Genomic DNA, 104,440 nt, shown 5'->3' with positions numbered 1-104,440 from the left:
TTTTTTTTTTTTTGTTACACTGGAAGAAATATGCTAAAACAGATCCCCAATCTAGATGGTACTAAAACACCGACTCTTACTTGCATAGAAGCTGCCTCCGTCACTCGTCAGTGTCTGGGGGAGAGATGTCACTGCATGACATCACTGCTTGTGGTGCAGGTGGTGGCTATAACGCCCCTGGAGATGGTTTGCTAATGTCCCTTGAAAACGAAGTTTTGTCCAGCCTCGGAGCATGATTTATGGCCTACTGCAGCTACCTGGACTAGCTGTTATTTATTCCCATGTCTGTTGCATTCAAGAGCACTGTATACTTTCCCAGCAGACTGTATACCACATACTGGTCTTAAAGGGTGCTTGCAGAAGCAGCATCTTTCACACAAGTAATGTTTTGTCTTTTGATTCGTATTTTAAAGCATCATTGCATAAAGTGAAATGATGATTTATGTTCTGATAGAACTCTCTGCCCTGGTGTCAGTTAAATTCATGCCAGACAAAACCTTTCCAAATGAACCTTCCTGCTAGAGAAAATGGCAGTAAATTGTACATGGGCATGTGATGCCTGGTGGTGCACCTCTCTGATGGAAACTTCAGCAATGAATGGATGCTGAATGTTTAGCAAAGTAGCGGCACCTAAACCATCTGTCTGAAAAAGGAGGAGAAAGAACTAGAGCAATCTACTCTCTCTGCTCCTTTTACCCCTGACTGGCCTGAGAGGAGAGATCTATCCTCTGGTTCTCCAGGCATTTTGAAGAACACAGAGAACTCCTCTGTTGCCAGCCAGCAGCCTCTACGTCTCCATGATGGCGGAAGAAAGGGGCTGCCAGGAGCTTCTACTAGCTCTGCCTAGTCTTAAATAAAAGCAATTAGATCAATTCAGTGCAAAGAGCAGCAGCATCCAAACACACACCCAAAAATGTCAATTCCAATACAGCAACCCATGTGAAGTTTCAGTAAGAAGGACCCTGGTGCTCTAACATAATGCTAGGCACCCTCTGCTCCTCAACACCTCTTGCCCACTCTGGTGTTCAATCTCATTTCAGGTTCTCAGCTGTGGTATCCAAGCTAACTGGTCACCAGAGACACCATCTGGTCAGTGTGGAAAATACTTTCCCCCAAGTGCAATTCACCCCAGCTAAAATGCTAAAGTTATTAATCTTCCTTCTTTTTTTTGCAAGATCTTTCTGCTTGAGATATTCCTCTGATTTCACTAGGCAGAGTATTTCCCAAGGTCATCCAGTCAAGACTGTTTGCATACTAGTACATAGACTAATGAATACACTGAGTTGGTGAACTTCAGTTTTCTCTTCCTGCCCATCTCTGTATGCAATGTATGCTGGAAGACAGCATTTTTCTGTCTCTATGTGACCTCAGCTATAGAAATAAGAGGGCAGATTTTGTTGTTGTTATAAAGTCATTTAGAGTACAAGGAAAAACTCCAGTAAGGCAAGACGTGAGAATTCAGAATCAGACACTGCACAAAACTGATGGTCTATTTGCTGCATTAATTTTGAAATCCAGCTGTGCAAATTTGGTTTGAGAATTCATCAAACAGACCCTAAGAAAACACTTTACAAATTAAAGCTCACTAATGGGTCTAGCTGAGCAACATTTTTCAGCTGAAATGTATTCTACAGAACAAAGGAAGTTAAGTAAGTGCAGTAATGCTCTTGTAATAATAATGCAGTAAAAGCATATGATACATGATTCCCTCATGCAGCACATCTTCAGTGGGAAGCCTACAGTTTTTAGTTTGTAAGTAGTAGAGTGTGGAGAGATGGCCTGGAACAGTATTTTTTGGACAGAGGGAGGAAGAGCCCAGTGGAAGTGCTGCTTATTCCAGAAGTCTCCCTCTACTGGAGTGAGATATTCTTTGTTTACATTCCCTTTATTTCCCGCACCCCCCAATAGAGATCCATTTTGGAGCTGATTTTTGGATGGCAAAGTAATATGGTGGGTTGGGTATAAATGGCAAGGGGCTGGCAGCAGGTGGCTGCAGGGGTGGCCTCTGTGAGGGGGTTGCCAGACACAGCTGGCTCTAGCAGTCCCACCACTGGCCACAGCTGAGCCTATCAGTGAGGCTGGTCGTGCCTTGGTCATAATATGTTTAAGATGTCGGGTCCTGCACTTGGGTCAAAATAGCCCCATGCAGTGTTACAGGCTGGGGGCAGAGTGGCTGGAGAGCTGCCTGGCAGAAAAAGACCTGGGGGTGTTGGTTGACAGTCGGCTGAGCATGAGCCAGCAGTGTGCCCAGGTGGCCAAGAAGGCCAACAGCATCCTGGCCTGTATCAGGAACAGTGTGGTGAGTAGGGCCCGAGAGGTGATCGTCGCCCTGTACTCGGCACTGGTGAGGCCCCACCTTGAGTACTGTGTCCAGTTTTGGGCCCCTTACCACAAAAAAGACATTGAGGTGCTGGAGCGGGTCCAGAGAAGGGCAACAAAGGTGATGAGGGGTCTGGAGAGTAAGTCTTATGAGGAGAGGCTGAGGGAGCTGGGATTGTTCAGCCTGGAGAAGAGGAGGCTGAGGGGAGACCTTGTCGCGCTCTGTAACTACCTGAAGCGGGGGTGTAGAGAAAAGGGGGTCAGTCTCATCTCCCAAGTCACAGGAGACAGGACAAGGGGAAATGGCCTCAAGGTGTGCCAGGGGAGGTTTAGATTAAATATTAGGAAAAATTTCTTCACTGAAAGGGTTATCCAGCATTGGAATGGGCTGCCCAGGGAAGTGGTTGAGGCACCATCCCTGGAGGTGTTCAAGAGACAGGTTGACATCATCCTCAAGAATATGGTTTAGTGACTTTTTTATTGCTTATTTCTTATTTATTTTTTCTCAGAGTTAGGTTGATGGTTGGACTAGATGATCTTTAAGGTCCCTTCCAACCTAGACAATTCTATGATTATAAGAAAGGGGCAAAAAGTCCTGAAAAGGCAGAGGAGTAAAACAGAGCAGCTGGATATTCCTAAAGGAAGCTGCAGCCTGTGGAGAGCCCACACTGAAGCAGAAGAAAGATGTGGGAGGAAAGAAGTGGCAGAGACAAAGCACTATGTACTGACCATGAAGACTCGCCTTGTACCACTCATTGCCTCACCAAAGGGACTGAGGGTGTCTGCAGTGGTAACAAGGGCAGGAGGAGAGGAGTCTGGAGTGAAAGAGTGAAGTTGAGCATGGGAAAGGTGGAAGGTAGGGTGTTGTTTCTATGCTCGTCTTTTTGTTTCTCACTACTTGATTCAGAAATTAAATATTTATTTTAATTGGCAATAAATTAGTTTTCCCCAACTCGAGTCTGTTTTGCCTGCAGCAGTAATTGCTAAGTGATCTCCCTGGCTTTTTCTTGTCCCATGAGCTTTCTAATTTCTGTTCTTCCTATTTGCTCCGCCTCCATCCTGCAGAGGAGGTGTGGGAGTGAGTGTCTGAGTGGGAGTTTGGTTGTTAGCTGGGGCTATCCCACCACATATGGTTATTGCACTGAAATTAGCCTAAGAGACCCAAACAATTATTTTTTTTTCCGTGAGCCAGAGTTAGTGTCTTGACTTCCACACACAGGGATTATTATTATTATTATGCCTAATTCAGCAGGGAAGATCCTGCAAAAAAGCAAGTGCTTTAGGTCTGTGTTGCATCAAACTCTTAAGGATCGTAATTATTCTTTAAGAAACACATCAACCCAAGAAAAAGAGTACTATAAGGTCTCTCGCTTCTTTCGCTTTTAAAAAGTGTTGAAAAGGGGAAAGAAGGCAACACCAAAATAACAGATGGCACAGAAAGGAACAAGAAAGCAGGAAAGAAAAAATATGGAAAGATTGGAAATATGGAAAGAAGAATGAATTAACATGAAAGTGGAAAGGAGGGAACTTGTTGCTGTAGTCTCTGGATTTGCAAAGCAAGAGTAGTGCTGCGCTGAAGGAATTGAAGCTGTACCAAACTAGGTAAGAAAAGATATTTTCTTATTTAATACTATCCAAAAATGCTTTAAGGGTGACATGCAGGCCAAGGGTAATTATGGCTAGATGTGGTCCTGTGTGAACACAAGGAGGGAAGAAGAGAACCTTATCCTTTAGGCTGATGTTGACATAGGAACATATATGTGTCAACTGCCCATGGAAAAAATTAACAGCTGTGATGTGTAATCATTAAAGTAATTCAGTGTCAGATGGGTCTTCCAGGGAGAGCGGTGGGGAGAAATGTCATTCACTGCTCTGAGGGTCAAGCTCATAGAATCATAAAATCATAGAATTTAAATTCATTTCAATTTCAATTCATTTTCAATCTCAAGTTGAAGGGACCCATAAGGACCATCGAGTCCAACTCCTTGCTCCTCATGGGACTACCTAAAACTAAATCATATGACTTAGATCGTTGTCTAGTAACTCCTTGAACTCTGAGTCCACTGATGGAAGAATATCCTTTAACACAGCAGTAGGAATAGGATGGATGCACCAGCAAGCTCTTTCCTCCTGTAGACCTCCCAATCTAGATGATAAGGTAGCAGCTTTGAGCCTAGGCCTGCGCTCCAGAGCCCAGACTGCATGTGCAGAGGTAAAAAAACATTAAATACAACAGCAAATTTACATTGTTAGCAAAGCTTGGCAAGTATGCCTTGAATGTTGAAATTACAGATCTCCAAACCAGTGTTTATTAAGGGCCCAGTTCCTCACTGTTAAGGAGGATGCTTTTAGCACCTGATACAGGAATGAGGTACTTAGGAAGGCAGCAATGACTTCTCTTCTGTTTGACCCTCTCTCTAACTGCTTGGATAGGCTGTAAAGACAAGCAGGAATGTGGCTGTATTTTGCTGAATCATATCATTAAAGAGGTCAAAACTGCCGTAGTCATAAAAGCGGTTCTAGAGACAGTCTACACAGAGGCTCCACAGCACGCTGATTTGCAGTGACTCGGAAGTTCCCTTTGTTGATACTTGAAATCAAGAAAATGTTGCTGTTCCAGGATTTTCACTCATTCAGAGACACTAAGAAAGTGAAAAGGAAAATTTCCTGTCAATGTCAAGACAGTTTACACAAGATTACACAAGAATGTCAAACACTGTGAGACGATCAGCAATGTGGGATTTCCCCCTCTAACATATGGATTGCATGATTTCCTCCAGGCAGGAGGAACACCAAGGCTGCAAATCATAAAATCGTATGAAAACACCATATAATAGTCTCTGTGGCAGTCTCTGGTTTCATACTGGTTGGGACATTGTTGGCTTCCGTAGTTACTTCACTGATAGAGAAGAGAAAACAGCCAGTTGATTCTCCCCCCATGTATATAGTTCTTTATTAGATGGTTGATATTAACAATTAAGTGTTTATAGCTGTAGTATTCACCACTGAATTCAGGAGTGTGACGTAAGTTGTTAAAAATAATCTACTGAGACCTTTGCTGTAAAAAGGTTTGGGTTTTTTTAATCACTTCTTAATGCATGCCAGTGAGTGTCCTTTTCTGAAACATTTTTATTATTGCAAATATTAACTAATACCGACACTGCCTATAAAAGAAAATAATCAAAAGCAGAAGAGCACTGACAAAACTCAGGAATATAAGCAAAAAGAGAATGTGATTGCCATACATTAACTCAGTCAACTATCTGTGACTGCCAGCAGAGGAATCCTAGGGCAATGGCATGGACTCAGCAGGTTCAGAAGAGCAGCCTGCTCATGAGACATCCTACACTAACTCAGTATCAAAAACAAATGACAAGAAGACCAGAACTTCTGCAGTTCTACTGCACCCCAAAACCATGAGCAGCTTTCACAAATACCTGTTTCCCACAGCTGCTGTTCAGAAATGAAAATTTACAAGAACCACGGTGCCTGCCTCGTAACAGTGATGTTGCAATCTCACTTGATCACTTTAGTACCTGTCATTTTGTACCATGAGAGCTCAGCATCAGTAATTTTACCTGGTGTGATTACAGCATGGTCCTACAATTCCTGAATGTCAATTTTTCTTTTGTAATCATACTAATGAAAAAAAAAAAAATTCTGTTAGGCTTGGGTACTTGCTGATACTAGAACTAATTGCATGTTAAGAACACCTTAAGTAGTAGTGAGGAATGAACTAGCTAAATCTCCCTTTTCCTCTTCAAAATAAACATGTCTGGCTAAAATGGAGCACATTCTTGGTGGCTGCAGTGATTTCTCTTTGGATATCTCGTCCACCAACACAGAACTTGTTGCAAGCATTGGCTATATGATATCAGTTGGCAGAGAATAAATATTTGGGGCTCTAGGGGCACTTCTGCAACAGTTACAGTAGCACATACACAGACCATTAAATTATTTGAACATGCCTGTAAATTAATATTGAGTTTTTACAAATGGCCAGAGCTGACTTGGCAACACAATTACTGTAACAGTGACACACAGAAGGTGCCTGTACTGGAGAGTGGGCCAGCCACCAGCTCCTCGGGATGTTTGTCAGAGGTCTGTGAATGCATTTTGATTTCCAGAGGCAACTTACGATTACAGCATGGTCCTACAATTCCTGAATGTCAATTTTTCTTTTGTAATCATACTAATGAAAAAAAAAATATATTCTGTTAGGCTTGGGTACTTGCTGAAACTAGAACTAATTGCATGTTAAGAACACCTTAAGTAGTAGTGAGGAATGAACTAGCTAAATCTCCCTTTTCCTCTTCAAAATAAACATGTCTGTCTAAAACGGAGTACATTCTTGGTTGCAATGATTTCTCTTTGGGTATTTGGGTCCACCAACATAGAACTTGTTGCAAGCATTGGCTATATGATATCAGTTGGCAGAGAATAAATATTTGGGGCTCTAGAGGCACTTCTGCAACAGTTGCAGTAGCACATACACAGACCATTAAATTATTTGAACATGCCTGTAAATTAATATTGAGTTTTTACAAATGGACAGAGCTGATGTGGCAACACAATTACTGTAACAGTGACACACAGAAGGTGCATGTACTGGAGAGTGGGCCAGCCACCGGCTCCTCGGGATGTTTGTCAGAGGTCTATAAATGCATTTTGATTTCCAGAGGCAACTTATTTTGGCAATTCTTTAAACCATAATCCTCTGAATCTTTCAGCTTTCCCTTTGCACATAAAATAGCACTTGCCTCATGGACCAAATTTTCTTTTGGCTGAAATGATGCCTGCAAGTTCTCCCATGAATGTCTATTAGCAGGGTCCTTAACAGGAATAGAAATCAAAGCCTTACCTGTTTTATTTCACTGCAGTGAAGGATTCAATTGCTAAAACATTTCTGAACAATTACAACTGTAATTGGTAAAGCCAGAGAGTTGCTGAAATGGCTTAATAAAAATGCAGGAATTTAGTTAGTTGGGAGAGGAGAAGAGCAAGAAAAGGAGGCAAAAAGTGTGACTTCTGGCTTAAAGGAGAAACATAACTCTAATTATAGCCAAAAGGAACAAAACTAGACCCTAGAAGAGAAGAGAAAGTAAGACTTCCTGAAGTTCATCCCCAGGTCTCAGCTAAAAGACTTGGGTAAGCACCAAGCAAGTCCCAGGAGCTTATTGCAGGAGTTCTCCAAGGAGCAGGGGAAGATGAATGCATTTTGATTTCCAGAGGCAACTTATTTTGGCAATTCTTTAAACCATAATCCTCTGAATCTTTCAGCTTTCCCTTTGCACATAAAATAGCACTTGCCTCATGGACCAAATTTTCTTTTGGCTGAAATGATGCCTGCAAGTTCTCCCATGAATGTCTATTAGCAGGGTCCTTAACAGGAATAGAAATCAAAGCCTTACCTGTTTTATTTCACTGCAGTGAAGGATTCAATTGCTAAAACATTTCTGAACAATTACAACTGTAATTGGTAAAGCCAGAGAGTTGCTGAAATGGCTTAATAAAAATGCAGGAATTTAGTTAGTTGGGAGAGGAGAAGAGCAAGAAAAGGACGCAAAAAGCGTGACTTCTGGCTTAAAGGAGAAACATGGCCCTAATTATAGCCAAAGGGAACAAAACTAGACCCTAGAAGAGAACAGAAAGTAAGACTTCCTGAAGTTCATCCCCAAGTCTCAGCTAAAAGACTCAGGTAAGCACCAAGCAAGTCCCAGGAGTTCATTGCAAGAGTTCTCCAAGGAGCAGGGGAAGAAGAGCAGAGGGCTGTACTTTAGAAAGTAAGACTTCCTGAAGTTCATCCCCAGGTCTCAGCTAAAAGACTTGGGTAAGCACCAAGCAAGTCCCAGGAGCTTATTGCAGGAGTTCTCCAAGGAGCAGGGGAAGAGCAAAGGGCTGTACTTCTTCCAGAGGGAGCACATGGCAACAATTCAGTTAATTCTAGCTCAGTGAAGTGAAGAAGGGGCAAAACAGAAGGAAAGGAGTGGGAGGAAAGACGAGACAAAGTCTCTTCATTAAATAAGCGCAACACTTGTAAGCGACACTGAAAGACATGACAGTTTGGTATTGTAAGTCTCCATCCTCTACACACAATTATTCCTTTCAAATATGTTGCCATAATGGATGTTTCTGTTGCAAAACTTGGAGGTTTACACTTTATCTTGCTAAAACCAACCACTTCCAAGCACAGATGGGAATCTCAGCAGAGCTTACCTAGGTCAGGGCAGAGTTCAGCCATCCCGTAATGCAGGTGAGGAAGAAGCTACCCCTATGGGCAGAGTGAGCAGGCTGATGTAGGGCAGGTCCCTCTCCTGGTAGTAGAACTGCTTACTTAACCTTAGAGATTGACCTTTGGCTGCTTCAGAAGCCTAATGCCATTTTAGCCTAAATTCATACTTTGCATCGTCAGGGAGCTGCTCCTCCCTGGCTTCAGTCAGCTCCTCAGTGCTGAGAAATTACCCTCCCCTGTGAGATGGCAAAATGACAGACAAATCAAACAGACTGGCCGTGGAAATTGCAGGTCGCACCACCCAGATTCTTCTGGTGCAGAACACAGGGCACTATATTGGAGCTGGGAGGAGGCAAAATGGTGTCTTTGCTACAACAACTAGAATCTGCAAAGTCTTGGTCAGCAGATTTGTTTCAAGGGATCGGCAGCCTCCTAAGAAGTTAATCTGCCCCTTTTGATTTCGATTTAAAAGGCTTCCTCTTGAGAGTGATATGTCTAATTGTCCAGAAAGAAAATGACATTGCAGCTGAATCCCCACCTCCTTCACCCTCTGCCACCTCCAGTACTCACTCACCACCTGAACTTTTGTTCTTCTCTGCAGGACTGTCCACCTCACACCACTCAGGGCAGCTGAAGTGTCTGCCTCCGTCCCACCTGGGAAAGGCAGGTTATCCTGCAGGACGTCCTGCTGGGGAGCATCTCTTCCACCATCAGCAGTGTCTGGGTGTCCACAGGGCAAGCTTCTTAGTCTGGACCTCCGGGTTTGAGACATCATCCATATGAGAGATCACCTCCCTCATGATTCACAGCAGCCTCACCTGCACAGCCTGGCAGGTGCCTCTCCTTCCCAGGGATTTCAAGCAGAGTAAGGGAAAGCGCAAAAAAAGAAAGCCCACAGACTTAGTTTGTTTGAGGGTAATTGTTAACTAATGAATTGTATGCAACTGTAATTATAGTTAATACTAGTACCAAAGCCTTGTAATGTGTTTGTTTGCTAGAGAGATCTGTAAACCAACTGCACTCCAAACTGGAGGCTTCTCTCTGCTTACCCTGCACAAAAAAAATAGTGTCTTTCCATTGAAAAAGGCAAAACCAGGGTTTGAGAGATAACTGTGGGGTTTTTTTTTTTCTAAGCTTGTAGTTCTAGAACATAATATATGGATACTTCAATTACCTGACATAATTACATCCTTGCAAACAAAAAAAAGGATCCCCTCCCCCAATATCTGGACAGCAATATACAAATATTTACAACAGAAAATTAGGCATGGAAAGAGAAATAAAGTAGTCTTGATTACCTAAGTCATTCTCTTTCTAACATGTCAGATTTTGAAAATAAACTACACTTTCCTTTGACAGTATCAAGGTTTTAACTTCAGTTCTTAGGATATTTCATACACAAGAAGGTCACTCTTGCTCTGCTTCTATGGTTTGCTCCTGCAGAGTAGCTGTAGAATTTGCCTATCAAATTATTTTTATTTATAATATTAACCTTGAAAACAAAGAAAGAAAAAAGTAAGAAAGTTTGTCACAAATATATCACAGTACTGAAAATGAGAATAACTACATGTTTTATATAGCTTCTTAATGAGAACATTAGGGCTGACTCCAAAACTCTTGGCTTTAACCAAAGGGATTTCAAATAGAACAAGTATATATAGAAAAAGAATCCTATTTTCTTCTTAAAAAAGGAAAGTGTGCTTGCTTAAACAAAAGAACATGTGATTTTTTGGACACAGACCCAAGTTATAGTGGGGAAGGCTCAGAAAGCTCCAAATTAAGGATCGCATTCATTAAGGCTGATTTAAGAAGTTGATTGGAAGACGTTCAATCAGCCCATTTAGCCTGGTAAATCTAGAAATGTCAGTGTAAAAAAACCTACTTTTTTTTTGCTTTCTGCTGTACAGTGTCATACAATCACAGGACTGAAAACATGTTGCCTGCAGAAATGGCAGACAGTGATCACGCACGATTTGGTTGTATTATGTCAACACTGATTGCCTTGACCAACAAGAGTTCAACGTCCATTGGACACCACGGTGCAGTCCTTAGTGGTTGTTTCACATGTGTGAGCTTCGTCTGCTTCTAGTGCCCAAGGACACACGAAGCCTTGGCTCTCTTGCTTTATAATGTTCATTGAAGTCCAATCTAAAGCTGAGAAACTGAAGGTTTTTGTCAGACTTGATTATCAGCAATTTTATCTCCTAAAGGGGCCTCACCTTTTTACCATGTTACATGTAGAATGCAGGTATTAGACCACCTTTTGCTTCAGAAATACAGATTTGCTACAGGCTACGCAGCAGCACGGAGTACCCAGCCCAGCAGAGCACCTGCCCAGCAGGACAGTCGGTGACGCTGACCCAACCAGCTTCTGCCATTTTAGAGCAAAACCCAACTACAGCCCAATCACTGCTGACAGCTCCTGAAAAAATTTAGCTCAACTTTCCCCAGGGAGGGAGAAGTGCAATGTTTCGACCCAGATGGCAAATTTCGCACAGATTTAAAGCCCCCATGTCAAAGTCCAGGATCACTACAATCTCCAACAACAGTCACCAGTATTTTTTATCCGGGGACACCATTCTCTTTTCCATTAGACCTGAGGCACTGAGCTCCTTTTGACAATGCAGAAGTTCATTCAGTAAGGCGATAGCTTAGCCAGGTGGAAACTGGAATTCTTAATGATAGAAAAGGCTGCAAAATAATTAAAAATACACAGCTGTTATGAGCCCCAACCTTATCTTAGAAAGCATACAGAAATAATACACATTAATACAGGAGTTGTACTTTGGCTGCACTTTGAATTAGAATTTATAATCCACATAAAAACACTGAAGGATCAGGGACTATGAGGCCAGAGCTGAAAATGTTATCATTTGCAATTCTCCGCTGTCCTCTAAAGGCTGTTTCGGGAATTTCAGCCTTGGAGTTTGAACAGCAAATTGCTTCTGCTCTGTGTCCATGCAGTAGACAGAGCACAGGCCAGCGGGCTGAAGAAAAGTGGGAGGTTCATGCAGAGCTTCAGCTGGAGCTCTACAAGCCGCTACAAGAGATGGGTCTGACTAGAGACACGGAGGGACCATGGCTGTGGGGTGTGTGACATTGGTCTGGCAGCATCCCTGTCTCTGGCAAGGGATGGGATCAGCAGGATTTCTATTATTCTGTGTCCTGACACAGCTGGTTCACGCTGCTGCTGAGGCCTGGAAGTGCCTTAGCACCTCTGGGCACCCGCTGCAAATAGTAACGTGCACCCGAATCAGCTTGCCAGGATGGACTTGAAAATTTGATCTTGTTTAGTGCCTAACCTATGCCTTTATAAGGTGCTCTTGGGGAGTTCTTTATTTATGATGGAGAAAGGTCAGGCCTTAAAATAAGCCTACAATTACATAATTGCCCATTAGGAAACCCTGAGGTTTAAGTCAAAAGCGCCTGTAAACCTCTTCTACACAGCTGTTTCTTCTGAGTCACTTACAGTATTGCCCTTTAATGGTCTTAATTAAGGAAATGGTAACATTTATTCTTGTCTTATACTTCCTGGCTACCATCCAATTACTCTTTTTGTAATTATTTCCTATTCTGTTATTAACGTCTGGTTTGCGCTTTTGGTTTGCAGGAGGCTTTGTTTTATTTTGATTTCCGAAATTTTTTGTCTGTGAAATACTGGAATCTGTGCCCATGCTCTAGGATGCTCTAGGATAAGTTTGGATCTGACATTCATTTGCTGCTCCAACTCTCACAACTGCTTTGCTGCTTTTAGAAGATAGGACATCTTGCCAGTAAAGGTGTCTTTTCAGGATGCTAAACCTATTTTTTCTTGTTTCTTTGGTGTTTTCGAAAACGAAGATAGGACATCTTGCCAGTAAAGGTGTCTCTTCACGATGCTAAACCTATTTTTTTGCTTGTTTCTTTGGTGTTTTTGAAAATGTGTATCTGCTTCTTTTGCCCACAGGGGCTTACAGAGTAGATCTAATCAACTATGGGGCAATGAGGTTGACAGAAATATAGAAGACTTGGAGTATGTTGCTTGTAAAGTCTGTGCCATATAATGCTGGAGTACAAAGGCAATGTCTGAATGGTCTAAGGAGGGTGCCCTGGGCAATTCAGAGGGGGTGTCCGTGTGATGCTGCAGTTGTGATTATTTGCTCACTTATGGCTTTCTAAAGAATCCACCTTCCTTGCAACTCTTGACTAACTTCATCTGTCGAGAGCCGCCTTCATAACCTCCTTTTAAACACTCCTTCCTAAATGTATCAAGGATCCCAGAACTCCCCACAACCTCTGAAAGGGAGAAAGGAGGAAACCAAGACAAAAGGGAATGCTGTGACATGATTTATTTTCAGAATATACCCGTCTTCCTAATTTTTCAGTCTTCTCTTAAAACAAGAATGATGAGAGGTTTAGGTAGGAAAGTCCCTGCATGTTTCTTCTTCAGCTGCTTTGGGAACCCCTGATCTCCAATGGTTCTTGCAGCTCGGTTGCAAATGGCTCTCGCAGAAGCGTGGGGCTTGTTTTGGCTGCAGCGTTTATGAAACCCATTTTCTGTAGCACCTACTGCCCTGCCTGGCACTTTGGAGAGAAACAGCATTGGCTCATCCGTTCCATTGTAGCTGCGAAATCTGTATCCTGTCTTTTTCCTTTGCAAATAAAATGACATAATAATTATATTCATAGCAGCCTGCTGACACTTTTATTAATTATGTGCATATATTATGTACCTACATATATATGTACACAAAGGGTATAAATTTATACTGAGTTAATACCTTTTACAAGGTAAGGAAAAATATTTCAGTTTACAGATGTTTTAATGATCTGGATCACAGCCGTCAAAAAGATATTTTTACAAGGTAAGGAAAAATATTTCAGTTTATTTACAGATGTTTTAATAATCTGGATCACAGCCGTCAAAAAGTTATCCTGTTTTTGTCTTAAACTTTAGCTGTATTTGATAAAGTCACAATGAGTGGGAATTCTCCTGTTTTCCTCATATATCAAATGAGACACATCACACACAAATCACCTCACATTTTATAATCTCTCTTCATGCCTCCTGTTCTCCACTAAAGGGTGCAATTTTACCTCTATCCATCTGATGGTTAAATGGCTTGTTTTCTAGAGAATTATATTTTCTTCATTTTCTGCCCATTATAATATGCTCTAATTCTTACTTTTACACACCAGATTGTTAAAGGAAAGTTCCCATTTGCCTTTTTAATTGCTGTTGTAAACCCATCTGTAATTTCCCTCTGTTTCTTTACGCCCTTCAGCACTGTTCATGAGAAACAAGAAGTAAAACTCAGTACAAATACCCTCTTCAAAAGACTGAATGCAGACCCTTGTTAGAAAGCAGAGCAGAAGACTGTTTGTTGCCTCACTCTTGGCAATTTTTGGAAAATCTTTAAAGGGCCATGAAGTGGCCTTGACTAGCTTTTGGGAACGTTCCCATGGCAGAAGTGAGAGGGATCCTAGATGCCTAACTACCTCGTTCTTGTGGCATGGATCTCAAATGCAAATAGTTGGTTTTAATCCTCCGTGGCACTGGAAAATTTCACACACGGGGTGACCACCTTGTGACAGCTTTTTCCTATCATACCTTTTAATATTCAGGCTGATGGTAACAATCACTCCAATCACACTTTCCATACTCTATCGTTTCGCTAACTTAATTGCTGTTCTGATGACTTCCGAAGGAAAACACTTAACAGAATTTGTTCCACAAAGACCTAAAGTAAATAAACTGCACAGTGGTAGAAATTTCACCTCCTACACTCCTCAGATTTTATTTTTTTTTTTAATGTTTTTCTTTCTCTGCTCTTTGTTGAGCATCTCTTGGGTCACCATTTGCTCTTTCAGGATCTCTGCTCTCTTCTTGTCTGCTCTTCTCTCCTTTTGTGAGTGATTACCCATCACCTCAGTTTCTTTAACTTTCCTGGCCTCTGGATTCTCTCCAGCCCTGTACACCTCTGCTCATCTCTGTCCTTTCACCTCCACTCGAGTCTCTATTTCCACCTGTGTGGAGCCCAGGTTTTGGCCCAATGATTTTATGAGAGAATGTTTAACACTGGGTAGTTAAAATGCATTAGCAAAAGGTAACTTTGGACTAAAAAGAAGAAAAACTTTGGACTAAAAAGAAGAAAAATACTGTTTGAGGCACCTTTGCTGCTCTTCTGGTGAAATGCAGTATCAAGTTAACCCTCATGAGTGATTCTGATGCCTTGGTGACTGCATTGCTCCAAGCTAACATTAAGTAGTTAAAATACTATGTCAGGGAGCCTGGCTTAATATTTTGGAGAGACCAAGTGGTACATATGTTAAATTTTTAGCATTCCCTGTCAACATAAAACTAACGTATGCTCATTATATTTTAAAATTGCAGTCCAGCAAGCCCTCAGAGTGACAAACGACTAGTTAAATCTATGGCTGTAGAGATTTTGCACTCTGAACTACTACAGACAGAAAGGGAATATAGTGCTTTGGCTGTCTATTGTAATTTTGCTTTGTCAAATTGGATAAAACAGGTGATGGTAACAAACCCCTTCTAGAAAGCATGCAGGATTATTATTTTCTCTGATTTCTGCAACAGCAAGTTCTTGCATCTGTCCCTGCTCTACCCACAAACACTTGCACATCTCTTTCAGCTCTCCCAATTTTTTTTCCCTCTCTCCAATGAGCAGGATCTCATTAGACATTAAAGTGATATTTTAGGTTTTGAGCAGCCCAAAGATGATTTTCAAAATGTATTAGGCATTTCTGAGAAGTGTCTGACCACCTTTACTTCTCTGTGAAATATGCCCCATCATTTCTGAGGCTGCTCATTCAGGTGAAAATTTAAATGAGTACAAATGTGTCTACACCCACAGCTGGTCTCTAAGGTCAGCGTGAAGAAACATGTATGAAATGTCACAGAGGACTCCAATCTTTAAGTCTAGAAGTTTTTTAATAAGCTTCAATTTTCTGTCCAGGTACCTCTCTTTTTTTTTCCATCCTTCATTAACTTTCAAGTCTTAGTGTGTTTAAAAATCTACATGTGCACTTAAAGAGTGTCCTGAAGAGAGAAAATGGCTATTAGATGTGGCACACTAGAAGCTACAGTTTTCACTCTGACCAAAGGTAGATTTTGACAGAAATGTTATTTTGAAGGGTTGAAAAAAGTTGTCCAAAATTTGTATATCTTACATGACCTTCTACAACCAATTGTAAGAAAATAAATCACATAGATTTAGATTTTTTTTTTTATAAAGAAAAATATGTAGAGTTGAGACACCTTGGCATTTGCTCTCTGCATCTGGTATAAGAGGAGAAAATCCACAGGGCCTTGAGTGAAAAAAACACTAAAATAAAACCAGAGTATGATTATATTCTGTCCTTGATCTCCTATCCTAAACCTGTAACTAATTCACTGAAAAATGTATTCTATCATGGGCTTCTGCGTTTCCTAGTGGATGTTTCTAAGATATTAAATTGCATCCTACTGTACCCTGGGGCAGGTGAGCTGTTGTAACTTACAGAGGGAGATAAAATCTTCAGGGGCTGGTTTTTAACTTTTTCTTCTTCAGAGTTCACATTGGTCAAGATGTAATTTCCATGTCAGTTACCATGACAAATTTCCCTGGTAGTTTAAAATAACAAAACATAATTACTTGCCAGTTCTATTCCTTTAAATGCATTTATGATGCTGGTATCCATGCTAGCACATGGATGGCCCTTCATTCCAGGAGAGTTTTGTGTATCGTAGGACATCCTAAGGCGAGTGATAATTTTATCCTCAGTTTGCCCATTTCTGCTTTTTACCGCAGATTCTCAGAAATTTCTTTAGTCCTTGGCAACTCTGAAACGGAGGAGGCCGAGTGTGTGGGGTGAGGTAGCGACAGCTCTGGGATAGGACGCAGGTTTACCGCAGATTCTCAGAAATTTCTTTAGTCCTTGGCAACTCTGAAACGGAGGAGGCCGAGTGTGTGGGGTGAGGTAGCGACGGCTCGGGGACAGGACGCAGGCGGCAGGAGGAGCTGGGCATGTTTCAGCCCAGAGATGGGACTGCTCGGGCCCTCAAGCTATATTTATATTTTCAGATACTGTAGCTCCAACAGAAAAAAAAATAATTGAAATTACCAGCCAGAAGCTTGCATTACATACCTTACAAAATAAAGAATTGCCTTGAAAGAGTAAATGTATCATTAATAATGATAATCTTTAACATAGATTGCAGTAGATAAGCAGTTCAGTGTTAAAAAATAAAGTGAAAAGGTAAAACTGCTATGTTTCTCTTTAGAAATGCACCTGAATGCTGCTGCTGCCACCCACTGAAAGCTAAGCCACTTGTGCAGTCGCAGCAGAAGGAGGCTGTCAACTTTTACAAGCACGTTTATGTAGAATTCAAGATGGGTCTCCAGGCACAAGTGAAATGTGAGATCGTTTCTCTTGTGCTTCTGTTAGGAATTGCTGAATCCCAGCAGCTTGACAGAGGAGAAGCTGCCACAGCTCCACAGCCACAGGTCCCACCAGTAGGAAATGCATCCCCCATAGGCACATGCACACGGAGCACACATGCACACCACGTATGTGTTTATACACAGCTGCTCACGCAGTCCAGCCCAGACAGACACACACAGCACTCACATGCACACGGGCAGCACCAACAGCCTCATCCCGCACCCCGCTCTGGCTGAGCAGGATGGAGGCCCATTAGTGGGAGATACAGATACATTCAAGAGCCAACCGTGTCCTGGGCTGCATCAAAAGAATTGTGGCCAGCAGGTCTCGGGAGGTGATTCTGCCCCTCTAGTCTGCCCTTGTGAGCCCCCACCTGCAGTACTGTGTCCAGCTTTGGAGTCCTCAACACAGAAAGGACATGGACCGGCTGGAACAGGTGCAGCGGAGGGCCACGAAGATGATCAGAGGGATGGAGCACCTCTGAGGTGCTGAGGGAGGGAGCTGGGATTGTTCAGCCTGGAGAAGAGAAGGCTCCGGGGAGACCTTATAGCGGCCTTTCAATACCTGAAGGGTGCCTATAGAAGAGCTGGAGAAGGACTCTTTGCCAGGAGGTGTAATGATAGGACAAGGGGAAATGGTTTAAAATTGGAAGAAAAAGGATTCAGATTAGCTATCAGGAAGGAATTCTTTCCTGTGAGGGTGGTGAGGCACTGGAACAGGTTGCCCAGGGAAGTTGTGGATGCCCCATCCCTGGAGGTGTTCAAGGCCAGGCTGGATGGGGCTTTGAGCAACCTGCTCTAGTGGGAGGTGTCCCTGCCCATGGCAGGGGGGTTGGAACTAGATGATCTTTGAGGTCCCTTCCAACCCAACCCATTCTATGATTCTATATTGGTGGGAGATATAGATACATTCTATGTTAGTGGGAGGTACATATATATTCTATGTTAGTGGGAGATATCTCCCACTAATATTGAATATAGGAAATATAAATATATATAAAATATAAAAATAACTTATAAATATATATACACACAAGTAAAATGTTGTTTTGCATCAGGAGGTCAGCAAGAGAGAGAGCGTGCAGGGTTCTTTCTGGATCTCAATAAGAAAGGCCTGACAACAAATGGCTTAACAGAAGAGCTCTTTTAATATGACAGAATGAAAACAGGAATATAAATAGGCTAAAAAGAGGATTACAGGTAGCGAGTAAAGCTTATGGCCCATCAGATGCTGGGCACCCCGCGTTTGTGTGGCACTGGACAGAGCCTTCACGGGTTTTCCCACAGTACACTGTGCAGGTCTCATCTGTGGAGGGTTTCCTTCTTCCCACAGCCTGGTGCACAGGATGGGCTGGCACGGGGTGCTCCTCAGGTTCCCATACAGCGGCTGCTCACGTGCCAGGGGACCCAATGAAGCAGACACGTCTGTTCAACATCACCAACTCCTTAAAAACACACCACCTTCTGCAAGGCCCACAGCACAAACATGGATCTCTCCAGTAGCTGGGCTTCGACACGGTCCAGCCAGCAGCTGACCCCTGGACCCTCTCACCTCCAGATGTGTACGTCCTCTCGCTGCAGCGTTCGCAGTCGTTGGCACCCCAGGCACACCCCCCACCCGCAATCCCACTCCAGAGGCTGCACTCAGACCCCCATCACACACACCTGGGAAAAGGGAAAGGGACTCAGTGAGGAGACGGGACAGGCCGCACTGCACTGAGCAGGTGAAGGGCAAGGCCTAGAAAAACACAAAAACAGCCCTTTTCATCCGATTATCCCACTACTTTCCCCACACTTTCTCCTTCTAAAATCACCTTTGGGCCACCGGATTAAATTGCTGCTGAAGAAGAGAAAAAGGCGAGTTGGTTTTCCCAGCGTTTTTGGTTGGATGGCGGCTCCGCGCAGCGAGCCATTTCCAGTGGCAGCATCCTGAAGTGCAGCTGGCTCTGGGCACCACTGAGAGCGTTTCTGTTGTGAGCTTTATAAAAAACAGTCTCCTCCTTCATATCGATGAAGAGTGTCTCACAAAAGCCATGCTTTGTGTTGCAGAGAAGCAGCTGACAGTGCCCCAAAGAGGGAAGACCCAACTGCAGGTGAAGACAAAGCAAAAAATCAGCAAAAGGGAAAAAAAATGGCTGAAATTGCCATAAAATCGAAGATGACATAGCTTGCTCCCATCCACTTCCAGGGGATCTTCCAGCAGATCTGGTGCAGTCACTCTGTGGCAGGCATTCAGAATCTTCCCCCCAGGCCCAGTGGTCAGGGGAGGTCCAAGAGTGGTGATGGCTCTTCCTCAGGTACAGGCACAGGTAAATCAACCTCTGAGAAAGAGAGAAGAACGGATGCCATTGCCCGAGAAACTGAAGATCTCAGGAACAGTTCCCATCCACTTCCAGGGGATTTTCCTGCACAGCTAATTAGACATTGGAATGGGCTGCCCAGGGAGATGGTTGAGGCACCATCCCTGGAGGTGTTCAAAAGACGGGTTGATGTAGTGCTGGGAGGTATGGTTTAGTGATGGTGATGCTTTTTGTTTGTTGTGTGGGTGTCTATTTTTGTCAAAGTTAGGTTGATGGTTGGACAAGATGATCTTTAAGGTCCCTTCCAACCTAGAAGACTCTGTGATTCTGTAATTAGGTTATTCCGTGCCTTGCCTTTCAAGTATTCATAGATGCATCAATGTTCTTCTCTGGTTCGAGGAGGAAATTCCTCTGAAACTTGTCCTCTAGTTCTGACATTGGTGTAACATCTCTGGCCTGGGGACTGCCTAGTGACACACGGGATCACATAACAGGTCTCTCAAGGCAATGGCCAAAAGACTGCCCAGGCAGCTAAATTTTTTTCCAACAGCGTCAGCTGGAGGAGAGCTTTTGGTCAAATATTTTGGTCAAAACACAATCACATAAGCTTCATAGCTCTTTCAGACTTTAAAAGAAACCCACCACACCCACAAACACAGAGTCCTCTCGTCTACCAAGATTTTGTGACACTCAGCACCCTTCAGCTTTCCTTTGATGCACAGAATATCACTGGCTTCAGGATACATATTTTCCTACAGCTGACATGCTGCCCACAAGCACTCCCACCAGGGTAGCTGCACCAGCAGGTCTTTTAAGGGCACAGCGTTAAAAGCTTTGTGTGCCTTATTTTAAAAAAAGCAAGGACTCCAAGGCTTCCACAGTAACAGGAATCCTGGTGTCTGGAGAGCAAACCTGCTAGTCCAGGGCTGCAAGTGGGTGCATTGTCCCCACCAGGGCTCACCTCTGTCATGGCTCACAGCAGCCCCTGGGCAGGTGCCACTGCTTCCCAGGGGTTCCAGGGAGTAAGGGCAAAAGGCAAAAAAGGCCACAGACCTGGTTGATCTGAGGTCAGATGTTAATTAATGAATTGCACACAACTCTAAGTAGAGGTAAAATTAGTACCAAAGTCCTGTAATGGGTAGGGATCTGTAAATCAATACAGTCCCAACTGGAAGATTCTCCTTTCTTACCCTGAGGAAAAAATCACCATCTTTCAATTACAAAAAGCAAACCACTTGTGTGAAAGATAATTGTGTTTTTATTCTTCTAAGCTTGCACTTGTGGAACATAATAAATGACCTGATATAATGACAACTTTGCAAAAGAAGAACCCCCCTCTCCCCAACATCTGAACAGCAATATATAAATATTTACAATGAAAAAATAGGGAAGGGAAGAGAATGAAGTCAACATTAGCCAAGTCAGTTTGTTTCTACACTTCTGATTTTGAACACCAATTATTTAATTCAATTCAATCTTTACCAACACTTTCCTTCCACAGTACTGAGGCTTTAACTTCATTTTTCAGATCTTATGTGCAATAGATACACTCCTGCTCTGCTTCTATAGTTTTCTCCTGTACAGTAACCATAGAATTTCCCTGCTACTTTTATTTCAGTTTGTTAACTTTGAAAAGAACAAAAAAATTAAATATAAGTTTATGTCTCCTGATACAAAGTTTCTCACACAGTCAAACACACCACAACACTGAAAATCAGCATAATGAAATGCTGTACAGCTTCGTAACAAGGACATCGGGTTTGGGTCCTAATCTGTTGACTTTAACAAAGGCTCTCTTCAAATAGAACAAGTACATATAGAAAAAATAACCTTATTTTCTCGTTAAAAAAGGAAATGGTGCTTTCTATAAACAAAAGATGCAATTTCCTTGACACAGATATAAGTTACAGTGGAGAGAGCTCAGAAAGCTTCAAATAAAATTGGCAATTTTTTTAAAAGGATGATTTAAGAAGTTGATTGGAAGAGGTTCAATCAGCCCATTTAGCCTGGTAAATCTAGAAATGTCAGTGTAAAAAAACCTACTTTTTTTTTTTTGCTTTCTGCTATACAGTGTCACACAATCACAGGACTGAAAACATGTTGCCTGCAGAAATGGTAGACAGCGATCACGCACGATTTGGTTGTATTATGTCAACACTGATTGCCTTGACCAACAAGAGTTCAACGTCCTTCGGATACCGAGGTGCGGTTGTTTCACATGTGTGAGCTTCGTCTGCTTCTAGTGCCCAAGGACACACGAAGCCTTGGCTCTCTTGCTTTATAATGTTCATTGAAGTCCAATCTAAAGCTAAGAAACCGAAGGCTTTCGTCAGAACTGGTTGTCAGCAGGACCAAGAACTGCTGGACAATTCCCTGAAGGAAAAAAATTGGTTGTCAGCAGGACCAAGAACTGCTGGACGATTCCCTGAAGGAAAAAAAAAAAACAAAAACAAAAACCAAAAGATAGTAAGATGACATCAGTGGTGTGTTTTGCACAGGGATGCTGGGTGGTGCCCAGGCCTGGCAAGGAGGCAGAGGGAATCCAGGAAAGGGCAAGCACAAGCATTTATACCCAATTGTTAGCAAATGAGTTATGCTAGTTACTCTGTAAAGACCCAGAGCTTCATTTTATCTTCAAGTGTCTGCCATGTACTTCAGAGATGTAGTAGACCCAGTGGTCTTTTAACAGCTCAGTCTTTTAAACCAACCCCCCTCCTTCCCCTGCTGGCACCCTCCATCTGCCCCAAGGCTCCCAGGGAAGCTGCCACCACTGCCCTGGCCCTCCCAAGGCAGCCCCACCATACCTGGGAGACCATTCAAGACCCAACCCATGCCAACAGGAGAGGTCACCTTGTTTTCCTGTTACACGTATGATGCAGGCCAGGCTAGCATTAGACCACTGCATGTTCAAAATTACATATTTGATGGAGGTTATGCAGCAGCAAGTAGCACCCAGAACAGCTGAGCATTGAGGCTGCCCAGGGAGGTGGTGGAGTCACCAACCCTGGATGTGTTTAAGGGACGCTTAGACACGGTACTGAGGGATAGGGTGTAGGGGAGGACTTTGTAGAGTAGGGTAGATGGTTGGACTCGATGATCCCAAGGGTCTCTTCCAACCTGAACGATTCTATGATTCTATTCTATGATTTTATCTTCAAGTGTCTGCCATGTACTTCAGAGACCCCAGTGCGAACAGCTCGGTCTTTTAAAGACACCCCTCCTTGCCCTGCTGGCACCCTCCATCTGCTCCAAGGCTCCCAGGGAAGCTGCCACCACTGCCCTGGCCCTCCCAGGGCAGCCCACCATACCTGGGAGACCATTCAGGACCCAACCCATGCCAACAGGAGAGGTCACCTTGTTTTCCTGTTGCATGTACGATGCAGGCCAGGCTAGCATTAGACCACTGCATGTTCAAAATTACATATTTGATGGAGGTTATGCAGCAGCAAGTAGCACCCAGAACAGCTGAGCATTGGTGCTACAAACCCAACAGCTAGACTCTATGTGTTTGGAGTGGCTTTTATGTGGGACTTGCACTCGACATGTGAGAGGCATGCGTCTGGACCCCATCTTCCCCATTCATCTCTAACCAAAGGACTGCAGGAGCTCCACAGAATACAAGGAAGGAGAGGACTTTGGGAGGGATAGGATGATTCACTTAAAGAGCTTATTCCTGATCTTCATTAAATACTAGCATGGACATGCCCATAACTAGAGGACCCCAATACTTCCACAGATGACTAAGGCTGGCCAGGAAAGTTCTGCATGGAAAATCCATTGTAGCACTCAGCAGGAATACAGGCCAAGCAGGCAAAAGCTACGTCACCAACCTGTAGCAATCCACACAAACTACAATCTCTTCACAGTCTACACTTCTTAAAAAATTCAGCTCCATTTTTCTCTCAGAGGGAGAACCACAATATTTGGACCCAGGAGCAAATTCCTCCCAGATGCAAAGTCCTCACATTACAGCTCAGGATCTCTACAACCTTCAACAAAAGCCACAAGTATTTTATAACCTGGGTGCCCTATTTTATTTAAATTCATACTTCCATGTGAACTGACCTCTTTTGACAATACAGCACTTCATCCAGGTTAGCCATAGCTTGGCCAAGCTATAGACAATACAGCAATGGATCTGATGCCAAGTACATGGTGCTAAGTCACAACTGTAACTGCTATAAAGAACAAATTGTACCCTTACAAGGTAAAATGAACGTATGCGTAACAACCCAGCAAACCCAGCAAAATCACTTCAACCCAGGGAAACAATGCATGGTTATCAATGGATCTGATGCCAAGTACATGGTGCTACGTCACAACTATAACTGCTATAAATAATAAATTGTACCCTTACAAGGTAAAATGAATGTATGCGTAACAACCCAGCAAAATCACTTCAACCTCATTCATTTACCCAGGGAAACAACGCATGGTTACGTGTTTAATATTTGTCTAAATGTGTATTTATGGATATTAAAATAAGAAAAAAAGATACAAGAAACGTCAACAGCAAAACAGAAGGAAGCAGGCCCTACGGCTTTAAGTCAAACTTGTTATCAACAACAGAGTTGTGGTGATGTTACGATTTTTTTTTAAATCCTTAGGCATGCACAAGGTCATAAATAAGAGAAGTTAAAAGGAACATTACATGACATCAAGAGTATCTCGTGTCAAAGACAAGAGTTAAGTTGGGGTTGCTTTTTGGTTTTCAGATGGTGATAGGAGGAATGTAGAAGAAATTCTATCTTTTTTTTTTTTTTTTTTCAGATTACACCAGAAGATAGCTATTACTTCCACTACAGGAGGAAAGGGGAGACTTACATAAAAAGACTGTTTGTCAGGGGAACATACGTGATCACAAAACCTGCTGTCTACAAGTTAAGTTGGGGTTGCTTTTTGGTTTTCAGTTGACCTGGAGTCTAAGCCTGAAAGGCTGCTGTGGCACACAGTGCTGTGTCCCCCTGCTTCATCGCCTTCTGGAATGCCTTCCCTGAAATCTAACAGCTGATTTTCCTGGGAAATAGGAGCTCTAGAATCAGATATAACAAATTAAGCCAGAATCAAAGAAGATACCCTGTGCATGTTCCCCCAAACAACTTACCCACTGCCTATCTCAGTGGGCTAAAAATCAAGTATTAGGCTAAAAATCAAGTATTACTTCCACTACAGGAGGAAAGGGGAGACTCACATAAAAAGACTGTTTGTCAGGGGAACATACGTGATCACAAAACCTGCTGTCTACAAAGGAACAGTGAATATGGGATTCTAAGTAGAGAAGTAAAAAATTAAGACTGCACACATGAATACAGAAGTTACACCTTCTCCATACTTTAAATTGGTTTCTACATATTGACGTTCAGCATCCATATTTAAAAAAATATAATCTAAAGGGCACCTGGTAGAAGTGAGTGAGTATTCGCAGCTGTGAGCACATTTTGGGTATTGAGTCTTGAAATTCTTTCATCCTCTTGTTCTCTTCTTCATCTTCTGCTGCAGTTACACCCCACTTGCCCTACACAGAGACCAAATGAGTTAAAAGGTGAAGTGATGAAAGCTGTTGATTGAGCCACCATAGGCCTGGCTAAATCACCACATTTATACAAACCAACCATTGCCACAGAAAGCCAAACATGGAGCCTCTAATTTTGAAACTATCAGTCCCCTTGGTGGTTGTACAGCACATGAAAGAAATCTGAGGTTAGCAAAGCAAGCGAGTCTCACACCAGCACTGCATGTCCCACAAACTGACAGTAGGGAGACAGTCATGGAGCTACGGCATTTTTTGCAAAAGGGTTCAGAATATAAAAGCCTTTTCCATTTCCTTCACCTAAGACAGCTCTAAATTTCTCATCCTCCAAAGCCCACTGCAGAATCGATTCACCTAGAGGTTTTGGGCAAGACAGAAATGAAAAGTTTTGTTTGAATTTGTTTGAAACTAGCTACTGCAGATGACTTTCCCATTTGTCCCAACCACGTTTTTCATTTTTGCTGTACCTTTACATGATATTTAACATCCCCCATATATCACAAGACAAGTATATCTACCTCAATTGATTTTCATGTTCTAGCAATATCGTTACTGTACCTCAAGCTCACGCTGTTTTTTCCTCTCTTCAAATTGCAACCTCAGCTGCAGCTCCTCCAAAGCAGCTCTGTACATTGCATCCTGGGCATTCTGGAGCTCAATGATCTGATCAAAAACAGCTCGAAGCTGGTTGAGAAGTATCTGTGAGACAATTAAGCAACAAGACAATGAGAGAATTGTATAGGAAAAGAATTTTAATTTACTAGTACTCTTCAGAACACGAGTAAATTAAATCTTTTTATACACAGCTGGAGAGACTGTTTTACAAAGCCTTAAGTCAGTTGTTGCATGATGATGCATGATGCTTCTTAGGACCAAAAGCAACTGGCCCACACTGTAACAGGTTTTATAATCAGCACCTGTCACTGTGTATGGGGAGCATGTCCAGACTCTACCATAATAAGGTCTTACATGAGAGGAAGAAGAATTACTTTTCCTTGCCCCTACAACATAAGAGAAGATGGTTCCTAACACACAAGCCAAGACCACAAAGGTACAATTTAATGTAAAGGAGAAGACTTACCCTGGAATCACTGTCCAGCAAGCATCGAGCTATGATTGTGTCTAGAAAAACTTCATGAGCTGCAATGATGTGATCCAAGTCCTGTGCTTGTTGGACCTTGTTCCAGAGTTCATCCCACGAACACTCAAGCACCTGGAGCAATGATTCAGGATTGGGCTGTTTTGATTTGCTAGATGACAAGCTCTTTGAAATTTAAGACACACACAACACATACAGAATATTAAAAGTACTTCATTTTTAAGCAGCTAATTAGGTGGATAGAGTATACCTCAAATGTAATGTAATACTGCATTTGATGAATGAAATGGACCATTTCTGATGCCAGAACGTGACACTGATGCAGCACCCCAGAAAGCTCTGTAAAAAAAATCCAAAGAGATGGCATGTTAAAGACCACAAGGACAGGCAAAGCCATCAAACCAGCCTGGTAAACTTTTTTCTACAAAATTGAATACTTCTTAAGACAGGCACTAACCTTGGATGGCAGCAGCAATACTGGCTGGCAACAGATGAGCAAAGAACATTGCACAATTAACTCCTAGAAATTGTGAGCCAAAGACTGCGTGCTCAGGCAATGCTGGAAACTGGCTGAGGTAAAAGAGATCCTCTCAGTCCCAAGAGACCAAAATACAGTAAACGTCCCATGCGTTCTTTTGATTGAAAATCTGAGGCCACAGATTTACAGCTGCTTCTGGAGCCTCTCATCTCTTACCTTCAAACCACAGACAGCATATTTTATATTACTTAGCTACACTGAGATCAAAAGAGAGGGTGGTTGTGACAGAGGTAGGGAATTTGTGGCTCATGTGGTCCAGGCTCAATTCCCTGATCCACCGGAGAGACTCACAGGTAAGTCATTAATGGCCTCAGCTGCTCAGTTGTAAGAGAAGGTATCTCTGTTGCAGAAGGGTAATATCAAGATTACCATCAATTGCAAAATTTTTCTGGAATCAAGATAATCAGCCTTGTAAAATCAGGCAGATATCCACACAGAGGAAGCAATTTCTAAAAAACTGCCAAAGTAATTTGCCACTGCAGACAAGCTATGCGACTACTACAAAAGAAATTCTACTTTTTCATATCTTGGGATGTTACAGAACTATCCAATGATCTGAAAGATATCATAACCTACTGTGTTCTTCATTTCTTATGCCTTTGCAGGAAGACTATCCCTAACACCCTCCAGGGTTGGCTAAACAACAGAAATTCCTCAACATTGCCGAGTTGGAAACATGTGTTTCTTCTTCAAATTACTGATAGGAAAATAATAAGCTTGACACTACTGTCTAGAACCATTCCCTTAAGGCATTAAAATCCCTGGCTGTTAAAGACTTTTTCAGAATTATGAATAAAGCTATCCTTGAAAGTCAAAGCTGCCTTTTTGTGGTTGAAAATCAAAAGACCCTGCAGCTGTTTCCTCCTATCACTTACTGCCTTCCATTTGGTGCTCTGTGCCTGGAAGAGCAAGGTACTATGTTGGAGGGAGAGAGAGAAAATAAAAGCAAGTTCTACTATTTCTTCATAGATCAGTGCTGGGCTGGACTCTACATGTACTTCAGAAAAAATTCTACTCGCAGCTTCCAGCTTAGACGTGCCAGTGAGCAAGAAAGACTCCTGTCCCTCCAGGCAGAATGCAGTACAGGTCTTTGTAAACATACTCTCCTTTGTCAGAGGCACAAACTGAGAAATACAACCCTCACCTCCTTCTGCCAACAACAGCTATAAGAGCTTGGCCAGCATTTTAAATGTCTGTGTTACTTAAGACACAGCCAAACCTAAAAGCGACAGGCAAATGAGCTTTTACTTACAGATGATTGTTCCATGGCAAAGCATGAGCAAGGCCTCCCAAAAAGCGATTGGGTGGGTGTGAGTGTGTGTGAAGGGCAGGGGTATGAAAAAAAAAGAACCCAAACTTCCTTCTAATAACAGAAGAACAAACAAAACCCTAGGAATGGGAGGCAGCTCCAGCCTGAAGACCCTGAGGCGATGAGAATAAAACCCATTAACTGCACCTTAGTCTCAAAGGGAACAGAAAGCAGGAATGCAATAGACCACTGGTTTTGAGTCAAACAAGCACTTGTTTGGGACAGGGAAATGACAGTAAACTAAATCCTATCTCACAGAAACAGAAAGGAAACCTAGTTATCCTGTACAGTTCCAGAGATCAGCCTTGTGCACTGGAGCAGACCTTACAAAAGCTTGTTTTCCAGTGACCTTCTGAGCCAAAGTGTCCACTCTCACCCCCAAATGGTTCCTAATTATAAAAATATAAATATATCTTTTGTAAATATTACTATGCCACAAAGAAGCAAAACCCTTACTAGCTATTTTTCACTAAGAGAAATATAGATAGGTAAAAAAGTCAAGATTGAGCCAGTACAGATGCTCACGAACATGACTATATTCTCAGCTGAGAAGAAGGATCAAGAAGTCCCAGTCCATTAAACATACACCAGGGCCACTACAATTAAGAGCTTTCCTATTCCTACTCAAACATTTGGTTCTCTTATCTTAGCCTCTTCTGTTCTTAGCTAAACTAAGGCACAGGGATTGAGAGAAGGTAACACGAGCAAATTCAGAAGTGTGCATGTGTGAGATTTACTACTTCCAGCACAAGAAAGGGAGACACAAAGTACATCAAGAAAGATGAATAAAAGAAGACGGAAGAGTAACAGTCTCTTCCAGAGACACGAGATGCTTCAATCCCTCACTGCTACAAAAACTCACAACCAAGGATTAAGTAAAACAAACAGGAAACTTCCATTTCCAATTATGTTATTTTATCTTCATCATCATCTACCATTAAACAGTCAGTTAAGAGGAGTAATAAAATATAAAATTCATCTACCCCAACAGGTTCTTTCCCCCCCACTCTTAATACAGTTTAAAATACAATGCAGTCATCTAAATGCAGTTTACAAGTATGTCGTTCATTTGGGCCTCACTCACCTGGCATACTTTTCAGAAGCTTTGCATTGCACATGTGCCCCTTCCATATATCTGTAAGAATATATTCCATTCGCTTCGCTCTCCAAAGGAAATTAAATACTCTTAGATAGTGGCTCATGCACTCACGTGTAAATACCTACAAAACAACCAAAACATCAACACAAATTTAATAGACATACCATGTGTCCTGAAGGACCAAGAACCTCTTCACAGTCCATCTTACCTGACCCATGCAATTAATTGGCAAATACTGTCAAAACAAAATCTCTGGCAACCCCAGAGCTTTTGGAAAGACCCACCCCCCCTCAGGGGCTGAACTGAGTCACCTAACATTCAAGTAAGCACAGGGCACTGCAGAAAGCATAAGAAGGGGTGAATATGATATAGCTTAAATATTTAATTCTTTTCAAACTACATATGTACATGAAAATATCTTCTGCTGGTCAGACTCACATTTTGATGTCCTGTTTAAACAATGTTCTTACAAGTTCTTTATAGAGGCTAAATGCATTCTGATCAATAGTGCAGCTATTTTCTCAGCAGTTCTAATGAACACTATCTATCAAATTTCATTTAGACAGTACAAACAGGTTCTCTTCAAATATATTCTTCAGCTCCTTGCAAATTATTCCAAATTAGCAGCTATAGACTAGTAATAACGGAAGAGGAGCACTCCATTTATTAAGTACTTGCTAAAACCTCTGCTAGAACAAATGAATTACTGACTTTTAGTAATGAGTGTTTTAAATGTAGCTTTTCAGCACTCCTGGTTAATTTATAAGAATTGAGATTTTGGCTCAACTCAACTGCACCAACAGTGGGTGCATCCTAGATGCCAAAAAATGAAGCCTCTTTGATCTTACACTCCAGAATAAAAAAAAGGGTTATTTCAATAAAAAAATATTTAGCAATTCAATTCATTATCTGAGACATATTCACTACTGACAGTATATGACATTACCGTTGCTATTGGCCCATCAACATGATAGTCTAAGCTGAAGACATCCCATCCAGTGTCCCCAGGAGATACCTGTATCAAAAAGATATGCTGCTTTCAGCGTAAAACCAGGACACACTAGTGCTAAAGAGCAACTCTTGCTTACTCTTCCATTCTCCACAACCTACGAAAAAACAACCATCCACATCCATACAGGGGCTCACGAAAAAACAACCATCCACATCCATACAGGATACAGGAGCTTCTTGTCAAGAGTAGTAGATTAAGCAAAAACGAACAGAAGTTTGACACAAGGGTGGGAATCACCTGACCCAAATGCTGATGTTTGTAATGTCAATATTTTTCCATTGGAGCTAGTAAAAAAAATAAAAGGAAGGAAAAACTTCTTAGGCAGTATTCAGCCTAAGGTATAGATTTATTTCAGATGCTACAGTTGCTAACATCAGTTCAGATACTAACATCAGTTAGCTCCAGACCCAGAGGTGGGAGTTTCCTCATTAACTCAAGTTTCTTGCCAGAGGTCTTCCCTCATGAAACACACTTCCATTGCTTCACTCTTTTTAACTACTGGCATCAAAGAGACCACCCCCCAGATTCTTTTAAGAGCAACAGCACTAGGAGCTGTTTGCAGAAGCTCAAATCAGGGCCACCAGCATCAATTACTGTTAGACCCCAAATACTCAATTTTGTATTGTCAATTACATGGCTGTAAACCCAGGGCTTGAAATACAAATAACCAATAGGTAGGAAATGGGATATAAAGGGAAGACTTATTAAATGAGGTTTACGTAATTCAAAGTAGACTTCAATGGAAAGGTGAGGGGAATGTATTTACTACCTACATATATGAAAATTTTATTTCATATAGATGTCTGCATATATATACACACACAAAAAGGTATGTTTCAGGTCAGAGTCACCATGATGCAACAGACCTCCAGAAGTCGAACATCCAATCGTTTGAGAATCTCAGGATTATCAAACTGGGCATTCGTTGCCCTCACCGCTGTTTCAAGGATTCCAGTTAGATTATGCTGATATAAGGTTGTAGCTGGTCGTGCAAGCTCTGGCCTGGTGGTTATGAAACAAACAGTCATGACATATTGGTAGCATATGGCAGCAATTTGGTAGTAACTGCAGCACGCAGTGAAATACTTTTCTCACAGACTTTCAAAACCTCTCGTCTTACTCTTTCAGTCTTAACCACGAAGAAAATCAATGAGCAAAATATTTCAAACTGTCTATTCATGGGCAGCTATACATTTGAACATCAGCATGAGGAGTAACTTTACCCTCATTTAATGAGTAATTTGAAACTACCAGGATTGTTAGCATAACTATTATATAATTTGAGTTGCATTCATATCTAGAATGAGGCACATAATATCATTAACACGTCAAAACAATAATTTCATTTCAGTTTTGAGAGACTTACTGATAGCCATGTCATGGGCTTAGAAGTGCTGGCAAAAGCCACTCACACATAGCCACTCTGTAACTTAAACTTTCCAAGGAGTTGCATCATCCAAGTAACAAGCACTTTGCACTACCTCTCTCCCCGGTGATCACTACTGGGAAGTACCTCACAGATTCTGCTTAAACGTGATACTGACTCCACAAACCAACCTTCGTTTGCTTCATGCTAATTATCACTTTAAAAAGCATGGTCATATACAAATTGTCCCTAGACAATGCTGATTTTGATTTGCAAACAAGTTAACGGAAGCTCTACTACACAGCCTGCCTTCTAGGCCAAAGGAAAGCTTTGGAAAGCTTTTTGGTAGACTAAGTTTCATCAGTAGCATCACAGCGTAAAAGCAGTGAGCTTGCAAATACACTTCAAGCACTGAAACTGATCTTTGTTGGTGCACCTGAGTGCTTAAAACAGAGGCTGGTGAGGCATCAATTAGCTTTTTAAAAAATGCATTGAGGGGTTTGACAAAACATTTTGGATCAAACACGTCCAAAACATAGAAGCCTAACATTCACAGCAATGCTAACTAGCGGCATCAAGAGCAGCAGAACTTTTCTGCTTGAACTTGCTGAGAGGAGCGAGAGAAGTGCTAACGTCCTCGAGGCTGTCAGAGGGTCAAGTGTAAGGATATCTATATCAACGCAACTTTTCAAGACATGATGAAATGTTACTGTAGGTACTTCCTACCAAAAAGGAAGACCAAAGCTTAAGCCTCAGGGTCAAAGAAATTAAACCCGAAATAGAATTTAAAAGTTGTTCAATTAAAGCTTTGAGTAATAAATACTTAAAGGGTCCTCTTCCAAAAGCAAAACAGTTTCTGTGCTGATCACGCACATTTGCAAGCATCACAAATTCAACATAATTACCCTTCCTACTCTCTTACTTGAGCAAGTCCATTAAATGCCTGATAAAGTCTCCTTGACCAAGTAGTAAGTAGCGCCTCATGGCCTGCATGTGTTCTAGTAAATTGTACTTCTTATTGAGAACATCCAGCAGGTATTTACTGGTCTCAAAATAAGCTGCATCAATTTTCTCTTGAAATACATTTTCCAGATCTGTGAACAAATCAGCAGCTAAAAAAAAAAAAAAAAAAAAAAAGGAAAAAAGTTAAAATTAAGTATTTTTCCAAAACTGAAGCAAACATGCTTTGGAATTGAAATACACAAACAGAGAAATTGCTATTTATTCTGGTCCACTATATTATACATTTGGCGTGGCCAAAGTGAAAGCAAGTCTAAATCAGTCCATACTTCAAAATTAATACTTTTAATCTATGCCCAGCCTGTACTCTCCAATAAGAGCTCACATTATTTCATCACTTTTACACAGAAAGTGATGGGTTTTTCGCTTGCTGAAATACTGCAGTTCAGAGAAAAATAATTTGAAGGAGATCTAAAAGCTCAGAGTTAGGGAAAAGCTTTGTTGGGGGGGGGATCTAAATCAGAAGTCACTTCTAAGGGTGAGAAAAAAAAAAGATAAATCAAAACATCAGTCAGAACGTTCAACAGAAACGAGTTCCCACATGTGAGTCAGAATGAGAGGGGAGGGAATAAGCTTGCATTATCTGGGGGACAGCCAGCAACCTGATGTTTTCTTCTCCACCTTTAATGCATGGCAATTTGGGAGCAGGAAGTAGGGCACTGCCCTTTAGTAGGAAGTGGATTGCACTCTTTTCTACAATAACAAGTTGATTAAGGGATTGGAGCACCTCCCTTATGAGGAAAGGCTCAAAGAGCTGGGGCTCTTAAGCCTCAAGAAGAGAAGACTGAGGGGAAACCTCATCTATGTTTACAAGTAACTAAAGGGTGGGTTGAAGGATGATGGAGCTGGACTCTTTTCAGTGGTTTCCAGCGATAGGACAAGGGGCAACGGGCATAAGCTGGAACATGGGAAGTTCCACTCAAATATGAGGAAGAATTTCTTTACGGTGAGGGTGCCAGAGCCCTGGAACAGGCTACCCAAAGGAGGTCCTGGAGTCCCCTTCTCTGGAGATTTTCAAGACCCTCCTTGATGCAGTCCTGAGTAATGTGCTCTAGGCATTCCTGCTTTAGCAGGGGAGTTGGACTAGATGATCTCTAGAGGTCCCTTCCAACTCTGTCAAATCCGTGAATCCGTAAAACAAGCTTATTAAGAAAGGGATTGCAATAAGGCTGTTACAAGACAGCAAGAAGTGTGGAATCTTCAAAGAACATGGAGCAGAACTCCAAATACTGGACTGCCAACTATCATAAAATTCAGACCTTCCTCAGCATTAAAGGATATACTCTCACTTTCAACAATTTTTAATTACATAACTATTGCTCTAAAAGTAAAAAATGAAGATCCAGGTACCAAATTAGTGTAAGAACACCTGCTTCAGGATTAGTTCCAACCTGTACTGCAGCCAGGAAAGATTAAAAACAAGTTTCATGTTGTTCTGATGAGATTTAGCCTCAACTAGTAAAATGCTTTTAAATTGAAGAAATAAACAGTGGTTCTAATAAAGAAGTCCCTCTTTAATGAGGGAAACTTCACAATGCCTGGTTCAGTGACATTCCCTGAGGTTTCCAAATTCTCTTTCAGCAACCTGTGAAGCTCTCCATAAGACATGAAATGCAAGCATATGCAGAGATGTCAAAGAGATGTCCTTCTTCCCCAAATGTCTTCTACAGTCCCATGTCAGACAAGATGACCAACTTCTACGCTGTTCTGCATCTCTGACTTCCTGTTTTAATACATGTTTTTTACATCTTAATTACTTCAGCATCAAAAGGAAATTAGAGAAACATGAGAGTTAGGGTTCCAAAGCAAATTAAGGAAATTATAGATATTGCCAAACCAATGAAACTTTCAGATTTATGATAAGAGAAAAGCATCTAGAATTCAGGCTGGCATTCTAGCTTTCCAGCATCTTACTATAAACAATTATCTGAAGGAACTCTGAGGATATTCTTAGATGGCAAAAACAAGAGGGATAGGATGCATTTCCAAAATCATTGATGCAGAATGTTCTTTCTGGATTGGACGGGTAAAATGCCCTTAATACAAACGCAGTATCATGCAGAATTAAGGCAGTTCAATACTATGAGGTGTTTAGGCTACAGACCTTAAGCTCAGCACACCTTCAGCACGCTGCAGATACAGTGGAAAACCTCCATTTCAAAAACTACACTTCTAGCTGAAAATCAGCACTTTAGATAACATACTTGCTTTGAAGTGCTCATCCCCTACATAACAGGGAACCTATATTTGTGCAGTTCTTCCATTCAACCAAGGAGAGAGAAACACAAGTGCAAATTAACAAAATATTATTGGAAAAGCATAGCCATAAACACTGTGTAAAGTGGTGAAAGCAATGTAGCGAAAGGATGTTTTTGCCTTTTTCAGGAGTAGCTGGCAAGATGATGGCTCAAATGCATTTACAGCCCTTATTCACTTAACCCTGACCCTCTCTGCACTTTAAACACATCTTTGACTAGGCAAGCAGCACACATGGCACAAAAATCACATTATTAGATGAAATATCCTTGCAGATGTGAATAGGATTTTATTATTGGAACACCTTTCATGGAGGTACCATTCTAAATGTCCACACTGTGAAGAGTTAACATAAAAACTAATCCAAGGTTAATTTGGAGAAAGAAAAAAACAAGGAAAAAAAACCCAAAAGACAATACCACAAACCAAGCTCTGAAGTTGCATATAATAAGAATAACATAAAAGATATCACACAAGATGTGAAAAATGGAGAAGAAGGATGTTCTTAGAAAACTAAGTGAAGAACTCAACAGAAAAAAAAAACACGTTTAGACAATTCTTCCCTTAGCAAAAGCTGAATATATTAGCAGGGCACTATTAAAACCTATTAAATGAGTTACTAGAAGAAGCTGAAGAAGTAAAAGATGACCTTCACCAGAATAAAGCAAGATGTCCTTTCTGACTAATGTAACACCATCTTAAGCATTACCTTACCTTCTTTGCTAAATATTTACACATAAAGACTTCTTCTTTTAGATGTTTATTATTTGTTGTCTTTCATCATAGCAATGCTAACTATTTTTTGGTTGCAAAGAGTATGCAACCAAAGAATAAGCCCAAATGGTATATAAGCTCTTATTCATTAAAACTGAAATCTCTTCTAAATAGAAAGAAATAATTTGAAGGCATTCTGATAGCCAAGCTGTGGCTTAAAGTTCAACAGCTGGCAATCCCAGTTTTAAGTAATATTCAAACAGAATTGTGCTAACCTTCCACACACTTAATTTTTTTCTGACATACTATGGTGGTAGCGTATATTTACAGAAAAGCTTCTGCCCTGCCTGTTTTTACTGGTCATTCTTTTATTTACAACTAATGGCTTATTTATTAATTTTTAATCACAGAATTAATTCAGTATGATTATGGAACCGCATGATGAAGTATATTTGATGAGAAGTTGCAAGCATTAAATTCTTACTGCAGCACTCAAGAATATCCCTCCTCCCACCCTTTCCCTCCCAGCAAAAGTCAGCTGAAAGCAGGTTGATCATGCCTGCTTTCATTCAGATATACAGCAGCAACCTATCAAATTAAGAAAAGAAAATTACACATGTTCATCTTCATACATCTTTTGTAAAATGCAAGTATCCATTAAAACACCTACACTAAAATATAGGGGCAGATGGGACTTTTGTATTCCTTTCCACCACACTATCCAAAGTGTCAGTTCATAGTCTAAACCACATTGTACAGAGCTCATTTCAAAGGGAAGAAGTTGACCAACATGGATACTCTACCATCTTTTGAAGATTCTGTAGACTTTGCCACAGCAATCATCTTTGTGGATGGAGTTTGATCATGGCAAACTTGATGCAAGAAGTTTATGGATTTTCCTATTAGGAGGACCTAAACACAAAAGGAATTTTGGGGTTTTTTTAAAGTGATTTGCATATAAGAAAAGAAAAAAAAGGCAAAACCAAAGCCACACACCCCCACCAGAACAAAAGGATATTTTGTCATCTTTCTGTGCTCTTACTTTCACTATCCCAACCACAGCAATCCAGAAGATCAATACTAATATAAAAAGGGTTTAAGCACTAAGTTCTTTTTCTCCCTTGTCATCTCCCTAAACAAAGTTTATCAGTTAGAGAATGGAAAGAAGAAATAGTATTATAGTCTTCCTCAGCAAACAATTTTATTAATGTAGCTATTCTTAAGATGATTTATTGTTAAATTTGGTCTCTATTTTATTAGCGGAAATCTAAACAGCAGTACAGGGCCAACAAATTACTAGAACATTAACTTTTGAATTCATACCTTCTTTGATTGCTCCATTGTAATAAAAGAAGGGATCATTGATTTCCTCAAAGTATATTTGTCATGCCACAACCGATCAGTTTTAACTGTAGGATCTGAAGCTACAAAAAACTGTAGATTGAAATAAATATTAAAAAGATGAATGTAAACATGTAAACTTTCTCCCACTGTGTTTCATTTCTTTATTCTGAAAACTGTAAAAATATTTTTGAGTTGTACTTTTAACTAAAAAACAGGGATAGTTGTCCTAGCCATTGATATGTAAATTGTATCTTGACCAATATGAACTCTGAAGAAAAAAGTTAAAGAACAGCTCACGTAATTTAATCTGCTGTGTACATTAGGAAACCTTGACAACCTCAAGAGTGACGTGTACTATCTGTAAAGCATCCGTTATGAAATACAGAAACATACAGCATTTTTCGGCAATTAATCATACAGTTCAGAATATTATATACAAATGTAAAAATGTATTTAATATATAATACTTATATAATATATATAACATGCTTTTATTTTACTGGCTCTATTTTTACTCAAGCCCCTTTGGATTTCTTCCTATTTTAACAGATACAGAACTGCAGAGGGAAAAAAAATAAAAACAACAAAGAAACCCAAACAACCAAAAAACCACCAAACCCAAGAAATCCTCTAATTGAACTGGTGATCAAAAGCTAAGGTCTCTCAACTCCACACAAGAGACTGCCGTCATTTGTAAGAAACTAAAATTACATCATTAGTTCTGTTAAAGTGACTTGTGGATGGATTCTGCTTAAGATATCCATTTTTTGGACAAGAACTTTTTTCACTGCCTCCAATGCAATTTTCACCAAGAATAGTCAACTGGTTTTGCTCAAAAACTGTGTAAGAAAATTGTAGCTTTCAGTATACCACATCCAACAGTGATTTTCAGTATTAAGAACACTCTTACAGTGCACATGTAAATTTTTAAACAAAGAGCTGAAAGCTAATGAATGATTTAAAAACCAGAAAGACCTCACATGGCTGAGGCATAGCTGGAAAAAAAGAAAAAAAGAAGTCAAGTCTATTTTACACTTCAAGCCATAAAGGTTCATAGCCATTTCACACAAGACTCCTAATGCTGACCTTAAAGATTATGGGTAGGTGGTATTTGTACTCATTTTAATTTTGAACACAGGTGAGCAGTTTCAGAAATCAGACAGCATTTCACACTCAAGTGAAGTTACTCAGACGTGTCTCAGAAGTGCTCAATTCATTTTAAAAAATGATTCGTTGGCTTCTGGGAACCAAAAAAAAAAAAAAAGTCACTTTAACAAGACTGTACTGATTGGAGACAGGAAAAAGGTTGGGAGAACTTAAAAAGGCATAAAAAACATTTATAAGAAGAAAGGAGAGAGCCACCAGAACTTGCTGTTATAGGAGTCAGAACAAGAAATTTTGTAGAGTTTCTAGAGGAACTCTGGAACCATAAACCTCTTCTACCCACTTTTACAAACTGAAGTTATTTATGAAGCTGAGGATCACAGTAGGTAGTCTGCAGAGTAGAATAGTCTGAACTTTATTCCAAATACACAGCTTGCATTCTGAATGGTTGCCAAGAACTTTGCACACATTACTATTGTTACACCAAGCAAGAAAAGATAGAGATGACTTTGTCTCTCTTCAGAAGCAAGCATCTATTGTTAGTCCACCATTCTGCCTCTACTAAACAGACCCAGGACATGGTTCTTTGAAGACGATGTACTGCATCGTTGCAAGCTCCAGACATCACACTGAATCCATGAACAGAGTCACATTTCATGTTGTTCTTGTATAGATTACTTACTCATATGGTACATGTTTCTATCACAGTCTACTTTTCAAATTCTCCTCTAAACATCCCACAGATTATAATCCCACAAAGCAAACAGAGATAACATATTTATTGCATCACACGCATTACCTCATGGTATGTATCCTCCAGCTCTCCATCATAAATCCAGCGATAAAGGAAATTCAGTACAGGATGGGACACTAGGCCAAGAATGTGCTGAACCAGAGATCTCATATATGGGTCTCCTGTTTTAGTGTAGGCATGAACTGCTGAGGCTAGTTCACCCCCTTTTCTCCCTGTAACATCATAGGGGAGAGGAAGAGAAATGTATGAAGGAAAAATATAGACACCACACTTAAATTCAGCAGCCATTGATTTTAACTAGTCATAGGTCACTCAGAGCTTGCTGAACTGCAGTTCTAAAATGTAACAAAAGCACATTTTTTTTTAACGTTGACAGGGAAGTCCTAGGTTTTAAGGCATGAATCATTAATGTCACTGAAGTATTAAGTTCTCTGACACTCTATTCTGTCTACTTTATGGCAGCTTGGAGGAATGCAAATTTCAAGACATCAGTTCACACACAAAGACTGAGTTTATGCTTCTTTTGTTTCCCACTGCCCCCACCAGAAGAACATTAAAGGAGCCTTAGTATGTTTCCCTTCTCTCCTCTACTTGACACACTCTCAAATGTTCTGTGTGCATACAAACACAGCCTTCCTGCTTCTTGCTTACATAGTTGTTTTAGGCATTATCTCTTGTCTTCCTGCAATTGAAAAGTAAGAAACTGCCAAGAAAAAACATTAAATAGATTCAGTACTTGTTTTGTTGTTGTGCCACACAGAATAAAAGTTCCTTGCTGCACGGGCTGTATCATTAAAAATTTTCATGAATGTGTTAAATCCCACTTTTTTTCCCAAAATTGTTACCAATTCCAATAATCAACATAAAACAGATGTTGTAAGCTTTTCTTGTTCAAGACACTCTTTCCAAAGGGCCACAATCTCCATTATTTTTTGAAGACAGCCAAGCTGAAGTATCCCTCAAGGAGGAGCACAGCCTATTGGTTGGTTACTGGCCAAAGTCGTGGCTAACTCCAACACCACTCGTCAGCTCTTCCTTGGGGATTGCCAACAGAGCCACACACTATTTGCAGATTTGTAAAGTTTTAGTGTTTCGCAGGAATCCGCAGACAAGTTGCAAATCACAAAAAAATACAACACCATGTAGAGAGGTAGAGAGTAATACTCATACACACTGAAGACACAGAGCCAACCATTTGATACTGTATTAGTGGGGGTTTTCCAGTGTAACGCTATCTGAAAGATGACTGAAATCCTGTGGACTAGTTCCTCAAAAATTTCTAAAATGTAACAGTAATGTTACTGAGATCCACTTTCGTCATGCACATCCAAAGTTATATAACTTCTCCAGAAATGTTAAATGAATGTTAAACAGACCTTGACAGTGATCAACAAGTGCTGCAAGAGTCTTTAACCTTATTTTAGGATCATACGTCCAGACTAGAAGACGGCGAAGTGTTAAACTGCTCTCCAGTCCCAAATTCACGCCCTGATCATCTTCCAATTGCAACTGATCAAATTAGAAACAGAAAGACACATAAAATAAAAATGGCAAAACTGAAGCAGAACTGCTGTTTTATGTTCTTGCATTAAATCATTGAGCCAAAAACCAGGAGCCACACAACTGGAAACAAAAAATCAAGTGCTAGTGAAAGGACAGAGACAAGCAGAAATGTAACAGGGCAGACAGAGCGCAAAGGACAAGAAAGTTAAAGAAAGCAAGATGATAGATAGATAGATAGATAGATAGATAGTCACAAAAGGAGAAAAGGGCAAAGGAAAAAGGAGCAGAGATCCTGAAAGACAGCAAATACTGGCCAAAGAGATGCTCAGAAAAGTGGAAAGAAAAACATTTAAAGGAAAGGAAGGGTGTAGGAGGTAAAATTTCCATTACTGCACAGCCAGTTTATTTTAGTTCAACATGGGACAAATTCTGTTCAACGCCTTCCTCCAGAAGCCATCAGAACTTAAATTAGGTATATAGCATGATTAAGGAATTGCTACCATTGAAAAAAACATTAAAAGTTATGATAGGAAAAATCTGTCACAATGCAACTACCGTGAATCTTTCAGTACCACAGAAAATGAGAGCCAAATATTTGCATCTGAGATGCACATCTCATACAAGTACAGATGGGGTAACAGGACAAGAACATAACTTAAGACTACGGAACCAAGTTCCTAGAGCAGTCCAAACAGATCAAACTCTTAGAAAAGATGCTCTATTTTCTCCTGTATGCCAAAACCAATCCACTCCATGCTTTCAGGTCTAGCACTTTTTTTTTCCCAATACAATGTATCAGTTAAACTTAAGACTAATGCCACCTCATATAAAGCTCAGCCCTAAAGCCAGTTAAATTCATAAGCTTTTGGATGCTCCTGCATATCCATGTTTTTTTGAGGGGGAGTGTTTTGGTTTTTTAAACTCATCTTGGAAAAAGAAGGAAATGGGCAATGACAAGAAAGATACATGAGGAAGAACTGTCCTTTGTCTTTAGGGAAGAAATTATAAACCTCTACCTTCATCATGAAAATTTTAAGAGGCTGACAATTTGAAAACAGTCTGGAAGGAAAAGACCTGAAAAGCTTATGGAATAGCACATAGAACACTCTTTCAGAGGAAGAAACACAGTCGAGGGAAAGGTCTGAAGACATAATATAAAGTTACAGAGAGAAAGACATCACAGTACCCTTTGATGAGATTCTTGTTACGTACTACTATGCCTGAACTACTAATTGGAACTGCAGCTAACAACTCGTAAGCTGGCAGCCTGTATGATCTCCTGAATACAAGAATGTAGCACGCACTCAATTCCAAGACAATTTTCTACATGTTTTCAAGGAACCAAAATGTATCGTTTTGTAAAAAAAGTGTATTTCAAAAAAGTTGATTTTTTTCCATCGCTTTTTATTTTAAAACTGAGAAGTCACCAAGCTCACCTCTGGGACAATCTGGCACAAGTCTTGAGAACACTGACTTCTTTCTTAAAGATTTCTGCTCCATCAATTATGAACATAAAAAATTCCATCCTCTGTCAGAACCCTGGCTAGATGAACTACTAGTCTACCTCCAATAATGACAAAAGAAAATGCTGTACAAGAAGTGCAAGTAAAGCTGACCTCTCTCTGCAGTCTGTCCCCCTTCGGCTCCTTGAAGCATTCAGGATCTCAGAGGATGCTCAGCCCTTCTAACAGCAGTTTACAGACTTGCCTTCCATTAATTTGTATAATCCCCTTTTCAATGTGTTGATACTGTCTCTTGCCTGGGACATTTCACCCTGCCTTACCTTGTCAACAACATCAACTAAAAACAGTTCCAGCACCTATCTTTGGTGCACACTACTGAGTCTTCTCCATCCCGCAACATGTAACTCTGCTTCCCAGCCCTCAAGTCACAAGAGTTAGGTGTCCTTCCTTTCTTTCACAGCCTTTGGCGAGGAATTTTGCTAGGGACTTCTTGAAAATCCTCTGGGATCCCCTTCAGTCAGGTGCTGAAGGACATTCACAGAAACTGCAGTCTACTTGCGCGGCAAAACTTTCCATTAGAGACATTGTATTGACTGTTTCCTACCATGATGCATTTAATCACTGTGCTCAGTACACCCATGAACTCTAACACTGGAGATTAATCTGGCAAGGAACATGAAGAGCAACAAGAAAAGCAGTAAAAGGAAGACCGGGAAAAATGTGGATCCAGCTACTGAATGGTGCTGGGAAAGTGGTGACAAGGAAAAGTGGAAAAAGATGAGGTGCTCAGTGCCTTCCATGCCTTGTTTTTTGGCAAGATTTGCCTTTGGAATACCAGATGTCAGCTCAGATCTGAGTGAAAATCCGGAACAAGGGAGACATACTCCGAGTGGAGAAGGATCAGATTAGGGAATATCAAAAAAATTGGATATACCTAAGTCTATGAGATCTGATGGGATGCACCCGTAAGTGCTGAGGGAGCTGGGCAATGTCACTGCAAGGCCACTCTTGATTATCTTTGCAACATCATAGCAATCAAAGGAGGTTCCTGACAACCAGGAGAAAGCAAATGTCTCTCCTCTCTTCAAGAGGAAGGATCCGTAGAACTACACACCAGCAAGACTCACCTCACTCCCTGGGATGCTGACAGAGCAACTAACCTGGAAATCATTTCCAAACACACAGAGGACAAAAAGCACTTCTCAGGAAGAAAAGCTCAGGAAAAGAAGGATGTGGTGATGGAGTTTGCCTTCCCAAGCAAGTGTTAAGTGTGCTGATGCCCTGCTTGCCAGGAAGTGACTGGACGTTTGCCTGTGATCCATTCACAACATGGAAGTTGTGAATGAATTCCTTACTTTGCTTTTCTTGCACGCACAGCTTTTGCTTTCCCTATTAAACTGTCATTGACTTGTCTTTTTGCCTTCCTTCTATTTTCTCCCCATTCCCCAAGAGACAGGAGTGAGCGAGAGGCTGGGTGGGTGTTTGCCTGCTGGCCACCAGGGTCTACCCACCACAAAGGCAAATGCAGTCTGAAAATCAGTGATGCCAGAACTTTCATTTTCGCCTTACATGCTTCCCCTCTCACCAGACTCATCTCTTGTTTTGAAAGGTTTAGTGGAGCAGGAAAGATAGAGGTAGCTGCATTTCAAAGAAGTCATAAATATTTTCATGGTCAAGAAGTTTTAGAAGAAATCAAAGCTCCAGCAAACTAAGAGAGCATATTCTGGACAGAGCAGGAAATAATTATTAAAAGAGTAACTGGATAGTAGTCAGGAAAAACAAGCAAAACCTATCTATGACAGGCATTCCAGAAGTCAGGAATGTTAAAGAAAAGCAAGGTGAGTCAAAAGAAAACATTTACAGAAACTTATGATGTAAACTACAGATTTTTGTAAGTCAGAATTTTAAATGCATTTTAATTTAACTTTAGGTTAATTCTCAGAATAAATTTTGCTCAATTGCAAATAACAAACTCCTTGGAAGTCCCATATAAAAAAAAAAAAAGTAAGCAGAAGAAAAAAAAATATCCAATTTCTATTTTTAAGATAGAATCCGGTGGACAAACTGCAAGATTATTAGCACTAAGTTGGTCCATACATCACAGAAAAATAATAAAACACTGAAACACCTTACCAGCTCAATACAATGGAAGGGACAAGGAAAACACACAAACTGTCCCACACAGAACAAAAATTTGGAACACTTGTTCCTAGCTGCTGAACCACACATTGTTTGAAATACAGAAAGATTTTGTTTTCTCCTTTCAAAGATGTGTGATGCTGTTTGGGATTTGAATGAGAAAAATACCACGCAAAATGAAATTGACAGAAAGGATGCAAAAAAGCGACAGAGGCTTAGAAATACATGTCCTATTCGTTGCTTTTGTAATACATCAAACAACAGTGAATTTCTAAGGGAAAAAATATCCATAGGTACATACATCCAAGAGTAAGAAAAATACAAGTTACAGAGAATTATGTCCACTGTCAATAGAAATTGCTCTACATTCTTCCCTTTCTAACAGGGTACCTAAGCATATCTTTTAGGAGATATTCAGATAATGCAAAGCAAGATAAGGAATTTAAATAAGAACCACTTAACTCACCTGAGAATGTAAAACAGACAGAAGTCTGTAGTATTCTTTAAGTTCCTGATGTAAGGCTGCACAAAAACTCTGTGTGAGGAGAAGAAAAAAAAAAAAGGAAAAAAATATCAGGAAAAATCTTTCTGGTTTAATTTGGAATAACTTTTATCCTAAACTATCTTCACACTGTGAAGGTAGTTAGACATTTCCTAAAAGGAAGCAAGCTACAAATTTCAGCACAAAAGCAAACTCTTAGAAAACTGGCCAATGTATAAGTGCTTCCCTAAGAGATGTACAGACCTTTTCCATTAATATATATACATATTCAAGTGACTTCCTGTTTCTTGCTGAATAATTCTATCAACAGATTAAACTACGACAAGCGTTAACTCTTAAAAAAGATATATCGTGTCAATAAAGAGATTAATAATTACCATAGGGATGTGCAAATCATAACACAACCCAGAAGAAATTTTCTTTAATAATTACATAAAATACATAGTAAAGCAATAATTTCAATTTCAAGAAGGCCTCTAATGAAACTTCCTCTAACATGGAAGTTAGGCAATCATCATCATATTTACAGTACATGACATGAACAAGAAACACAATGCTCATAAAAGAATACTCCCAGTAAGTGCTGCTGGATCAAGTACTCTACATTTTTGGCCTTTTATCAATTGCAGTCATATATGATTCTTCACTTGATATGGAAGAAATGAATAACACTTGAGTATATCCTAAGAAATCTGTAAAATGTGCAGAAGTTAACAGGCCTGAACTAAAGCAAAGATTCTGCTTTGGAAAACAATTCTAAGCACAGCTACTTTGGGCTGTTTAAAAATAAATAAAGATAGATTTTAAGAACAATTCCTGAAAGAATACTTGTTTAGTAACACATAGTTTTTCACAGTCTGGGGGTTTGCTTTGATTTTGTCAGGTTCTTAACACACAGACTAAAAAAATCCTACAACACATTTTATAAAACAGAATTAAATGGCTCATTAATTTTGGACTGAGTTGAAAAATTTGAACTTTAAGCACTTTTAGGACTTTCTAAAAATTGTTTGGTTTCCTTTTTGAAGCGTACTTCCATGCACACACACAAATTCTTCAGAACTTATTTCTTATCCAATTCTGAGCTACAGATTTTGATCTCTATTTTAATGGACTTTTTTTAAATATTAAATTCCCCACGACTTTCCCCTCAACCCCTTTTAAAATCATCACAGTCAAAACAATTTGGAAAAAATAAGGAAAACCTCACAAAAAGAATCCAAGAGGTTAAAAGTAAAGTATTTATTCACTGGAGTACGTACAAGGGAGAAATCACTACTATAAACATGAGGAGAAAATAAATCTTCTCTCCTGCTAAGAGGCCTACCTGTTAAGAGGCTAAGAAGCCTAGAAGAAAAAAATCATTAATCTTGCCATTGTATCCTTTATAAAGAAAGAGGGTTCTTTTCTTCAACTCAAATTCATACATTAGAAAGAAAATTTAAATTAATTTTATTCCAGAGGATACTGAAGGGCAAAAAGAAAACCCCTTACTCGTAACTCCACTTTTCATTTCTTCTCACTTGCTTCTTCAGTACATTTTAGAATCTATGTAAGTAGCACTTGCCAAGAGAGAAGGCAGAGTAGAGCCTCCAAGAAAACATTACAAGTCACTACACATCTACTCAAAAAGTGAGAACAGTAATCGCTGACTTTAAGTAGCCAAAAGGATTTAGGATTGAACTGGCCGTCAACTTTTCAGAGAAACTTTAAAATTTATATCCAGTGCCAATTCCTGCATCACAAACTACAGATCTTTTGTTTCCCAAACTGTTACTGAAAACTGGACATTATCCTAGAATTCTGATTTGGCCTACAGCAAAAGAGAATTCAGGAAGGAAACAGAATGCTTGTTCAAGAGAAAAATACTAAAATGCCCCACTACCTCAACTGGATCTAAATGGGCAAAATGTCAAAATAAGGCAACTTATATTTCACTGCTGATAAGTCTTTTTGCTCTCTAAGGACAAAGTAGATTTCAGATATTAAGCAGCAAGGGTAGAAGAATACAATGTTAAAGTGTAGCATCTCTACTCCTAATAATTGCCAATATCTGACATTTTGCATGGTGAAAACAGTCACCTGAATCATGATAAAAAAGGTGACAGCCATCTTACCCTACCATAGTTTGAACAAGGGTTTACACAAGCATTCTTTAAAAACATTAAGTAAAACTTGCTGTAGAATGCTATAGAATTCTCCTACAATTGTCAGCTATCACAGCCATGAAGACCAATGGTATGTACTCTTTTTGCCCAGATACTGACAGCAGGAGTAGAATATATGGTTTCATTTGTACACTTATGTCCTAGAAATACATTAAGTGCTTGCCACAAGCAAAACTAACAGCATTAGAGCTATGCAGATTCAGCTAACTAACTGCACAGCCTTCTGCACAGGATCCGAAACCTGCATATGGTAGCTAAGATATTGCACATTTAAAGTCACTGAAGAATTAAAAGCTCTCCCCTTGCTGTAAACTTGGAGATTAAAGCCAGAGAACAGTGAAAATAAGCATAAGCAGGAAGCTACCAGATAAAGAATAGGAAACTTCACCCAGATATAAGGGGGAGAGTCTGAAGAAAATGCATATACAGTAGCACTACCATATAAAACATGGAAATTATCACTGGATCACTAGAAACGTTATTATTCATATGTAACTAAAAGGGTTATTTAGAATAAGAGACAGAAGGGAACAGAATAAAACATTAGAAAGTAGGAAGCACTACAGTGTCTCTACTGACCTCTTAAGAAAAAATAGATTGAAGGGAGAAGCACTTCAATTTCTTGGCAGATTAGGTAGGATGTTATGGTTAGAGGCAAGGATAACATTTCTGTCGACTCAGAAGGGATAATATCCAGTTTTACAGAGGGAGCAAGTGAGAGGAAACGGGAATGCCTTAGCAGTAAATGTGCTTTTGGGTATTACAGCAGCTGTGAAGTTACTGTAGACTACAAATCATGGTGATGAAACCTATAAAAACAAAAATTAATATTCTTTTGATGCGGTATTCAAAAGAAAGGCCAGAAGATAATGGGGTATTTGCATTTTATGTAAGTTAGTGCAGTTTTAACACACAAACATCAACGTTAGCTAACGAGAGTGTCTCCTGCAGAGGTCACTAACAACCAAACTGGTAATTAGCTCAGGGATGCCACCATCCTATTTAAGCAATCTTTTTGTTTATTAACATGCATGAGTACTTAAAAAAAATAATAAAAAAGGAGATTAAGAAAAGGAATCTATGCATGATACTTTCTGGCTACAAATGACAGGGGCAACTTCTTCTTATGACCAGCAAGAGCAAATGCCTTTCCCTTGCCTTCAGACTATGACCTATACAGCCCATAATAGGAGTAAATCAAAGGATGAATGATCCAAGCTCCAAAGTTTACACACCATTCTAGTACTGCATTTTACTCAGTAGTTTCTAAGGGAAACAAGACCAAAACATTGTAGCAAAATCAATTTTTCAGTTCACATACCTGTCCCACAAGTCCAAATGCACGATCCAAACTCCTCTGGTCTGTGTATTTTCTTATTTTATTATGTAGCCATCCCAACTCTGCAAGTCTACTTGTAGTATCTCTGAGAGATTTGGACAAGCTCACCTACAAAGTTAACAGAAACAATAGCTTGCAGTTAAATCAAATCTACCACGCTAATGCTTGTTTCTTTATGAAAGCCCCTCTTCTCATAAAACAAGCCAGTTCGGGAAACAATCATTTTACATTCTACAGCAGAGATGGTGCCAAAAAAGCAGACAACCATGTAATTATCATTAAATGTATACACATAAGCATTGAAAAGGCAGCAGAAGAAACTACTGGCAACTCTGTGACCTCCCCTTCTGGAAATCTTAATATAACAGTATTCATACTCTCTTTCTACATTTGGCAATTATGGCGATAACAAAAAGGTCTTCAGAAAACAGGAAGAGATCTCAAATTTTACAATGTAGAATCACACTTCATCTTATCTTGATAATCACTGATAAGACTGAAAATATCAGAGCTATAGGAGTCAGTGACTGAAACCAATGAAGAAAACTAGAGAAAATAATTAGTTACTATTACATATGAAACAAACCTTTAACAGAAGACAAATGAACCCATGCCAGACAATGTACCAGGAACCAGAACTAACAGAATCCAAATTACAAGTTTAAGTCCAATCCACCAGTAGCAGGTTTTATAAGCTGTTTAATCACATGCCTCTGTGAGCTCTTCTAGTCTACTTTTTTTTATAGCAGGCATCTCACTTCACCCTGCAAGCCTGCCTTAGTCCCAACACCCTAATTAACTATTGCTACAATTTTCATCTGAATCAGGACATTTCTCCCTTTAAATTACCAACACATAAGACACTGTTGCTCTTGGTTCTTACTTGAGATTTGCTTCAACAACATTTTGTCACACTACCCAAGAGTTTTCAAAATTTTATCAGGCAAAGAAAAACAAACAGTCTGACTGATACATTAGGCCAAGAGGCAGAGACTGACTTTTGCCCACAGCAGTTGGGCCTGTTCCATCTCTACAGACAATTTTAACTTGGAAAGCCAGCTGGAACAGTCCGAACCAAAGCAAGGAAGCGCATTAACAAGCTAAACAGATTGCCAAAGAACTAGAAATCAAGCTCATTCATTTGCCTTTTTAGTTAGCAGTCCAAGCATTCTCTAAGATTAAAATCAGCTACACAGTGTGGTGGCCACAGCAGTATGGGCCTGAACCAGGCAGCAGCAATTGGCTGTAAGACCAGAGTTCAGTCCCTGGCCCTCTTGTTTACATATACAGGCACAGCTTTAACTTCTTCAACAACTTCTCTAGGATAAATTCTAGCCCAAAGCAGCATGATTTTACACAAAAATTCTGCAGCTAAAACTGAAGAGATGACATAAGAACTACTTAGAATTCTGTAACTATAGAGTGCTTGGCAAGCATTAAGTACAAGACACATCCGCTGGAATCAAATGAGGAACAAACAAAATTGGCTTAGTGCTATTACAAATTTATCTCCCAGATCAAATCAGAAGCTGCTAGCTCAATACAGTGCTGAATGTCACCAACAGATCTAATATTAATGTTGACATGAGAATATTCTGGCAAGAATAACAGTTTGAAAAGCGTGCTTCTTTCTGGAAAAAACAGACTGTGTACAATGATGTTCTCTCTGTGCAGCTGAGGAAAAACTACATACTTAAGCTACTTTTTTGCCTAACACTCATTCAACACAGCTACAGAGGTTTGATCTTGCTCCTCCTTGATCATCAGAAAAAGTTCCAGCTCTAGTCTGTCAAATAATTTCACCTTTGCTGGGTCCAGTAGATCAGGACAAATGCCAATAAGGAAAAAGGATGGAAGACAACTGACTTCACAAAAATAACTGAAGACACAAAGTTCTCAGGAAAAAGCATTAATGACCACAAACCATGTGAATAATCAAACTCCCTGTGTTAACAGAACTAGGAGTTCAAACTAAGACAGTTTTTCATCTATTTGATATGAAAGCTACACAGAAAACTAATGAAACCCATAGTGCAATTTTTCAATCACTGATTATTTTTCCTCTACAGATACCTAGAAAAATCTATTATGCTATCTTTCCTTTGACAAATCTAATCAATCTATATATATGGAACATAATTAACTCAGCGCAGGTGTTGAGGAATTACATACTTTGCAGCATCTACAGGTGCAGAAGATGACATCCTTATCTGAATCTGAATCTGTTTATGATCAAGAATGAACCGATTTAACAAGACTTAAGTTTTCCATTTTTCCCCTCCAGTAAGCAGCCCTAAATATCATTGTAAAGTTACAGGGAACTGTAACTGAAATACAAGTCACCATACAGTACCTTTCCCTCCACTTTATAGCAATTTTCAGAATTGCACATTTTGATGTTTTTGCCATCTATTCCCTGGAAGACATACAAAACATCTCTTACAAGGTTTGCTTCAGTTATTTCAACAGAGCCTAGAAAGAAAAAGAAAAAAAAAAAACAACCAACAGCCAGTATTTAGATTTGTTGACACAATTAGTTTTGATTACAACTTCAAAAAGCTATTTAGAAGCCTAGCCAAAGAAAGAAAAGAGAAAGCCTGAGTTTATAACCTGTAAAGAAATGTTTTAACACCTCTTAAAACCTGACAGGAAAGCCAAGAACTCCCTTTACCTGCCTCTACTGATACCTGGGATTCTCTCAGAGCAGGTCTGCTTGTATGACACAGGGCATGTTATATTTTAACTAACACTTCAGCCAGTCCTTAAAATTGTTATCTTTTCTGATTCAATCACCATCAAAATAACTTTATCTTTCTTTAAACAAACAGCTGAAGTTTTTAAATGGGACTTACAGAACAATCTCTTCTATGTTTAGCTAAGAAAACAAGAGTTAATTCTGAAGGAAGAGCTCCTTGTTTAAAATTGGCTTTCAATCACATATACCACTGCTCAGCAAAAAAGATTCATCAAAACCAGACTGCCAGCTGCATAACATCTATAGATCTGGCAGACAGAAAAGTGCAAATACTGTTTCTGCAGACAGATATACCTTTGATTTAGTAGAGCTTTTGCTATTGCAGCATACATTTTGGTTCTAGCTCATACCTCTAGTTAGAGGTTAGATAACGTTTCAGATTTAGGATATTTTCCGTTATAAAGGAAACAAAAAACTGGAAAAGGTGCTGTGCAGGCCACTGCAACTACTCCCACCTTCTATGAGCAAAACAGCACCATCTGCTTTTGTGACTTCATTTAAACTATCAAGAATGAAACAATTTCAACAACGACTATTCAGAAATCGAGATGCTACAACATGCTTCTCCTTAAATCTGACAGTGCTCTTATGCTCATCATCCCAGAATAAAAACTACAACAAAAAAATTCTATTCTTATTTTGACAAAAGTAGCCATCACCTCAAGATGCTGTTTAAAACTGAGACTCCCCTCATAATACTAAGATGTGCATGAGAGTAGCTAGTCCTTTTAAGGGACTCTTAGTGAAATGGTAAAAGACTCAAGTGCATGTTTCTTTAATTGGTAATAATACAAAAGGTATTATCAATCATTCAGGGCCCCTGATCATACTGTCTGTGTAGGTGCAGCAATAAGAAAACTCCAATTAACAGCAACCAACTTTAGAAGAAAAAAACCACTTTTAATTAGTTAAAATAATTTCATAGTCATAGAAATAAATCTTCTTGACAACGGTTTTTTATATCTTGAATGCGTGCCTACTTCTATTTCTACATCAACAAGAGACTACATTTAAGACAACTGTCAGTCCTTATACTCATCCACATAAGAATCAAGAGTCACAGCTGCTGGCTGGCTGACTGACTGAAACAAGTTTGCACTGCTCTTTATTGCAATTAGTACAAGAAAAATAAGAGGCAGTGCTAGATTATATATAATTTTATATATTTTTCTATATTTAGATATATTAAATACATTGTGTATATATAAATAACATGTATTTATAAATATTACATATATATACACACATACATAGACATGTGTCCTCTTGTGCATCAACAGTATTGCTAATTAGGTTCTAAATGCCAAATGCTGCCCTCAGACTCTGGTCTGTAAACTGTTGCTTTGTGTACTGTTACTCATAGATGCAGGGGCTGGCAGGCAGACTATATTTTAGCTTCTAACTATCCACACTTCTTTATATAGGAGTTATTAAAAAAAAACCCAACATAAAACCCCACATCTCTTATCTTTTTTTGCCAGAGAGTAACAGAACCTTAGGATGACCTCATCTCCCATTAGCTCTCTTATTCAGAAAAATCTGCCACTTTTACAGTAAAAGTAGAGTGGGTTGAAAATTGCACAATTGCCACAGAGAGATCATCTGTTAAACAATTTATCCTTAGTTACACTTGTGTAAATTCAGAATAGATCCTCTAGGCATCAGTTTCATGTCTACAGCCACTAATCAAGAAAATAAATGAGTATTATTTATTTATTTTTATTGACAGTATTTTATGTGAATTGCTCTAAATACAATCACCATAAACAGTGCACTAATTTAAAGAAAAAGCAGTTTTAAGAGCTCTGTATTCCAGTGCACATTTCCAAGTTTTAAAAAACAGAATCACAAATGGATGAGTCAATTTCAACAAGTTTTATTCACTGAGCTCGCTTTTTGACTTTCTAAAAGCAGTAGCATCTTCTGATCATCAAAAGAGTTGTCACTACTCAGAAACCACAATCACCTGATTCTGACAAACACTGCAATGAAGTCAGTCTTTTAAAAGGAGCAAAACACATTAACAAACCCATCACTGCAAAAAGAAATTAACAACCAGCCAAAGAGATTGTGGCCAAATATACTAGCCTTGCATATATGCCTCTAACCTTCTACAGAATATGTTCTAGCAAAACACTCCTCCAAAAATTCAACATGCTATAAAAATATTTCAAAATCATTAAAATCAATGGACAATATAGATAACAATTGTAAAAAGTTGACTTTAACAAATGCATCTTTGCTCACCACTTGTATCTCCTTCTCGCCTTGACCTTGGAACACCACGGGAGACAGCATTTGGAAAGCCTTTTGAGGTAGCACTTTGTAAAGAAGGCTGGTTGGCAGTTAGAGTCCATGCCAGACGTGACCCTAATTGCTGACGGAGGCAATCCCCAGTGCCCGGAGCTTGATAGGATTGTCTAAAAAGACAAAAGGAAGAAAAGTATTTTAAAAAAATTTGATTCTATACCCATCACCTGGTTTGGGGTATACAAATTTTGAAAAATGCCCCAAGCTTGAGTTTTGTTTTCTGTGGATGTTTTGTTTGTTTTTTTAATAAAGGAACCTTAACAAATGGCGCAGAACATACAAGAAATTTATAGCTTCCTGTAAACCGACACCTTCAAAAAAAACCAACATCCCATAGAAAAGAAAGGAGGTAGGAATTTGACAAATATGATTTCGTGTCAAAGATGACTGTTCACACTGAACTGTGTAGATATGCTGAAACAGATTAAAAGTGAGTAAATTATAATAATAATAAACAAAAGTCATAATAAGCAACAAATACTTAAGTTTCGTTATTACTTGAAACTGTAGTTAAATGCCAAAGAACCTAAGGAAAATAGAGAAAGAAGAGAAAGCTCACTTCCCTGCTACTCTACTGTTCAGGATACTTTGTGTGAAGTGCCTGAAGACGTGATCAAGGAGGGAGCATCTAGACAAGCTCCAATTTCCCTCCTTCTCAAAATGTGAAAAATGTTAAGATTAGAAGTTAACTTTCTGCTTATTTCTGTATCATGATGGTGAAAAATAAAACTGAAAATACTTGCAAGGGATTTTTGCTGCTGACCATTCCTCCCCCTGCGCCAACTGAAGGTAAACATTTGGAAATATACACATATTTTTAAAAAATAAATGAATTCCACAAAGCTGTGAAAGCACAGTTGCAGGGAGAGATGGAACAAGATTCCAACACAGGTGTCCATGTAAAGAAAGTCAAGGAATGCCCTTCCTGTCTCAACCACCACATCATAACTCACAGGATGGTCACGCATCATACTTTTATGACTGTAACTAATGAACAAGAACACACCTGCAAGACAGAGCAACTCTGCTATGCTTAGCATTTGTAATGGCTCGACTGGAGTACAGCACTGAACTTAGGCTGCTGCCCTTCAAGAAGAACGTACTCGAGAAACAAAGGGAAACATGTACAAGGAGAAGTTCAGGAGGAAGGAAGCTCAGAAGAAAGATCTAATTTGGGTTGCCCAGCTCAAAGACTGCAGGACTAAAGGGAGAGCAGTAGAATTGCTATAAAATGGAACAGTCTGAACAGGTCAGACCAAGAATATTTCAGGAACAGGGTGATATTTTTAAGCAAGCAGATATAGGAAATAACCTCACTGACATACCTTTCTATACCATATCAAGATTATATAACGGTTGAGGTTGGAAGGGACTTCTGGAGATCACCTTCTCCAACCCTCCTGCTTAAAGCAGTGTCAATTAGAAAAGGTTGCCTCTAGTGCACTATTCAGTTATGCTTTGAATATGTTTCACAACATCCTCCCTGCCCCCAAACACACACCCCACTGTTGTCCCTAAATGAGGATCCTTCACCCAATGTGCAAAAAAAACAATCAACACCCTGAGTCAAGATATTTGTCTTTACTTCAATTCTGTAGAATTGGGTGCCAGGCATTTAACAACAGCCAGCACACCACACAGTTCTGTCAGTCCAGTATTTATGGTGATAAGATACAGCTGACTGGTGAGCTACAGTTCCTTTACCATCCCTCATCACACATATGCATTCAAGTTAATGCTTTAAACATTTTGGGAGATCCCCTTAATTAGCACGCTCATTATTTACAAAAGGGCGTGTATTTTAGTATTATAATCTCCTAAGACTCCTCTTGAACACACTCTTGTCTAGACTCCATTCCAAAGACTATACATCTTGTCATCCTATACTTAGATCAGAGACCAGCAGTGTACTCTCTCCACCCTCATCACACATATGCATTCAAGTTAATGCTTTAAACATTTTGGGAGATCCCCTTAATTAGCACGCTCATTATTTACAAAAGGGCGTGTATTTTAGTATTATAATCTCCTAAGACTCCTCTTGAACACACTCTTGTCTAGACTCCATTCCAAAGACTATACATCTTGTCATCCTATACTTAGATCAGAGACCAGCAGTGTACTCTCTCCATGGGCCTTGTTCACCTTCAGTAAGCTCTTGATATGGTAATCCTTCAACAATTCAATTTCTTTGATCTAAGTTTCAGTTAATTGTTTCTACCACTAGTCCAAGTCCAACTAAGTTTCAATTTCAGGAGTCCAGCTGAAGTTCAATCAAAGTTCTATTACAATTTTATAAAAAGAGCTTGGCTCTTGATATGGTAATCCTTCAACAATTCAATTTCTTTGATCTAAGTTTCAGTTAATTGTTTCTACCACTAGTCCAAGTCCAACTAAGTTTCAATTTCAGGAGTCCAGCTGAAGTTCAATCAAAGTTCTATTACAATTTTATAAAAAGAGCTTGTGTAACTTTTTAACCATATTCTTTTGACATCACCACCTCACTGCAAAAGTTTTTTTCCCTTATGTCTAACTTTTATTCCCAGTCTTAAAAATTTTGCCAATTACCTCTTTATCTTTCCCTGGGCATTACCAAGAAAAGTCTGGCTCAGTCTTCTCTACTGCCCTGGGTCAGGTATAATTACATGGATAAGATCCCCTGAGTCTTTCCTTCTCCAGGCTGAAAAGCCCCAGCTCTCCCAGCCTCCCCCCAAATGCCAGATGTTCCAACCCCTTAATTAGTTTTGTCATTCCTTCTCCAGACTTTCTTCAGTCTGTCCATGTCTTTTTTTTGTACCATAACTGGACCCAGCATTTCAGATGTGTTCTCACCGGTACTGAGCCTCCCCCAACCCCCTGGAGATGCTCTACCTAATGCAGCCCAGAAGGCTGCAGCCTTTTCTACCACACATTGCATACTCATGTTGAAATTGGAGTCTACCAGGAACTCCAGGCCCTTTCTGCAAAGCTGCTTTGCAGCCAGTCAGTCCTCAGTGCATCCTGGTGCCTGGGGTTATTCCTCCTCCGGTCCAGGCCGTCATTGAACTTCAGGAGGTTCCTGTCAGCACACTCCTGGAGCCTATCAAGGTCCCTCTGAACAGCAGCTGAATCATCTGCTTTAGCAACCATTCTTCTCAATTTTGTATCATCTGCAAAATTGCTAAGAGTACTCTGTCCCATAAAGTGGGATGACTTGTATATATATGTGTATAGGATCCAGTTCTTGGGTTACACCATTAGTGACTGGACATTAACTGTGTCACTGATTATAATTCTTTGAGCCTAGCAGTCCACATGCTAGGTGAGCTTTCAGTCCATATTTTATTAAGTTTGTCCATAAGAATGTTACAGGTAGACAGTGTTAAAAATCTTACTAAAGTCGAAATAAACCACATTCGCTGCTTTCCCCTTGTCCACCAAGTCAGTCATCTCATTATAGAAGTCTGTAAAATAGTCAAGCGTGTCTTCCCTTTCCTAAGTCTATGCTGACTACTCCTAGTTACCTTGTCCTTCATGTGACTGGAAATGCTTTCCATGATTAGATACTCCTCCATCACTTCCCAGGTGTTGAAGTGAGGCTAACCAGCCTGTAGTTCCCTGGATCCTTCTTCTTGAACAAAGTAGCAACAGTCAGTTTCTTCCAATCCTCAGGAACCTCCCCAGTTGCCACCTTTCAAACGTTACCAAGAATGGCCTCACTGTGACAGTGGCCAGCTCCCTCAACACTTGCAGATGCATGCTATCATGCCATGGGCTCTGCCGGGGTAAATTAGGAGCAATGAAGATTTTTGTAAGAGGCTCAGGGTCCTGAGCTGGTCTTCCTGGTGATACCGAGTACCTCGGCCTTTTCTACGTCATCTATCACCACAGCCCCTGCCCCTTGAGCAGCAGGCCCATGTTTTCTCTAGCTGCTTGGGTACTTGCAGAATTCTTTCTTGTAGCCCTTCATGTTCCTCGACAGATTCAACTCAAGGTGAGTTTGGGCTTCCCCTGCACCCTGGATGTCCCTCTGTACCTTTCCCTGCTTCCGTCTTTTGTACCTATTTTTACATCTGAGTTTTGTTAGGAGCAACTTGTTCATCCATACAGGCCTCCTGCCACCTTCCCTTGAACTTCTGCTTGTCAGGGTGGACTGTTCTTGAGCTTGAAGGAGATGACCCTGGAATATCAACCAGCTCTCACATCAGGCATCTGGACTAGATGATCATTGTACATCCCTTCAAATTGAAATATTCTATTATCTCCTAAACCCTTTCTTTTCTCCAGGGAAGTCTCTCTGGGATTCCTCCTCCAAGCAGTTCCCAGAAAGAGGCCCAACTCTCCTCTCCTGAAGTCCAGGGATGGAATCCTGCTTTTTGCCCTGCTTCTTCCTTTCAGAATCCTGACCTGCACTATCTCATGATCACTGCAGCCAAGGTTGCCCCCAACCTTTGACTTCCCAATCAGTTCTTCCTTCTCTGTAAAAAAAAAAAAATCAAGTCCAGCAACTTCTCATCATGTCCTTAATCACCTGTGTCAGAAAGTTATCATCAGTGCAGTTCAGAAACCTTCTGGATTGCTTGTGCCCTGCAACACTTCCACTCCAGAGATACTATGGTGATGAAAGCCTCTCACGAGCACCAGAGCCTGCAAATGTAAGGCTTATTCCAGTTATTTAAAGACCTCATCTACTTCTTCCTGATAAGGCAGTGTACAGCAGATGCTGACTACAGCATCACCCATGTTGATCTGCCTTTTAATCCTAACCCAGAAAGTCTTAGCAGGCATCTCATCTGTCCCTAGGCAAAGCTCCATGCATTCTTGCTGCTGTCTCATGTAAACAGCAATTTCCTCTCCTTGCCATCCTAGTCTGTCCTTTCAACAGACCCTAGATCCACCCTCTGCAACACAGTAGCGGTATGAACTATCCCACCACATTTTTTGCAATCTCAATGAGATCATAGCCCTAGTACTGCACAGAGACCTCTTAACTCCTCCTGTTTGTTCCCCATGCTGCATGTGTTAGTGCACATGTACTCCAGCAAAGTTGTGCTGATGTCCCTGAAAAGCCACAAGAACTTCCCTTATAAGGCTGTCCTCACCCTATTCCTCATTTGTGTGTACACACTTGAGTGGACCCCGTTCTCCCCTGGTCTATTGGTTTCAAGGTCTCTGAACCACATCACCCTGCACCTTTTGCATACTAACCTGGTCTACCAACTCTTGACTGAGTCATGGTGCACCATCCTCCTCTAGTGTTCCTAGCTTAGAAGCTTTACTTGTGCATCCAAGATACACCATGCAAACCTAGTAGTGACCAAGTCAAGTAAGTATTTGTTTTGTAAAGTATATTAATAACAATAAAATCCACTTGTGTCGGCACTGGTTAGTTGTTCCATAATATGAATTCTATAAATCACCTCAAACACACTGTATTAAAAAAAATAAACTTCAACTCAAAATAAAGCTGTGGTACTTTCTGAAAATGCATATATTCCAATTTTGTGTTTGTTTTTTGACTGTTGGGGTGGGGAGAAGAGTTAACAGACAAGAATATGGTGTCTTTTCTGATTATGAGAAAGGAAAGAAATTAATAAAAGTTTCCATAAATTAGCCTTGTATTAGGAATGTGGTCAAATCTAAATCCAGAGATCCATAGGACAAAGTAATAGGATTTTTTTCATTTCTGCATCCCTTACGATGATTTATTTTCCTTCTATTATAGTCTTTTGAGTTTTTCTGACATTAACCACAGTTTTTTTTGAAAAAGATGTTCCCATTGCTTTAGGACAAAGGCTTTATTTCCAGGCTGTTTCATTCAAGGTTGAAACAGCTACGCAAATAAGTAGAGTCTTCACTACTACAAATTCTGTAACATTCTGTTCAACCTTCCACACTCAGCTTCTATGAGGCAATGTATATGCAGGTATTTATTACAGAATGGCCGTTGAACCACTCCCTCTCACAGGTTGAACATGTTCATTTTCCCTCCACGGAACATAGACTCCATGCAGTGCATCTCTGTCGGGCTTTGAAGAGCTGCAGGGGCAATACAACGTGATATCCAATGGCACAAGAAGGGCTCCGATTTTGAGTGTGTAACAGTCTGTGTTGGCTTATTTAACAAAGTCAATAGTCAGGTAATCATCTTATGGCGTACAGTGGAAAGCTTCTACTCATCAAAAGTCTAAACAATTGGCAATTCAATTGGCAATTGAATGTTTTAAGTTTCAAATGTAGATTCATCCTATTTTGAGCAGACAATTGAAACACTGCTGAACAGTAAGTGGTTTAGGATTATTTTTTTTTATAGGTTTTTCTTTTTTTTTTAATCAACTTCTGTAGAGTTTGATTTGTTGGCTTTTTTCCCCCCCAAAAAAAACCCTGTCCAGTCAAGATGAGAGACTGCTCTAACAGAACAGCCAACCTGCTGTGAACATGCTTAAAAAAAAGTCAGACCATGCAAGAAATGTTACCCATTTGAAAATAGAGGATGTTAAGTCTACTAATTTGACACCGGCTGAAGAATGCTTCATAAAAGGAGCTTGAGTGACTCTAAATACAATGTGTTTGCAGAACAAGAATAACAACTACATTACAGTGTTTCAGAGAACTAAAAAAATTTGTAAAAAGACCTGATCCTAGAATCTGAAAGAGTGGATTCAATAAAATACCAGCTATTTGGCAGGTAGCCAAGATTAAGTTTTCAGAATGGATACACTTGGCCAGCCATTTATGGTTTCATAGGGTCATATGACAGCACTTGATATTCAGAACTGTTCAGCTAAGGAACTCAGTTTCCATGCAACTATAGTGGAATTTCCAACGGCATACAAATGAGAAGTGGGTAGGGAAAGAATGACAAGGGGAAAAGAAAGGGTGGGTGTGGGGGGGAATAATCAAATCCTGTCTAATCTTCTCCAAACCTATTTGTAAGGTAAAACAGTTCAATTTACCCTGGAAGGAGTGACTGTGGAGTTGGCGTTGGCCCATTGAGGGCATACAGGCTGATGCTGCTGATCCCACTGCTCCCCATGCTGCCAGAACTCTGGGCAGACTGAGCGCTGCGGTCTTGGTAATTCAATGGAAGGCTCTGAGGCCGGGCATAGTAATAAGGGGTTGAGTGAGCATCCCGGGGCAATGCTTGAGCAAAAAGCGTGGCATAACTTGATACCTGAAAAGGAAAGAATTTGAAAAGGGAGGAATAAAAACAAAAGATTTGTGAGTCGCCTTAAGTCACATCTTTACTTAACAGGAGTGTAGTATTCAAGAATGCAAAAAAATAACTGAAGACCATGTTTATGCAAAGAGGAAATTGTTGTTACAACTATAATGACAAAAGAGCAAGTTCTTTACAGTGAGCAAAAGTACTTTTAGCAATATAACTTATTTTTGCCTGTTAATTGTCATTAGCAATAGCTGCAAAAAGCACTTTGGTGCTAGCAGAGCTGCAACCAGAGGAGGAATTTTGCTCTCCCTACTCCACTTCAAACTCATTAGCACCTGAGCAGACATTAAACCTCCAAGCAGAAAGCAAACAAACAAACAAAAAAAATCCACTAATCTAATAAAGTCACAGCTTCAGCTTCAAGTGTTGGAGAGCTCATCGTTTTACACTTACTTAGTATTAAAAAAATTACACAAAAAAAATTTGCAGACACTTGTGTCAGGTGTGTTCTTCCTTTCAGCCACACCACACGTACAACCACCACAAATGCAACTTGAGGTGGTGGTTCAGTCTGGATAGTGAGTCTGAATGACATCTGAAATAGGTGACACCCATTTGCTGTTTCTCAGAAGTAACAAAGGTCTCCTCACTTACCTTGTTAGACTGCTTACGTGGATCTTCACTAAGGCTAAGCAGGAGGTAGAGTATTGACCATTTGTTTTTCAAAATGCCCTTTAAAAAAAGATGAAGACAAACAGAAATACTTTTGTTTCAACTCTTGATAATAATGAATTTTTTTTTAATTACCTACCCTACTGACATGTACACATAAATCATTTTTCCACACAAATAAGACCAACTCAGAGCCATGTTCTAGAGTAAACTGGCAATGTGCACTGCAGCCTCTGTATTGCTAATTTTATTAATTTTCTCTACTGTGCTCCAGTCATGAACTTCCACCTGCTCCAAGACCTGCAACTGTGCTCAATTTAAAATCCATACCTACTAAGAAAGATGTTTATATAGAGTTGAACTTTTACCAGCATTCCCACACACTCTCACCATTTGAAACATCTCAGATGCAGATGCAACTCTAACCTAAAGTTGAAGAAGGAAAGCTTTTGGTACAATTTTAAGCAAAGAACTGTCTTTGCTTCATTTTTTCCTTCAGTCTCCTTTACAGGGAGGCATCAAACATTCAAGGGTTTCAATTTCTACTACTTTAAGTGTCATTTAAGAGAGCTACCAAAATTTTCATAGCTTAAGACAGAGACACTGTTAACATGAAACTTAAGAAATATGCAATATAGTCTCTAGCAAACAGATAAATATACAGATACATAAAAACTGTTAGAATAACACTCTCAGCAGCTTTAGATCTCAGCAGAAAGCTTACCAGCAGAAGACAGAATGCTAAAGCCCAAGCTACAAAAAGCACGCTTTGAAGAGAAGAATTATGGCAAATACTAAAATGCTTTATTTTACATATGTTTCTAGATATATTACTGTGTAGTTCTGTGACACTGATACTTGCACCTGAATTGATCAAGGACACAGAATCTTATAATGGAGAAAGTCAAAGAAACTCATATAAGTTCCCACATAATACTGATCAAGCTATGGTCTGGAACACTAAGCAACGTTGAATATAAAGGAAACTTTAGTCATACCAAGATTCAACCAGGATTCCACCCCTTATGAAGCAATGTAATTCAGTACTATCAGTCTTGCAAAAAGCACTTTCAAGGTCACTTGAAATTCTCTTTTTTAAATATGTTTTCATTCACACCTCTTTTTATTTTTCCTGTTTCTCTGCAAATTATGGATTTTGTGTGTATATTTTACACGCTATAAGAATTTTGGCCATAGAACACTTCTTTCTTCAAAACAGAATCTACTAACTAAACCTACCAAACTCTATGTTATTATATAAAGAGTAGAAGGAGACACTCTACATCATTATGCAGCGCATAAGTCTATTATCTTCTGCTGCCTAACTAATCCAGCAACTCATTAACAACTGGTGAAGAAGGAGCAGCAGCATTACCTCTTCTTCTACTGGCCAGGATACAGTAAGTCTAAATGCCTCAAGATGGATGGTTTTGCTCAACGGGCAAGCTGCCACAAAAATAAGCACTGACCTCTTTTTCTCTTTAGAGTAACAGATGAAACAAAGTTAAAACAGATTCACACAAGCTTTTTTTCTTTCTCTGAGTGGCTTTCAAGAGAATTGCTGGAGGAAGAAAGAGATGCATTGATTCAGCAAATGCATATTCCTGCTATGCCCTTCCCTAAGCTCACAGGGAAAAGAAATGATTGCCCACTATTAGTAATAAACCAAACAGCACACAGAATAATAACTGGTAGAGTGAATGTTAAAGAAGGCAGTATTCAGATTATATCATTTTATGTGCACAGGAAAAGAAAAAAAAAATAAAAGAGAAGAGAGAAGGTTAAAAGAAGCTCAAACATTTGAGCAGGCAGCAAAATATGAGGAGATAACTGATGTAAGCTCCAATTACATTCAGAGTAACAACAAAACCGCTATGAACACAGGTAAGGTATTTTGTTTCAAAGTTTACAGTCACTATGCTCTGCAGCTGCGTTGCTTGCCAAGTGCAATGCTATGGCAACATAGTACGTAAACTACAGAAATACGCTACAGAAAATCTGTATTAAAAGAGCAAGACGACATAGTGTAATACATGCAAGAAGAGGCTGAAACCAATGGCTGAGGTCACTGGAACTGCTGCCTGCAAAGCAGTGACACTTGCTTCACTGCACAAACCAATGGGAATAATACACAAACCCACAGGATAAGGAAAAGAAGAGTTACACAGTAACTTTAGACCCGAGCATTAACAAAATAGTAAGTTAAGTATGGATGACGAGATGGGCAGAACCAACTTCCAATTGGACACACACTCCACAGAATCCCCTTTTTTGTAAACTCAAAATCTTAATATTATCCTGTAAAACTCAGCCATGACCAATATGTAAATTCATTAATAAAAAGCAGAAGAACAGAGAAAAACATTTCTCCTAAATACAAAAGGCAAAATAAGGACAAATTTTCTCTTATATAGAAATATTAACTAATTTTTGTTGTCAAAAATCAGGTACATGCAATGGACAACTGTGAATCTTATTTTATTACTGCCCACCATACTCTACCCCACTAAATACTTAAATTTTATGAAGAATCCAGAACAGATGAGCAGCAGCCACTTTTCAGCTACCTCAGCTAAACTTCTATCTTCACATCTTTCCCTCCTTTCACCTGATCCATCTTCTTGCATTATGGGCTTTCTATACACTAATATCTTTTGTCAGAATATCAACGTGCAGCATTACTAACATCAGTAACATTGGCGTTGGCAGAATCATCAAAGTCAGCAAATCCTTAACCTTCAACTCTAAAGGCCTGGAGCACTTAAGAATTCAGAAGCTTGAGGACTGTTTAAACTCTACATTTATAAAATCAATGTACTTACAAGGTGTTGCTGTAAAATAAACGACAATGAGAAAATTCATTGGTTTTACATATAAAAAAAGAAGAACACTTCTATTCCTAGTTCCTTCACATGAAGTGCCCCTTCAAGTAACCGGACTCAAACTAAAAATGTATCCTTTATTCTCTTCCAATTTACAATTAAATCCAAATTAATTTCTAATTAATAGCAAACAGCTCATAGTTTTTTAAAAAAAGTAACTAGTAAACTTTTTCACAAAAATTGCAAAATGGTTGAGGTTGGAAGGCATCTCTGAAGATCATTGAATCTAACCCCTCTGCTCAAAGCAGGGTCATCTACAGCAGGTTTTCTATGACTGCATTCAGTCAGGTTTTGGTTGTCTCCAAGGATGGAGACTCCACAACCTTCCTGGGCAACCTGTTCCAGTATTCAACCATTCTCTCAGTAAAAATATTTACAGTGTCCCAAGCACTCTCCAAAACAAGTCTATAATGTCAGAAGGATGCTTATGTGTGTTTTCAGTTTCTTTATATATTTATTACACTACCTGTGAACCAAGTTTTCTGTAGAGTTCTGAAAACAAAGCAGCATCTGCTTCCCTTCTTTGTCGCACAACTATTAAAACAAGAAGAAATATAGATTAAAAAACTGAAAGTACAATAGTCATATTTGAAACTATGCATTTGTGGTAAATTGAAAAATATACCCAAGAAAGTATAGTGATGCTTAATTGTTTCACTGTATTTACTCAGAGTTTTGTTTGTTTTCATGTTATCTGCATTCCAGCCCTGACAATTCTTGCATCAAAAGCAATGCAATGCAAGTACCTGTTTTTCTTAGAGCAATAAAAACATTCACCTTCTCAGTAAGTGCCCTTTTAGTCTGCCATTCTGTAGTTTAGGGAATTAAAACATGACTGAAAGCAGGTATGAGTCAAAGTATGCCATAAAACCCTTCACAAAACTAAATGTAATTGTTCTTGTTTTAGGCAACAAAAGTAGTAATGCCATTTGCTCAAGTCAAGCAGAATTCAAGGACACACAAATTCTGAGTCTAGCTTTTACATATTAAGAAAAATAACAGTCTCAATCACTGCCAGTTACATAACAGAAGTCATTGGTCAAAGGGAAAACACCTCCAAGCTTTCAGATGTCTTCAGAAAAGCCGTATTATATCAGAAAGAGACATTTAAAAAAATAAAAAGGATAAAACAAAAACATCTGAAGAAACCTTAATAATAAAAAATTGCTGTTAAACAATAAAACAAAATATTTAAAATGTTAATTAGCATCAAAAGCCACTGCTAAGTACGTTTTGCCAAGTAAGTCACTTCCTGCCTGGTAACTCCAAAATAAATATGAAGTTAGAAGGATATATACAGTTACTTGTTACATTACCACTAACATCAGCCTACAAGCTGAAGTTGGGGAGAAGGAAGATGAGGGAAATAGTTCTCTTCAAAACTGCTGGCAATAGACCCAAAGAATATATGCTGTGCTGGCTAGTATTAGCCAAAACATGTAGAAATTAACCATGCAGGAAGTTTATACTGTAGAATACAGTGTCTTAGAGTGATACCTAGAGATATTCTGATGGGCTTATTTGCCCAGCAAGCCATAGAAGCTCTATATCAGCAAGAAATACACATGTACCTTAAAACAGCTACAATCACTGACTTCAGTTACCCTAATTTAATCTCCCTGACTGAATATTCAAAGCTCAAATATGAAGCTTTAATTTAATTAGCATACTTCAAGTAATTGTTTCTGGACATGCTACTGTAGAGCAGATAATCTGCTGAAAGCAGTATTTGGCTTTTCACATCCCCATTGGATTCCCACAGTGCAACCCTTGACACAGAGCAGCACAGGGCACAATGGAACGCAACCGCAACAGAACTTACACTGACATCATCTAATGTTTTGGTTTTGAGAAGGTGGTTGCAGAGAAACTTGTAGATAAACTGAAGGCAAAAATATCAGGTAACAATTCCATCAATTCCCAGGATGCTCATTCAGCAAGTTTCACACAGGGGCTCATCAAGGCCAGGCTGGATGGGGCTTTGAGCAACCTGGCCTAGTGGGAAGGGTCCTTGCCCCATGGCAGGGGGGGGAGCAATGATCTTTAAGGTCCCTTCCAACCCAAACCATTCTATAATTCTATTAATTATGACAAAATGTAATATTTTTAAGATGCACACCACAAAAATATCAGTCTTCTAAAAAGATCTATGAATTCATAAAGTCTGAGTATTATTAAAGTGAAAGTAGTACATTAACTGTCTTTATTTTCATGGTGGCTAAAATTCAAAATAATTGGCAGCAAGGGAAGTCTAAGCTGGGCATTCAGAAAAAGCAGAGCTGTGAAGACAAATAGCCACTTAGGAATATTAACTGGGGAATTAATGGAATCTTCATCATGAGATTTCAGGGGGTGAGCATTAGTAACAGATCAGGTAACTATCTGTGAGGCAGAGTTGTCCCATGCTCAAGGAATAAACTGATCAGGTAACTTCTTGAAGAACTTCCATCCCTACTTCTAAGAAAGATAAACAAAGATGCACTTACGTTCTTTCTTGATTTTCTCCGCTACAAGAAATTCATCCCGTTCAACGGTGGGAGCGAAGTTACTTCCAATAACCCTCACTGCATACTGAAACTGCTGGGCTGCATCAGCTGAAAGAAAAAAGGAAAACTCTCTCAGTGCAGCAAAGTGTTAAAGTTCTACTAAAATAAAGAAATAAAAAAGGTTAGACTTGTCACCTAGAAAGGTGAGATTGCATTACTATGGCTGAAAGCAGCATAAACGTACCTGGCTTAGATCAGATAATGTTATACTACAATCCTTAGATGCTCTTCTAAGCAGAGGGCAGTAAAGTCTGGTTTACCCATGAGCGTATTACCAGTGCTATACTTCAAACACACTCGCCTGTACACACTCTGCAAAATAAGTTATACCTAAATTTGTGAACAAGCCTTTCCTACTCTGTGCTGACAGAAGAGACACATAGGCCTACCCAGTTATGAAAGAGCATTAGCACATTTCAACCAGCTCCCCCCTTCCTCCACGGACAGAAATGTTGGGGGACTTGGCACCAAGTCACACAGTTCAGCTCACACATAGGAACACTACAGCGGTGTCCACCAGGCACACTCTCATCAGGCACCAAAACTGGGTCATCCTACCCATGGATCTTTACTTCAGATATCCACAACAGTGGTTTTACCAGTTTGCATGTTGGTTTTAGGTGTTTTGTTTTAAAAGCACTTTACATGGTTTCACCACTTCGGTTCCAAGCCAGCTGAGAGATATTGGCATATTCCAATACATAATATAGATACTAATGGAGAGGTTACAAGCCAGTGACCTCCCTCCACTGCTCCTTCATCATGCAGTAATTCTGAGATACTAATGGAGAGGTTACAAGCCAGTGATCTCCCTCCACTGCTCCTTCATCATGCATCTATTTTGAATATTGTTGCTGAATAATATTGGTTTAGTGCAAGAATCTCTGCTTTCTGGGAAGATTAATAGTCTGGTAACGTTGAGATAGGACCAGCTCAGTATTAATGCTTCTACAGCACAGTCATGGTCCCATATATTGACCTGAAAAACAAATCAAGTAATAGCCCTACAGACATGTCAAGTGCCTTTACAAAATGTCAGATAAACTTCTATTCCTTATATAGGAATAGCTATAATAACATGAAGGGAAAGGTACATAAGAAAAAACATAAATGCATTGTGTCAGCTACTTGAACCCTTACATTTCCTGACTTCATAAAAGAAAAAAAACACCACCACAAATCAACACACATCTAAGCAATTCTGCACATTAAGTCTGTTTTGTATATAACAATTATGTGTGCAAATGCATCAGACTCCTCACATGCTTTATTTAGTCAGTTAACCAGTCAAATTTCAGAGAAAGTTGTAAAGTAATGCAGCAATGGTTCAGCTGAGGAGAAAGAAAGGATGCTGGCCTGGACAAATACATACAAAAAGAACAGAAAAAATGGAATGGAATGAAGGTCCTCTAAAAGCAGAAGTATCTTAAGCATTGAGTCATCTCTTAAATTAAATTTGAAATATTATTAAAATGACTTAACATGGGCTACAAATTAAAAATAAAATTGCTAAAAGAGTTCCAGGTCAAGCATCTTGGATGAACTGAAGTCAGGAGAATGACTCAGGTTTGGTACCGAAGTACTTTATCAATTATGACACGTATCTAGATTAAATAAACTCCCTCAGTGATTATCCACTAAAAAGCAGGAGAGAATGGATCTCCAGTAAACTAGTAAAATACAAATTATAGAAAAATAGTAAAAGAAAGATGAAATTAAAAAACGCAAATAAATAGATGTCATCTTAAAAAAACCCAACACAATAAAAAACCAACACCACACACACAGACACACACACCCCCAACCACAACAGAGCCACAAGAACTTCCCTGTATGGTTCCTCCTTGCTTATTAGATGCATTACCCTGTTTTTCCAAGGAAAATTATGTTGTGAAATGAACTTCTTTGTTTGCCTGCAACACCCTATTCCCTTAAGGATTGTCCTTTAACTTTCTGCCTTTGGGTTTTTTTTAATCGGGGTTTTGGGGCTTTTTTTGGGGTTTTTTTTAGAATTTGACAGAGGTCTTAGGGATATCGTGTTAAACAGGTTTCATAGAAACTGGGGTCTGGTAGAACAAACATCCAAACAACTCTCCCTCGGGAAGCGATTGCAGTGAAAGTTCAGTGATTAATTATTCTCTCTGCTCTGCCAGCACCGAATTAGCAGTATCAGGTACTGCATCCTGCCCAGAGAGCAGCCAGCAAGCACACAGGAACAGAGACCTGGAGGATGAAGAAGTACAAGTTGATAGTATTTCAGCTAAAGAATGCAAAGGGTTTACTGAAGAGAAGACTTGTGACAGAAATCCACAGGAAATAGAGACACATTTAACCTCACTGAATGAACTTGATTCCTATACATGTATGGTCTTGCAGTATATCGCAGTATGTTTATCTTAATAAAGGTATTGAATAAGAAAAATATCTAGTTGATTTAAAAAAATAATAATAATTCTGCTACGTCTGGACAACTGATGATTATTCATTCAGCTGCCTCTGCTAACTTTTCAGTTTATACTATGATTTATACTGTGATTATCAGTAAGCTTAATGCTTGGAGAAAAATTTTTAAAAAATCAGAACATTTGATTTATTTACACTGAACAACACCACACATTTTTTCCATGTAAACAATGCTGCATTTACTGTGTTTATTCATTTTTTTTAAATTCTTTGGTTTCTGAAAAGATTAAAATGCTATGTTTCCTCTCTGTTGTTCGCTGTGGTTCCAGGGGTTTAGATTAAATTCAAGTGAACCAATGAGAAATCAAGTAGGTTTACTGTCGTTAGTCACTTGATGAGATCATTACAAAATCCAGAAAAGATGTGTACAAAGTCTCTATGGAGACTCTCTGGAACTTCATTTCTCCAGAAGAACTGACTTGGAAAGACAGCTATATATTGCCACAAGATTGGGTGGGTTTGTTCTGGATTTTTGGGGGTTTTTTGGTTGATGATGTTGGAATAGGGATTTACCTCAAAATAATAAACGACAATCATGGACCTTGCCATTTCTGTGCTTTCCAATCTGCCTCTGACACTACAGCTTTTAAAAGACTACCTACGCTTCTAGTTGTGTGGTACAAGGGAGTATTGATGGCAAGACAGAGTCAAAGAAACACATGAGAAATTCTCTGGACAGAAATCTTGAAGATTTGAACAGAAGTCCTCAAATTAATAAAAAACACATCAGATACACTATTAACAGCAAGTAGCCGAGTTTTTTCCTGTAATGGGAATGTTTTAAGACAGACATACAACCATTTATAATTACCTTCTATTTCAACATCAACCACAGCAAGACTAGTTAAAGCAGAGAAACTTAGTATAGTCTTTTCCATACTGCCCTAACAAGGCATCTGATAAAGATCTCTAGGACTATAACTCCATCAAAAAATTCTGATTATTAAACCTATTACATTACTAATGATATGGAACAAAGTTATCTGTTCTTTACACATACAGATCTGTACTGGCAATTCAAGTGCATAGCAAGACTGTTTTTATATTATATTTTATTCAGATTTTCATGTTTTATTCATATCAAGTCCAGCTTCTCTTATACAAACAAAACTCCCTGCTGTGGGAGTTTCTTCAGCAGATTATTTCTTGTAAGTCTGTAAAATAACTTCAGTACCTAAAGCGATTAAACATAACTTAACAGGGATATCTGTCAGTAAAATGAAGATTCACACAGTTTAGAACTAACAGACACATTTAATTGCTTCCCTCCTCAAAGAACAGCCATTACGACAGCAGACAGGCTAAAAATACACAGCTATATATGTGTACATCCTTCTTCATCAAAAAGTGATTACAGCATGCATTTATTATGTAACAGCAAGCTCAACATATCTGATGTACGAAATCAATGCAGAGTAAGGGACAAAACAACAATGGTCATCACTTGTATTCCAGAGTCTGATCAGAGCAGTGAATGCACATAAAGACAGACACCCCCTTTCAGACTATATCCATTAAAGTAATACACACGTACATATATAATTAATGATACTGGTAAGCAGCCATACAGCTGAAGAAAGAAACAGAATTTATGAAACACCAAAAAAAAAACCAACCCCCGAAACCCATAAAACTCTCTCCTTTGAGTAGAGCAATCTACCAATAATTCAAAATCCATACTCCACCTAACCATTCATACTTTCCTATGAACAATGCAGTATTGAAATCGAACTACTTCAGAAGGCAGATAACAGCATTCTGAAGCTGCAGAAAATGCAAGCGTAGCACACGCAAAAGAAAACACAGAAGCAATGCACAGGAAGAATTCAGTGGTAAAGAAAGCAGGCAGAGATAGGACAAAAGGTGAAGTTTAAAGGAAAAGTTCAAAACGCAGAAACACATGGCCAATATACTTCCAATAAACCAGTATATTCAGAGAAAATGCTGAAATTCAGCAAGTCTTCAGCTTGCTTCTAACATTACTATAGTTTTAGGAAGTGGTCTGAAATTCACTTTACAGTCTTATGTATTTCTTTCAACACCATCACCTATGGGTCTACAGAAGTTTACAGAGGAAACAAAAAACAAGTCCTAAAAACCTAGCAATTGAAACACTGCTTCCAAACATTAAAGTATCAGAATTGTGAGAAATCTGGTTTCCTGGAAATAAGAGACTGGGGTTATTTTAAATTGTCTGTAAGCATAATTTCTAAACTATAGGACAATTCTAAAGGAAGCGATCTCAACCAGACAGTAATCACTTTATTTCTTGAAAGACTTCAGAGACCAGCAAACTCTCTCCACTATCTCTTCTTCCAGTCAGCTGTCATCCCAAGCAACGGTTTTGCTTAAATGCAGATGCAAAATTATTGTAAAACAATTTACATGCTTAACTGTGCTCAACACTATGTGTAGCACTGACCAGCCAACAACTATTGCTGCAAACTACGCACACACAGATGCTGCCATCTAACACAGGCTGAAGGGAAAAGAAACCCAAAGCAACCAAACTTCTTTACTGTAACAAAGTGTTTGCTAAACACCTAATGTGCTACTGCTGTAAAACTAAGCCTGGAAGAAAAGCTGTAAAACTTGAGAACCTTCTCACATACACCACAAGCACATACTGAGTTTGTCAATACAGTAACGCTCCTGTACCTTCTCAGTTTAACTATATCATAACTTCTACATCAGTATGAATTATTACTGGGGGAAAAAAAGCAATTGCATTAATATGATCTCATATGCTCATAAATTAAAATAATAGTCTAGAATGCCATTAGTGTTACTGTTTTGGGTTTTTTTAAGAGAATCAGCACGCATTGTAAGCAAAACTGCTTTTTTGTCAGTTAGGTTGACGGTTGGACAAGATGATCTTTAAGGTCCCTTCCAACCTAGAAGATTCTGTGATTCTGTGTTTAAGAAGTGTAATTTTAGGACCAGTCTGGTTATGAAGTATCCCTGAAAAAAATTCAATTTTGCATCAGTCTTCTGAGTTAGTTAACTATCTCCATTTCTTGGTTGTAAGTTCATTTCTTTCAGAAGGAAAAACAACAGTAAAATCAATTTATAAAAATGTAAATGTAAAAATATTCTGTTGAGACAAGTTTTTATTGGAAGCAATTTATTTTTAATTGATCATCTTTCCAGTCTTCACACTCCTCTCCTGCAAAGGAAAAAAAACCCAACAAGTCCACAAAATAAAACTCAAACCACAGACAATCCCGTGCCTTTCCTTACTTAGAAGTTGTTCACGAACTTTGAAGCACAGCACAGAAAAGATAACTATTCTTTAATTCTGGTTCCTGATGTATTGTCAGTAAACAGATTTTTCTGGGGAATGTCCCACTGGACTATCAGCAACTTGGTCACACAGCTGTCTCAGAACATTCCCTTCACTGCGAATTTTTGCCTAATTTGTCAAACTGCATTTGGTTCTGTTATTATCATAGATAAAAAAATCTTTGTATCACCTTTTGAATAGACATTGAATAGACATGCTTACCTCCCGACATGAAATCTTAACATACAGTTCAGATCTCAAAAAAAAAAAAAAAAAACCCTAGAAAAAAAACCAAATAGCAATAACAAAACCCTCACTGACATTACAGAGATTAAATTAAGGCCATACTATAGACTTCATGTAGCAAACTGCTCTCTGAAGACTGAAATACCACTGTCTAGAGCACATGCACCTCCAGAAGCACTTTGGCACACAAAAATATTTTAAGGATTCAAAAATGAATGTGAAGCTTGAATATTTACAGCAATACCATACAATTCCATTGGACACACAAAGAGCTCTTGCAACTGACAAGCTTGTACAGCAGCCTGGAAAGTCTCTGACTAAGACTACCAAGAGGTTTGTGAAAGACAGCTAAGAACAAGAAGTTTTTTGTCAGAAGGACTAAATTCACTGTTCAAAGAGAGGCACGCAACCCTGTATAACTGCTGTAGTCCACAAATAAGGGAAAAAAAGAAAAAAAAATCATGGAAATTACTGCACAGGCAGGCAAGCTCTCTGCAAGATTGGGTATTAGCGTAAAAGTGAGGTGGACAGCCTGCATAAAACACAGAAAGATTGATAATAAAACCCTAGAACACTAGTTCTTAGGCACTGTGAGGACATGAGGAAGAAAGAGATCGGCAATGGGTCCAACAGCAGAGAGCCCCAACCAACCACCGTGGGTGACTGCAGACACACAGCGCCACGTGAAGCGAGCTTTAAGCCCTTAGTTGAGAATTGGCTAAGGCACAGGAACAGAGAGCTTTCAAATCTTAGTTCTACCAAAAATTAAAAATAAAAAAATTGAGGTAGACTTTTATATTATTTTAAACAGAGTTCTTCCACATAACTCAGTAGACCTTGTAATGAATTTCTCAGAGGCAGAGCTGTCACAAAAAAACCAAACCACAACAGTAACTAGGCTTATGCAACTGACTGATTCTGGAAACTAAGCAAGACATCTACTTAGTGGGTAGTCTCAAAAAAGTGGGAAAAGAGAGAGGATCGCTCCATCACTGGGAACATCTGCAGCCACATTCCATCATAGCACTAATTCACTTCAACATAAATCTTTAACAAGTGGAGAAGGTGGAGGCCTACTAAGGCCGTCACTGGCAGAAGCAAAAGAATCCCCAGCAGACAACAGGCTCCATCAGGATTATGGAGTATTTCAGGCATGGGATCGCAGAATGTAGACACGGATGCAGAGCAAGGCCACTCATCCCACATTAGCTGTTAAGTACACTATTAAAATACAAACGTTATACAAACGGAATCCTTCAGTTCCTTCTGAAGGCATAGCCTCCTCACAAACATAATAAAACAAGTGCTGAGAAGGAACATAGCCAAGTACATCAAATCTTCTGAAGGACTAACTCCGGGAATGCGCAGGCAGGGAGAACCGTTAGATCTGCAAATTTCAAGTCCTTTCTATTATTTACCCAATTACATCAGTACCTTGTATTTACTACAGCACTTACTCCAGGAAGGTATCAAAAGCTAGGATTTCAAGAAATTCACAGCAGGCTAACTACACAAATGATTAAAGATGGCTGTTCATACCTAGCTTCAGCTTCGCGTTACTAAAATTTACTAGAAATTTCTCCAATAAAGATCTCTTAAGTACCTAAGCCTTTTTTCCCCCCTAAGCTCTGTAGAAATAATTGAGCATCATAAAGTACTTACCAAAGACTAAAGTGATGGTATTTGTCAAGTTTGCTTCAAAAAAGTAAATATGTATACACAAAGCAGCCTAGCTTCATCAGTACACAAGGAGGGGAGAAGCTGCATGTAGTCCACTAAGCACACACAAATACCACACTTCAAACTTATCCCGTGCTGAAAGGAAATTAGAGTTACAAGCCTGAAAACCAGTGAGATGCTAAATAACTTGTCTGTTGAGACAGATGTGTGTATCCCTAGGTGGTAAGGAGACCACCACAGAGGCCACTGGTACTAACAAAATTCCCTTATTGTCTTTATTTGTTCTTTGGACACAGAAAGCAGGGGGGAACAACCACCACATGCACCTTTCATGACTGAGATTTCTTTCACAGGTTTTTTGATTTATCAGCCTCTACGCACTTCGAATCAATAGTTGAGCTGATGACAAACTAACACACGCATTACAGTTGACTGTTAGAAGTCTTATGTTAGAAGGTCGAGCCTTCAGTGCTAGAGTCCCTCATTACACAGGAATAAAGAGCAGGGTAAGGATGGGCTTCCAATCTGCAGCATGCATAAAAATATGTATGATGGTAAACATGGCAGACAACCCACACAATTTTTTTTCTTTATACTGTTACTTCAAAGAAGTCCTCGGATAACCCACAAGTGAACAGATGTAGTAGGCTGCAAGTTGCACACAGCAGCTTACCATGATTTGGGTCAAAATTTCACCTTTCATCACACACATGATATTTTAGTTACACAAGCAGAATCCCAGCATACAGGAATAGGTTCAACATAATGGCTTCAAGCTCCAACAGGGTAGGTTTAGATTGAACATTAGGAAAGAATTTTTCACCGAAAGAGTGATAGGGCATTGGAACAGGCTGCCCAGGGAGGTGGTGGAGTCACCATCCCTGGCTGTGTTTAAGGGCTGTTTAGATGCAGTGCTAAGGGATATGGTGTAGGGGAGGACTTTGTAGAGTAGGGTGGATGGTTGGACTTGATGATCCCAAGGGTCTCTTCCAACCTAGACGATTCTATGATTTAATTAAAAAAATAACACAAACTGGAGTTCTCTTCCATGTTTTCACATATACTGCTTGAAAATAAACTTAGTATTCTGGTCAGAAGAGGTGGAGATGTATAGAAACTATAGCTTCAAAAAGGAAGTGAGTCACCTCTTCTCAATACCGATACCTTGATTGATAAATGCAGAGGGGTTTCTTCCCATGCTCTGTTTTTGTTTAATAAATATAACAGACCTGGATAAGATACTCAATACCAAGAAACAAGCTTAGATTGAGTTTCGACTGCAGTCCCTTTCAAATCTAAGAAAAAGAGTCATGAAGAAAACAGGATTAGGCAATATAGAAATAACGTCCTCAGAAGCCTCCACTATTGCAATAAAGCAAGACAATCTCTTTTTCAACTTTTTTTTTCCTCCTCCTCTTCTTAGAGGATGGACTAGCACAATAATTAGACATTTCTGGTAGTAAAAAGTCTGAAGTGCTCTTAAATAAGAACATATACCAACTGTATCAGAAAAAGTTTCCAAGGGATGTTAAAAGCAATAAACACCTTTAAAAGCAAAGCTAAAACTGCACCTTAGAACTGTAAGTTGATGTGAAACACCCTTTAATATTCAATTAAAAGAGCTGCTAAAAGAAATGTGTGGTTAACTAAAAACACAAGAGGTATTAAATGGTTTAGAAGCTACCACTGATTTGGGGGAGATATGGGAAGAGTAGAAACTCTGCACATCCTGATAAAATCTCACACCAGGAATCCTGTCACAGAATTATTACAGATTGACAATTCCAGAAATGGGAAATTTATGGCCTGGCAGAAGACTTAAACGTGCAATGGAGACAGAAAAGATTTTGGAAAACAAACAAAAAACACAACAATGAACAGCTGTTGATTATAGAATCATAGAATCGTTTAGGTTGGAAAAGGCCTTAGAGAAAAGATCATAGAGTTCAACCAATCAACATAATGTTTCTGTGAAGGAGTCCCTACTCAACCTTTCAGTGAAGACAAAAAAAATACAATTTCTTCCCAACTCTCTTCCAAGCTTCTCAGATGAATCACAAAATCACAAAATGGTTTCAAAGATCTAGTATGACCCCTGCCATGGGCTGGGACATATTTCACTAGATCAGGTTGCTCAAAGCTCTGTGCAACTACCAATCAACATAATGTTTCTGTGAAGGAGTCCCTACTCAACCTTTCAGTGAAGACAAAAAAAATACAATTTCTTCCCAACTCTCTTCCAAGCTTCTCAGATGAATCACAAAATCACAAAATGGTTTCAAAGATCTAGTATGACCCCTGCCATGGGCTGGGACATATTTCACTAGATCAGGTTGCTCAAAGCTCTGCGCAACTTGACATTGAACACTTCCAGGGATGGGGCATCCACAACTTCTCTGGGCAACCTGTTCCAGTGTCTCATTGCCCTCAGGGTAAAAAATTTCTTACTTGTATCCGATCTAAACATACCCCCTTTCAGTTTAAAACCATTACTCCACGTCCTGTCACTTCAGGCCTTCATAAAAAGTCTCTTTCTGTCATTCTTACAAGGTCCCTTTAAGTACTAGAAGGCTGCTATAAGGTCTCCCTGGAGCCTTCTCTTCTCCAGGCTGAACAACCCCAAGTCTCTCAGCTTGTCTTCACAGGAGAAGTGCTCCAGTCCTCTGATCATCTTCATGGCCCTCCTCTGGACTCATTCTAACAGGTCCATGTCTTTCTTGTACTGGGGGCCCTAGAGTTGGACACAGTACTCCAGGCGGGGTCTCACAGAGAGCAGAGTAGAGGGACAGAATAACCTCCTGCCACCTGCTGGCCACATTTCCTTTTATGGAAAAAAGTTGGCTTTCTAGGCTGCAAGTGGACATTGCCGGCTCGCATTTAATTTTTCTTCCACCCATATCCTCAAGTTCTTCTCTGCAAAGTTGCTCTTAATGCTTTCATCCCCCACTCTATACTAATACTGGGGGTTGCCGGGACCTAGATGCAAGAACTTACACTCAGCCTTGTTGAACTCCATGAGGTTGACAGGGCCCCACACCTCCAGCCTGTCAAAGTGCCTCTGGCTGCATCCCTTCCCTCAAGAGTATCAGCTGCACCATTTGGCTCAGCATCACCTGCAAACTTACTGAAGGTGCACTCAAACCCACATCATTAATAAAGGTATTGACCAGCATCAGTCCCAATACAGACCCCTGAGGGACACCACTTGTTCCTGATCTCCATTTCAGCATTGAGACACTGATTGCAACTCTTTGGATGCGGCCATCCAGCCAGTTCCCTATCTGCCTAACAGTTCATCCATTAAAGCTATACCTTTCCAATTCAGAGACAAGGATGGTGTGTGAGACCATGAGGTGCTGTCTCCAAGAGTAAAGTAAACATAAAGTCTGAGAGACAGAAAAACAACAAGTATTTTTGCACCTTGTCACTAATTCTCTAGACTTCTAAGATAGCTGTGATTCACTTATAAGCCATATCTTAGTTGGTTTGAACCCAATTCTTTACAAGAAGTCAATATTCAATATTATTAGCTGCTGTCATGGAAATACGTAAAGGTAACCAGGAGTGACTTGTCAGAAGAGAATGGCATGGAAGCAGAAAAGAGCACATAAAAGACTTTACAGCCACTACTCATAAGGGAGAAAGCCATCTCTCATTCAAGAAAATAGACAGAACAAAAGCTATGTCTGGTGAACAATGCTTATAAACAGAGCAACTTAAAACAGGAGACTCGGGAGATGCACCTCTTCCTTTCCCCCCTCCAACCGCTTACTAAAAACAGAGTCTTTGCCTTGATTGCAACAGATAGAAACTTACGCAAACAGGCAAAGAGATTCATTCCCTTGCTGGAGCATGACAGCAGCAGGATGCGGAGGACCTGTAGAGGACCTAGCGGATGTCAATGGCCGGACTTGACCAGACACGGGAGGAAGGCAGAGATTCCTGACCGCGTACACAGCCACCCTTCGCCCCCAACACCCGGGGAGCCGAGATCCGCCCCCATCTCCCCGCAAGCGGAGGGCGTCAGTGGGGGAGGAGGAGGACACGATCCCCCACCTCAGCCCACCTCCCGCCCGCAGCTCCGCCTGACGGCACCGCTGCCGTGCCCGGAGCCGCCCGGAGGCCCAAGGCGAATGGCCCGGGTTGCTAGCCCCCCTCCTCGCCACAAGCCCCGCCGGGCCAGGGCGGGCACCGACACCACCCCCGCCGAAGGGGCTGAGGGGGCCGCCCGCGGCGTGGCCGACACCCGCCCCCTCCCCGGCACCCCTTCACCCCTTCACCGTCACCCCCCCGGGGGCTTGCACACCCTCCTCCCACCCCCACGCTCAACGGGGCTCCAACGGCCGCCGGTGAGGGGGAATGGCGGGAGAAAAGCCGTTACCTTCGCTTTTGCCCAGGATGCGGCAGCAGAGGTTCTGCAGCAAAACGTTGGGGGATTTTTGGTCCGGAGTCGCCATCGCCGCCCGGGAGGCAGGAGGTCGGGTCGGGGCGGGGAGGGTCACGGCGGGATGAGAGAGGGAAGGGAGGCTGGAGAGGAGGCGCGCCCCCCCGGCTCGGCAGCGCAAGGACCCGGCGACACCTCCCGCCCGCCGCCTAGGGCGCCATTTTAACAGAACCCGCCGAAAGCCGCAGCGCCGCCAGCCCCGCACCCACAATGCCCCTGCGCGCACCCGGCAACGCGCTCCGCCGCGCCGCCGCCGCCGCCGAACGGAGGTTCCGGGGGAGGCGCCGAACCCCCCTCTCCTGTCCCTGTCCCTGCTGCCGCTGCCGGGGCTGAGGGGCCGCCGGGCCTGGCGCACCCCGGGGAGGCGGCACGCAGGGCCCCAGGCCGGAGGCGATGCGCTGGTGACCGGGCCTAGGCCATCGGTGGAGCGGCCAGCGATGTGCACCAGCCCTGACCAAAAAAGATCCCTCCAAATCCCCCAAATGACCCCCAAAATCCCCAAAATGGAAATAGAAGATTCCCATTTGGCAACAGCCTTCTGCTTGTGGAAAACGCCCTCTCACCCATCCCTCAAAATCCTGGGGAGATCAGGCTCACTCGTTCCTCCTCCCCAGAGAAGAAGGAGCCAAGCGCAGCCCCCCCATGGTGTAATGTCGGTAACTCTTGAACGCAAAGTAGTGACAAACCAATGCAGATCTGAAAAAATGTGTGAAGATGCCCAACCCACAGCCTCCATGCACCCTCCAGTCCCCTGGGAAGGTCTCGGCCTCCGTCTGGCCGGGCAGAGGCTGTGGTCCTCCCACAGACCTGCTCCTCAGGCTTACACCCCCTGGCACTGACACTGACTTTCCAAGGTGTCTGTCTTCCGTGTCTTTTCTTCAGTAAATCTGGAGCCCCCAGCATAAGAAGGGCATGGACCTGTTGGAGCGAGTCCAGAGGTGGGCCATGAAGATGATCAGAGGGCTGGAGCACCTCTCCTAGGAAGGCAGGCTGAGAGAGTTGGGGTTGTTCAGCCTGGAGAAGAGAAGGCTCCAGGAAGACCTTATAGCAGCCTTCTAGTACCTAAAGAGGACCTACAGGAGAGATGGGGAGGGACACTTTATCAGGGAATGTAGTGATAGGACAAGGGGTAACAGCTTTAAACTGAAAGAGGGTTTAGATTAGAGATCAGGAAGAAATTCTTTCCTGTGAGGGAAAGATTGCCCGGACAAGTCGTGAATACCCCATCCCTGGAAGTGTTCAAGGCCAGGCTGGATGGGGCTTTGAGCAACCTGCTCTAGTGGGAGGTGTCCCTGCCCATGGCAGGGGGGTTGGACTAGATGATCTTTAAGGTCCCTTCCAACACTAAGTGTTCTATGATTTTATGATAAATTCATGCCAGGTCCAGTCCAAAATACATAATTAGGGAATTATAATTCTCCCTGTGTTGCTGGAGCTCTCTGTGTAACCCACCTCTGCTTTGTCCTGTACAAGGTGCTTTGAAACGCTGCAGCAGGCAGGTGGGCTTGGTGCATCACTGTCTGTAAACAAATGTATTCTTGCTCTGCAACACACTTCTTTCTGGCAGCCCCTGTTGGCTTCATTATCTCTGAATAGCCACCGTTTTGTGTGTATGCCTTCTATGGACACATACACGCAGGCCTTTCATTATGGGAATATTATAAATGTAAACAATGGCTCATCACTTGCGTTACTGACAGAAACTAATCATGATGACAAGCCAAGAACTGAAATTCATTGAGGGTGTATGTCTTTTTGTTACTTGGTATATTGTAGTAGGACTATCATAGTCTTACCACTCCCATTATAACTCTTCAAACCCTAGTGATGCTTTCTTTAGAGTCTTTTGAGAAATAAGATAGAACCTAAAATTAATAAAGGTATCAGAACTTTATTGCATGTGAATAAGGGCAGGGTTTGTAAACTGCACTTCTAATAATTCTGAAAGAAAGACTTTCAAAGATGGTGTGATTTTTTTTTTTTTTTTACCGAGCAGTGGAAGAATCTCTGTTCCATTTTCCACCTGAAGAAAACGCAGTTGTTTTTCTACAAAAAGCTGGTGACTCACTGCTGCTGATGGTCACTTCAGATTTAGATTCCATCATGAAATGTGTTAATCTATCAAGCAGCAAATCTGATTGCTCACATAGGAGAAAAAAACTTTGGCAATAATATCAGGAAGTGGTGTTGCTTTACAGCATCTTTAAATTCCAAGGGAATCCAGTCACTTACGAACACCCTGTGGATATTACCCATTCTTTCTGGTCATGCTGGCTGTTTTACCTGTGGCAATTGTGTCACTGTTCTGAAACCAGAACACATTACGGAGCAGCACAATAAGAACATGTCGTTAAAACGGGCTCACATGTGTGTGCCTGCAAGCAAAAGTACAATTACTAATCTAAGCTTTTCAGTTTCAGCAAAACCACATCCTACATTCTGCTTCTGAAGTGCTGTAATAGCCGTTCATTCCGTTACATTACTGGAAATGTGTCCTTTCATTTCTACCTTCTTTTTCCTAAAGGAAATGAGGCTTATACAGTTATTCTGTGTGTCCGTGCCTCCTCATAGCTGTTGGATATCTTTCAACCAGGTTTAATAGAGGGATAGAGTTCTTAAAGATATTAACTTAAAAGTCTTATGGAATTCAGTGGCTGAGCTCCTAAGGTCCAAGTTAGTGCCCCCTTGCAAAGAAAGGTAAGAACTTAGTTCTCCCTATTGTGTTTGCTATTAGCAAACCAGCTAATTGGTATACACACCCTGGATAGCACGCTGTATCTAGCTCTGAACCAGCTACAGTACCACCTACTTCTTGCCCAGCCTGATAGGTGGAAAACACAGGAACTGAAGGTGTAAGGGACAGAAGCTCTGGAAGTCATATGGCAGGTAGTCAGAAGGAGGCAGGAGGGATGCAAATTGCTGGGAAATAGAGGAAATTAAGCCTCATTAGTTCTGCTGCTCACAGAAGTCGTTGCTTTTTCTTAATGAAAAGACTTAATCCTGCAATCCTGTCTTAGAACTGCTAATTCTGATAAGGCAGGTTGCTAGTGTATGCAGGTTATTGTGGTTTTACCAGCTTCAGTACAGCTATGATCACATAAATCAGCCTAAGATATCCCCCAGCATTTTTATGGGCATACAGAATCATGTCTTAACTTCTTTCATTTGTGAAAAATGAAAAAGAAAAAATATCAACTATTCTTTCTTACCGTATAGCTATAAGCTCAGCTCACCTTGCTGCTTGGCCTCTGAGCACTGGACAATAAAAAAAAAAAGGGTAATTGCCATTCAGATTTTCCATAGTGCAGAAAATCCATCAGTTAGCATAGTTAAATGCATGCTTTTAAAACTATGACAGTGACTTTCAAGGAATTTAGTTTATCCACAGAAGCCTAGAGACTTGCATTCAGAGCTGCTACATAAAGAACATATTTTTGATAGTAAATAGCTTTATAACAGAAGAAAGTACAACGAGATCCAGCAGGAGATGGAAGGTGAAGCTTGGCAAAATAAGGCTAGAAAAAAATATGGGTTTAGTTCAATAAGGATATTCAATTGGTAGAGAGGTATGTTTAAGAGCATGGCACTTTCTCTATATCTCAAACATTTCAAATCAGCCTTTTGTTACAGGCTTAGTGGCCAGATACAAACTGACACAGAAGCTACTGCGTTGCGTTTGTGTTGTGCACAAGATCAGACTGGAGGGCATCATAGTCCCTTTTGGTCTTAAGCTTTCTAAATCTAAGCAATAATGCTAAGAAAATATTCTTACCCTTATAAAAACCCCAAGGCTCTGCTTTAAAAAGCAGAGCAATACAGTTTTCTTAACTCCTTTATGGTTATGTCTACAGGGCACAATACCTTAGATAGCTCTAGCTGTTGGCAGGACACACTAAAATCAGTAGAGCATCATGCTGACACCCCCAGCACTTCTCTGTGCCAGAGAGATAGACGTTTTTTGTGTGTGTGTCCTGTAACCAATATCAAGAATTAGAGTGGCTGGAGACTGGAGGATACTGTCTGTGCCTTATTTAGCATATGGCAGCCCTGGAGGAGCAGCATCTGGGGCTCTTCTGGCTCCAGCACCATTTGGCTTCTGTATAAGCATATATTTTCCACACAGGCAACCCTATAATGGCCTAGAGCCCTGCTATGCTGAGTCTGCAGTACTAAAAGGTTATTAAAGGTGACCACAGACCTAACTGGTGGAAGGTTATATATTTTAGTATGAGTATTTTGTGACTTGATTGCAAATAGATGTTTTGCCTGCTCACGAGTAGGGCTCAGATGAAGAGGGAGTTTGGTGCAAACAGTTTAACCCTCCTGAGTGTGTTAGTTCTGCATGACAGCCTATTTGTAACTTTCACAATATTACTACCACCTCTCTGTTTTCAAAACTATTTAAGCTGTTCTCCTACTGACTGCAGAGCCTGAAGTGTGTTCCATAATACCATGTACCTACAGAAAGGCCATTGAATTGACATGATGTATATAAAAAAAGAAACCTGTATTTTGAAATACTTAAGAGATGCCAGGAGCTATGATTTAAGTTATATAAGGACTTAATTAAGGACATTGTAATTTTTTATTTTGGATTTTTTTCAGCATTTGTAGTAAATCACAATTTTAGATGAATAATACTAGCTATCCTATAAACTGGAAGTATTACTAATGTTTTGCTTCTCAGAACAGTTCTTTCTTCCGGTGATGCCTCCACTGTCTGATAAGTTTAATTTTTATCAGTCCAGTACTTCTTAGCCAAATTCCTTTCCAACATAAAGATATACAGGCACACACACACTGAAGCCCACTCAATATTAAATGTTATTGATCACACAGGGATAGACAGCATTATATATCTTCCTAATGAATAGTATAACTACAGCCAGCAAACAGACCTTCCAACAAGCTCCATAAAACTACCAAATATATTTCTAAGTTCCTAGTATCGCAGCCATGTTACATATATGAAGCTGCAGTAGAGATACCACATCAAATCATCGTCTACCAGAAAATGATTTGGTGAAAATGTTTTGCAAGAACTCTTCTAATGTTGTCAAAACCCCCCAAAACGCTGTCAAAATATTTTTGAAAGCTAAAGCCACTTTGTGACAGCTATTTAATTTTAAAAAGCAGAGCAATAATTTTGGAAGGGAGCCTGGAGAATGAAGCTCTGTAATAAAACTGTATTTGTCGGGAGATCATTTCTATGAATGTGGTAATATCACTAGGCAAAAGTAACTCATTATGGCACATATGTATAGCATAACTCAATAACAAAATTCTACATTGCAGGAATTCCTGTTCAAGCTGGAATGACAAGGTAATTTTTAGCTGGTTTCACTATAAAGCAGTAAGATCAGAGACTTTTTTCTTGTACTGTATTTTATTAACATCACTCCGTTTACTCATTTCCCCAGGTCCATATTTCTCATGCCAATACCGACCTTCACCTCTGTGTGAGCTGAAAGCCTCAAGGTCAAGGTTTGTGTTTTTCCTTAAATCACAGGGGAGAAGAGACAGCAACCAGTTGGCAAAGGAGGAACCAGTTCTTCCTGTGCTTTTATTTTAAATGTTGAAAATATTCATAGACTCATAAGCAAATCTCATCTTGTGATGAGCTAGCTGTGTGTTTGAGCTAGCTGTATTTAGGGAGTTCTCTGGCAGTGCACTCTTTAAGGGGCCAGTCTGAAGATTTCACTCTCTAATGCTTTTTAAAGTGTTTATTGATTTTTCTGCTCTCCTCTCAGTGTTTGAAGAGTTTTTCTGATACTGATTGTTTTCCTTTCCAATGAACTAGTCAAGAAAATGATGAAACTAACTATATCTCTACCTGTGTTAAATGTATAGGGTAAACAATTTGAAAAGTAGAGGAAAACATTTTCATTTTCTTTCCTGCAGGTTTGAGTGTACTAATTAGTCACTTTGTAACAATATGTGCCATACTTGCAGACAAAAATGACTGTCAAAGTAACAATATCCCCTGCAGAATACATCTTGGGCTTCATCTACCTACAAATATTGGAAGAAAAATTGCTATTCACTGTTTTAGTGAACAATTCATATTCCTAAAGCTGAGCATCTATGTCCTAAACTGCACTTCATAGAATCATAGAATGGTTCAGGTTGGAAAGAACCTCAAAGATCATGGAGTTCCAACCCCCCTGCCATGGGCAGGGACACCTCCCAATAGAGCAGGTTGCTCAAAGCCCCATCCAGCCTGGGCTGGAACACTTCCAGGGATGGGGCACCCACAACTTCTCTGGGCAACCTGTTCATACCAGTCTGAGCTTTTTTCCGTTGTAATTCTAGTAGATTACTGACTTCATTCACAGTATTAGGAGGAGTCTGTGTATATTACTATGCATTTGTAAGGAAAGACATAAACAAAGTTCATTCCACAGCCTTTGTAAGAGAATAAGAACAATTCCTAGAGTTCCTGCTTCCACACTGTAGCCTGATGATTAATATCCCGTGTATCTAAATTAGTAAACCTGGTATTTTTCTCTGCTTCCTGCATTAAACTATTGAATCATTTTGCTATGCCTGGTTAAAAAGCTACCATATTCTATTAAGAGGTGGAATTAATTGGTCTAACAGAGTGGCTTTTAAGGCTCGAATTTACAAAGGGACCTAGGAATGCATGTCCCCATGGCTGTTAAAACATTGTTGGGTTTTAGGCTTGTAAATGTCTTTGTGAATCTAAGCCTACATTACAAACTGCCAGATGCTCAGATTAGAGGATGCTATAGAATTTCAAAGTACGGTTTATTATCACTGCTGTTGAACCAGTAGCAATAGAAGGGCTATAGACAAAAAGAGCAGCACTGGAGCTACAAAGATTTGCCGATTCTGAGGTGTGTGATGTAGCAGGGGAACCACATCTGGTTCCTAACTGCAGAGATGTTACCTTGTCCTGTGGCAGGATAGTTTTTCTGCAGGTAACTTATTTTGTATTATGCTTTTCAAAGGTTCCTTAAATGTAACAGCTGGTGGATTAGAAACTAATCTCAACAATTCCGCCCTCCTGAAAATCTGAGGCAGTTAAAAGCATATTTGAGGAGAGTCAGGCTCCCAGAGGCAGACATAAATACGCACGAGAGATACAATCAGATGGTAACTGGAGCCTCTGAGAATGAGGTTTGTTAACTCTGTTTCTTAGGTTTCCACTGTGTAATTAGATCAGGTCTTAACTGAGAGCCTATGTAGGTACATCCTGTGTTTCCATTTATAATAACAGTCGGATAACACCTTCCATCTCAGGATATCCATCCCTGCACAAAATTTTTAGAATTCTCTGAGGCTGAAAAGGGTTAGAATCCCCATTTTACGCAGAATAAAATATGGAAATGTGGACAGGCACAGATGAAACATTTTTGCCCAAGGTTATAAAGGAAATGTCTACCCAGCACGGGCATATAACCCAGATATTTTCTTATACTTTAACCACAGAAGCATCTTTCCTTCCTACTTAGAATGCTTTCAGTGTTTTTAAATGCTGCAATTATCCTTTGACTGCTTTCTATTTAAAGACAGGGACATGTACTCAGCACATCTCTAGAAGGCACACCAGCAGCATACATTTGTTATGAACAGATTGTTCAGGTTTCCTAAACTGGAGGAAAAAAGTTCATTATTATCTTTCTAATACCAAAAGCATTTTAAAAGCCAGAAAACTCTCTTCTCCTCAGTGTAAGAAAAAATAGTGAACATTATATTCCAAAAAATCTAGAAATAATAGTTTTTCTCATGAAGATTGGAATTCACTGGATTATGATTACAGTTATCATTATTGCTTTATAAGGGAGAAAGTATAAGAGTAGCATAATCTTTGTGCATAATCTTCTTCAGGAATATCTTTTCTTCAAAATGGGCTGCTGGTAATTTGAAGAAATGAGATTTGCCTTCAGTTGTTTCTGATTTCTTACAGAACAGAATAGCAAGGACTATTGCCCTGCCTTATACAGACACTCTGAGACAACTAAATATGTGATCAAATCACCAGGCAAAGCAGAGTCCAGTCCAGGATACTGTGCAGGTTCATTTCATTTCCCACTCACTTCCTCTGCTGGATAGAAACATAACAGAAACCAGACAGAACTGTTTATCAAACAGTTAAGACCTAAAACCTTACACTGGGTAATTCCAACACAGTCTGCTTTACTGAATGGAGAAAGAATTTCAACACCAGACCCTGTGTGAGCTTATACTTGAAAAATCAGTGTTAGCTGAGAATCAGAAATTTTCCTGAATTGTCTAATACAATAAGAGGCATCTGCATTCAGTTATGGACACCTTAGGATTCCAAGTGCCTGGTTATGTTTGCCTAAGAGAAAGGTGGTCATGTTTATCGTGGGAGGACTTCACAGTATCTGAAGGTGTTGGGGAAAAAAGAAAAAGTCTGGAGTTGTGTAATTAGAGGCTACTCTGCATATGTGAGGCAGGAGTACTGCTACACAGTCAGCCTTGGCTCAGGGTTCTTGATTTCCATTTGCTGTGACTATGGTAAGGCCCTATGTTATGGGGAGCTATAGCAATTCTTTACCAAAGACAATACAACACCACCACCGCATCTATCTATCCCCATACCTATTACCTGTTTTGCAGTGGTGTTGACTCTTTAAAAGGCCAGGTATGTATGAGAAAATAAGCATTTCCTCATGATGTGCAGCAGGATTACAGCCTTACCTGTGCTTATCCGTTGACATTTGCTGCAGAAATTCTATAAAGCATCTATAGGCAGTGCTTGGTTACTTGGGAGTGCAGAGTTGGTCACATCTGGGCCCCACACGTTGCCTATTCCTACATGGAAAGCAGGGCATAGGGAGGAGGCTACTGGGTGCCCGAGGCTTGTTCCAGCATGGAGTTGAGAACTTGGAGGCTTATGCTTGTGAGAAGTGACTCTGGGTCTTATACATCAATGTAGCTGTAATTCCAGATGACAGACTCCACATGTCTTCATGCAGAGTAGTGGAAAGAGGTTCTGAGCAGGCTGTTTGAAAAAAATTAATTTAATAAGGGAACTATCTATGTTAGTAAGTATTGGCTCAGTATATATATTGTGTGCATCTGCTAATCATAAATTTTCTCTCCTTCTAATCACCTATTACATTTTAAGGATAAACTAATCATTGCTTGGAGATGTGCAAAGTTGTCCAAAGAAAGCTAATGTTTTGAAAACTAAAACTCTCATCTGGAAATGACGGAAAGAGCGTATAATCAGCAAACTCTGGATTTCTGGTGTCTAAACCCGAGTTGGTCTTCTAGAATGTAATTTCATAACAACAAGAAGCCATTTGGCTGCATGATAAGAACAAGTTGTAGACGGTTGGGAGAGATCTCTGCTGGTGAGTTCTCCAGATTATGTTTCTCTACCAGTTAGCTGTAGAAGGTGCAGCTGAACAACTGCAACCTGAGAAGAGAAGAGTACCAGAGAAGAGAGAGAAATGAGACAAGTAAAACACAAACGCTGAGACATGACATTGGGGAAAACAAGCACCAGGATCTGAATCTAATATTCTCCTGCTGTAGAAAACAGAGCAACGCTAAAACAGATTGGAGCTCGTGTCAGATGGCACAGAGACCTTTTCTCTGGTTGACACGGCAACTTATCAGTAAGCTGCATCGCAAACCAGCCGCTGCTTATCAGCACGAAACAGTGAAATTGGTAATGGTAATGTTAATATTGTTATAAGGAGGATGGCATAAGAATGTAAAAGCAGGTTTATTTGGAATATCTGGCTGGCAGAAAGGAGGAGAGCTTCAGCTAAGCAGGACCATGTGCTTTTCCCCCAACCACCTGAGATCACTCGTTGTGTGTCTGCACCCATCCCAAAGGCCGGACAGGGCCGATCTTTTGGGCCTTCGAAAGATGTAGGTGCAAAAGACCAGAGGGTCACCAAAAAGACAGGGTTTGAAATTCACCTCCATTCAAGGAACAGACGCCAGGTGGCACTACAGAAGGAAGAAAGAAAAGAAAACGTAGTGTTTGTTAAAAAACTAGTGCTCGCTCAGGCGACCCGCCAAATGCAGGGACACTGTCTTAGTGGCACTGCCCCACTGGTGCCTCTCATCAGTTACGGTGTCATTTGTCTCAAGCAGCTCTTGCAGATCACGTACCAACTAGTTAACAAAGGGCCTCTATGATTTTTTTTTTTTTTTTTTAAATATTATTTTTCTAAATGCAAACTGCATCTCTCCCTGTGAAGAAGAGGGCTGCTCAGTCTTGCTTTGCTGTTACAGGATGCATTAACTGTTCACCACACATTCATAGAATCATAGAATCATAGAATGGTTTGGGTTGGAAGGGACCTCAAAGATCATCGAGTTCCAACCCCCCTGCCATGGGCAGGGACACCTCCCACTAGACCAAGGATTCCTGCTTTCTGCACACTGTCTGAAACTGTCCCCGTTTGTGCAGACTCTAGAGACAGCTCAGACTTGTCCGGACACCAAACCACCCTCCCTGTGCACACCCCAGGGCACGGGCTCTTCCCAAAGCTTTTCCACTTGTGCTCAGGCAAACACCACGGCAGCAGCTTAGCTCTGCGGCTTTGCACTTAATCATAAATAATAATAAAGTGTGGTGCAGCAGAGGGATGCCTGCCTTTCCTTTCTACTATTGTTCATCTAAGAGAGGAGTACGTGTCATCCTCCCCTGACTGGCCCAGAAGCAAAGTCCTTTTCTTTTCTCCCACAAAGTGAAACTGGGCAGACAGGGCAGGCCGAAGACCAGGAAAAGTTCTGTTTACAGTGAGACTGCCTTGAAAGTTGGAAAAGAATATGTTGGAAGGGGAAAAGGTCTTCCATCTGTACAGCTTGCTCGGGGCTCTGCATAGCCCTGTCTCACCAGCCAAATCACTGCTTTTAAGCCAAAAGACAGATTTTGTGCTGGACAACAGACAATGCAACGACACCCAGGGAGCAAGGGATACATGAACAAAATGAAGCAGGTCATTATACCTGTGTACACTCAGCATCTCTATAAAGGACTCTATAGATCACATTGAAGTACAGCTTCAAAGATTCAATATAGCTATGATCCAGTTTATGTATTGTTAGTACCCATCCACTGTATTGCCCCCAAGCATGGGAGGAACAAGGAGGTGATGGTATCCCTCTTCAGTATCCTTTTCCAAATCTTCCCCAGCCTTCTGAGCAAAATCTCTGATTTACAAAATATCAGATGGAATGTTTCATAAATTCATAAGAGAACAGTGAGCTTTCTTGCACCAGGAGTGTGTCTCCGAGCTGTTTTGTCTATGTGACTGTCATTCTTGAGGCGCTAGCCTCTCACATTTTTGAGGGTTTGACTTGACAGACTGCTGCTGGACCACACATGTGCTCCGCATGCCCTTGCCTCCTTCTTCTCCCTGAAGGCATTAAATATGGAGCAGCCCCATCTGCCATTGCATTCTTTTGCCATGTATAATCCAGAATAACAGGACTCTGTAGCAGTGGGGGAGGAGAACAGGTTGTGGAGAGAGAATGAGCACAAAAATAAAATTTGAAGGATTAAGATTTCTTCAGATTTCTTCAGAATTCAATGAATTGTCAGTGCTGTTTCTTCAGGTATCCGAGATTTCAGCTTGTGATATCAGTGCTGGTCAGGAGATACAATAACATTCGGCATTTAAATATCAAGAGGACGTTCAGTTTCAGAGACTAGCAAAGGTTTTGCAGATCTAACTATAGAAAATATAAAACTGTACACCTCCTACATCTGTTTCCTTAGATGCCTGATAAAATGACATGCTGTTTAGACTGGGTTGAGCCCTTGAGTTCTATCAGCACATTGTGTCCCAGCCCTTTGGGGATGTGGAAGGGAGGTGAGGTGGGGATAACCGATTTTTTTTTTTTTTTTTTTTCCTCCTAGATTAACAAATTCCCCAAGTACATGAGAGGACATGGCACTGTCAGGCATACCAAAGGACCTATATCAAATCAAAAAGGCACAATGTCACATTTGGGTGAATAAGATGAGGCAATGCGGGACACCTGCTTTCACAGCTCTGGTGCACAAGAGCCTGAGGTTGAGATGATGACCTTCAGGACATTCTGCAAGATTCGACTGCTTATCCTACTCTTTTCTGCAGGTGTGAGGAAGGGTCGTAAGATTTATTGCGTATGTTTTGTTAAAGTTGGTAATTTTTTGGTGTGTGTAGCTTACCCACAGGATGAAATGGGTCTATGAAAAGTCAAGATATATAATTGCCTTTCAGAAGGGTTCCATCTTGTAGCAATTATATGCAATCTATATCTATCTATAATCTATATCTATCTATAAATCTATAGCAATTTGGTTTTGCTAAAGGTAACTATATAAATCACAAGTGTATTTTATAACTTTTGGGCTATTATTCAACATTTTCTTTTTGTCTTATGTCTTTTTTACATATTTCTTAGAAACATGAATAAAATTGTAGAAAAGTCCTGGTAATATATTGGAATGGAATTTGTAGGATCATATTCAAATTCATATATTTATGTTTTTACTAATAAGAGATGTGAGTTTGAATAAAAGCAGAGAATCCAGTTGGATGGTGTTACACTAATCTACAAGTATTCAAAAAAGCAGTCACAAATACAAAAAGTATCAGAAAGCTTAATACAAATAAGGAAATTAATACACAAACCTAATGTGAAAATGTGTTATTTATCATACACTATATCTTTCTTATTTTGAAAGTGTTTCATCCAGTCAAGGGGCAGAGTATGTAGCTTAGATAATTAATTGCATATACCAAAGAATGAACATCAAGATAAAGACTATAATAATTTTCATATACTAAAGCCCGTTTGGTAGGAAAAACAAGGCACAAATACTAAAGAAAGTCTTTGATATTACAGCAAGATCATCAGGAGTTTCCAGAGCTCATTGCAGGAAAGCACTAAGAAACAGTTAGTTTCATTAGCCCTACAGTATAGAAAATTAACATTAATTTTGGCTAGATATTTTTCACCATTTTACATTCAACCACATCATGCATTTTTGAAGGCACAAGCATATTTAACTGGGACATTTCACACAGAATTAAATGCACACGTCAATTAAACAGTCCTTAAAACATCTTACGTCAGTCTAACTGAGATCAATTTTAGGTACAGCTGTCAGCTAAATAGAGGAATCAAAATTATTGACAGGGTTTACTTTGTAGTTCATGCAAGTTCATTTTCCATTGACTTTGCTGTCATCTGTGCATCGCTGCTGCTTCTCTTTTCCAGAATAGGTCTGTTCTGTTCCAGCATCTGTAGTTTTGTAAGATGCCATCGTAGAGCCTCAGTATTCTTTCCAGTAAAGAGATTTCTCCAGCTCAATAACACTTTTCTCTTGGTTTGTTTGATGAGGCCGAGGTCAGGAAACAAAAGGATTTTGTTCTCCCGATACTGGATATTGCATTGCCAGAGTTGCTTTCAGCAGTCTATCCTGTTCTCCTGTTTCAAACTGAGATCAAATAAAAACACTCCCACTGTCATTCGCAGTCACATGCTTCTCCTCACTGGTATCCTACAGTGCTTTTCCACGGAAAATATGTTCTTCCCTGATATCAATTTCCAGAGGTTCAGCAGGGAGTTTTAATAATAAATGAAATGGGATCTATCCGGCCCATCCCAGAGGGGAAGAGAAGGCTGTGCAGAACTTCAGACCTCGTTTGGTTTTCAGTTGCTTCCTCCCTTTTGTCTAGTGACACCCATTTCACAAAGAAACACAGACACCTCAGACACCTTCTCCACCTTCAGCCCATGCAATTTTAAAGGCACTTTTAAGTTCTTTACCTCCCCTTATCATGGAAATACAAGCTTCCAGGCAAGAAGCAGAAGAGGCAGATACAGACAGAAATTATTCAGTTATCTTACCATAATCTGCCCACTCCCTATGGTATCTGAACTCTGAGCTCCAGAGTGTGGGCACATGCTTCTGATACAGCCCAGACCATACCACAGAGAGGCCTCAGTAAGTACTTGTTATCTAACTCTCTGTGATATCTGAACTGCCAAGTACTTTTTGAAATGATGCATCCAGACGTGATTATTTTCATACTGTGAGTCTTTACTAACAAACTGCCTTTTTGGAGAGACAGAACCAGACGTTCCTCTTGGTGATGCCCAAAATGAAATCTATAATAGTTTTAAACAACTTTTTGCCTTTATTTCTTCTACATTACTTTAGAGACATAGCTTAATGCTAACTGAAGAAACAGTCAAGGGCAACACCACCACCCACAGCATTTGTACTTTGCTTTAATTTTGTAAACATTTGAGAATGAAGAACAGCCACAATAATACACTTAGTTTCTCTTCACAAATACCATCTTCTTTCCCCATTACGGTTTGACAATGGATTACTGTGCTGCAAGCGTGTGCTGCAAGTAATCATTGATTATATCCTTCTGCCTGCTAATTGTAAGCAAACTCTTCCTTTAAATCCTTGCCAGGAACTCTGGCCAGAGAAGCCTCTGCAGCAATTACGCCAGGCTTAGCTCCTTGCTGACAGAACTGTGCAAGGCAAGAGTATGCACTGCATGCATTGTGTGCATGGTACACATTGAGAAACAGCTACGTGCACCTCAGGAGAGGTCACTGAAACGTGTGTGGTTGGTCTGGATCTAGCCAGCACAGAGGAAACAAATGTAAATGAACAGTTAGGATAATCCACTACCATTTTCAGAACTTTTAGCAAAGGCATGTTTTCCCAGAGGTTTTTCGTAACAGAACAGATTCATAATCTTATGTTCCCCTGCAGGTAAAGACTTTCTGGCTAAAAAAACCTCCCTGGCTGCCAACTGGAGAAGCAGAGGAACATTTTAGTTCCCTTTTGTAACATGCCAGGTCCTTGTGTTAGTCTTGAGATCTGCAAAGTAGTTGGAGAACATGGCCTTCTGGACGATCATCAGCTTCTCCATCACAAGATTTCTGGTCTTTTCCCTTCATCTCTACAGTTGAAATAGTGTTAGCCTTTTACATACATTAGTATAGAAAAACGGTAGATAGGTTAAAAAGAATTTATTTTTTTTTGAGAAATCTAAAGGCACAACAGCAGCCTTTTGTCTTTCCCAAACTTTTCTTTTGACATGCATGCTAACCCAGAGTGTAAATATCTCATTCAACATCACTAGAAATGTACTTCTCGTGAATTTTCACACTGCATGCTGAATAAAGTAGGTGAAATGTTATTTTAAGATCTAAAATGATCATGTACTGAAGAGCAGTTGTGTGCAGGCATGAGAAAAAGCAAAAAAGCTACTGGCAACAATACCATTGCAGATAAAAGCTCAGGAAGGAATTCTTTTGTCAGATCATCCCTGTAAAAATAGGAATACATTTTTAGGGTACATGTTATTTTATTATTTGAATTATTTATATATGCTTGTTACTTTTCACTAATAGGAAAAGTAGGCAAGAATAAGGACAAAGAGTTAAAAGACTCTTAATTCGAGGTCACTGACAGACAAGTTTTGATGAGTCAGGTGCAGGATGAGCAAGTTTATTTACTGCTAGGAAGAGGTTCGCATCTGTTTTGCATAGTTGAGAGATGTCCTTCTAAAGTCCTTGGTCATTTTCCTGGGAACATGCAGCTGCTGGCATAAAGACTCTAGGTACATACCACACAAGTCTATTTTAACTTTTTATGGCACTGGGACTCTGCCTCATTTTGTTTCACAGTCTACATTTAATCCTGAATCAACTCCATGGACTTTAGCATAGTTTTTCTCACTCATGCCATAGATGGATATGGCTCATTCTGTTTGCTTGAAATTCTGCCGTGACATAGTCCTCCTCTAAGGAACACTTCTGAAGATATACATTGTGTTCTGGAGTTTCCACTTCCATTCTGGCCAGATATTTGTCTTCTGCAGCTCGGCCCTTGCTGCTTCCTAATGGGAGGCGGGATTAGGGACCAGTCCCTGATGAAACACCACCACGGTTACTCCAAGGAAAGTGAAAATGCTTGCAAAACTGATTCTGAATTATATGCGTGCTTTTATTCGCTGGGAATCCTTTAGAAAACCACCTTAGAGTGGTCAGAAGGACTCCCTCATCCTCCCCAGCATTATGAAAGCAGCATCACACAGTGTCAACCAAATACAAGACAGTGTATTTCTGGGACTCCTACAAACTGCTTAGCTGATAGTTCGTGCTTTGTGTGTTGTCAGAGCTAAGAAAAGACTGGGAGAAGTATCATTAGGCTTTAACGGAAACTGAAAGTGTTTTGAGTAAATCAAAGCATTGTTATTTACAGCTTTAACTGTCATGATGTGACTATGGGAGGAATGTTGTTGTACTGATGTTTTTTTTTACCATCATGATGAAGGCTGACAGTGTTAATGGGGTAGGCTGTGAGGAGAGAAGGACGGACTTAAAGTCCTTTAGCCCATTGCAATAAATCTGCCTCTGACAGATCTCTAACTTAAAGAATTAATAAACTTGCATCTGCAAACTGAGTAAAGTCAAACAATGATTCAAACTGCCAACAGAAGAACCTTTGCTTGAGTGTCATTTTTAAACACATCTGAAAACAGTCAGCTCCAGCTAGGATTTCTCAACTCCCAGGGGTGACAAGGTATCTATTACTGATGGAAGAGATGAGCTGTGGCAGAACCATCTCTTAATACGGAAACACTGATCCACATTCCATTCATTTAAAATGAGAATTGCTCATATGAAACGAAAATGTCCTGCTCCAGCTGCTACAAGTCTGAAACTAATAGGAAAGGTTTTGCATTAAATTAATTCTGAACATCTTCCCATGACTACGATGATAGGCTTTTGAAACAACATATATCTATTTTATATATTTTGGAAGAAGATACGTTCAATCATCTTCTGAAATATGTATTCCTTCCTGCCTTGGCCATGCACGTACACACACCCCCAATACTCTAGGACAGTCACATTACTCAGAAATATTTACCTTGGTATGAAAATACACCGAACAAAGCCTATCAGTGAGAATAACTGCATTTTATGATTAAAATCTAGAAGAAAAAATGTAATGTCTTTCACATTTTTTCCTATGTGATGATATAGCAGAATTCTTCCTATATGATGATCTAGCAGAGATTTTATTTTTCCGTCCCTAAATGTAAAGATATAAGTAACAACAATTCCTAAATTTGGAATATTAGGGTTAACTTAACACCAGTACAATCATATTTTCTGAATGACCTTATTTAACGTCCCTGTGAATGTGATGAAACCAGTTGTCAACTTGGCACAGATGACTTGTGAGACAAGGTGGAAATTCCCCAAAGGACCATGTTCTTTTCCACTAAAGGAAAAATTCTGTCATGAGAGCCAGGTAGGGGTTTCCCCAGGTCAAATACTTTAGACCCTTTTCTGAAGGAATATCAGTGCTGCAGGTAAGAACATGAGGTTCTAGCTCTCAGTTTCTACAGGAGTCTGTGGAACCTCACGGAGATCCTGTGCTTTTGTAAGAGCTATAAGACTTCCCCTTTTTCACCTACTTCTACCTAGAAACGTAGGTAAAAGTACCAGCTATCCACTTACAGATACCTGCATAACTGCATGCCTTAAAAAAGTTCACAGTGTAGAAAAAATATCAAAGGAAAAAAATGCAGCATATGGCAATTTTCTGGACCATTCTCCACTGTGTACCAGGAACAAGGTGAAACACATTCTTTTTCTCCTCTAAAACCATATTCCCATGATATTTTTTTCTGCCAAATACAGATCAATTCAAGGAGGCAATTTGGACTTTGAAAAACTAGATTTAGTCACTTATGCAATTCCTGTCCAGTTAGTTCTTCCTGATATTTTGAGATTCAGTTCTTTATGTTGGATCCAATTGCCAATAAACTGGTAGCAATGTATCTATATTTCAAAGAAGAAAATCCACAAATTTAATATAGAGGATTATTTTATAGTCCTAATAGTTAACAGTTCCATATTAGCAAATGAAATGCACATTATTGAATTTATTGAAGTAAAATGAAGTTCACCATAACTGTTAGTATCCTAACGGTTGTGCCCATAGGTTCCAGCAAGGAGGGGGAACCCCTTTTTTGGCCTGTTGCCATAGAAAGACAACATTTCTTGCAAAAGCCTTCTGATCCTGCAAAGTGCTATCTGAGTGCTCTAATTATGTTAATTGGATTTATTCATGTACTAAACAGGGAAAATGTGTAAGAGAGGAGAAGAGAACCATGTCATATTAATATTAAATGAATACCAGGATTCATCTGTTACATTAGTGGTGGCCGTCACTAGTAGTGCGGGTTAAATAATTCTAAGCAGAGCTATGTCTTGAACACTTAATTCCTCCCCTATATTACATTTATGATTTCCTACTCACCTTCACACGAAGGCATTGCAAGGGTCAGTATGCTATTGTAACTCTAACGGAATTTGTATTCCACTTTTAATCAAGATTTACATAACTTGTGTTTAAAAGACATGTAGACGTGGCACTTAGGGACATGGTTTAGTAGTGGCCTTCGTAGTGTTAGGTTTACAATTGGACTTGATGATCTTCAAGGTCTTTTCCAACCTAAATAATTCTATGATTTTATTACTCGATTACAGGGAGTACTATACGAGGGTGGCTCAGCCTTACCTCTAGGTAGGAGTTACAAAGATTTACAGCAATTTTCTTAGATTGTGCAGAGCAAAACTTGGGCAGAACTGTATCATAAGTGGAATGCCTTAAATCAGGGCAGTAACTTGAAGCTGTTTGATCCATAAAACAACTTTTATGTATGTGGCATACAAATATCTAGGTCCTAAGTCTGTATGATTGTATGCAGCTCAGTGATACAGAATATATACCTTTATGATAAGCAGGAAAGCAAGATGTATATTAGGAAAAAGGCTAAAGTGGCAAATACCAGTTGAAACATCATGTAATAGCCTGACATTTAGCATGAATTAAAATGCAAGATAAAAAATTCTCCTTGAAATATAGTTATAACAGAGCAAGTATTTTCAAGACTGTTCTATATAGTACTCTCCTTTAAACACTTGAATGGATATTAATATGAAATTACAAGTAAAAATGAGTACTCTGTTAAAATGCCTGGTCAAATTGTCACTTGTCATTGCATTATTATATAAAATGAATTAGCAGGCTCCATTAGTTTCACCGTTTTAGCATAGCTTTCATAATCCCTAGATTTTTTTAACTGCCACAGATGTCTACAGAATATTATTCATGCTAGGCAGCTGCATATCAGCTGTAGCCAACAGGACAAAAACTTAAATAATTTTACTGTATTAAAGTAAAATTCTTAAAATTAATTAATTTTGTTGCATTTGCCATTGTGTTGGATTTCAGGTCTTTTTAATGGGTATGACCAGTTTTAAAAAATATATCCAATAAAAGAAAAGTAATACCAGCTTTCTCTCCTGGATGAAGAATTCAATCTTTTTATCTTTTTAAAAACACTATTCCAAATAATCATGTTTATTTGTTTTTAAAAAGAAACCACTATTGTCTCAAATGTCAGTTTATATTTGACAGTACAGTAATGACCTGATTTAAGGAAGAATTATATTTGATATTAGATACAATAGATGTGATTATTTCCTACTCTATTACATATCATAGTTTTTCAAATATAATCCTTTTCAAATGTTAAGACAATAAGCTTATCCATCTGAAACATGGCTGGTCTCAGCCTTTACAATGGCTCAACTTATACATTCCTATAGCAACAGTATAAATACTCTCTATAAAAAAAGATTCATTATTAATGATTAATATAGCAGATAAAATCAAGATGTCTTAGTCCAAAACTCTACAGCCTGTTATGCATGTTACAGAGCTTCTATCATGTGAAACTGATTTTAAATCCAATCTCCAGTGATCTAAACATCTATTGACTTCTGAAGTACACAGAAAAATCAGTGCTGACAGCATGAACTTACTTTGAAAATGGATTTAACCTGTACTTACCCTGTAGGTTTATACCTCTTTGGGTTTTAGCTTCTTCTGAGGCAATATTGGGCAAATATGATAGACTTGGTCTTCTAATCCCAGCCAGGCAAGCAACCCTGGAAATAATAGTTTTTACACCTCTTTCTTCTGTAACTGAAGACAGGGAACTCCATGTTTCTAGTGCTAAGTGAAGACAATATTTCTTCCTGTAGAAAGATTAGAAGACAGTTAGACTTGATTGTGAGAGTAGGGATGCATTTATGTAAAGGTGAAGGAGAAAAAAATAGATATGACGAGAGGTTTAAAAGCAATACTTTTCCCTCTCAATAATTAGGGCATCGATATATCATTAAATGTATTTACCTAAGACAAAACCAAAGACTGTTAAGAACGTTGACCTAAAATGCCCTTAAACTGATAAAGATTAAGTCTGTTGCACCGAAGATGCTGAGACAGGTTCACATGCACAAAGAGTTATTAGCAGTGGCAATTGTTCCCAGCTGATCGCATCCAGTAGCAATCCAGTTGAATGTTACTTTTTGGGAAGAGGAGAGTGCAGGAGAGGAAGAAAAATAGTTCCCAGTGGGCAGCTGAGAAAAGCAGGGATGGCAGATCCTCTGTGGAGCATCCTGCCCTGGACAGCTGGTACCGCCCACCACCCCGCTTTCTCTGCAGTGATGCTCCAGGTGACCTCAGGACCTGCCCCGGGCCCTGTCGGTGGTTTCTGCGTATGATGTTGTCAACACTGGTTACGGTGCGCATTAAGTGCTGTGTGCTGACCGGTTGGGTCAGCTTTGTGCAGTCCGTCACGGGTCTCCTGGGGTCAGCCAGCTGCTACAACCAAGGGGTGGAAGACAGAGCATGAAGGGATCAGTCTTGGCCAGTGCTGGTCACTCCCCCAGAGAACCTGTCACCCCCACAGCAGTGGGTTTGCCAGGGTGTTATGGTTTGAGAAAACCCATAACAATCTATTGTCATTTAGACAATTATTCTATCACCCGATGACCCCTCCCCACCCAGAAAGGGGAAGCGGGGAACACAAGGAAACACAAGGGTTGAAATATAAATAGATGTAATAGACTAAGACTAAATAATTAACAATAATACTAAAGAACTAGTATTAATCCCGATACTGATATAAGATACAGGAATTATACTCAGCCAATTCTATCAGCAGGAAGCTGTGCACTCCCAGCAGGGACAGCAAATGGCGGACACTGCGAGCGCAATGGCTTCAGGAGGAAGGGAAGGCCTCAGGGGTCCGGCACCGGGGCAAGGAGTTGTCTGTACCCAACGAGATCAAAGGAGAGAGAGCTACACAGCAAACTTTTCTAATTTATATTGAATGTGATGTTCATGGTATGAAATAATCCTGTTGGCCAGCCTGGGTCAAATGCCCAGGCCTTGCTCTTCCTTGGCCCTGCACCTGGCAAGGCTCGAAAACACTAAGACCTTGAATCCCACAGAGCCTGGCTGGCTATAAAGTAAATATTTTCACAAATTCAGAGACTAGAGTCTTCTAGAAGTGCAATTTTCCCCAGCATTAGAAGAAAAGTTAGTCCTGTGTCTCTCAACCCAGGACACAGGGTGAGGCCATGGGAATAACAGCGTGAGAACAACTGTGTGGGGGCACCAAGGGAAAAGGACAGAGGCCGTGGGGCAGCCTGTTCCTTCCTGGGGGACAGGAACACACCATTGGGAGGGAAGGGTCTAGAAGGGCCATCAGGGGTCTTTTAGCAATGGAAAGGGGAAGGCATATAAGGCAGTCTGCAACACTAGGCAACACAGATCATGTCAAATCACACAAGTGACTTCCAAAGTCTCTCTCCATGTTGTTTTACATTCTAAGGCTATGAGCATGAAATATTTTTACATCTGCCTTACATGGTATAATATATATGAACTTTTCACAAACCACCCAGAGCGTCCTCTACTGCACTGAGTTCCCAAGGTCCATTCACAGTCGTCTTTCCACACCCTTCCCAACCTAATCCATAGACATACCCTCTTTCTCTCTACCTACACTACAACCAGGATACCTCAACACGTTGCCTTTTTTCCCCAGGTTGATCAAGCTTAGCACCTCTACTCAGAGGCATAAAGAACACCTAACACCTGTCTGTCTCTTCTAATTATATACTCCTGGAAGCATAAAAAAAAAAAACTATGCAATTTTGTACCCAATTTAAACTCAAGCAATATCCTTGATGCAAACATCATCCATGGTGTACACAGCAAACATAAGGTAAGATTCCTACCCTATACTTCCTACCTCTTGAATCAGAGACTGCATCTTTTTGTTTAGGAGGTCTTAATGGTATTTTCTTCCATCATTTTTCTATGTACTTTCTAAATCCTTCTTGCATCACTTTTGAATCTAAACTTTTGGTCTCTGCATCAGCCTATGATGATGATTTCCACAGTTAAATTATACACCTTGTGAAAAGGTGCACTTTTGAGTGTCGTTTTGAACTTGCTATTGGGTAATGTCATCTGCTGTCACCTTGTTCTTGTGTCATGAGAAGGTAAGTACAAAATTATTGTTGTCATGCATGATTTTTTAAAATCATTCTGTTCACACAAGCTGAAGTATTCTAATCTGTTTTCACAACCTCTTCCACACCTGGGATCATCCATGTCATTCTTCTCTGTACCTTTTCTGATTCCACTATTGAGATGAAGAAACCAGAAATGCATAGTGTATTCAAGGCCATTTAAAATACACTTCCAGACTTGATCAGATAAGTAGGAAAAGGTACAAACATCACTGAGAACAAATCAGTAATTCCAACTTTCTTAATCTCTTCTAAAGTTTTGGGTATATTCTAATAGTTTCCTGTTTAGACACAATATAAAAGGAATTTTTCAGGTAGAAATTAAACTGGAACTGACAATAATTTTGTCTCTCTTCTCTCTCTCTCATCCAGTATTTTCTTTTTGTGGCAGCATTCAAAATGATTCCTGGTTCAATGAAAACAGGTAAAGAGTTAATAGCCAGTTCAACTTTTGTTTCTTATTCTCATGTTAGTGTATTAATATACTTCAAAAAAATAAATATATTTATGAGATGGTTCAACATGGATGATCTAGGTGTCAAAACATTAGCCTAAGATTTTGGATGCTAGGGTCTGTTTACATTTTGCCTCAAAGACTTCCTACATAACCTGTAGTAATTCATGTGCAGAAAAAATGCCAAAGACGTTTAGGGCCTGCCTCCTGTGGGATTTGGTCTGAATCACACTGTTGACATCTATATTACCCCATATGGCAGAGAGTGGGGTAATGGCCAGAATACTTCTTGATGGAGTTTCACTCCTTTATCTGCTCAGCGCTTGGCCTGTCACCACCTTGTTCACCTGAGCTTGGGCCACCTACAAACCCCATCTGTCTGTGGAACGTGTGGTGTAGGGCCACCACAACTCCCACTGGAGCCACTGACTCATTGGCTGATGTGCCCGTTCTCCATCAGCTACACAATGGCCTGAAAAGGGCTGTTTTTGAATATTGTGGTGGATTCAACCAGGACATGGTGATGCCAGCATCTCCCACTGCATTTGGGGCTGCATTAAGGCCTAGCTGACCTGCCCTTTTTTCCCCAATCTGTCTAACAGAAGGTGGGGCAGGGTTCAGCTTGATCAAACTTCAGGTGTCTACAGTAGAAATGTCTGCATATAGGCAGGTGTCTACAGTTCGGTTAAATCAATGAGCCAGTATGGTCAAACGCATGTAGAGGAGAATTTATCTCATCCTAAATGAAGGAGATTTGATCAACTAAAAGCCACTCAGGGTTCCCTGCCCATACTGACTGGCTGTCCATTGACTATAGTAGAAGGTTAGAACACTTTGTTCAGGGGGAGATTCTTACAATACAGATGCTTAAACTTAGAGCAAGTCAAATTGCACTCCTAGATTTCATGCCATGGTGTACACTTGCATTTAAATAATTTTGAAAGTCTGGGCTAAAATCAAGACATCGGATGACACATGAAATGCACCATGGATGTTTGTTTTCAGTTTCCCTTGGTAAGTGAGGAGAAAAGGACTTTCTCTGCCTCACAGTGCTGTTCTAAAACAAGATACATTCCAGGCAATGACACAAAAAGAAAAAATTACTGTGGACCATTAAAGTACCTCTTTGTATATAAAAGAGACAAATATTTTAAGAAGTTGTAGACATTTCTAGTTTATTTTCTCAGTCTTTGTATGTTAAATAAAAGATGACATAATACAGATTTGGATGAATGCTGTTGGTTACTGTTTATCGATTTTTCCATTAGCCTATTCTTAGGCAGCTACCATCGGACCTAATATGGTGTTCTTGCTTGTCACTACTCCAAGAGACAAAGCTAGCAGTCTAGCAAATGTCAAAGTAGTCTTGAAAGTATTTTTAGTATAATATCCTGTGTTTGTGCTGGTTAAACCCTTATTTATGTCCTTTAGCCCATGCTCTTGTAATAAGATATTGGAGAGAGAGCACTTTTTTGTCTGTGCCTTTCTTGTCTAATGCCAGGTGGGAGGCATGAAAGATTAGCATCTAGGGTTCTAAGATTTAATGTCTTAAGGTCTAACCCTGTTAGAAATTGAGTGCTGTTTCACCCCTGTGAAACTTGTAAATCCAAAATACAAGAGTATCATTTAAATCGTTTGCTCAAGAGAATGCTTATTAAAAGACTGAAAATCTTGTTAGTTTAGAAGAAACAGTAAGCAAAATATACCTATCTGAGCTTCATAACAATTGAGTAGGTGATTAAATATGTGGATAATCTATAACACAAAAACATCTATCTTGCTTCCTCCTGTCTTTCTCTTGGTGGTCCGTCAATGAAAAAAACAGTCTTTTAGGCAACTTTCAGAATTAGTATTCTGATTCCTTAAGAGATCTAGTATCAACCAAAAGAAAGAGCCTATGGCTTATGGTATCCACAGATTCTCATATCCCAGTGAATAATTTTGAAATTGTGAGAGACCTCATCACCATACCAAAGATGTCAATCAAAGATTCTTCAGAATTTCAGTAATGCACTGTTGAATCAGAGATATCACTTGGGTGAGGAAAAAGGTGTCCAATTTTTTTTTTAATTACTGTGCTTTTTTCCTCTTATAACATTCTTGCCCATCTCTCTATTCAGGGTCCCCTCTGCCCTTCTATAAGCTCTGGACAAATTTCCCAATTTCTCCTCAATAAAATCAAAGGTTTTAGGGGCCTCTTTGTTCTTGCCTGCATCTGGCTGAGCATAAAAGAGTTATGGATTCTGATTTGCATGTCATCTATTCTGGCGTGATATATCAGACAGTATCAAGCTCACTCTGCCTTTGAAGCAACAGGATTTGAATTTTTTTCATAGTTTAACTAGATACGAACTGACAGACTAAAGTCTATCTGTCAGAGCAGGGCAATGGTTGGGATATAAACGAATTAGATGTCCTCTTCTTCTCTGTGCTTGGAGTGTCTGGCCAGATTGGCTTTAAGAATTCCTCCCAGCAGGGCCTTACCTGAATTAGCAGGCAGAGGTGTGCCCGACTTCCTCCTGTGTTATGCTGGAGCTTTGCTGGGAATAGCAGTTTCCAGTCCTGCTTTTTCAGGCAACCATTTACAAAATTATTCTTTTCCAAAATGTCTGTGTGAGAGGACAGAGATCAAGAAAAAGAGAGATTCTGGCTGTCACATATACTAGGCTAATGACAACTGTGACCTCTCCTGATTTCCTGTAGCCTTCACTGGCTACAGTCCACGGTTTTCCCTTTGTCTGGGCTTCATCCTGCTGTGTCCCATGCTCAATCCCAGTGACTTCAGCCTTCCTAACATGTATTTAGGTCCTCCAATTTGCTTTTAACTGGAAGATGAGACAGCAGTACACACCACTTTTAACATTTATAAGTAAAGGCGCATGGTGGGAAAGGTAGTATGTATGAGAAAAGTATATTTTAAACTAATGGAGAATTTGCACAGGTCATAACTATCTTCCACATGGGGATCCCTCTGGTCCACGTCTTTTCTGCATCTTTCAGCCCCTCCTCCTGCTCAGACTCCTAAGTGTCTGGGCAACATAATGAGCTTTCTTAGCACACAAACCAATTACCTCCCTACCAATGTAGACCAACAGGATACTGGAAGAGTATTAACCCACAATGAAGTTAGTATTTGCAAAGACAAATTTCTCATTTGTTTTTCTTTAGTAAAACTAGGCATATTTAGTTATGCAAAGAATACTTGTTAAATTGTTACTTGTTTAAGGCAAAGTGCAAACAGACATAGAAATCTGATGAAATTCCAGGCAAGGATTGTTACCCTGAGTTTCTTGCAGTGTCTCTGTCCTGCGTGGCATCAATTTAAACCTGGTACACATATAAAATCATACCCAACTGAGAGAGAATGATGTGGAAAGGTCACAAAAGTTAAATTTACAGCCAAAAAAAAAAAAAAGGGGGGGGGGGGGGGGGGGGGGGCTTTGTACCCTACAGACCCAAAACCTGTCTCAGGCAATGGTCCAGTGGCAGGAAATGTAGTGTAATTAGAATTTGGAAGGAGGAATAAACAGGCGTTGACTTCAATTTCTATTCGAAAGCTCATTGTAGGTCTAA

General features: G+C 40.0%; 1 protein-coding gene across 1 annotated transcript; it reads right to left on the bottom strand.

Moving 5' to 3' along the window:
* Nucleotides 1-20,515: 20,515 nt before the first annotated feature.
* On the bottom strand, nucleotides 20,516-78,157 carry TUBGCP3 (tubulin, gamma complex associated protein 3). The gene is made up of 22 exons (XM_014944213.1): nucleotides 77,902-78,157; nucleotides 65,789-65,896; nucleotides 63,769-63,836; nucleotides 60,403-60,480; nucleotides 59,537-59,754; nucleotides 52,539-52,711; nucleotides 49,890-50,008; nucleotides 47,519-47,644; nucleotides 43,994-44,062; nucleotides 39,799-39,931; nucleotides 38,468-38,634; nucleotides 36,544-36,654; nucleotides 36,024-36,132; nucleotides 32,153-32,342; nucleotides 30,731-30,866; nucleotides 29,799-29,867; nucleotides 28,838-28,973; nucleotides 26,157-26,245; nucleotides 25,889-26,020; nucleotides 25,366-25,506; nucleotides 24,676-24,792; nucleotides 20,516-21,650 (listed from the first exon to the last, which is right to left on the bottom strand). Exons 1-22 carry the CDS (start codon nucleotides 77,975-77,977, stop codon nucleotides 21,492-21,494), a joined length of 2,724 nt encoding a protein of 907 aa, XP_014799699.1. The 5' UTR covers nucleotides 77,978-78,157; the 3' UTR covers nucleotides 20,516-21,491.
* Between the last annotated feature and the right edge of the window lie 26,283 nt (nucleotides 78,158-104,440).

Source organism: Calidris pugnax, unplaced genomic scaffold (assembly GCF_001431845.1).
Source record: "Calidris pugnax isolate Ruff unplaced genomic scaffold, ASM143184v1 scaffold69, whole genome shotgun sequence".
Lineage (NCBI taxonomy): Eukaryota > Metazoa > Chordata > Aves > Charadriiformes > Scolopacidae > Calidris > Calidris pugnax.
Note: the sequence above shows the minus strand (reverse complement) of the source record. Positions and strands in the feature narration are given on the sequence as shown.

Bases quoted from the DNA above. Each gene is read 5' to 3' on its own strand.
- TUBGCP3 (XM_014944213.1), bottom strand. From the start codon at position 77,977: ATGGCGACTCCGGACCAAAAATCCCCCAACGTTTTGCTGCAGAACCTC. The intron at 36,655-38,467 runs GTAATGCGTGTG...TTCAATCTACAG, and splicing joins TGGAGGATACATACCATGAG to TTTTTTGTAGCTTCAGATCC. The intron at 25,507-25,888 runs GTAAGTCTTCTC...ATTGTCTCACAG, and splicing joins TGCTGGACAGTGATTCCAGG to ATACTTCTCAACCAGCTTCG.